The 105,807-nt window shown below is 44.4% G+C and overlaps 11 protein-coding genes, 1 long non-coding RNA gene and 1 pseudogene across 16 annotated transcripts; 7 read left to right on the top strand and 6 right to left on the bottom strand.

Annotated features, from left to right (window-relative positions):
* The first annotated feature begins 5,371 nt into the window (after positions 1 to 5,371).
* LOC117853808 (protein arginine N-methyltransferase 7) lies at positions 5,372 to 10,409 on the top strand. Of its 2 annotated transcripts, XM_034736095.2 has the most exons (14): positions 5,373 to 5,728; positions 5,808 to 6,030; positions 6,155 to 6,280; positions 6,384 to 6,548; positions 6,617 to 6,735; positions 6,804 to 6,904; positions 7,475 to 7,731; positions 8,020 to 8,256; positions 8,357 to 8,430; positions 8,871 to 8,964; positions 9,071 to 9,220; positions 9,301 to 9,375; positions 9,827 to 9,923; positions 10,038 to 10,409. In XM_034736095.2, exons 1-14 carry the CDS (start codon positions 5,415 to 5,417, stop codon positions 10,172 to 10,174), a joined length of 2,169 nt encoding a protein of 722 aa, XP_034591986.1. In that variant the 5' UTR covers positions 5,373 to 5,414; the 3' UTR covers positions 10,175 to 10,409. The 2 variants fall into 2 exon arrangements, with proteins under 2 accessions (XP_034591987.1, XP_034591986.1); XM_034736096.2 differs by lacking the exon at positions 9,301 to 9,375 and having other exon boundaries at positions 5,372 to 5,728.
* A 22,264-nt stretch (positions 10,410 to 32,673) lies between these two features.
* Positions 32,674 to 33,612, top strand: LOC117852407 (cell number regulator 10). Its single transcript, XM_034734508.2, has one exon. The coding sequence runs from the start codon at positions 32,689 to 32,691 to the stop codon at positions 33,370 to 33,372; it is 684 nt and encodes a 227-aa protein (XP_034590399.1). The 5' UTR covers positions 32,674 to 32,688; the 3' UTR covers positions 33,373 to 33,612.
* A 4,635-nt stretch (positions 33,613 to 38,247) lies between these two features.
* On the top strand, positions 38,248 to 41,143 carry LOC117852406 (dihydrolipoyllysine-residue acetyltransferase component 2 of pyruvate dehydrogenase complex, mitochondrial-like; annotated as a pseudogene).
* Positions 41,144 to 42,904: 1,761 nt separating this feature from the next.
* On the bottom strand, positions 42,905 to 45,750 carry LOC117851385 (scarecrow-like protein 6). Its single transcript, XM_034733193.2, has one exon. It carries the CDS (start codon positions 44,934 to 44,936, stop codon positions 43,242 to 43,244), a length of 1,695 nt encoding a protein of 564 aa, XP_034589084.1. The 5' UTR covers positions 44,937 to 45,750; the 3' UTR covers positions 42,905 to 43,241.
* A 1,137-nt stretch (positions 45,751 to 46,887) lies between these two features.
* LOC117853339 (pEARLI1-like lipid transfer protein 2) lies at positions 46,888 to 47,615 on the bottom strand. The gene has a single exon (XM_034735728.2). The coding sequence runs from the start codon at positions 47,521 to 47,523 to the stop codon at positions 47,134 to 47,136; it is 390 nt and encodes a 129-aa protein (XP_034591619.1). The 5' UTR covers positions 47,524 to 47,615; the 3' UTR covers positions 46,888 to 47,133.
* A 1,870-nt stretch (positions 47,616 to 49,485) lies between these two features.
* Positions 49,486 to 57,120, bottom strand: LOC117851890 (DExH-box ATP-dependent RNA helicase DExH9). Its single transcript, XM_034733801.2, has 14 exons — positions 56,727 to 57,120; positions 56,017 to 56,217; positions 55,711 to 55,929; positions 55,192 to 55,530; positions 54,971 to 55,075; positions 54,623 to 54,733; positions 53,778 to 54,028; positions 53,314 to 53,437; positions 52,399 to 52,675; positions 51,536 to 51,681; positions 51,283 to 51,432; positions 50,978 to 51,210; positions 50,284 to 50,548; positions 49,486 to 50,155 (listed from the first exon to the last, which is right to left on the bottom strand). The coding sequence occupies exons 1-14, from the start codon at positions 57,024 to 57,026 to the stop codon at positions 49,877 to 49,879; spliced, it is 3,000 nt and encodes a 999-aa protein (XP_034589692.2). The 5' UTR covers positions 57,027 to 57,120; the 3' UTR covers positions 49,486 to 49,876.
* Positions 57,121 to 57,576: 456 nt separating this feature from the next.
* On the top strand, positions 57,577 to 60,403 carry LOC117851892 (uncharacterized). The gene is made up of 3 exons (XM_034733804.2): positions 57,577 to 58,427; positions 58,643 to 58,918; positions 59,949 to 60,403. The coding sequence occupies exons 1-3, from the start codon at positions 57,732 to 57,734 to the stop codon at positions 60,150 to 60,152; spliced, it is 1,176 nt and encodes a 391-aa protein (XP_034589695.1). The 5' UTR covers positions 57,577 to 57,731; the 3' UTR covers positions 60,153 to 60,403.
* Positions 60,404 to 60,420: 17 nt separating this feature from the next.
* LOC117851891 (rho GTPase-activating protein REN1) lies at positions 60,421 to 69,863 on the bottom strand. Of its 2 annotated transcripts, XM_034733803.2 has the most exons (25): positions 69,481 to 69,863; positions 69,085 to 69,206; positions 68,545 to 68,658; positions 67,961 to 67,997; positions 67,695 to 67,771; positions 66,882 to 66,952; positions 66,716 to 66,794; positions 66,266 to 66,413; positions 65,366 to 65,470; positions 65,155 to 65,232; positions 64,876 to 64,931; positions 64,702 to 64,777; positions 64,442 to 64,526; positions 63,977 to 64,220; positions 63,665 to 63,874; positions 63,076 to 63,103; positions 62,774 to 62,970; positions 62,651 to 62,700; positions 62,216 to 62,276; positions 62,041 to 62,124; positions 61,619 to 61,735; positions 61,382 to 61,533; positions 61,238 to 61,298; positions 60,943 to 61,146; positions 60,421 to 60,860 (listed from the first exon to the last, which is right to left on the bottom strand). In XM_034733803.2, the coding sequence occupies exons 2-25, from the start codon at positions 69,118 to 69,120 to the stop codon at positions 60,657 to 60,659; spliced, it is 2,574 nt and encodes an 857-aa protein (XP_034589694.1). In that variant the 5' UTR covers positions 69,121 to 69,206; positions 69,481 to 69,863; the 3' UTR covers positions 60,421 to 60,656. The 2 variants fall into 2 exon arrangements, with proteins under 2 accessions (XP_034589694.1, XP_034589693.1); XM_034733802.2 differs by having other exon boundaries at positions 62,774 to 63,103.
* Positions 69,864 to 73,777: 3,914 nt separating this feature from the next.
* On the top strand, positions 73,778 to 78,494 carry LOC117853136 (monocopper oxidase-like protein SKU5). The gene is made up of 9 exons (XM_034735509.2): positions 73,778 to 74,091; positions 74,812 to 74,921; positions 75,042 to 75,312; positions 75,405 to 75,543; positions 75,877 to 76,243; positions 76,985 to 77,350; positions 77,436 to 77,514; positions 77,711 to 77,913; positions 77,996 to 78,494. The coding sequence occupies exons 1-9, from the start codon at positions 73,963 to 73,965 to the stop codon at positions 78,102 to 78,104; spliced, it is 1,773 nt and encodes a 590-aa protein (XP_034591400.1). The 5' UTR covers positions 73,778 to 73,962; the 3' UTR covers positions 78,105 to 78,494.
* A 4,684-nt stretch (positions 78,495 to 83,178) lies between these two features.
* On the top strand, positions 83,179 to 88,134 carry LOC117851311 (NAC domain-containing protein 105). Of its 2 annotated transcripts, none has more exons than XM_034733107.2 (5): positions 83,179 to 83,769; positions 83,933 to 84,139; positions 85,830 to 86,032; positions 86,161 to 86,447; positions 87,313 to 88,134. In XM_034733107.2, exons 3-5 carry the CDS (start codon positions 85,852 to 85,854, stop codon positions 87,862 to 87,864), a joined length of 1,020 nt encoding a protein of 339 aa, XP_034588998.1. In that variant the 5' UTR covers positions 83,179 to 83,769; positions 83,933 to 84,139; positions 85,830 to 85,851; the 3' UTR covers positions 87,865 to 88,134. The 2 variants fall into 2 exon arrangements, with proteins under 2 accessions (XP_034588998.1, XP_034588997.1); XM_034733106.2 differs by having other exon boundaries at positions 83,184 to 83,769; positions 85,813 to 86,032.
* On the bottom strand, positions 86,536 to 90,769 carry LOC117851312 (uncharacterized). 2 transcript variants are annotated; one of them, XR_004639520.2, is made up of 3 exons: positions 90,092 to 90,769; positions 87,379 to 87,705; positions 86,536 to 86,796 (listed from the first exon to the last, which is right to left on the bottom strand). It is a non-coding gene; the product is annotated as an uncharacterized lncRNA (long non-coding RNA). The 2 variants fall into 2 exon arrangements; XR_011897959.1 differs by lacking the exon at positions 87,379 to 87,705.
* Positions 90,770 to 94,480: 3,711 nt separating this feature from the next.
* On the bottom strand, positions 94,481 to 96,397 carry LOC117852586 (uncharacterized). Its single transcript, XM_034734732.2, has 2 exons — positions 96,241 to 96,397; positions 94,481 to 95,665 (listed from the first exon to the last, which is right to left on the bottom strand). The coding sequence occupies exon 2, from the start codon at positions 95,650 to 95,652 to the stop codon at positions 94,744 to 94,746; it is 909 nt and encodes a 302-aa protein (XP_034590623.1). The 5' UTR covers positions 95,653 to 95,665; positions 96,241 to 96,397; the 3' UTR covers positions 94,481 to 94,743.
* A 116-nt stretch (positions 96,398 to 96,513) lies between these two features.
* Positions 96,514 to 101,486, top strand: LOC117852585 (uncharacterized). Its single transcript, XM_034734731.2, has 14 exons — positions 96,514 to 96,974; positions 97,092 to 97,340; positions 97,432 to 97,611; positions 97,695 to 97,830; positions 98,526 to 98,860; positions 99,260 to 99,389; positions 99,706 to 99,834; positions 100,010 to 100,054; positions 100,205 to 100,284; positions 100,382 to 100,478; positions 100,550 to 100,639; positions 100,733 to 100,786; positions 100,863 to 100,928; positions 101,016 to 101,486. Exons 1-14 carry the CDS (start codon positions 96,583 to 96,585, stop codon positions 101,193 to 101,195), a joined length of 2,163 nt encoding a protein of 720 aa, XP_034590622.1. The 5' UTR covers positions 96,514 to 96,582; the 3' UTR covers positions 101,196 to 101,486.
* Positions 101,487 to 105,807: the final 4,321 nt, after the last annotated feature.

The following is a 105,807-nucleotide window of genomic DNA, read 5'->3' as shown; positions in this document are numbered from 1 at the left end:
ATTGAGTGGAGAAACACGCCCACGAGGTACGACTTGACCATTCCACACTTTGAGCGAACGCATTGATGGTTTATTAAGAATGCTTTTGCCCTTTCTCTGTGCTATCAGCAGCAGGTAGAGTAGATGGCAATAGTGCCAAGTGTTTGTGCTCTCTGTTCTCATCGATCTCATCTCCTAGCCAACGCGTGCTGTTTAATGACATGCAGCTTAATATTTATGCAGATTATGGCAGGCAGTTGATTACATCAAATCCTCGGAGACGTTCAAGCGCATATCACTGGGTGGTGGACACAGGTCTGTTGATGCAGCCACTGCACACGGCTGTGGAGCAGTGGATTGAATTAATCTGTTTACTAAGATCTTCCATCAACAAGGTAGGTCAGAAAATATTTGTTCTGTCCGCGCAATCTACCTGAGCATCATCATCTTCCTTTGTGACTTCTTTCACCATAAGAAAAAGGAACAAATGAATTGAATAAGTAGCAAAATAGTGTAGGAATAAAGTAGAGACACCACAATAGTTTCAATATCGATTGCGCCTTTGTGACTTCTTTCACCACCTCCTATTCACGTTGGTAGAGCTGATTAAAAGAAAAAGGAACAAATGAATTGAATAAGTAGCAAAATAGTGTAGGAATAAAGTAGAGGCACCACAATAGTTTCAATATCGATTGCACTAAAGTATCACTTTGTTCTAGGCTGTTTATCAAATTGACATAGGAAACAGATGTGCCAAGCAATGTTGCTTGATGAGTGTATAGTCTGTAGTGCAAGATGAGTGTATAGTCTGTAGTGCAAGATATTCGTATATGTTGAAATATCCAATGTATACTTAGAACATTCTAAAAGATTGTGGAAATCACAAGAGATTTTGACATGCGTAAGGATAAGATCATGGCAAAGTATAAAGATTCTAGAAGACTTTGGAGATGTCAAGAGCTTAGAGTTGCCATGCTTCATGCCAACTTTTAAATACTCTAGAACAAGATATTTATATGGTAGGATAAGGATGAGAGAAAGTTTTAGAGTTAGATATTTGTAAAGAAGAGTGTGGAAGTTGACACATGGCAACACCACAAGAACCATGAGCACCTATAAATAGAGATGCTCCCCTCCCTACTAGCCATATCATGGCATAAGATGTCTCAAGTATGAGATTGTAAGGTAGCCATGTAGTGTAGTGGTGTAATGGTAGGATAGCCACATAAAGAGTGTGCGAGTGAGTCTTGTATCAAATTGAGTAGTGAATACCTCAACAAGTGAGTGCGGTATTTTTACCTCTAAGTTTTGTTTCTTTGTTACCATTATATATTCAGCTTGAAATTTGGCACAATCCTTCCTTGCATAAGTACATAATTTCTAAAAGGGTTGATTGTGTAGTTGTGTGAATGCTAGCATCCTCATATTTTATACCTTTTAACTTTTATTAGGGATGGTTGTGTTGATGAGTATAGGAGACAAGTTTGTACGTAGAGTTTGAAGACATCCTCTACAAGAGTTTGTACGTAGATGATGTAGAAGAGAACTGGGAACTCGAACTGATTCCAACTAAGCATGCGAATCCAGTCCAATTAGTGAGTGAAGTGAGAGTAATGATGAGAGTTTGGGCTTACGCAGTTTCATGTCATTGTTTACCATTGCATGCGATCCTTTCATAAGAGGATGAGCACACCGAAGAGTAAGCAGGGTAAAAGGACATTTGGTGCTTACCGAAGATGGCAACATAAAGAAGATGCCAGTAGCAGTGAGGGGCTAGTTTCACGGCAGGCAGGATGGATTCGCTGCCCAGGAGGTTCAGGTCGCGGTAGCAGGCATAACACCATATGGAATCATTGGTGAGGAGGTCATGCAACCAGCGGCACTTTCCGGAGAGTCGGATCAAATTAGACCCTGACAAATGCTTGGCAACTTCGGTCCACAAGTCATTGTTGTATCTGCACAGACGTGTGCCAAAAAATCAGACGGTAAGCCATTCGTAAAACAAATTGCAAAATGCTTATGAAAATAACAAGATTTGCACTAGCAATAGACGACAGTGTAACTAAAATTCTGACCCGATGGCATAGCCACTACAAACAATACACTTTAATTACGCAAATCGATGCATAGATTTTTAAGCATTAACACACCAAAATACACATGCTCCTTCAAACAGCAAATTTAATTGCAACTGTTTGGAAACGATGCCTCATGTCACAGACATGGGCTGGGGCTTGCAGGCTGGATTGGTGGGCAGCCCCAAGCTGAGTTAGATGATGGGGCAGTTGCACTACAAAGCAAGGCCAGCAGCAGCAAATAGGGCATTGAAGAACAGAAATGTGAAAACAATGTCCTCCGCTTCCTCCCTCGACGCAATCTTGGTGATTGTTGGTTTGCTCAGTCAGAGGATCTTCAGTGTGTGTCCCTGAAGATGATGTAGAAGAGAACTGGGAAGTCGAAGTGATTCCAACTAAGCACGCGAATCCAGTCCAATTCCAATACTGAACCAACCGATTGTAACTATGCACACGAATCCCGTACAATTCCAGTAGCGAACCACTGGAGTCGAGGAAGGGGCAGGACGCACCTGTTCGGAGGGAGCCACGGTGCTAGCCTCCCCAACTGCGGCCTCCGCCTCACTCCTCGCCGTCTTTATCGGCGCCGCTGAAGGCTCGCTCGACGCGCTCCTTGCCTTCTTCGTCGGCGCCGCCGAAGCCTCGTCCGGCTCCCGCCACGCGCTCCTCGCCACAGCCGCCTCCTCCAGCGGCGAGCTCGTGGCCCTCATCCTCCTCTCGTGGCGGCTGGGTTGAATTGGCCGGAGAAGGAGGTGTGCTTGGTGCTAGCGAAGGAAGAATGCGTGTTTGATCAGGCTGGCCTGCGGGGATTTCAAATTTTCAAATGAAGCAGGCAGGAGAAGTTGACACGCATCCGATCCAGACATCCAGTAGTAGCAAGCTGCTGAAGAAAAGAGGATCATGCAGATTGTGTGTAGGACAGGAGGAGATAGAGAATTGCATACCACGACGAGAGCAGCATATCGTCGAACACCTGGCGTGCGCCGGCGATCCGTTGCCGCACAAGGTGCTTGGGCAGTGAAGCTAGAAACCACCCCCCGACTCGCATCGCTGCTTGCTCCGCCGTGCCGACCCACCCCCAGTTCCGGCCGGCGCTCCCTACAGCGTACAGGCATCCAACTTCTCCTGCAGCCGTCCATCGTCCATCCAAAGGCCGACGCTTAATTCAGTTTTGCTTAGCCGCCTGAGTGTGTTTTGCTCTGCCATTTCCATTTTTCTTAATGTAAAAAATAATGGATTATCTCCTAAATGCAAATTTTATGTTAATAAAACTAGAAAATACGCACGTGTGTTGCTGCTGCGGGTGAATAAAGATGAAAATAAAAACATTAAGGGGCCACATTTCGAGACAACCTCATGAGTGTTTGGCACCACTTCACTTCAAAAAACCAGCTCCACATTTTCCCAACTTCACTCCACTAACTTCACAAAAATATGGAGTTGTTGTACGTGTTTGGCACATTGTAGTGTCCAGCTCCAGAAACATGAGGTCTTGGTGTGAATGTTCTATTTTGCCCATGGTGGGTAGCTAGTTGTGTTTTAAGCATTCAGGAGAATTTTTTTTTGTTTTTGCCGCGGCTGCTGTACCCAAGCACTGTTCACTTCCTAGGTAAAATAAAATTAGCCCAAAATGGAACATGGCAAGATATAAATTAAGATGTTCGATCCAATAAACTTCCAATGACTAAAATGTTCAACCAAATAATGTTCACCGAATGAAAAGTCGCAACAAATAGGGTACAAAATTAATCTTGCCATTACAAACTAGTTCCAAGCAGGAGAGAGTGAGGTGGCCAGCTCATCACGAAAGACATCTATAATTGGGGCATTGAGTGCGGAAGTTGACCCATCCGACTCCACTTGTGAAACTGCATATTTGTTATATCTTTCCGGTATTGTAGAAACAAAATTAGGGTCACGATCAGATCAAATCAAGTAAAGTCTTCATCTTCACCTCCATGTTCACGAATGAAATTGTGAAGGACCATGGTAGTCGCAACAATCATCTTTTGCTTGTGGCATCTTGTAAAGAATTTGCCACTTCATTTTTAATAATCCAAAAGATCGCTCAATCACATTGCGGATAGATGAGTGAACCCAATTGAACTTTTCCATAGAAGTCTTAGGTTCCGTACCTCTATGCCATTCTAGTATATGATACCTTTCACCCTTGTAAGGAGCTAGGTAACTGGGACGATTAGGATATCTTGCATTCACAACATAGTATTTGCCTATATTCAGATAAAATAATGAGTTATGGATTAATGCTACATGTTAAACATGTACGCATGTTCAAATTCAACATATGTTACCATGTGGGAAAAATTCTTCATCCACTCTCAGTGCATTGTACACGCTCCAGATTTCCTTAAAAAAATATAAGTGAAACGTATATTAAAGTCACATACTGCTAGAACATTTTGAGTGGCAATTATGGTGCATCAGCAGCGAGGACCTCATGATCGCGGAGTATACATATGGAGTCATCAAGAAAACCATCAACAAGCCACCGCTCATTAGGGAGAATGCTACCGATAGTGAGACACTGGATGATTTATGAGCAGTATGGCAAGCAATTGTGATACCCTATATCACGAGTGATGGGTAGCTGCCCTTGTACTTGAAGCGTCTGCGGAGGGACCTTTACACAACAATGGAATTCAGCCATGGTTTGTTCAGTACCTGAGATATCACCCTTCCCTATATGCATCACCGCGCAAAAATCTGATTGAGAACATCCAGTCCACCGCCAAAGTGAACAAAGTGTTTCTCAGACCTGAGTTCTCATTTGTTTTCAGCGGTCTCCCTGATAAAAATTCTGCATTTCGTTTCATACTAGGTACAGCCTAGGAAAGAGCCGACACAACGTATAACTGAAAACGAACCAAATTAATCTGTACAGGGTTTCCACCATAGAAACATATATTGTCACGTGATCGCATTGTCCGTAGAAGCCTACTGATACTGCTACAAAAAATATTCTGGTAATCCAACTTTGAAAAAAAAAATCATCAACGTCGTTCCTATCTGCAATTAGCTAGGAATGTGATTCGAAGACGCGATAGGACCAGAGTGATTCGAAGAAATTCCAGGCGGCAGACGGAGTGGAGGAGGATGGGCACCTTGCTGGAGTGGCGGAGGAGCAGGGTGGCGCGCGCCATGGCCGCCGGCGACGATTCCGCGATCAGAAACGGAGGCCAAGGCCGAAAGCCAATTGTTTGAAAATGAAGGGCCGTGAATGGGCCTGGCCGAGCCGGGCTATGTTTCTCGTTGGAACGCCGAGGCCCATTTGATCCTCCACGTGAGTGAGGCAGAGCGCCGCCAGCCGACCACCTCGCCGCCGAGCAACCCCAACCCCTGATGCCGAGCTGCCTCCTCCTCGGAGTCGCGCCACGCCCACCGCCCGCCGCTCTCCGCCTGCTCCTCCGCCGCCGGATGGCCTCCTCCGAGCCCACCCGCGCTTTCCAGCTCCGCCTCAACCCGCTCACCGGCGACTCCGAGTGGCTCGTCGTCGACGAGGCGGAGGCGGAGGCGCCTGCGCCGAGCCACCACAAGCAGCTCCTCGCCGCCACCTCCTACCTCGACATGCTCAACGACGCCGCCCGCAACCGCGCCTACCGCCACGCCATCGAAGCCACAGTCACGGACCCCACCTCCCGCGTCCTCGACATCGGGTGAGCCTGCCTCCCTCCGTTTGCTGCTTTCGGCCCCCAAATGTTTCCAAGGAAGCTAATGCCCCAAGTATGGATCCAGAGCTGGGACTGGGTTGCTGTCCATGATGGCAGCGCGAGCTTTGGCAGCTGTTGGAGGTGAAGGCAGGGGAAGCGTGTCGGCATGCGAGGCCTACCTTCCAATGGGCAAATTAACACGGAGGGTGCTCAGAGCCAATGGCATGGAAAACAAGGTCAAAGTCTTTCACAAGCGTTCAGATGAGCTCAGAGTTGGGGCTGAGCTTGATTCTCGAGCTGATATACTGGTAATCACCTCTTTCTCTCAGCTCAACTGCCATGCCATTTTCTTCCCCCACATGGCCCTGCTCTGATAGTAGCAGAACACAATTAAGGAAATCAATTGATTTAGCACCTCTCCGGTTTGTGCAGGTAAGTGAAATTCTTGATTCTGAGCTCTTGGGTGAGGGCCTCATACCTACTCTACAGCACGCGCATGATGAGTTATTGGTGAAAAATCCGAAGACAGTTCCGTATCGAGCTATGACATATGGAGTGGTTAGTAGTGCCTGCTGCCTTTCGAATATCATATAAGTTCTTCCCAATAATAACTCCTTCCTGTTAAATCAATGTCAACACCTGTTGGTGTTTGGTATCCTAGTTAGTTGAGAGCACATTCTTGTGGAAGATGCATGATCTGCACAGCAGTGAAGCAAATGCTGAAGATGGCGTGTGGCTTACTCCTAGCGGGACAGAAAATATTCTTTCTGTAAAGCCACAACAACATGCGATGCAATGTGATGCACTGGCAGATGAAATACGATTGGTATGCAGTTTTCCTTCGCATGTTATTGCACGAAATTGTTGTTCCAAGTCCTAATTCATTTGCTTTAGCTGTCAGAACCCTTCAAAGTTTTTGAATTTGACTTTTGGAAACGACCAGATAGTCATCGTGAAACAAAGATCGAGATAAAAGCTACTGCTGATGGACATGCTCATGCTATTATTTCATGGTAAGCACAAAGTCTTGTTGTCTCTCTACTCTCCTAAAATACCCCTGATTTTTGGTCTTCTATTGCAGGTGGGTGCTTCAACTGGATTCTGCTGGATCAGTCTTTTACTCAACTGCTCCTAGATGGGTGAGACAATTGAGTGGTGTGGATTTACCACAATGTGTCAATGGTTCGTAAAACAATTGTGATTCTCACTTCATCCGATATTTCTTGTTCTGCATCTATTCAACGGAATTCCCTTGATTGATTCTTATACTTGGAATGCCTTGCCCAACATGTAGAGCTGGTAAAATGTTATTTAGGATGTTTAACTTTCATTGGCACATCACCAACATAGTGCTGAAATGCAGTGCAGTACCATGCCTGTATTTTTTTGACAAAAAAGCACCATGTCACTGTGTCTGCATGGTGGTACACTCGTATTGCACATTGTACAGATGCAACCTATCATCTTGCCGAAACGATATGTGATTTCGCATATGATGTTTTTTTATTAGAGTACACATATTACACCACATCTCCTTCCTCAATTTTTGTTCAATTCTTTTATGTGCAAATCTATTTTAAAGTAGACTGTTGAATTGACATTTTCTCCATGTGAAGCTTCCAAGACTTCACCTAGTTCATTTATCTCTCTAGAAGTGGAATAGAATAACCTGGTTGAAGGGTAATAATATTGGGGATACTTTGAATGTTTTAAGTTTCTTTACACCATTTTACCCCTTATTTCATCTGCTAGGCATGAAGGATTGGTGTGATCATTGGAAGCAGTGTGTCTGGTTTATACAAGGGACAGGGGCTCCTGCTATGAAAGATCAAACTCTTTCTTTGAGAGCTAGCCATGACGAAACTAGTATCTCATATCACTTGAATATGAATGATGAAGTAAGCAGTAGAAGCCCCAAAAATGACCATCTAACATTGTTGCCAGAAAGGATAGCACTTTATGGTGATAAAGCTTGGAGATCAGCATTGATAGGTGCAGTTAGAAATGCTGTAAGTACCCCCACGATTTACTTGGGTGTAATTATATTCTCATCCAACTAGTTTTTTCCATGAACTTCTGCATTGTGCTATGATTGCTCGATGTAACTTCGGAAGAAATATTAGGATATCCTAACATTCAAAAGCTTGCACAACCTTCCAATTTGTGGTGCGTTTTTCTCATTTTAAGAATAGAGAATCGTATTGGTCAACTGTGTATAGACTGAGACTACTTTTAGCTGTCCTATCATGTGCAGCTCCTCACCTTAACTTTATCGTGTTTAACGTTTCTCTGCCCAGATGAGTGGAAGGTCTTCTCCAACCTGCATTGTGGCCGATGACAGCGTGCTCCTAGCTCTCATAGTTTCTTCTCTATTACCATCTTCAACAGTTATTACGATGTTTCCTGGTCTTAGGGACAAGGGTTTCAACTACCTTCGAGCTGTTGCGGATGCAAATAATTTATCCATGGACCGGATTAAAGTCATTGGTAAAAAAGCCTCATCCCTTACTACGAATGACTTAAAGCATGAAAAGGTAAAGGCTATAAGTCCTATATTTCTCATCTCATTTAATTCCAAGATTCATATTATAGTATTATGAATAATGAATGACCTTTGATCCTTTACCACTGTAGGTTAATCTAGTAGTGGGGGAACCTTTCTACCTTGGAAGTGAAGGGATGCTGCCATGGCAAAATCTGCGTTTCTGGTTCGTAAGATACTTTAACCCCTATTAATCATTGCCAATCAAATCAAGCTTTGTGCCATAACTAATGGCTACCAGTTATTTTCCCTTTCGGTCCATGTTTGGCTTGAAGTAGTGGTCTAAGTCCCACATTGTTAGTTACAGTTGCATGTACAGACCTTGAAGAACCACCCATACCAGCTGGGTTAACTGTTTTGGGAGAAGAAAGGACAAAAGTTTGAGACTCGGTACGCGCTGGATGAAATCAGGGTGCTCCACCTTGTAGAGTTCCACTTGTCCACATTGATGAGATTTGTTGAGAAACAGATTTATTTAACTAATATGGAATTTTCTTGTCCGCATCAAAGGACAACTTGAAGCTTTTTTATTTTATCTGAAACTCATTTTGTATTTTTGTGTTTTGTTGTAACTAGTTTTAAAGAATCATGTTTTTCTGACTCTAGGAATGAAAGAACTCTGCTTGATCCATTGCTATCTGAGGATGCATTCATCATGCCTTGTAAAGGAATATTAAGATTATGTGCCATGTCACTTCCGGTTAGTCCATCATATATTCACCCTTTTTGTTTATCCTCAGCTCTATTATTTTCACTTGGGCAAATGATTTGTAGTTTTATTTTCTCTGATAACTGTTGTACTGTAGGACTTGTGGAGGAGCCGTTGCAGCCTCAAAGCTGTTGAGGGCTTTGATCACTTGGTTGTTAATGATACTTTTGGAGCCTGTGGTGATCTTCCTAGAGAGCAACAAGGCCCTTGCCTGCCATATTATGTGTGGCAAAGCGGTTATACCAAGGTGACATCACTGCCACATTTTAACCACGCAACAAATATTGTTTCACTGAAAAGCAACTGATAATCTGTCAAATTTTCCAGAAATTAAGTAAAGTCTACTCTCTCATGGACTTCAACTTTTCTGAGCCTATTCACTCTTGCTTTGGCAAAACAAAGGTTCCATTTTAATCTTTCTGGCTGTGCTAGTTACTTTAAATTTGCAAGATCTGAATACCAGTCTGAGTGATTTTGGCTGAATTCAGTAATTCAGACCTGATGCAAACAGACTGCTTGATGTCTTTTGGGTGCGATTCTGCTGTAACATTTTTGTATATAAGAAGTTGCAGTGTTAGTAGTGAAACCAGGATTGATACATAATAAGCAAATCATAAAGATGCCAAACCTCAAAGCACTACGATTAGTAGTAGTGGCCAGATGCAGATTTATACTGAAATTATGTTCTTCACTTATTTGGCAAGCATGGAAGCTTCTTTATTTTTTTTCTGAACAAGTTAACCATACACTGCGATGCAGCTTTGCTCACTTGGCTGAAATGCTTATGTAGTTTTCTACTTTTGTGCTGTTTTGTTTTTTTTTTTCACTCTGCGGACTCCATACCACCTTGCAGATCAAGTTTGCCCATGATGGAATATGCCATGGTTTCGCAGTTTGGATTGACTGGGTACTTGACGAGGAAAATTCGACTGTGATAAGCACCGGACCAGGTAAAGATTATGCACATCCTATGGTACCATTAATTGATATCTATTTAACATAACCCGGGATGCGCAACTAAATCTGATGCGCTCCTGTTATTGACGTGTGTATGTTGAGCTCAGAGAGCAGATACTGGAAGCAAGGAGTGCAGCTGCTTAGCAGGCCTGTGCAAGTGAATCCAGTGAGTTCGGTGATGCATGTTGAGGCGCATTTTGATCCTGACACGGCGGAGCTTGTGTTTAACTCCATGCTTTCGTGATGTGATCGTGTGGTGCAAATTGTGTGTGTGTGACCAACCAACCAAGCTCCCTGCATGTGTAGAACTTGGAGAGTAGAGCTTTGCTCGTTTCGTTTTGTATACTTTTGTTTGGGTGCTATATTGTTGTGCTAATAAGGTGGTACTGTAGAGAGAGATTATCATCTTTTATATTGGTTGGGAGTCGCCTATGTCATGGGCCGGCCTTGCAGTAGTAGGTGCAGGCACTTTTCTTCTCGATCGTCTTCGCGGGATTTTTCCTCTACATTCGTGTGCTCGCGTCGCTTCCGGGTTTGCAAGTGATTTTCGATTTCGTCGCAATCAGTCTCAGAGGTAAAAGTGCGAACCCCTGCTGGAATCTGGCGCTAGCAAAAATAGAAATGGCTTCTATCTGCAAATTATTAAGGAACAGAGACACTGAACCACCCTTCGATGTGTGTATTTGTGGATGGCGATTCGAATTGAGTTTGCATAGCGTGTGCTTGTGGAGGACATTCAAATTTGTCCTTATATTATCAATGCATCGTTTCCAAATAATTGCAATTCAATTTGTTGCTTCAATGAGACTATGCTGTAGGTGCACTGAATTTCAGACATTGCGTATTGTTTGCACTGGCCAACCCATGGTCATTTAGCCCAATTCAAAGGCCCGATAATTGGCTAAACGACACGTGACCAGCCGTTACCATTTAGTGTTTAGGAATTTAGTGAATATTGTTCAAGTTGCATGCACTTTCTTCCATTGTCACAAAAAAAAAAACAACTGAAAAGCCTTCCTTCATCAAATGTCATCAATATCTGAACCATGCATATCACTTTGTAGCACGTTTGCTAGCTTCGGCGACTCCTAAACTTAACCACACATTTTTAATTTGGGAATTTTAGTTACACTGTCTCCTATGGGTGCAAATTTTATTTTTCTCTAGCATTTCGTAATTTTGATCTCTGCATGTATGTTGCCGACTTGTGGACCGAAGTTGCCAAACATCTGCCAGGATCTGATTTAGTACCGCTAAGGCTCAAGCTCCCTCCGTGGCTCTTCATCGTCCAGTCATCCTTTGTTGCGGCTGCTACTCATGATGATAATCGAAAATGGAAGAATTCTCTCCTTGAATACCTCAACATGTGAGTGTGGTATTTCTTTACCTCTAAGTTTTGTTTCTTTGTTACCATTATATATTCTGCTTGAAATTTGGCACAATCCTACCTCATGATCGCAGAGTATGCAGATGGAGTCATCAAGGCAATCATCAGTTCAAGCTATGTAGAAAAAATAAGTTGATGCGGTACTGTCATTTGCCGTTTAATGCTACATGCAGACATGCAAATTTTCGATTACGCTAGGTGTAGCATTGCTCACTGCAATGGTTAGTGGTGTCTTTTTCTATTCTAGCACTTATGTAGTAATTCTTAATCATTTTTGGTTGTAATGAATGGTGATTCAGGGTCGAAGCAGGTGTTAGATGTCCGCCATTGTGATATGTTACTAGAGAACATAGAGTGGGGTAGTTTTGAAAACGAAAACATTGACTACTTCTCTGTTAACAAGGACAGTGCATTCTGTGCAATTTTCAATAGCCTATGCATGTATTCACATTTCATTGCGGGTAGGTCTTAAAAGCGTGTTATTTAATTTTTTGTTCAGTTCCTATCTGCACACTATGACATCTACCTAGTTTTATTGGTCCCTTAGGATTGATCAACATTAAATCATGGATTGGAGATCGTGAGGATTACAAAACAACGACACAAAGTTGCCCATATGCTGTTGCGTTGAATACCAAATTACAGTGCAACCAAGGTAGAAGTTTAGCAATCGTACCCATGATGTTTTTGTGCAAGCTACACAATGTTTTTGTAGAAGTTTAGCAATCGTACCCATGATGTTTTTGTGCAAGCTACACAATGTTTTTGTGTCTGGTTGATTGATGGTTAGGAGGGAGGGGAGCACCTCTATTTATAGGTTCTCAGTCCTTGTGGTGTTGCCATGTGGCAACTTCCACACTCTTCTTTACAAATATCTAACTCTAGAACTTTCTTTCATCCTTATCATACTATATAAATATCTTGTTCTAAAGTATTCATAAGTTGCCATGAAGCATGACAACTCTAAGCTCTTGACATCTCTAAAGTTTTCTAGAACCTTCATACTTTACCATGATTTTATCCTTATGCATGTTAAAGTCCCTTGTGATTTCCAAAACCTTCCTTGTGATTTCCAAAACCTTCTAGAATGTTCTGAGTACGCATTGTATATTTCAACATGATACTTTAGTGCAATCGATATTGAAACTATTGTGGTGCCTCCACTTTATTCCTACACTATTTTGCTACTTATTCAATTCATTTGCAACCTTACGTGATGTTCCCTTTTATTTTAATCAGCTCTACCAACGTGAATAGGAGGTGGTGAAAGAAGTCACAAAGGAAGATGATGATGATGCTCGGGTAGGTTGCACGGCCCAGAACAAATATTGTCTGACCTGCCTTGTTGATGAAAGATCTTAGTAAACAGATTAATTCAATCCACTGTGTATTTCTCTGCAAGCCGGTTGTCTAACATACGTCAAGTTCAGGATTGGCTTTAGATTTTCCCTGTTTGGGTTTATACTTTGCAGTTTATTTTGATGTTGTCTACTGCATTAAATGTAGAGCATGCTCTCGAATCTTCATACCATAACTCTAAAAGTCCCCCCTTATCACATATATCTATGCTCCCGCGCGCCAGACGTGCATTCTATTTCTCGCCGGCCTGCTTCCATCACCCATCTGAATCCAACCACCATCTGATCGGCCATGGAGGCGAGATCGGCCCTGAGCTGGTACTGCAGCACCATCCTGGTCCTGGCCGTGGTCGTGGCGCTCTTCCTCTCCGCGTCCCTCGGCATGGCGCCGACCTCAAGGGTTCCTGCGCCGCGACGCCGCACCCGGAGGCACCATCAGAATTGATTTTAAGTGTATCCTCTATTGGTCTTGACAAATGCGTACTCCTTTCAGGTGGGGGCTTGTGTTCCTTCATAGCTAATTTCAGAAACTCGTCAGATTGAGATGCCACAATGTAAGCCAAGTCCGTTGCCGTTCTCTAACCCGGTTCCTTTCAAGCCACCACTGCCACAATAAGATTTTCCAAGATGGAAGTAGACTGGTCACGTTTGGATTGGAAGAAGGAAAGGGCACACATGCTGCTGCACTTGCACGCCTGCCTAGCTACTCTACTCGATCGATTAAACTATAATGGTAGATAAGATAGTGCACGTTGCAAACTGTACGTCATTGACGTATGTTTTTTTTATTTATTGTGTGCTCCCACACAACATTAAAATGTGTTTGATACTCTGGTGTCTAACGATTTTGATGAGCACCCAAAGGATGCATCGAATGATGTAAGCTGATTTCGTTATTTTTGTGAGGAAGTGGTTCCTTGCATTGGTTATTATAGCCCGCAACCATCGATCCTTGGATGCTCAGCAATTTAATTCACTATGTCAGAAATGATTTGTCCTGGTTTGTTAAAATTAGCGTGCTGGGAGGGCGGAATTGGCACCCACCAACACAAAGGTGACCAGGACCGCCGGGCTAGTGCCCGCCAGCACAGATGGCTCTGCGCTGGCGGGCGAGCTAAGCGCCAGCCTGGCGGTTGCGTTAGGTTACCTGCCAGTGCAAATGACACCAAGCTAGCGAAGCGAACAGATCTTATCTCCACTCGGTGCCTCTGCTCCATCTCTACCTTATTCTAAACCTTATCACTTTCATAGCATACTCCTCTTTCATCCTCATATCTCTCTCGCTTATCTATGTCTCCACAATGAAGCTGCGGCTGGCTCGGACAATGGAGCGGTGGGCAGCTGCTTAGTGCCCGCAGCCAAACGGCTGGGCTGCCAGCCACAGCTGCAGCTGCCGCTGCAGTCGCTGATGGGCAGAGAAAGACGCGACTGGTTTAAATCACAGTACTCAAATCTGTGCTGTGCCGTGTGCACCAGGTACCTGCAAGTGTGCTCCTATGCAATCGAGTTATCGAACAGCTAGCCACCGTTGCGTGTGCACATCCTGTCCTTTATTATGAGCCTCAGCTTGGCCTTTCTATGAGGGTCCTGTGCCATTCCCATCGCTTGGAAAAAGAAACATAATACACTGAATACACTTTCTTTGGACCCGGAATTTAATGGAAAGAAAAATATCTCTATAGGCGCCATTGACTTGGGCAAAAACGAGGGAAGAGTCCTCGCGACTGGACAAGAATCAGGCGAAGATGGAGAGCAAATTTCTGTGTGGCCCCCAAGAGTCCGAGCGCATGCATTCACTCCACGGACGCGCACTCGCCGAACCGGACGTTCCTCGTCGCGTACGCAGGAGCCGACGACCGCAGACTTTGGTATTGCTCCCACCCGCAACCGAAAGGTGGGGATGTGCAGTGCGGAGGAGAGTTTCCTGTCGTCTTCACCGCGCACTGCGGCCAAAGTCGACTGGCTGGCTGGACTGGTTGGAACCGGCGGGCTCGTTGTCACGACCTAAAGTTGCAAAACAAGTTTAACATGTTAATATGAGCATCATTTGTGTATAATTGAGCATTATGGTCATGCATTTCACATAATTGTTGTTTATTGTTCAAATTCAAACTTGTGAATAAATTCAAATTTCTGCTATGCAACTGTGTCTCCTGTTAATTTATTTAAATACTATGTGCAATGTGATGATTTTACAGTATTTTTACTTAATTTTTCAGTGATATTATCCTTGTTAAAAATTCATTTAAGTTTCAATTTTGGCTGTTTTCTTTTGTTAATTGTACGAAAACCTGAGTAGTTTTTGAGGTGATTCTTATGGCATTGCGTTCTTTGCGATTTTATATTTCAAATGAGTATTTTTGGAGATTTTTGGGTCGTTTGAGTGGGGAGAGTTGAACGGTTTGAAAATCGACCGGGCCCACGTGTTAGCCCCTTCTCCCTCCTCCCACTCCTCTCTCTGTTGTCGATTGGGCATGTAGAGCTCGCCCGCCATACACCGGCCAGCAAGGCCCCGGCCACGCAAAAAGCCCCTTCTCCCCCAGCGCCTCCCCTCTTTTATAAGCCGCACCGGTGCCCCTTCCAAACCCTAGCCGCTCCATCCACCATTGCCGTCGCCGCCTTCTTCAGGTGCCACCGCCTCCGCCGGAATCCCACCGCCGACGGTGAGTCTCCAGTTGATTCACCACCGCTGGAGATCCCTCGTGACGTTGCGCTTCCATTTTGCCCCTCACCTTCCCTTCCCTCTCCTCGTGCAGGCCGCCCGCCGGCCGCCACTGTCCGCTTCCCGCTGCCGCCCCCAACCTCCACTGCAGTCCCGCCGTCTCCCCCGCCGCCGCCGGCTAGGCACGGTCAGTCGTGCGCCGTGCCTCCCGTGCCTGTCTATGTGTGTGCGTGAGGGGTGTTGTGTGGGAAGAAGAAAGAAGGAGAAGGGGTATGGGGAAAGTTTTAGAGACCCAAGTACAAGAGTACAATAGATATGAGAGTTTATATCCAAAATGACCTCGGTTTTGTTTTGTTTCCTATATTTAAATAGCTGCAAACTTGAAAAATGTATAGAAATATGTAGGAAAATACTAAAAATGTGAAACTTATTTTGTTGAGTTCCTGATGATATCTAGTTTATTTCAAAAATGATTATGCGCATGTTCCTATTCTTTACCTGGTGATATGTTTTATTTTGTTCTAAGAGTTATTACATCTTTTATACATCATGTAGTGGTCCAAAAATTATGAACCCAATTTTGTTAGCTTCTATTTATCATGTATTTTCTAGATCTGAAACTTGTATTAGTGGAATTTATGGTTTTCATACTGTTTTAAATCTAATTCTTGTTTTCTAACTTAATTTTGTTATTTGTATGATAATTAGTGGAAAATTGATAAAGTGTTTAAACCACTTCTGTTAGCCTGTGTTTTCCACATAAATCCATGAAAAATTATGTTGATGTCTTTCTGGTTGTTTTACAAGTCCTTTAGGATTTAATGTGCTTAATAGTAGTTTGTATTGTTTATTTTATATCTCCACATTTAAAATTGATTTTGATGTGAATCCAGTTCTTCTGATTTTGTATTGTTGTCTTTTGTCAGTGAAATTTATTTCATAATTATTTCTCAACAAATGATCCAAAACTTGAAATTTCGTGCTTGCTTTTGGCTTATCGTGCAAAATAGTTTCTCTCATCGCTCTTGTATGATTTTGTATTGTTTTTAGCTAGATTGTTCTGTTAACAATTTATTTCTTATTGTTTCTTTTATTTTCCATGCATTTCATGAGGATTTGCACTCATAGCATCATCTCTAATACATGCCCGCATTTCATTCTTTTAGAGAGCGATTTGTCAGAGAATGTGACCTTTGAACCTGAAGCCGAGGCCGAAGTAGAGGTTGAGGTTGAGCGCAAGGAAAACCAAGGCAAGAATCTAAGCATATTTGTCTCTTACGTTTTAAAATGAAATTGTTACTATGTATCACTATGGGTTGCATGTGGGTTATCTTATTGCATTATTAGAACATAGTCTTTGTTATTATGGCCTCCCTAGCTTTGTTATCATATACCTTGTTGCTCGAGTAGTATGGGTTATAATAAATTAATCTTGTAATTGTTTAGCCATGCTTAGTCATAGAATGATCACTTGATAAGGGAAATGGTTATAGGTTAATCAACACCGATTCTAATAAGGTTCTTTAATGTTGTTGAATAAATGAACATGATGGATAAATTGGATATGAGATTTGAGCGATGTGTAGGGTCACGAGAATGGAGTCTCGGTGACATAGGCCACTCGAGTCGATTAAGGACCGTCCGTTGTTAATGTTGGTCTGAGCACCCTTTTTAGTGCTACCACATGTTCCCGAATGGGATGAATAAGCCTAATAGCTTACTTGACTCGCTCTATGAGGCACGATACTGTAACAACCTGGGTGCTTAAATGGTGTTTTAATCTTAAGATTAGTCCTAGTGCTTAAAGAAGAGCTTTGGCAACTTTTAGGCAAGTGGAAGTACTCTTTTTCCCTCACAAGAAGCCCATCAAAACCCGGTATACCAATCTGTGTTGTTTTGTCCAAAATCCAGGTCAAAATTCCCTTAGTTTGGTCAACTCAGCCTCCTTTAGCTATCCCGATTAAGTCTAGAAATCAGCCCGACCTGGTGCCTTAAGGCGGGTTTATCTTTTAAAAGCTGAGCAGACCATCAAGAAATCCCTTTTTAGAAGTTGGAGAACTAAGTTTCTACAACAACTTTGTTAATTGGACCTTGGTCCAATTCACCTCCGAAGCTTCTCAAATCTGCAGCTCAAGTCAACCCAGAACCCTGAAAACCAGCCAAGCTGCCGTTTTTCTCAAAGTCTTGGAAACTGGCGTTCTTGCAAAATTTGGAGCTTTGAATCTCCAAATCCACTGCGTTTTTGAACTCGATCAAGTTACAAAAGTTGGACCTTGGTCTGTGTACTACAACTTGTGTGAAGAGAGTCAATGTGGCGTGGTTTGAAAATCGGGAAATCCAGGGGCTTGAAGATGGGCCCAGCAAGGATCTCGTGGATCCGTCAGCCAGACAGCGCCAGAGCACGCATGTGCCGCACTCCAGAGCGCTGTCGCCACGTGGCGTGACCTCGCTGGCGGGCGCCACCACGCCCAGTCGCCGGCCGCGACAAGATGGGTCAACGCGCCTCACTCCCCAGTCGCGTGCGACGATGACCCGCGGTCCTCTGCTCTATCCCATCTCGTCCCGCCCGAGGCCTCGCCGGCCGTGCCAGGCGCACTGCCCGTAGCTCCGCTGTTGCCCTGGCCACTCTGCGATCGAAGACCGGCCGCTGCGCGCCGGTGCCATCTCGCCTCCCGCGCGCATCTGCCCCACCAGGATCCCCGGCCGCGCGCCCCAACGCCTTCCAGCCTTCCCGTCACACCCCGGCCGCGCTGCCCGTGCGCGCCCCGCGACGCTGCCGCCTCTGCCAACCACCGCGCAGGCAGTGACAACACCTCCCCCGCCTCACTAGTAGCGTGCCCCAGCAGAGCCGCTAGTCCCGCGCATGCTCACGACACACCATTCGCCCTGTCACCTCACCTGCAGCGCCCTCGCCTACAGTGCCCTTCCCTCCCTCCTGTCCGCCAATGCCGCCGCCGCCATCGATGGCCGCGACAGCACGCGCCCGCCCTTCTCTAGCTCACCGGCACATGCCTTCGCCCAATAACCAGCGTGACGCGACCCCACGCTCATGCAGACCTAGCAGATCCACGTGCCCAGAAAACCCGCTTTGCCCCAGCCCCCAAATCCTTGCTGCCCAACCAGAGCAAGATTGCATCCGAGCTCGCCAATGGAGGCGCCGACCAATCACCGTCGCGACGGAGCACTTCCTTCTCCCTCGATCTTATCCTCTCGCCCGCTCGAGCTCGTTTCCTTCCTCTGAACACTTCCACGCATCTATAAAAAGGTACCGAAACCTCTTATCGGAGTTCCCTTTGCCACCACCACCATTGCCGCACTACTCGCTCTATTTTTCTCCACCGCACTCGCCGCCGCACACTCCTCTGCTTCGCGCTCAAGCGCCGCCGCCTGAGCTCTCTGTGGAGCTCCCCCTTCCGGGAAACCCCGTGCCTTGCCAACCCCACCAGCCGCTTCGCCATCCTCTCGCGCAGCTCTAGAGTTTGCTTGTTGCCCACAAGAAGCACCACCGCCGCCGAAACGCCATTGTTCCTCGTTCCACCTCGGCTCGTTTCTTCCCGACCCCGAGACCTTGTCAGTAGGACTGGAGGTGAGCTGCCGACCCCTTTCTAACTCTCCCCGACCCTGTCCGCCTCGCCCGACCCTGCCCACCTCGCCCGAGTGTTGTCCGCCTCGTCTGAGGGCTCGGTTGTGTCTTTTCTTTTGACCGAGGGTATCTGTGTAAAATTCCAAGGACTTCTCTGTGTTAAATCTAAGGATCCTAGTACAGTTATTCCTTAATTCTAAGGGTCAGATCGTAAGTTTTCCCCGATCTGACTCTTTTAACTTGAATGAAATCGATAGAAACTTGGAATTTACATCTTAAATCGAGGAAAATCAGAAAAATGTGAAATCACTTTGGTTGGAATCCTCGTTCTGAGTAGAATCCAATAAAGTGGTTTTCGCACCTTTTCCCATAGTTTTGCTACAGTTTTGGGTTTAAATCCTTGCAAATACTGTTGAAATCACCGTCTAAGCGTTTTACCCTTGCATTGCATCTCGTGTAGAGTTGAACGTCGCTGACGGCACGTACGAGCTGCGCCGATGCCCGAAGAAGGAGCCGTAGCTGAGGCGCCGCCTGCAGGAGTTGAGCCCGTGCATGCCGAGGATCAATTCGCTACCGCCCTGCTTGAAGACAAGCCCCGGAGCATAACCCAATCTTTCTAAACTTGTGCATGCCTTCTATTGTTCATGTTTATGCATTTATGTTTACAGGAGTTGTTCAGAAACTCTAGTTTCATGATCCTAGGTTCCTTTGCTCTGAATACTAGTATGGCAGGATCTCGAGTAGCTGCTTTGCTTAAATAGGACTCGGTAAAAGTCGAGTGATTCCTTGTCACTCGCGAATTATAGGAGTTTCTTGCTTTCTTTTTGCAACAACTATAAGGACGATGGATGGGGCTGGGCTTATGATCAGTACTCGGTGGTTTGCCCCATCTGTCTACATGAAAACTTGGACTAAGGTCGAAAAGTGATGGTGTTCGTGATCAAGTGTTTGAAAGTACTAATCTCATACCTAGTATGGGATAGGGAAGCCTAGTACCTGATTGAACCGGCAAGTGGCTTATACCCCTGCTATTCTTAGAACGTAGTTCCCATGATGCATCATATGGTGCAAGTACAGTCACAGTACGGTAGAGACCGAGACTATGGGGCATTGCATGCCAAAGGCAGTTTGGACCTGACATGCGCTTGGGAATTGATAGGGACGGCCGACAAGTAAAGCGACCATTTGTGGTGCGCGGATGTCGTGAGATTAGGTTCACCATGCATATTTAAGAAATTCGATTTGATTTGTCTGCCTCTCACAGTTTGGGACTACTTGATCGCTATGCTACACTGAGTAAGAATGGAACTTGATGATGATGTTAATATTAATGCTTGTCATAAATTGCTTAGAAATTTGTTTTTTGCTTGGTTAGTATAGTGGATAACTTAGATTGGTAAATGAATATAGAACTTGTGGCTAAAATGTTGAAAGTAAGGACCTACTGTAGTCGCTTTTGGCAAAAACAAACCCCTCAGCCAAAAAGCCTTGCATGTCTAGAAGTTGGTGGAGTAGTTACCACCTGTCAGTTAAGTCTTGTTGAGCGTAGTCGCTCAGCCTTGTTGTGGCAAATCTTTTCAGGTGATGTTGGCGTCTCTGAGTTTGCTACAAGTGGCACTTGGCCTCCCCAGCTTCCTCCTGGGTGGACAGTCGAGTGAGATCCCTCCTCAGACGGCGAGGATCGGGATCAGTGATGTCATGATCGGCCTCTTCATGACGTCCGGCAACGGCGCTAGCTTCCGTTGATTTATTTCCACTGCTTAAGAACTCTACAAACTATGTTGGAATTTTGAACCTAATGATATAATGAATTAATTGGGATGATCTATTATAATCTCTGGAACCACTCACCTTCATGTGAGCTATGCTTTCTCGGTCCTGTGAAGTGGTTTACCGGATGAAATCCGACGGACTGCCGGGTTAACTTGATTAAAGCACCAGATCGCGTGTTAGGCGACTTAAATGTGCTTTAGCCACGTTAATTTGAGCGGTTTCGCCACAGCTGGTACCAGAGCAGGTTAGTAGGACAGAGAAGACAATAGATCCTAAACACCTCTTTCTAAATAAAACTTGCAAGAAATGTATTTGAAAATTCTCGTACGATTGTTAAGGATGAACTTAGTGCGAGAGGCCCTAGGGGAATTTTGGGTTATTTAAGGTGGCTATTAGCTATTGGTTATTTTACTGACTTCCAGCACTTCACCCACGTGTATCATATGTGCGCCGAGTTCCGCATCACGAGTATGCAAGGGGTGATAGGGAGTTCTATTCAAAAGAACCTATCATCGCGGTTGTTTTTCGCCCACGTTTATTATACGTGCGCAAGGTTCCGTATGATGATTCATGCGAAGGGTGGTATGGTTCGATTCTAACGATCCTATCATCACGGTTGTTCACCCACGTTTATGATACGTGCACATGATTCCGCATCACGAGTATGCGAAGGGTTATATGGTCCTATTCGAAGGGGTCTATTTCCATGGTTGTTGCACTGTCCATGCAGCGTTAAACGCATGGGTGTCGTTTCTATAGCAAGCGGTAATGAATGGGGACGCTTTCGTGAGTGCTGGCACGAAAGGTTCATGTGGTGGTGTTTTCTGCAGGTACACTAACTGCGCTCGTGTGGGAAAACGATATTAGAGACCCGACTAGATACTATAGAGAGAGGCGTAATTGTTGCCTTGCCACCGGTACTGACCACATAAGTCCAAAACTTTTTGGCAATTATTTGGGTAGCGAGGGTGATATAGGTCCTTCATGCATCAAGAACTAAAACCCGTGAACCCAAACCGTTAACTCAACCTTACCCTTGTGTTTAAGCTCTTCTTCGCGTTAAGGATTTTCTAGCTGCCTTTTCAGCATGTACCACTTGTCAAAGATCTGAGTGTATCACCCTGTTAGGATTTGTTTTCACTCCACTTTTGAAAACCAAACTTGTTGCCAGCTATCAGGAGAGAATGTTGGCAAAATTTAGGAATTCTTGGATGAGTACTTGTTGAGTTATGAGCTTTTTATCTAGCCTACCAAAATCTGTTTTTCACCCCGAGTTTTAATCTCACGTTTCTTTTATCGATCTTGGGTCCAGATGGCCGCTCCTGGGCACGTGATTCATGGCGCGGATGGCACCTCCCACTCTACGTGCCTGCACTTTGAGGGTTTTCCCGCTATCCTGTGGGACACCTTGAGGTGGTTTGGGTACCAGTCGCCGCCTCTTTATGCAGGACACGAGTACCAAGAGCACGGAGTGCAGCGGTGCAGCGTGCGTGTGGTCGTACCTCCACCCCTAGTGCAGCCCAAGTGGCCCCAGCTTGAGGTTTCGACCTATGGTCATACCCTCGAGGATACCTGGGAGTCCGCTGCCTTGCAGACCCTCACCCAGTTTTGCTGGCTACACCCTCTCGAGGTTCTTTTGGATCCGATTGGCTTGTTCCCCGCCAGGGACAAGTTGGACGCCACTTGCCTTGACCGAGTAAACAACATGGAGGTGTTGGCAACCTCACACCTGCTGGTCACCATCTCCACCGCGACGCGGTGCATGACTGCGTTATACCGACTGGTTGAGCTCCAGGGGAGAGCTATGGCTGTCTTGGCTCGGATAGCTGTAGACACCCAGGAGCATCTCAATACCACCAAGAGAGATTTGGTGGAACAGTCATATCAGCTCATCCAGAGGGGTATACGGATTTCTGACATGGAGACCCGGATTACCGAGCTAGAGGAAGAGGTGACCGACATGGAGCATGATATGGTACTGCTTGCTGAGGAAAAGCTAGAGGTTGAGATGGAGCTCGCTGTTGCTAATGCGCACTTGGATGAGCACCACGCCGAGCTCAACACCATCCATGCGCAGGAGTAGCAGGGGGGGAATGACCCTATGGAGGAGGAGGAGGAGGAGGAAGACCCCGAGGAGATAGAGGGAGTCTCGAGCATGGACTTTGAGGTGGTTCAGTCTCTACCCCGAGTTGGTGACGCCCCTTCTCCGATGCACAGTGTTTCCTCTGTGGGCAACCTAGATGACTTTTAGATTGTGGTTGTAGTAAGTTGGTCTTTTGTGGTACTCCTCGGCAACCTATATTTTTGGATGGTGATGTAATAGGTTAGCCTTGAGTTGAGTACTCTTCCTGTGTTAAGAAACTTGTCATGAAATGAGTGTGGTGGCGATAATCCTGGTAGATTCAGTTCCTATTTTCACCTCGCTTTTGCTTCCACTTCTGCCCACTTTTGGGATGCACTTTGAATATCAATGTTGTGTGAAAACTTGTGCTGTAGCCGCTCATGAAATTTTAGCTCTTTTGGATTTGTCAAACTCGGCCCACCTCTAGCTATAGTGACCTCCGCCGGCTTGGCCCGACCCCTCGCAGCAGGTCTCCGCCTCGCCCGACCCCTCATCGCGAGGCTCCGTCTCGCCCGACTCCGGGCGCTAAGGGTCGGATGTATCAGGACCCACGGGACAGAGCTTCGCCTCGCCCAAGAACGTGCGCGGACCAGCAGACGAGGGCGCGGATCTTGTGGGCCCCCACCGATCTCGCTATAAATGCAACCGATGGGACCCGACGGCAACCATCCAAGCCTTACGCGCATAGAAACCAAATTTACTTGCCAGAGTCTTGACCCGTGATTCTTGACACTGACAGTTGGCGAGCCAGGAGCAATCAAATTTCTGACTAAGATGGCAAAGAAGGAGATATGCACCTACTCGATAAAGGATAATACCGCTATCCTTTTCACTATTGGCAAGATGGATGCTTATAATTCTGCACATAACAATTGTCCTTATGATTGAGCAAGCTTTGGATTATACGGCTAATGGAAAAGTGTACTCTTGCAGATGGTGCACCTGACCCGCTCCGGATCAGCCCCGAGTGGCAGTGGGGATAACCAGGCACCCCCACCACCACCGCCCCTTCCGCCATCGCTCACGGATGTCCTGGCTGCCCAAACCGAACTCCTGCGACACTTGGTCCAAGGGCAGCAGTAGCAGCAGGGAGGACGAGGTCCCCGGCACCATCAGGTCGCACGGTATGAGGATTTCCTAGGCACGCAGCCCCCGACCTTCCACAAGTCAGAGGACCCGCTGGATGCTGATGCGTGAATTCATACGATTGAATCCAAGTTTGAGCTCCTCACCGCCCCATGCGCCGACCCGAATAAGGCCTAGTTCGTAGCACAGCAGCTGCGTGGTTTCACTCATCTTTGGTGGGACCACTATCATGCTATGCTGCTGGCCGATCACGTTGTCGGCTGGGATGAGTTCAAGACCGCCTTCAAGGGCCATCACATCCCGAATGGCTTGCTAGAGCATAAGCTCAACGAGTTCCTAGCTCTCACCCAGGGAAACCGTGACGTCCTGCATTATGCACAGGCCTTCAACGATCTGTGCCGCTATGCCGGCTATCATGCAGACACAAATGAGAAGAAGCAGGATAGGTTTCACAGAGGATTGAGCCTGAAGCTTAGAGAGAGGTTGAACCCGATAAAGGTGGATATGTACAATGAGCTGGTCAACTTGACCATCTCACAAAAGGATTGCATGATGGCTCTTGCAGCCGAGAGAAAGAGGAAGAACCCGATGCCATTACCCGGTGCTTCCGCACCCAAGCTCAGAATGGTTCCTTCTGCAACGCCCCGCAGGCCACAACAGTCGGGAAGATGGGTTGCTCGTCCACCACCATTGGCAGCACCTCATTTCCCGGGACTCCAGCCGCAGGCACTGAGGCCGACCTTACCACCGCCGTCCCACCCTGCCAATGGAAACCGCTGCTTCACTTGTGGTCTTACGGGACACTTCGCCAAGGACTGCCCTAGAAACAAAGATCAGCGCCCAGGTCAGAGAAATGCGATGACCAACAAGGGAAAGAAGCCCAAGGTGCAGATTCGTCAGGGTCGGCTGAACTTCACCAACGCAGCAGAGCTTCCCGAAGGTGCACCAGTGATGATGGGTACATTTCTTATCCACAATCAATCAGCTTTGATTTTGTTTGACTCAGGAGCATCACAAAGTTTTATTGGAAGAAAAACTAGTGACAAATATGGGTTGAAAGAATGTCAAACAAAAGGGTCTTTTATGATATCTACCCCGGGTGGGAAAATCACGTCAGATAAGATGAATGTCAATGTGCCCATTAAGCTAGGCAAAACCCTCTTTAAGGAAAATCTCATTATCCTTGGTCTAGAAGGGATTGATGTTATCTTGGGTATGGATTGGATGATTAGACACCAAGTCATTCTAGACGTCTCAACCCGAACTGTCCATATTAACTCACCTCACCAGGGCAACTCTATTGTCCAATTGCCTCGCCAAGAATGTGTAAATTCTTGTGCGTATCCCGCAGTTGAGACACGGCTAGAGGACATCCCTGTAGTCTGTGAGTATTCCGATGTGTTTCCTGATGACTTGACGGGCATGCCGCTCGACCGAGATGTGGAGTTTTCTATAGAGTTGATCCCCGGCACGGCCCCTATTTCCAAGAGACCTTATAGAATGCCACCGGCCGAGCTGGCTAAGTTAAAAACCCAATTGCATGAGTTGTTGGAGAAAGGTTTCATACGCCCAAGTACTTCACCTTGAGGTTGTCCAGCCTTGTTTGTGAAAAAGAAGGATAAGAGTCTACGAATGTGTGTAGGTTACCGACCCCTCAATGCGGTGACTATCAAGAATAAGTATCCTCTTCCCCACATTGATGTCATGTTTGATCAATTGGCTGGAGCAAAAGTGTTCTCAAAGATTGATCTTCGCTCCGGTTACCATCAAATCAAGATTCGATCTTGTGATATTCCTAAGACTGCTTTCTCCACACAGTATGGACTATACGAGTATCTTGTTATGTCTTTTGGACTCACTAATGCACCCGCTTATTTCATGTACCTCATGAATTCGGTGTTCATGCCCGAGTTGGACAAGTTCATCATGGTATTCATTGATGATATCTTGGTGTACTCGAAGAACGAAAAAGAACATGCCGAGCATCTTCAAGTGGTCCTTCAGCGTTTGAGGGATCATCAGCTTTCTGCCAAATTCTCCAAGTATGAGTTTTGGTTAGAGAGTGTTAAATTCTTGGGACACACGATCTCTCGAGATGGCATAGCAGTCGACCCCAGCAAAGTACAAGAGGTCATGGACTGGAAGCCACTCACTTCGGTTCATCAGATCCGAAGTTTTCTTGGTCTAGCAGGCTGTTATCGGTGATTCATCCCGGATTTCTCAAAAATCGCTAAGCCTATGACGGAGTTGTTAAATAAAGGAGCCAAGTTCATGTGGAGTGATAAATGTGAAGAAGCCCTCCACACCCTGAGAAGACTCTTGACTTCTGCCCTAGTCTTAGCTCAACCTGATACCACTAAGCCGTTCGACGTGTACTGTGACGCCTCAGGCACTGGACTTGGATGTGTTCTTATGCAGGACAACCGAGTCATTGCCTATGCCTCACGTGCGTTACAGCCTCACGAACTGAACTACCCTACACATGATCTTGAGTTGGCAGCACTGATTCATGCCTTAAAAATATGGAGACACTATCTGATGGGCACTCACTGCAATATCTACACCGATCACAAGAGCCTCAAGTACATCTTCACTCAAGCGGATCTTAATATGCGCCAAAGAAGATGGTTAGAGCTAATCAAGGATTATGCATTGGAACTGCATTATCACCCTGGCAAGACTAACTTGGTAGTAGATGCTCTTAGCCACAAGGTCCATTGCAATTGTTTGTCGGCAACTAACTTCACAGAAACCCAATGTCATGAGATGGGAAAACTTAGTTTGGAAATAATTCCCCATGACACCTTAGGTCATGTTGCCGTTGAATCTACCTTAGAAGACCAGATTGAGTCGGCACAGTTAGAAGATAAGGAAATAAAGCTAATTAAGGGGAAAGTTGCGCAGAAGGATGAGGGGTATAACCATTTACGAAAGGATGAAAATGGGATAGTGTACTATAAAAACCGACTCGTTGTTCCGTCTAACCCTGATCTTAAGAAGCAGATCCTAGATGAAGCACATCTCTCCAAGTTTTCGGTTCATCCTGGCAGCAATAAAATGTATCATGACCTCCGTCAAACTTTTTGGTGGAGTGGAATGAAACCGGAAATTACGCGCTATGTCCCGGAGTGCGACACGTGTCAACATGTCAAGGCAAGCCATTTGAAGGTAGCAGGAACCTTGCAACCGCTACCTATTCCATCTTGGAAATGGGAAGATATCAGCATGGATTTCATTGTGGGATTACCCGTTACCTCTCAGCGCCATGATTCTATTTGGGTTATAGTGGATCGCCTCACTAAGACGGCACACTTCCTTCCCGTTCACACTACCCATACAGCCCGAAAATATGCAGAGTTATATCTTGACCGTATTGTTTCTTTGCATGGTGTTCTGAAGACGATCATCTTCGATCGAGGTGCTCAGTTTGTGGCACGATTTTGGGAACAATTGCAATCATCACTTGGCACCAAGCTAATTCGTAGCTCCACTTACCACCCTTTGACTGATGGCCAAACCGAAAGGGTAAATCAAATCCTAGAAGACATGCTACGCACTTGCGTCATACACTTTGACAAGAATTGGGACAAATGCTTGCCATTAGCAGAGTTTTCTTACAATAATAGCTACCAGTCAAGCTTAAAAATGGCACCCTTCGAGGCCTTATATGGCAGAAGGTGTCGAACCCCTTTGAGTTGGTCACAAGCCAGAGAGAGAAGAATCTACAGATCCGACTTGGTGATGGAAGCCGAAGAACAAGTAAGAGTGATTCAGGCACATCTAAAAGCCGCCCAATCACGACAGAAAAGTTACTCCGACAAAAGGAGGAGACCCTTGCAATTCGATATTGGTGATCATGTATACCTCCGAGTCTCCCCGTTACATTGGCCCCTATGAGATCATGGAGATATGCGGACCCGTTGCATACCGGATTAAGCTTCCCGAACAGCTCTCAACTATTTATGACGTCTTCCATGTCTCCCAACTGAAGAAATGTGCCCAAGTCCCGATCGAAATCTTGGAGCAGGAACAACTTGAAATTGAACCCGACTTATCCTGTACGAAATATCCTGCCAAGGTCCTCGATCGTAAGGAATGGTACACCCGACGGCAAGTTGTGAAGATGTATAAGATTCAGTGGAGTAACCACACTGAAGATGAAGCAACATGGGAAACAGAGGAATATCTGAATAAATATTTCGTGGTTTTCCTTTCAGCCAAGGAGGTAAGACCCACAAACTACAGTAGTTGTCCTTGCACTCGAATCTCGGGACGAGATTCTTTGTAAGGGGGGGTAGGCTGTAACAACCTGGGTGCTCAAACGGTGTTTTAATCTTAAGATTAGTCCTAGTGCTTAAAGAAGAGCTTTGGCAACATTTAGGCAAGTGGAAGTACCCTTTTTCCCTCATAAGAAGCCCATCAAAACCTGGTATACCAATCTGTGTTGTTTTGTCCAAAATCCAGGTCAAAATTCCCTTAGTTTGGTCAACTCAGCCTCCTTTAGCCATCCCGGCTAAGTCTGGCAAATTAGCCCGACCTGGCACCTTAAGGCGGGTTTATCTTTTAAAAGATGAGCAGACCATCAAGAAATCCCTTTTTAGAAGTTGGAGAACTAAGTTTCTACAACAACTTTGTTAATTAGACCTTGGTCCAATTCACCTCCGAAGCATCCCAAATCTGCAGCTCAAGTCAACCCAGAACCCTAAAAACCAGCCAAGCTGTCGTTTTTCTCTAAGTCCTGGACACCGGCGTTCCTCCAAACTTTGGAGCTTTGAATCTCCAAATCCACAGCGTTTTTGAACTCGGTCAAGTTACAAAAGTTGGACCTTGGTCTCTATACTACAACTTGTGTGAAGGGAGTCAATGTGGTGCGGTTTGAAAATCAGAAAATCCAGGGGCTTGAAGATGGGCTCGGCAAGTATCTCGCGGATCCGTCGGCCAGACAGTGCCAGAGCGCGCGTGCGCCGCGCTCCAGAGCGCCGCCGCCGTGTGGCGTGACCTCGCTGGCGAGCGCCACCTCGCCCAGTCGCCATCCGTGACAAGATGGGTCAACGCGCCTCGCTCCCCAGTCGCACGCAATGACGACCCGCAGTCCTCCGCTATGTCCCGTCTCGTCCTGCCCGAGGCCTCGCCGGCCGTGCGAGGCGCACTACCCGCAGCTCCGCCATTGCCCCGGCCACTCTGCGACCGAAGACCGGCCGCTGCCGCGCCGGTGCTGCCTTACCTCCCGCGTGCATCCATCCCACCAGGATCCCCGACCGCGCGCCCCAACACCTTCCGACCCTCCCGTCACACCCCGGCCGCGCTGCCCGCGTGCGCGCCCTGCGACGTTGCCGCCTCCGCCAACCACCGCACAGGCAGTGACAGCTCCTCCCCTGCCTCGCCAGTAGCGTGCCCCGACCGAGCCGCTAGTCCCGCGCATGCTCGCGACACACCGTTCGCCCTGTCACCTCACCTGCAGCGCCCTCGCCTGCAGTGCCCTTCCCTCCCTCCTATCCGCCAATGCCGCCGCCGCCATCGATGGCCGCGACAGCACGCGCCTGCCCTTTTCCGGCTCACCGGCGCATGCCTTCGTCCAGTAACCAGTGTGACGCGACCCCACACTCATGCAGACCTAGCAGATCCACATGCCCAGCAAACTCGCTTTGCCCCAGCCCCCAAATCCTTGCTGCCCAACCAGAGCAAGATTGCGTCCGAGCTTGCCAATGGAGGCACCGACCAATCACCACCGCGATGGAGCACTTCCTTCTCCCTCGATCTTATCCTCTCACCCACTCGAGCTCGTTTCCATCCTCTGAACACTTCCGCGCATCTATAAAAAGGTACCGAAGCCTCTTACCGGAGTTCTCTTCGCCACCACCGCCATTGCCGCACTACTCGCTCTATTTTTCTCCACCGCACTCGCCGCCGCACACTCCTCTGCTTCGCGCTCAAGCGCCGCCGCCTGAGCTCTCTGTGGAGCTCCCCCTTCCACCCAACCCCGTGACTTGCCGACCCCACCAGCCGCTTCGCACAGCTCTAGAGCTTGCTTGTTGCCCACAAGAAGCACCACCGCCGCCGAAATGCCATTGTTCCTCATTCTGCCTCGGCTCGTTTCTTCCCGACCCCGAGACCTCGTCAGTAGGACCGGAGGTGAGCTGCCGACCCCTTCCCAACTCTCCCCGACCCTGTCCACCTCGCTCGACCCTGTCCGCCTCACCCGAGTGTTGTCCGCCTCGCCCGAGGGCTCGGTTGTGTGTTTTCTTTTGACCGAGGGTATCTGTGTAAAATTCCGAGGACATCTCTGTGTTAAATCTGAGGATCCCGGTACAGTTATTCCTTAATTCTAAGAATCATATCGTAAGTTTTCCCCGATCCGACTCTTTTAACTCGAATGAAATCGATAGAAACTTGGAATTTACATCTTAAATCGAGGAAAAATCAGAAAAATGTGAAATCACTTTGGTTGGAATCCTTATTCTGAGTAGAATCCAATAAAATGGGTTTCGCACCTTTTCCTATAGTTTTGCTACAGTTTTGGATTTAAATCCTTGCAAATACTATTGAAATCACCGTCTAAGCGTTTTACCCTTGCATTGCATCTCGTGTAGAGTTGAACGTCGCTGACGGCACGTACGAGCTGCGCCCGGTGCCCGCAGAAGGAGCCATAGCTGAGCCGCCGCCTGCAAGAGTTGAGCCCATGCACGCCGAGGACCAGTTTGCTACCGCCCCGCTTGAAGGCAAGCCCCGGAGCATAACCCAATCTTTCTAAACTTGTGCATGCCTTCTATTGTTAATGTTTATGCATTTACGTTTACAGGAGTTGTTCGGAAACTCTAGTTTCATGATCCTAGGTTCCTTTGCTCTGAATACTAGTATGGCAGGATCTCGAGTAGCTGCTTTGCTTAAATAGGACTCGGTAAAAGTTGAGTGATTTCCTGTCACTCGCGAGTTATAGGAGTTGCTTGCTTTCTTTTTGCAACAACTATAAGGACGATGGACGGGACTGGGCTTATGATCGGTACTCGGTGGTTTGCCCTGTCTATCTACATGAAAACTTGGACTAAGGTCGAAAAGTGATGGTGTTCGTGATCAAGTGTTTGAAAGTATTAATCTCGTACCTAGTATGGGATAGGGAAGCCTAGTACCTGATTGAACCAGCAAGTGGCTTAAACCCCTGCTGTCCTTGGAACGTAGTTCCCATGGTGCATCATGTGGGTGCAAGTGCGGTCACAGTACGGTAGAGACCGGGACTGTGGGGCATTGCATGCCAAAGGTAGTTTGGACCTAACATGCGCTTGGGAATTGATGGGGACGGCCGACAAGTGAAGCGACCATTTGTAATGAATTTCGAACATGCGCTTGGGAATAAGGACTCTGCAAACTATGTTGGAATTTCGAACCTGATGATGTAATGAATTAATGTACTTGTTTAATTGGGATGATCTATTGTAATCTCTGGAATCACTCACCTTTGTGTGAGCTATGCTTTCTCGGTCCTGTGAAGTGGTTTATCGGATGAAATCTGATGGACTGCTGGGTTAACTTGATTAAAGCACCAGATCGCGTGTTAGGCGACTTAAATGTGCTTTAGCCACGTTAATTTGAGCGGTTCCGCCACAGATACTAGATGTGTAGTCCTTGGACTATGTAAAGGAGCCTAGGAGTGTCCCCGATGGACCTAGGTCGTCCTCCACACAAGCTAGGCGTGTTTTACTCATAGTTCGGGGCAGTTTGGAAAGGGTTGGCATGAGTACCCCTTGCGCACCATTGATCGGGTGTGCGAGCCGCAAGATCCTCGAGTCGTGTCGGTAAAGAGTACACCCTTACAAAGTTAAATCAATTCGAATTGTCACGCTCTCGGTTATGAACAAGCTCAAGTCCCATAAATTCATCAGATGCTTTTAATACTTGTTCATTTATTTATGCTCTATGTTACCACGATTGATGCAATTGTTTTCAACTAAAATTTGTGGTGGGTTTGGATAAGATTAATAAAACTTGCTAGTTATTTATAGGGTGTTATTCACATGCTTATGGTCAACAATTAAGGATAAGATGAGATAGGGTTTTGCAAATCTACTTAACCTTAAAGCCTTACTCCTTGTTCACCCTGATGCATGCTCCTTGTTATATATTTGCGTAAGACTTGCGAGTACCTTTTTTACTCATGTTGCTATCGCTCACTAAAGTTGCAAGTGAACCGGAGGCCTTGTTCGGTTACTTTTACCCCGCCGATCCGAGGTGGGTGATGAGTGACTAGAGCGGTCGTTTGTTGCTTCGATGGTGTTCTTGGACAACTACACCATCGTTTCTTTTGCGTTTATCTATCGTATCCGCTGCATAGATCTGCTCTTTTCATGGGTTAGATGTTGGGAAAATTTAAACCCTAATGTTTAACTTCATGTTGTTGTTTCATGAGTCCAAGACTTGTATTTTGGAACTCATTTAATTAAATTTCAGATTTGAACCATGTGTGTAATGAACTTGTAATTTAATTGTTGAACTTGTGTGGGGTTTAAAATTGCTCTTTATTATTCATGTGGTGATGTGCGATTTGTACGGTGGGTGTTGCTCGATCTTGGACATGTTGTGAAACACCTACCGGGACTACTGGATTTGTCTCTTATTATGTTGAATTGCACCGAGTCTTGCATCTCTAGATATGGATCGTCACTTGACACGTTGCAAGATAAGTAATTGTTGTCTCTCATCCTATTGGCATGACCGTCAATTCACGTAATTCAAAATTAAATTGGGCGGTTCTCACACTCACGACACGCATTGGATGGCAACCGGATCAGACCGATGCGCCACTTGCTCGCCGCCGGCCCCTATATAAGAGCACCACGGCTCGCTCCTTCATCCCCAGCAACGGCAAGCGCAAACGCCACTTGGCACCGAGCAAGAAGACACGACTGCAGCTCTGTACGTGCGCTAGCTACCTGTTACAAGCAACGCCAGCTCGCTCCACACCCCAGCGACCTGTATCCGGCGAAGCCCAGCGTGGCGGCGTCGTCGGCGCCGGTGACAGGCGTCCCCATGGGCGGCCCGCCTGTCGCCGCCGGCAATGCCACCAGCCAGTGGTCCTCGGGGCTCTTCGACTGCTTCGACGACTGCGGGCTGTGCTGCCTGACGTGCTGGTGCCCGTGCATCACGTTCGGGCGCGTCGCCGAGATCGTGGACCGGGGCGAGACGTCGTGCGGGACGAGCGGGGCGATGTACACGCTGCTGGCCTACCTCACGGGGTGCCAGTGGATCTACTCCTGCTCCTACCGCTCCAAGATGCGCGCCCAGTTCGGCCTCCCCGAGGACCCATGCTGCGACTGCTGCGTCCACTTCTTGTGCGAGCCCTGCGCACTCTGCCAGCAGTACAAGGAGCTCAAGGCCCGCGGCTTCGACCCCGACCTCGGATGGGACCTCAACGCCCAGCGCGGCGCCGGCGCCGGACAAGCCATGTACGCGCCTTCGGCACAGGGGATGGGGCGCTGATGGCCGCCGCATCCGTTCGCAATTGTGTTTGCAGGGTAAATTACATGTGCAACTGCGTTTGTTTAATGTCGTATGGTGACGGACAAGGGTTATTGTGATTGTAATGTAATGTCAGGATTGGTACGACGGAGAGGTGTGTACTATGTGACTGTGTGTGTTTAATTTCTTTCGGTCAAAAAGAAATGTGCATGTAAACATCATCAATTCATCAGTACGGAGTGTACGTTCCAATTTTTGTTACTACTGTATTCCATCAGTCCATGGTTTGGAATAAAAAGAATGGCAAGCAAGCGGTTCGGAAGTCAAACGAAGTGTCTCTCATGTGCTAATTAAATACTAATCGCATTTAACTTAATCTCCCATCTCCCGATCCTTTTTGAGAGACGCAACAACAGTGTCGTACGTACATCAATCAAATAAAATAAAGAGGCTTCATCAAAGACACCACAATACATCACGATTAACACAAATAAAGATCTCAACTGAGATCTGGTAGCCCAGCAATTTGCTTCAGTGAAAGTAGCAAACCATTCGCGATCATCACCCAATAAACCTCGTGCTGAGCAAGCCTCTTTAAACGTGCCATACAAAATTCCGTTAACCGTACGTACAAGCTCGTAACATTGAGCTCCTCTGGCAACTAACAGAAGCATTCTGAGATAATAATTCTCACCCTGAGAAGGATGAACATTATACATGCATCCAATCTTATAGGTCACACTGCCCCTGGGTTTCCACAACCGTGACGAGCTATCCCATATCCACCTAGTAGGAAAATCACAATACGATAATTCACGAGAAGCAGGATAGTTAGGATTTGCTACAAACCATTCAGTCAATGTGGTTTTCTGGAAAAAAGGAGTAGCAATCAAAGACACCAAGTTAGCTCCAGTGGCACACGACACTATATTCATGTTAAGTAAATGAACTGCCAATCTGTCAACAGCTGGAATCTTGTGATGCAGTTCAAAACCAAAAATACGCCAATATGCTTCCTTATCACATATATATCGACATTGAATATGTTCCATTATTTCGTCTTTAGCATATGCCACACCGGATTTATCTACTGACCACAACCTTTTATTAACTAGAAAAGTGCTACTCGATGATGCCTTCCTTTTCCCAGTCCTCCAAAATGTAACATTTGCTTGGTCAGGTCCCTTCGTCACATACTTACACAAATACTTAGCAATGTTTGACTGATTGCAAAATTCAACATTTATATGTGCTTGATATTTCTTCAACATGAATGTATTGTAAGGAACCACATAACGATTATCCAATCTAACACCATTCTTAATAATGTACCGTCCCATATCACGTCGCTTGTACATAATGAAACATCTCCTATCAGTAGTAGTTTCTGCTTGAAATTGCTTAGGAAAATACTTTGAACACGAACCATTCTTCATACAAGGGTAATTTTTATTATCATCACCACATGGACCATGCATCACAAATTCTTCCACGAGTGCATATCCAAGTGGATCTTCTTCAGGATCTAGTATTTTCAGTGGATATATACTTATCAATGACTAAAATAATGTTTGCCACCGCTATATCTTGGAGCCAAACCAATATATGAGCATGTGACAACCCTCTTTTCTGAAACTCGACACTTTGCATAACTGAAAGGAAATTGCTTTGTTAATATGTAAATCGTACAACAACAGTCGTACAAGATAAATCCGAGCAAAAAAACAATTTTATGATACCGTTGTAAAATGCAACAGAACCCAATAATGCATAAATTATACGTGTGTACATACAAAAATAGGTCCAAAAACAGAACCAGACTTAATATCATCCATTAATTCGCTCAGCTTCATATGATACACCCTACAGCCAACATCAGGTCTATCCGATGGTCGTTGCCCACACTCCAACTCCATAGTCTCTTCTATTTCTGGTCATTTTGGATTGCATGTAAATATCGTAAAAAAATGAGGAATACCATGCACCCTACATATAGCAACTGCATCTTGAAATTGCTGAGTTAAATACCGTCAACCACCAACAAAAGAAACCGGAATAACGTGTTGTTTCCCTATAGAAGAACCATCAATGCAACCTCTACTCACGGCATCAGTAATACCTTGAAAATGTTCACATATAAAGTCATCTTGGTGATCAGCTATCCAAGGCAGCCTACATTCTTCTATGCAGGCAAAAATATCAACTGCTGATTGAAAAGACAACCTTCCACAACATAAATATAGATTAGGCTGATCTCTCCTATAATGACAATTATAACAAGCATACTCCCATTTTTTTCGAGCACTAGCTTGTAACAGATCCGTATGCCTATACAAAATCCCAAGACGAAAGCCATGCTCGCCATAAGGAAACAACAATAGATATTGTAGTGCCATATGAGCAGGATGAAGACAAGAAATGTGTTGCAAGCTAGATGGTATACTATGCACTATGATATCTCATTTATAATTCTCAAGTGAAAAATCACCAACAACTAACCTAGCTATTTCACTTGTTGTCGGCACATTAAACTGAACAGGATCATCTTCATGTGCACCTACAATTCTTATACCTATATCTTCACCACCATGCTGAGCAAGAAGATCACGTGCCTTTCTGAATTGCTTCACCAAAGGGTTCCAATTATCCAGTATTGATATTAGATCATATTAACAATATCAAGATCCAAGCTGGTATCATCACTATCCTCATAAACAATAGTTGAAATTCTATTCCTAATTTCATGCTTCTTATCATATATGTATAGTTGAGCAAACTTAGGAGACTCACCTTCAACAGGCAAAGAACTAATACGATGATATAATAAACCATTAATTTTGAACACATAAGGGCCAGCACCATCATTAATTCCATCATCAATATTAGCAGCCATAGAAGTAAAAGCAAACGAGAAATTTTATTGTCTAATTCTATTCAGAAATTCTTGCACCGAGAATCTCCATCAAAATGCTACAAAGAAGCCAAAAACTCTAGCACTGCTTGAAAAGACGGCAAAAACACCTTGCCCCCTCTGCAACATAGATTGTAGATCACACAACATTGTCTCGAATCATGCTTACTACGTTCACCGTACCAAAACATAGCACCACAAAATGCGCATTCATAATCAACAGTGTCGTAGTATGACCGATTAGGATAAGATACTGTTTAATCCACAATAATCCCACATGCGAGCGATACGAGCACGCACACACCAGTTCTTGCACGCTGGTGAAACATCACGTAGCCCAGACCACACCATAATCAAAGTGGGTGGGTGATTCGAAGTAAGGGAAACTATGGGATCCCAATACACTAAAGCGAAGAGTCTATATTTGGACAGAACCCAAAACTAAAAAAGCTCTACCTATTAACATGTTGGCGGCCACATGTGCGTAGCAAAGAACACGTTGGCGTAGCAAAGAACACGTCAACACTACGTCGATGCATATGTACACACCACCGCTACCACCTACAACAAATTTTATGTATCTAACATAAACAGACACAGAGCAATCAAGCGCATTCTTATCCTTGAGGCCTCCAACTAGTGAAACGAAGACACGTAGCCCAGCGCCTCGGGGTGGAGCAACCCCCTGGACCTGGAACCGATAAGCCGAGAACCTAAGGGGCTTCCCGCAAAACTGCTCTAGTGGTAGCCCCGGGCGCCCGAGCCAGCCGCCATCGAACGGCCACAAATTCGAGGCGACGTGGCCAGGCCCAGCAGGTCGCGCCAAGATTCCCATTAACAGGCCGCAAAGCAGTCAAGCGCCCCCTCGAGGGGCAGGAAGCGGACACGTAGCTCCGTACCTCGGGACAGAGCACCTCGGGCCACGGGCACGCGGCAGGGGCGGGCGGCGGAGGGGGCTCCTCGTAAAATGCCGGAGGGGGCTCCTCGTAAAATGCCAGGCGGGCGCCTTTCCACAAAATCGGCACCTTTGCCTTACCGCAGGGTACACCACTCCCGTAAGGCAAATCCATTCTAGCCTTGAGATCAAGGGACCTGTGGTATGGGTTTTCAGATAAAATGTTTTGCTAATCAGATATATCTGATTTGCAACTTTGCCATTGGACCATCTTGCGATAATTTCATCTTCAGATCAAGGGACAGGATCCTGTCGCTGGCGATGTGACTGTTAGAAAATTAAAAAGTGTTGAATATATAATTTGTTTGCAATAGGGGGGCGCGACTATTGCTGGATAGGATGGCGTAGTGTTTCTGTTCATGCATGGTCACTGGCCAGTTGACAAACAGAAGCGCGGGTGGGCTCGGAGGAGGCCATCCGGCGGCGGAGGAGGTAGCCGGCTGGCGGCGCTCTGCCTCACCCGGGCCGTTTGTTTTCGAGGATCAAATAATGGTACGAGAAACGAAGCCCGGCTCGGCCAGGCCCATTCACGGCCCTTCATTTTCAAACAATTGGCTTTCGGCCTTCGCCTCCAATTCTGATTGCGGGCACTCCAGCAAGTGCCTATCCTCCTCCACTCCGTCTGCCTTCTTCTTTGAATCGAATTGTTTTTCCGATCCGCTCCTGTGACGAATCGAATTGTTTTTTTCTTTTTCCTCGTCGGTGCGCCAGCCGTTGGGTAATCTGGTATCGCGCTTTTTCAAATGCTGCGATCAGCCTGCCTTTGCGAATATGCAATTTTGTTTTGCAAAGTTGGATTATCAGAATATCCTTGGTAGCAGTATATCCACGGAGAGGTCCTCAATCCTGCTCATCCCAATTTAGAGATCATTTTGACTTTTCTACCTATGCACCTAGATATATAGATATCCAGAAAAACCAAAACGACTTATAATTTGAAACGGAGGGAGTAGGATTCTATGGACAATGCGATCACGCGACAAAAACCGATTTCATGGACAGATTAATTCGGTCCGTTCTATGATATACCATGGGCGCTTATGTATTCGCTATTCCCTAGGGCTCTTATGCTTGATCACCTGCATGTACCTACTACTCTGCCGTGGCAGAAATTCCATCACATCTGCCCAACTATGATTTGCAAATGCTCATAGTTCTTTGCGTTGTTACCTGCAGTTGACAAGGGTCCAGGGTGTTCTGGACAGCGAGCGAGGGAGGATTGCTCGTCACTTCTCTGCCAGTGCATCCTCTGTTCCAAAGGAAGACAGTATGTTCTTTTTATTACTCAATGATTGCTTTGCAGAACTTTTATTATACCAATTTATGGATGTGCTGGTGCTGTATCTGTATATGTTTATACTCATGCTGTGCTTGTAGACTGATTTGCGCATGTACACTGTTATACCAGCTTTGCCATTGATGGTACTGGTATAGGGTTCAGGATTTTACATTCCTAATCAATTCAAATACGCTTCTAGAATAAGTGATTTTGTATAGTCTCAGGGACTCAATGGAGTTCATATTATTCTCATTGCTAAAATAAGTGATTTTGTATCATTACAGGTGTTCCAAGTTCCAATATTCGTGTAGAGCATGGGAAAAGAGTCAGAGACTCAATGTTTTTCCAAGACAGGCAATCTGGAAAGGAGCTCCAGACCTTCATGGTTATGAATATCTAATCAAAATCCCACCTTTCTGTTATTTGGATGCATAACCATTTGTTCTAAAGACATATTTGTTCTAATTTTAGTTTGTATGTACTATATTTTGTTCTTTATAGGTCTCACTTAGAGAAACAAGCAGAAACTACATTTGCAAGAGGGTATCTAACTCCCGGACGGCAAATTCTATTGCTGGAGTCAATTTTTTGTTTCCACAGTATGCACTTTTTTTTGTTTGTGTCCATATGTTTTGTACTAGCTTGTGATAGCTCTAACTATGCTCTGATCGTTTGTTGTTATCAGAGGGTGACATGGAGAAATTTAAGGATTACAAGCCTCCATCTTCTGCTGCATCTGCAGCTCCAGCTGAATCCAAGTCCCAATCTGAGCCCGAAGAGCTAAAACAAGACAAAGAGGCATCCGAGACTCCTGAGCCAAATGTGACAAAAGCTGAACAAGCTTCTCATTCAGGGGATCGCATATTCTCCAGTCCAGTTGCTACAAAATTTGCAGAAGACAACAATGTACTCATCTTTTCAGCTCTACTGACAGTTCATATGGAATGCACTGCTTGAACTTGTGTGCCCCCATACAGGTGCTCCTAGTCTTGGCTATGTTGACCTTCAAAATACACAAATAAGGAAGGTATAACCAATGCCATAGAGTTGTTCCATGTTATTTTCTTGTTCTGATTCTGTACCCCTCTTAATAACAATTTATAATTTTCCTAGGTGACTGCTAACCACTTGCTCCTGTCAAAGCAAACTATTCCGCACTACTATCTGACAGTTGATGCTCGTGCTGACAAACTTATTAAGTACGGTTTGAGGCTAAACTGTTGTGCAGATATTTTCATGTTTTATCCACAAATGATTAAAACGTGTTATGAATCATTTTCTCAACTAATTTTATATGTATAATGTTTTCAGTTACTTTTGGAAAATTTAACCTCCTAATTTCTAGAAAGATTTTATTTATGGAGCATTCTTTATTTATTGTTGTTCAAGGTTGCGGAGTCAGTTGAATCCTCTTCAGGATACCTCTGGTGGGAAAAAAAATATCTATCAATGATCTTGTTATTAAGGTAAGTCTGGTTTCGGTTTCTGGTACCCATTTATCGTAGTGGAGACTTAGCCTGTGCATTTGTGATTTTTTTCTCTTCCAAATAAATTGCTGCTTGGGAAGGCACTGTGTTCAAGGTTTGGTTGAGTGCTAGCGATGCGATTCTCAATCAATTTTGCGTGTCTTGTATTGATTGCTGCGCAATTTGCAGGCTGCAGCATTGGCTCTTGGTAAGGTTCCTGAGTGTAACAGCTCTTGGATGGATGATTTTATCCGCCAGTAACAAGTGTATAATGGATGGGTAAAGCTTGAGGGGTTCATTTTTCTGCTCAGACCATTAATGTTGCTGTACAAACAGACCATGGCTTGTTTGTTCCAGTAATTAGGGTAGGTTGTGCTGTTAGTAGCGAGCCATTAATTGTTTATTATCCTATATTCTTGCGGTCCTTTGACTTGTATTTGATGTGCAGGGTGCAGACAAGAAGGGCCTATCTACTATTGCTGACGAGGTGAAGCAGTTGGCTCAAAGGGAAAAGGGATAACAGCCTTGAACCAGAAGATGACGAGGTATGGCTGGAACTGTATCCAATAGTGCCTGACCTTGACAACTGAGACACTATTCTTTGCAGGGTGGCACTTTCACCGTGTCAAATTTGGGAGGTCCTTTTGGAATGAAGCAATTTTGGCTATTGGCTCCGGTAACATGTTTCCCATCAACCTTTATTTTTTTTGCTTGTCCTACTCTTTTACAGCCTTGTAGTTGCAATCTAGATACATAGATGTCCATGCCCTGCAAGGAAGAAATTATCTATACTGTTGCTTTTGTTGTGGGATTTGTTTGGCGGAGCTGAGAAGAGGGTGGTCCAGGGAGCTGAGTCTGATGAGCTTGAGGTTGCTTCTTTCATGTCAGCTACACTGATCTGCGACCACCGTGTGATTGATGGTGCAGAATGGCTCAAGGCGTTCAAGGGCTACAGTAATCAGGATGGGAGTGTGACTGATAAAAGGCGAGGAGCCATGCATATCAGGCGGCTGTGGTTGCAAGGCATCGCCAAAAAGGAGAGGCAGCCAGCGAAAGCTTCCTCCAAGCCGTCCTCATCACAGATCGAGAGAATGGCTGTCGACATCGATCATCATTTGCAGGGTCAAGTGTATAGCTAGAAAGAAGATGCAGCCTTCGTCTTATCATACATCTCCCTGGGATTTGCATTGAATTCAATGATCATCTAGCTAGCTAGAGCTAGAGCTGCATGCATATATGATTGCACAAATCATTTGGCCATAAGTATATATCCTGCCTGTGACATAACATACATGTTGATCGAACAATTAATAGCAACCGGCAGCCTGCTGAGTGAGAGAGCATATGCATACTACTCGTAATTAAAGATCCAAGATGCTACTGCGGCGTACTTTGCTTGGGCACTTGAAAATACCTTTCCTGGGCGGCAAGAGAGAGCCGTAAAGCGTACAGTCATCTCAAGCTGCATATCTAGGCTCTTTTGTCTTGGAGGTTAATTCACCTGCAAGGCACTTGAATTCAGAAGCAATTAATTGAGTTTAATTAGACTTCTTTTAATTTGCAACAATTTTGTTTGGTTGGCAGCACAAGATTATGGCATCCGATCTAGTAATAATGGTCTGTGGTCCTTGTAATGGCTACTTTGGAGGTCATAATCTCCACTCAAGAAATATGGCAGGCAGGCAGTGGTCCTCATCTGATGCCATGTGTCAAGCTCTCAGTAAAACTAAAGGTGAAACAAGGATATGGATGGTCCAGGATGTTGTTTTCATCCTCCTGTCAAGATTATACATGAACATGTTCTAGCTTGTGGTAACCACTGCAAAAGAAGAGAACGCACTCAACTGAAGAATAGATAGAAAAGTAATAGCACAAAATAAAGTTCATCTAGAGTACTAGCAGGAGATTATCTTATCTATGATGTAGCTGATGCGGTGTGGATGGGGCATGCCAAATACAAAAATCAAACCTGCATGTGATGAGGGGTAAAGCCCCATGTGACACCAAATGATTCAAGACTAGACACAAAGGTACTTAATTGATTCATACACCTTGAAGCTTTCATATTCAAAAGCACAGGGCGTTTATATACTACATGATGGAGAACAATAGGGCCAAGCAACTGCTTAGCTAAAATACAACCAATTGATGCAAGGAGATTTGTTTAAGGTTACCTTCCAGGGCAAAACAAGAATGATATCTCACAAGAATAATAGGGACAGCCAACAAGAGGAATCAGAGTGGCCAACAGGAATTTTTCTAACTTGCAAAAATCGTGAGCAGAGACTCACAATGCAATGAAAATTTCTCAAAGGTCGGTCATTCCTCTTGAGAATTGTGATTTTAATTACTCCCTCCGTTTATCTTTACGATGACTAGCAATCATGCCATAACCAGTACGTTTGTACTGAACCCGAATAAATACATCTGAATGCAAATGCAGCTGATTATATGGACCACATGCCCAACTAACAAGAGAGTAGTCCTAACAATACAATTGACGTCGCAACTAATTGCAACAAGGTAGATGAATAGATGTACTTAATTACTATGACTGACCATGCACCTCAGTTGACAGTTAAACAGGTTGCTACTACAAATTCTCAACACTTCTAATAATTGTTCCTGAAATGGCTACTGAAACAGCAAGAAAACTAGCTTTAGCATGCGCACATAATCCAAGGTCCATGTCAACTGTCATTTCAGAGATGAGGACACATGAACAGAAACATTTCCTTGTTTACCGGTAGGTATGGATGCATGCATGTCACCCTTAGTTTCATTGACGATTGACATTATGCACTGCAGCAGTTTCATCTCCATGCCATCTCAACGACTCCACATCATGTAAATGAGGGGGGAAATATGTAGCAACAATCTTTTTTTTCTTAAAGAATGCACTGTATATATAAACCTGTAATGGTTCAGGCCTGTTGTTCATGTTTGAGAAGTATATATTCAAGCTTTCACGTATTAGCCAAACAAATAATGATTTTCTGGGATAATTCCTGCTCCTTCTGTCCCAAAAAGAATGATTTTGGGAAGTATATATTCAAGCTTTCACATATTAGCCAAACAAATACTATGTGAAACAAACATATTAGCCTTGGAGCAGGAATTATCCTAGGCAATATATAATTACATCGCATTACCCAATTGCTACATCACAAAACAAGTTAGCACATATTCCTACTCCACTACTTACATGTAAAAAGATTCAATCTTTGTAAACATGATAGAGAATTTACAACAATTATCCCTCCCAGTGCCTGAATTACTTCACCTTGAGCACTGCCACGCCGACACCGTCACCAGCTCAGACTGCTGCCACCGCAGCGCAAGAGCCGTCTGCCGCTTCTCCACATGGAAGCCCGGCGTGGCCGTGCGCCGGAGAAGGCATTCGGCCTGTGCCTCGGCGGCGCTGCTGAGTTGCACGGGCGAGAATCCGGCGGACGCAAGCATGGCCTGCCATGGTGGCATCCTGCAGTCGCCGAGCAACAGGAGGCGCTCCACCCTTGGACGCAGGATGTACTGCTCGACCTTCGCCACCGCGTCCGCTGGCGCGCCGGCGGCGTCCAGCGACTCGAGGAACGCCGCGCTGGAGCGCACGACGTTGAGGGCGTGATGCGACAGCGGCAGGTCGCCGCGGTGGCACCCGTGGTCGATGCACACCACGACGGCGGGCCGGAGCTGCTTCACGACGCGGAGAGTCGCCGGCGCCGGCGTGGAGGTCCCGGAGCCGAGAGGGAGGTGGACGGCGACGGCCTCGCCGGGCGCGGCGGACACGCCCACGGGCGGGGACGACGGGTCAAAGGGGTCGAACCCGACGGCACTGAACTCGAACCGGATGCCGAGGTCGGCGGCGAAGCGCGTCAGGCTCTCGTGCGTGAGGCGGAGCTCCAGGGGGTGCGCTGACCCCGGCGAGACCAATGCCGTCACCTTCATGCCCGGCGGAGGCAGCTGCGCCGCGGAAGACCGGCGCCACTGGAGCGCGAGCTCTTGCATGAGCGGCGGCCACCGCGCGCCGAAACCGACGTCCAAGTCGACGACGTGCACGCGGCGCGCGCCGCCGAGCGCGTCGAGGAGCGCCTGGGTGGACGTGAAGCTGGCGAACTGGACTGTCGGGGACGCGCCGGCCAGGGCCTTGTGCGCGGCGAGCTTGAGGGCGACGTCGAGCGGGGACGAGACGGAGCCGGGCGGGAGGGCGGGCGGCGTGACGAGGAGGCGGCGCAGGAGCGCGTCCCGGAGGTGAGCGGCAGCGCGGAGGAGAGGAGACTGTCCCAGCGGCGGCGGAGGCGTGGGGAGCCGGTGATTGAGCCGCGCCAATATCTCGCGCGCGCCAGTGGAGTCGCCGGAGTCGGCGCGGCGTGCCGCCTCGAGGAGCTCGTCGACCACCGCCCGAGGCTCGAGATCGTCGGCCGCGGCGAGCGGAGGCGGCGGCTGCGGCTGCGGCTGCGGCTGCAGCTGCAAGAAGCAGGGCTCTTGGCACGGCGGCGGAGCAAGGAAGGGGTCAAAGGCGTCGACTTGGGCGTCGGCGTCCATGATCCAGCGGAGGAAGCAGCTGTCCTGAGAAGACCGCGCGGCGGCTGGTGGCGCGGCCATGTCGCCGGAGAGGACGGCCTCCCAGTCCTCGGCGCTTATGGGCGGCGGCTCGGGCGCGGAGGAGGAGGCGAGGGAGGACGAGGTGGGTGGGCTGGGGCTGCGGTTGTAGAGCACGGAGGTGGGCTCCGGCGGCGGCGACATGCGGAGGCGCTTGGTGGCCGGCGAGGGAAAGACGGCGGGGGCTTCGTCTTGGCCATCTCCGGCGCGGCCGTCGTGGAGGTTGGACATGGGCAGAGCGCTTATCATGTCAATGGGAGGAGCGTTGGAGTGGACAGCATCAGCGTGTGGGGATTGGATTGCGTCGGAGTCGGAGGTGATGATGTTGCTGTTGGTGTGGCAACTTGCCTGCGATTGGATTGGGGAGGGAGACATCACATGAGGAGGCCCAATGCGAGCGATATGATTAATAGGCAGGCCCCTCCTTCACTGTTGCTAATGCCCCTTGTTTACGACATCCAATCACTTACATACCAACCAAGTCTTGATCTAGCTTTTAGAGGTTTCTTAAAACTCTAGCTGATGCAAATACACCAACTTATCATCCAACTTTTACAATTCCACAAGGCAAGAGCATGTTCGGATGAACTTATAAGCCGGCTGAAAAGCTAAAACGGCTGATTTGTTGTGAGAGAAAAACATTGTTCGGTGGTTGATAAGCTGAAGCGAACAGGCCGCAAGTTAATTAGTTTATTTATAGTACCATATATCTGAATGGTTGCCTACTAAAAACGGTAACACACACGCTTGTTCTTCCTTCAGCCCTACTCGAAGTCTTGGCCTCGGTCGCCCCTTATACTCAAACGCAAAAACTACGTGGAGAGCCCTCTCAAGTTAGTCTTAACTCGAGCGCCCTCTTGCCTCTTGTTACATCCTTAAACACATAGGGAGGAGTAAAAAGGTATAGAAAGTAACAAGTTGGGAAGGTGGCTGCAGGCAGGAGGTGGGGGAGCGGGCCACCGATCGTGAGCGGCGGTGCAGACCAGCGGGGTAAGTAACAAGCTGGGAAGGTGGCTGCGGGCGGGAGGTGGGGGGAGCGGGCCGCCAACCATGGGCGGCGGTGGAGGCCAGCGGGGTTAGGGATTTAGGGCTCCTGGATTTTGAGCAGTTGTTGTATTGGGCCCGCAGCTTACCGGAGTCGGAGAAGAGGATCGGCCGGATGGTCAAGGCGGTGGCCAGCCCGGCGGCGGTGACGGGTTGAGGGTGGGGGGGGGGGGAGGGCACCGTCGGCCAGGTGGAGGATGACAACCGATGGGTGGGGTCGGGGGCGGGGGTGACAGACCGGCGAGATTAGCGGAGGGCAGGGTAGAGGAGGGGGAGGTGGATGGCTGGCGAGACGGCATGATAGCCGCCGGCTAGGGTGGTGACCTGAGACGGCGAGGGTGGGGTGGGATGAGGCAAGGCGAGGTGGAGAAAACAGGATGTCTGGAGGTAGATGTGAGATAGGATAAGGACTTCCGTGTCGCATGCGTTGAAAAGGGGTGGAGGTGGGGCCCACGCGAGAGGCAGCCTCAAGCACGGAGGGCTCTTGACCGATCGTTATCGGGAGAGCCCTCTCGCTCTATCCGACTCCCTACACAAATCCTAACTCCACCTCTGTTCTGTGATAATATGTACAATTATCAACTAGGTTAGCTACTCCCTCCGTCCTAAAGTTATGTATCTAAAAAAGTCAAAACGAATAGTAATTTGGAACGGAGGAGGAAGTATATATATTGCCGGAGAGGATGATGTCATCTTGATCGTACTACACTGACTGATGGGAGAGCGTGCATGTACGTTTGGATTGATATATATAATTTGCACGTACTTTGGCCGTCTTGCCATGGCCGGATAATATAATTGAAGCGGATGGATGATTGATGAACTGTCGGTATATATCTAATCGTTTAGACTAGTGCATCGTATGATCATGCATGTGATGATTTATTCAATTGTTTACGTATGCTAATTAATTATCAGTCTAGTCATGTGATGGTTACCTCCCGGCCTGTTTTAGTAATTACTTTAATCATGGACTGTAGTATAACAAGAAGGTTGCTGCCAAGGTGTTAACGACGCCGACGCATGCACTTAGCTTCCATATAACATAAAAGTAGAGTGCAGGATAGCAGGAACAGGTGGTGTTTTTGAGGAAAAGTTTTTTTTCCCTTTTTTATTGGAATAAAAAAAAGGAATTTTTTACAACCTTGAGCGGCCAGGACATGTGGCCCAACCCAAATTATGAATTTCCAATTGGGCTGCTAGAGGTAGGCCTTGAGCAAAGCCCAATACCCCCCACTAGCCCTTATCAGCCAGCCAGTGTTGCAAATAAAAGGCGGAGGAATTTAAATGATTGCATGCACACACTTGTTATTTCTTTCTTGGTTTACCGTACATACTTTTAACACGTCCGTAATACGTAGACACAGAAACATGAACACAAGTACATACTACAGACAATAATGGATGGCTCGATGCTCCATCATGCATCTATCGATCGAGTGTGTGTGCAAACATGCATGCATCAGATCATAATCATACAGGCGAGGCGATAGATATCCATCTGCGGCTACTAGCTCTGGGTAGATGGCTAGGCGCACTGGAAGCCGGCGGGCACGGTGCGGCCGCAGTAGTTGACGAGCAGGGAGAGGTCGACGGCGACGTCGAGGTTGACGCCGAGGACGTTGGCGTTGATGGCGAGGCAGACGCAGACGGCGGCCTCAAGGTCGGCGAGGCCGGAGATGAGGGAGCAGCAGGGCTCCTTCTTGTTGTTGGGTGGTGGCTTCCCCACCACCGCGTGGATGAGCCCGTCCAGCACGTCGGCGCACACCCCCAGCTTCACCGCGTTCACCGGGCACTTGCCCGCCGGGCTCGGGCACGGGTGCCCGCCGCACGCCGCCGCCGGGGACAGCAGCACCGCCGCCGCCACCACCACCACCACCAAGGCGACAAACAGCAGCTTCCTGCTACTCGCCGCCATTATATGTTAAGCTCTTGCTCTTCGAGTGTAATGTAGCACAGTATGTAGCAGTGATGAGATGGCTGCTTTGATCGATGATCAGTGTGGAGACTTGGATCGTATTTATACTAGAAGAATTTTTGGAGGTTAGTTCTTCCTTGGCTTGTTAATTAATAATGACAAACAGCCGGCCGGCTATGACTGAACATAAATGCACATGCATTTGTTTCTTTGCATCCAATGGTCAGTATTTCTACCTAGTTGTAGATTAATTATCTAGAGAACAAGACACAGATAAAGGGCAAATAAGATCACATGCATACATGATGCATGACTTACCCTGCACAATGTCATCAATTTGCTCACCACCACTTGCATTTTTAGTGGATCGTAAAAGGAAATAATGATACCACAGATAGTTTGTAGCGTATCACCTGACCTGGCTGACCAGTTCCCAAGTTTGACACAGGCACGCCGATGTATATACGTCGTATATTACTAGTTGCAAAAGAAATTCTTACTACGATTAAATGCTTTGGTCCCTTGGATAAGTGGATCACCATGCAAGTGATTTTAATTAGCTGATCTGTTTAATCTCTACTACTAGTTTTAAGAAATTAATCGTAAAGATAGGTTGGTTGGTGTTGTGCTGACTGTCCTAACATTACTGTCTCCGATCAGACGTCAGTCGCTCTCTCCACAGGATATACATACATACAAATGCACACTTTCAAATGGCAATTGTCCAAATCGGTATAGTAGCCCGTGACCTTCAGCCGGCCAATAGCCTCCAAATCAACACATAATATAAAGAGTTCAATACACCAGCGGCTCTTAAACTTGTCCCGAGGTACCACTTAGACCCATGAACTCGCAAAATTGAAATCTGGTACTCTGAACTGGTTAAGTTGTGCTACTTAAGTCCATACCACTTCGAAATCTGACGTGCCATGCCCACGTGGCACCACATGGACGAACATATGCAAAAAAATCCTTAAGTTTTATCTTCTTCTATATCTACATCCTCCTCGTCTCTTTCTCCTCTCTCTATTTATATTTGCTGACCCTGCACCCCCCTCCCACCGCCGATGGCCACTTCGGCCCCGGCGTCCACAGCCGTCCCCCCGGCCACCACTCCGACGCCGATGGCCACCAATCCGCCGCCACCTCCCGCCCTCCCCTCCTCCTCCCCTAGTCGCCAACACCCCTCTCTCTTGACCCCTTGCGCTGCCACCCGCCGCCACCTCCCTCTCCCGCCATCTCCCGCTCTCCCTCGGTCGCGCCGGTGGCCATCCCGGAGCCGGCAGCACCCTCCACCTCGTCTCCATCCCTCTCCTCCCTCCTCCACCCAACGCCGGCCACGCCGGGCGTGGGAGCCGACCTTAGCCACGTGGGGGCTGCTCATCCCGGCGGCTAGGGGTCTCTCCACACCTGGCGCCGCCGCCTCCTCCTCCACCACTAGCGAGCCACACCGGGCACCGTCACCACTGCCCTTGGCACTAGTGGGCTACGCTGGTGGGGGCCGTCCATCTCGATGGCTAGGGGCGCCACCACCTCTCACGACGCTACCACCGCCACCCCCGGCTGGCACGCCGCTTGCTCAGCCGTACCGCGCTCGCCACCCGCATGTGGCCCGTCCGGTGTCGTCCGAAGAGAGAGGAGAAAGAGACGAGGAGGATGCAAATATAGAAGAAGATAAATGTTAAAGGCTTTTTTTGCATATGTTCGTTCATGTGGCGCTATATTAACATGCCACATCAGATTTCAAAGGGGGTATGGACCTAAGTGGCACAACTTAACAAGTTCAAAGTGCCAAATTTCAATTTTGCAAATTCGTGAACCTAAGTGGCACATCAGGACAAGTTACCTCAGGACAAGTTCAAGGGCCGTTGGTGTATTGAACTCTAATATAAATTCAACTTAGATAGAGGTGATATCGAGGCTTGCAGTCATATAAGCACACACAAAAAAAATATCATCATCTGAAATTGACCGGCCCTCTTACACTCATTTCTGGCAGATAATGGATTTCAGTGCATCTGTGATTGTGTACAGTGCAAAAATCAGTACAGATTTCTGTCCATGGACCATTCCTATCTAATTTACTTGTACAAGCTACAACGATTCCTGTGATTCTCCAGAATTTCTGGCAGAATAGTATCAGTTCCTGCAAAACTCTTGCGTCTTCCATTCCAAATTAAATAGGCCCTCTACAAGCTCAACAACACTAACAAAACTTTGCCTGCCGCATCACTGCTCCATGTTACCACCAGGAAGCTTCATCAGGCCAACAGCACTTGAACAAGAGCTAAAAGTGATTTAATTCTCTATTTGCTTTGGAGCTCTTCCTAAACCATGACGCCGTCAAGACATGTTACAAGTACAAAGATGCAGCGAACACTATATCCCTCTTGATCTTGCTGACTGCTTCCTCAAGTTTCGCTTCCAATTCGGTTTCCCCAATCGACTTGGATGCCAGAATTAGCTGCTGCAGAACCTCCTCCAGCCTCCTGATGGCCCTGATCAAGCTGCCTTCGAACACTTGGGTCATCTCCATGATTTGGTAGAATTTTGACCCTTTGGCCCATGAATACACCGCTTCCATTATGTCAGGTCGGAAAGAATTTACAAAACTTTCCACGTCAATTTGGATCTGTCATTATCAGCACATCACGTTTCAGTATCACAATCCAATCTATACACAGCACTACAAGCCCAAATATCTCTCGCAAAAAAAATAAGGACAGGCATTTGATATGACGGGTTACTAGTATTAATTACCTTGCACTCAAGCTGAAGGTTAGCGACCCTTCTTGCCGTCTCCTGCAACTGGTAGAAGAGCAAATCAAGCTCCTCCCTTGGCTTTGGGGCATCCTGGAGCTTCTCCTGCCAAACAAAGCAAGAAAGCAGCGCCACCATCTGTTCCACAGTAGCATCCTTCAAAGTGCCACTAAACATAAGCTCTGTCAATGTTAGCTCATCAGCCGAGCTTATCTCGCAAGCCACCTTGCCCTTCACTTCCACAACATCGTCGCTTGTAACATATCTGGAATAAAGATATGCCTTCTTGAGAAATCGGAAGGTTGATAGGATTGCATGATACGAGTGATGCAATACTCTTTCAATTTGACAGTGAGATTTTTAGAACTCAAGATAGAATATACAAATTTCCAATTATATTCAAAACAAAAAAATTCTGCCAAACCAGTGGAAGATGCTTCTAATTTGGTAAAATAGCCTACTGATGATGTTCTGTGTCTATCTTTTCATATCACAATATTATACGCCCAAGTATTATGCTTCTACACATCTCAACAAAATTGCATTCATAACGGCAAATTTGATGACAGAACATGGTACAGTTGTAACAAGTCAAGCATTAGATATGTAAGTAGGCACTTCGTCTTAAAAGTTCCAAATCAACACACTTTTTAAAAAACAACTTCATTTCATGTCAAAGAAAATAAATGCATACCCCAGCCTGCGAAGAACCCGCTTCCGGGCCTTGAGCTCATCCTTGAAAGCTAAAGCAGTGGAGGACCGCATTGTTTTCTTGATGGACTTTATTTTAGCTGATAATTCTTGCTTAGCATGCAAGACTTTCAGTTTTTGCTGGATATGTGGAGAACTGCGTATGTCATGCTTCTCAAATAAGCTCTCGAGAGCTTCTATTCTTCTGGTAGCTTTCCGGAAAGATTTGGATTGTACCTAAAAAGAATAGATTGTATCAGAACTGCATAAACAGAGGAAATCTGACAGCATGCCTTAGCATTTTCTCACTTTCATATCCTCTTCCGGATCCAACAGAGGTACCCCATCTTTAGCAAACCTTGAAAGCACTTCTTCAACTTTCCTCAAGGTGTTTTCTCGAGCTTCTACAGGCAAAAGATCCTTAGGTATATACATCCGAATGCTGCTTAGTCCATCAACCTGCCTTATTCAGTTTGATCCATGATTAGGAAAAGGGCAGCTTAGGAAGGAGATAAAATTATAAGATAAAATCTTCACTGGTCAAATGTGCAAAGTGAATAACCTGTGAAAGTGGCAATGAAATTACAACTGGTTCTCCACGCTCTTTCAGAGGAACAATCTTCATTGCTTTCTTTCCGCTGCTGTCCTTACTTACAGAACACCTGGTAAGGACATCAACTGTATAGTCAGAATCTTCAGGCCTCCTATCTGCAAAAGCAAAACCAGAAGAGTAAGAGCTATTCCCTTTCAGCAATCACCTTAAGGCATAACTAAAATCACATTACTAATCTGACTGTTTTCAGGAATTAAACCAGATGTACTTGCTGCATGTGGTTGAGGATTCAAGATCCTCTTTGTCAAAAAGATGTCCTAACTTATGTACGCCTACAGGCTAAAAGCTGTTGAAGTTATGCTCCGCGAATAGTTAATCCAAAATAAATCAGAATAAAGCTGTTTTAGATCAGCTTGTCAAAAAAGGTAACTATATCTATATAACTTTTGGGATGAGCGAAGTCCAAGTCGTTAGAGATCAGAATAGCTTTACAGTCATATGTGTTGCTCTGAAATGGCACTTGGCTGCCAGTCGATTCATCACCAAAGAGACCTAGACAAGACTGACAAGGGTTATAACACCTGTCACAATTGACCAAAGCTCATGGACATGTGCAGATCCTAGGATATCCATTAAGGGACCTAAATATCAGAAAACAACATCTAATGGTGAGCAGGCATATCTGCTGCTTAAGCCTGAAATCCCTTTCCAATCCACCTCAAAGTGTATAACTAAATGAATCCTCTCATGGAATGCATTACCAAACATTTTCTGAATAAAATTCATTTTGAATTCTAAACATGTAAAGAAAATAGAAAACCATACTAGCAAATTATAGGCTGAAAATGACATTAACTGTTCAGGTTAAATACCTTCACCATGGGATTTCACTTTTTCAAAGTTTATAATAATTCCCCATGTGATATTTTCATCAATGGAGAAGGTAGCTGGCTCATCTGTACTATATTCAAGACGGACAAGCCTTCCAGGTTGCAAGAAAGGCAGAACATGTTTTGGAGAGAGGACAATATCACGGACATCCTTCTTTAAACTTTTGTACTGCTGTAAGAGTTCATAGTAATCCTTCAAGCTCTCCTCTTCCTCAATAACCATGGAATTTCTTTCCAATTCCAGTTCCTTGATTTGCTTCTGCACAACATTCAAATGGAGTACTATTGTGAATTTCATGAAATAGTTTGGGCTTTGTTGCTGGGTTCCTGTGTTTCTGTTTTGGTAAAAGTCCTTATGGACCAAGAGGCAACGATGTTGTAGATGAAAACATTCAGTCTACCAGGTTAGCAGCACAAATTCCTATACCAGTGTGTAATGGTCCAATAGAAGTCTTACTGCATGGATGTACCTCCATAGTAGGTTTTTCAAAAAAAATGTACCTCCATAGTACTCTGGAAGGCATTAAAAAATGCTTGCATGCTCATGTTCCTTTTTCGAACATGCAACATCATGTAACCTCAGATGATGTTTTGTATTGGACTCCATGAAGTACAGCAATCAACTTTACTTCCCCAGTGACTATTCTCTTGACAATCACTATAAGACGGACCCAAACGTTCCATTAAAATAAGTTCATAGCAATAGATGAAGTGTGGAGCAGGTATACAAATTTTAACAGGCAACAAGTTAATAAATGCATGAAATATGTGATAAATATGAGAACTGTCAACTATGATAAATATGATATGCATGAAGGATGACCACGAAGAATACTTAGAGCATAAATAAACCCTTCACTTTAAAAGAAAAGGAAATCATAGACAATGTCAACAAACCTCAAGATCAGGGAGAGCTCGATCAGCCTGGAATTGGTAAAATGAATACCGAAGAAGCTTTTCTGGATCTCCATCCTCAGATCGCATTTGATTTAACAGCATATTGTAGCTCAGATGAAAGGCACTAATAATAAACAAAAGGGTGGTTGTGTGAGAACATGCAAAACAGAACAGTTTCGCACTTTAACTACAAGAAACATATAAGGACTCAAACAATGAAAAGGACAGCAGATCAGAACTTGAGCATCGGCATGCTAACTCAAGATTTCAGGATGCAAGTATCAGCATGGACCTTGCTACCAACCATCTTAAGAACAAATGTTAACAAAATAATTTATCAGATTGAGAGGATCCGCTCATCTCAGTCTTTATCTTTTTTTTTCTTTCATGAAGATCATTCGACCAGGCTAGATAACAAATATGCTCTACAGGTGCCAGAAATGCCAGGAATCCATGATATGTACCTATTCAAACTATCAGCACTTCCTTTCAGCATCATTTTGGCAGTTGAAGGCTCCATTTTCTCGTCTACCATCAGGATACAGATACCACGCTGATCAATACCTCGACGACCAGCACGGCCACTCATCTGGATGTACTCACCACTCGACAACCATCTGAATCGATCTCCATCGAATTTCCGCACATTGGTAAACACAACAGTCTTTGCAGGCATGTTCAAACCAATACTGAATGTTTCTGTAGCAAACAAACACTGTAACACCAGGTTTTAATATTAGCAAGAAATAAGAAGTCACAACACACATCAGTCTTACAAAGGAAACATTATAAATATGCTCAGGGGGAGCACACTATCATTACCGAGAAGAAGAATAAAAGAACATGACGTGAATCACATTCTCAAAGTAAAGACAGTACATGATACTAAGCAGATATGAGAGCCACTGTGATATAAACTAAATAAATAATTTGAATTTATCCATAAATTAAGAAGCGCAATCGAACATAGAAGCCTAGAATTACCCCAACCCTGATCTATCCATTTTATGTGTTATTCAAAGAAGAATTATTCCAACCTCATTATGGAATTAGAACACAGTAGCAACTAGCAGAATCTATTCTCTGCTAGGAATCAACCGCTATCACCTAAGTTTTTGAAGCATGAAATTCTTGCTTGAAGCAAAAAAGAAAAGTACAACATGTATATAGAAACATCTACACTTAACTATCATTGCTCCAAATAAAAAGTAGCTGGCTGAGTGTTGATATACCACCAGCAATGTGGTACTTTTGAGGCTCAGCAATAACAGCAATTCAAGACATCATAAGGTTCATAAAATTTGCTAACCTTAATGAGGCCCTCCTGGAAGAGAATCTCGATCACTTCCTTCAAGATGGGCAACAGACCAGAATGATGCACGCCAATGCCACGTTTCAGCAAGGGGAGCATGTTTGAAACCTGAGAAAGCTCCAGTGGCTCAGTTTTAAAATGAATTATCAATTCACAGCATTGCCTACCATTCTAAAGTACTGGTTCATGTATTACTAATAGAAAAAAATTAAATGGTTAATGTGTGGCACTGTAGATAGCTTGGAAAAGCATTTCATAAGACTGCCATCAACAAACGCGCATGTGATGCCTATAGGGAATATTGTACAGTGGAAGTAACAGGTGGTGGGCAAAATGAGAACTTGCCTGCGGAAGCTTTTTGTCATCATCAGAAAGCAAATCCATAGCACTCCAAAAAATTGTTTCGATGTTTGCCTTCTCATCATCCTCGTTCAAGTCCATCTTAGCCATCTATTACACATAGGAATGACAGTCAATATAAATCAAATTAATGTTAAATCTTCTTCCATGAAATCAAAAAATATTTCTGATCTCTAACTTGACTAATAATCTACAAAAGAACACACCTGCATAGCAAGAAATTCACATTCCCTTTTGCTAAAGCTGAAAAGTATCACAGGATCATATTGACGCTGAATTATCATTTTAACCATCTTGAATATGTCACTTTCCTCGCTAGATTTGCCTGCTATAATAGCTTTTTGCCACTTCCCATTCTCCTTCTTCTTGTCACTGTCACTAGCAGGGACAAGGGCATTCAATGCTTTCTGAAAACTGTCCTCTCTGAACTTCCCCTTCTCATCCACTACCAGATATAATCCATCCCCTCCGGAAGGAAATACATAGTGCTGGAGAGGTGTGGGTCGGTAGTCGGTGTATACTATATGACAAGGTTGCTTATGTACCTGAAAAAACAAAACAACCTACACTGTTAACAAAATGTCAATCTACTTTGACCAAGTGCACCAGCAAATGCCTTCTAACAAGTACATCAGTTGGAGATGAACATTATTTAATTTTCTGAGAAACCATCAACGTCAATTGGCAACAGAAAAGCAGAGCACTAGGGAAACTTGGTAACATACCTTAGCTACCCAATCAGCAAACTCCTTCGCATTAGGTACGGTAGCTGAGAGGAACACGAAGCGTGAGTTCTTGGGAGCCATCACTATACTCTCCTCCCACACCACTCCTCTCTCTCTATCCCGCATGTAATGCACCTCATCAAATATAACCCAAGCAACTTCCCTCATGACCTCGGACCCTTTGTACTGCATGCTCCGCCAAATTTCCGTGGTCATGACCTGCATTGCCAGGGCATGCTTTTAAGTGCCAAGCACAGATACATACAAGAAGTGAATTGAAAGAATAGCGAGGGAAGGAACTAGTACCAGGCAGGAGGCATTAGGCTCTATTGTGACATCCCCAGTCATGAGACCAACATCTGAGAACTCTTCTTTGAACTCTCTGTATTTTTGGTTGCTCAATGCCTTGATTGGAGATGTATAGATGACACGCTGTTGGTTGCGCAGAGACATTGCTATTGCATACAAGGCAACAACTGTCTTTCCGGCTGATGTATGAGCTGAAACCTGTAATCCACAAAAGCAAAATACAGAAACATCAATAATATAACTTTTAGCTGACAGAGGAGAAATGGTCAACTACTATATACAGAACAGGAAAGCAGATTTTGTTTTTATTAAAAAAAAGGATACTTCTTCTACGAGTTGTACCCTGATACCATACAGCTCATTGGAGAATTGGGAACTAGCAGTCGTTGATGAATGCTAATCAACACTGAGCGGTGGATGCATGAGCAGCAGGTTGATGGGGCATACATTATATGGCAGCAAAATCATTAGAAATTTGAAACGCGACAACCTAAAAGGGCAACCTCTTGCATTTAGTGAATGTAATTTGAGGAGGCTCGTTTCCTAATAATCCAAGGGGGCACTGGAGCTAAAAAAACATAATTTGACGCACGCGACGAGCTGGGTGGACAAATGTACTGGGAAAATTTTGGTCTATCCAGGACATGATAAACTGAGCCAATGTACGCATTGAGGAGAAAGCAAGACAAAAACTTTGGACATTGTACCATGACGGATTCGCCGTTGTCGAGGCATCGTATGGCCTCGGCCTGGAACGGATCAAGCTGGAAGGGGAACTTCTTGGCGGGCTCAGAGCCCTCAGCGCCGCCGGCGAGCAAGCGTGAGGCAGAGGCGGACGCGTCGTAACCTTCCGGGTAGGAGACGTCGTGCACGCAGGCGACGGGCTCCGCGGCGGCGAGGGTGGTGCGGGCGGGAGGCTCCGTGGCGTCGGAGCGCGCAGCCTTGAGCGGGGAGGCGTTGTCGGCAGCCGCAGGGCCGTCCTGGGCCTTGCGCTTGAGGGTCTCCATGGCGACGGCGTGGGCGGCGGGCCGGCGGCGGCGGCTGCTAGGGTTTAAGGAGGAGGAGTTGGTCGCGCGCGCGAGGAAGTGGAAGTTTGGGGCCCGCCCGGCTGCGTGCATTCCGCTGGCAGGTATGGAAGTCGTTTTGCTTCTGGGAAAGCGTATTTTGCGTCGGAGAGGACAGCCTCAGGAAGAGGCTACTGACAAACTGACAACGAACAAGACATCATCGTGCAGGAAAACATTGGTTAAAGTGCTATTGAAGCACAATTGTGACTATTGAAACTAATAGGAATTCAGCCTAGAAATAGAAAAAAGATGAAATTTTTTATAAGTTAGGATTACGGTGGAACATGGAAGGAGCAAACAGCAAAGCCGTTGGCCTCAGGCTCCGTGTGCTTGGAGCGCACTCGTCACATGATTCACAGCAGCAGGCAGCGGCACATGTGCTATTGAAGCACATGTCTGATGGTCGCCGGCTCGCCGTCGCCGGGATGGTCAGGAGGTGTGGGGTAGGTGGCGTGGCCGCGTGGCGCCGCACTCTCAACTGAACTCCCTGCGGCGTGGCGCTGCGTCACCTCACGTGCAGCGCACACACCCCACGCCATTGCCTACACTACACTACTCCTGTAGAGAGAGAGAGAGAGAGAGAGAGATCAGTCAAAGCAGAGCCATCTCTGATCCGCCGTGCCCAGCTCCGTCGCCGTCGACGCCATGGGATCCCGCCGCCACTTCCTCGACGACCCCTTCTTCCCCTTCCCACCCTCATCCTGCCCATTCCTCGACTATGACAGCCCATCCCCCTTCTCCACTTCCCCATTCCCCGAACTCGACCTCTTCCTGCCCCCCGCGCCACCACTCAACCCCTTCCCCGCCCCGTCCCCCTACCCTTTCCTCCTCCGAGACCTCACCGACCGCGTCGCCGCCCTCGAGCTCGCCGTCGCCGCGCGCCGCCCCGAGCCCACCACCAGGAAGTGCACCTACGTCACCGAGGCCGGCGGCCGCAAGGTCAAGTGGACCTCCATCGAGAAGCCGCGCGCGGGGGACCGGACGCTCAAGTGGGAGGCCGAGATCAAGTCCCCCAACGACGACGGATTCGACCGCAAGTGGAAGTGGGAGGCCAAGGGCGGATCCTCCAGGAAGATCAAGTGGGGCGCCGCCGTCAAGGGCAAGGGCTCCCTCCAGCCTTGGTCCCAAGCCTACACCTGGGAGGAGGACTTCGCCGCCAGCGACACCAGCGACGAAGAGGACGAGAAGAAGGCCGACAGGAACAAGACCAAGATCGCCGACAAGCACAAGAAGAACAAGGAAGGCAAGGTTGTCAACAAGGCGAAGAAATGCCCCGTCGCCACCGTCAAGATCGAGGAGATTCCAGACGACAACGATGCCGGATGCGTCGCCATCAGAAAGGTCTCACATTTTCTTCTTTTCATTCATTCCCACCGGCACCGTGTGGGTGTTGGGGTTTATTTGGGGTTTTAGATGCTTCGTTTGGGCTTCGAGTTTACTGTGATCTGAAGAAAGATAAGATTTTTGGGAATGCTGAACGCGCTTACGTCCTAGATCTGTACTTCTGGCTTATTGTACTGACCAGTCCTTCCCTGCACTGCATTTCCCCTTTGAAGGCTTTTGCTAAGGGCAATGGCAAGGGAAAGAAGAAGGAGCTGTCCCCGGAGGATGCTGCATTGCTCATCCAGATGAACTACAGGGCTCACCTTGCTCACCGCTCCCAGGTGCTCCGCTGCCTGCGTGATCTGGCTGTGGCCAAAGCCAAGCTCAAGGAGATCAGGTCCCTCTTCTATAACATCTCCTACAGGCGCCGCATCGCGCATGACCATGAAGAGCGCCAGAGGTTCTCTGAAAAGATCATTGTACTGCTCATCACCGTGGATGCACTTGAGGTGACCTACCTGTCTCTCACTGTTTTCTTAGCTACATTGTTAGATTGCAAATTCAGTTGTTGCATTGTTACCATGGGGGCCATTTATTATTAAGCAATGGCTTCCAGTAATATCCTAGTATCTGAAGTTATTGATTAAAGTGTGATGTTTGTGTTTGCATACATGATCTCTGGAATGAATTTAATTGCTTATCCCCATCCATCACCATAAGACCATGCTATCGGCTTGTTTTAGATGTTTTTCTCGAAGATGCTTTTTAGATATAATACTAGAAATCCAGAATGGCTGCCCAAGACCTGAAAACATATGCAAAAACTGATTTACTTATGACAATCTTTTCTCGACGGTATATTCACTGATGTGTGAGGTCAAATCCTTTAGCACTGTCTTGTATATTACTACATTTTTCTTAGACCATGCTGTATATTTCCTGTGGAATCAATTTTCCTCAGCAGTACAAGATTTATTCGGTTGGTATTTAATTTATCAGTAAGCACTCGGATAGATACATGCCAGCTTGTTCGTTTAGAACTTCTCTACTGTTTATGTTGTAGGTTTCCAACTTTCCATGGCAAATCAAATAAATGTCAGGAAAGCCATTGAAATAATTCCAATTTTTTCTAGACATTCAAGCATCTTAACCTATCTATGATTACTGAACCTGCATAGCTCCAAGTTCATAAGTCTTTCTGTTGGATTGAACTTTGTCGAAGGAGGACACTATGATAGTGAAGAAAAACGTTAGGCTCTGTCTCATAATTTCTGTGTGCCTTGTCTTTACTCTCATACATCCATAAAACTCACAAACCTCTGCAGTACTGTTGAACTGAAATTATGTAAGACAATCACGTTAGTCTTTGTTTGCTTCCTCGACTACATGTCAGTCATATGAACTGTTTCGTACCCGGCTTCCTTCATCTGCTTCTTTTGTACAAAACATGTACTTGCCGATTGATTAACCGTTGTGGTTTGTGTGTTGTTGGCAATTAGCCTCAGAGTCTTAACTGTATTGGTGCTTGCCTCGATCCAGGGACCTGACTACATGGTGAGGACTGCGAAGAAATCTATGCTAGAGGAGCTTGAAGCAATGCTTGAGGTTGTGGACCCTCAGTCACCAGGGAAGCGGAGGTCGCTGAGCCGCAGGAAGTTTGATCTCCCAGAGGGTGGAGCAGTCTCCGGTGAGAAGGCGGATGGTGTGAACAAGGCTGTCAGGATCATCAATGAGGGCAAGTGATGCAGAGTAGAGGCATCACCACCTTGTTAACCGCGGGATATCATGCCTGAATCCTGGTGAAAGTTTGTAGCAGCAGCATATCTATGTCTTATCATCTAGGAGAAGTCGAGACCTGAGAGAACTCTGCGCTTTGTTGAGACTTTCCATTACCCTCGAGGGATCTACCTCTGCACTTTCTTGTACCTGTAATGTTAATGTGTCACTGTGAACCTGTATTATGTTGCTAGACAATGAATTTGAGCTTTAGAATATGTGCCATCCTGTGTTTAGAATATGTTTCCAACTTTGAATCCAACGGAACAGCCTGCCTAGCTGCAGACGCGTTCAATGCATATCTACGTGAATATGCAAGTTTGTATCAACAAAATCTGTGGAAACATGTACAGACTTGGACGGATGGACCTGCGCACAAATTACACTGCTGTTGGTTCAGATATAGACTAGCTTAGCATTGGCCTACATTCAGATTCAGCTCAACACAAGGAACAGATCAACATCAGACTCTCAACTTTTCCTCTTCTCAGGCCCTTTTGGGCTTGGGGACTTGACTGATGGAGGAGCGGCGGCGGCGGTAGCCGGGGGCCGACCCAGATCCAAGCTCTGCATCTCGCTTGCCAGCTGTGCCCTCCGTTCTTTTAGGAAGTTGAGTCGGTTTGTCAGCTTGGCTAATGCAAACGACGCTGCTGGTGCGGCGCTTCCACCAGATTCCTGACCAACAACATATTCATCATCAGTTCATCAGTCGACAGCAAAAGGGAAGGAAGGAGCATCTCATTCTCATCTCACTAACCCTTATCAGCGGACTGGTTGCATATTGTCTCTGCGCAAAAGTCCACTTGGACGTAGATGACGACCCGTCTTGGCCCTCCCTGGCAATCGATTGCATCCTTTGAGGAGCCCTCTGGCTGATACTCCCGACCGCCTCCTGACCTGGCTTGTCTGCTGAAGAAGGTGAACCCTGCGTGGTCTGCTTCCTTGATTGCTCAACATCACCCTGAAAAGCTTTCTGCTTTCTTTAACCTGAAAATACAGAGTTTCCTCCCGCTTATACTGAAAGCAGAATGAAGGGCATTTCAAACTCTTACCGTGCCAGATGCAGAATCACTCCTGACAATCGATGATGCTTCCACTGAGGAGCTTTCAGGTCTGGAGAAAGGGACCCCAATTTAGTGCTAGTCTAGAACTGAAACGATGGCAAACAGGGTGAAAATACCAGAGCATGATCTTACCCGCCAGTCCTGTCTGTATTTAGGAGCCGTTTGTTGCATGATTCACAGCACAGCTGCTGGCCACTGACTTGCCCACGAAGATCAGAAGCCTTTTGCTTCAAGTTCATAATATCAGATTCAGCAGTCGCGACTTCCTCGAGATCAGCCTTAGTCTTTTATCATTGGGACAAAGATTTCAAATTATTAAGAAAAAAAGAAACGGCGCTTAAACTCAGATACAAATGTTTAGAAATCTACCTTGCTGTCTATTGTTGACGGCAAGGACACCTGCCCTCTTCGCAAATTCATCAGCCCAGACTCCATGGATGCTCTCAAATTTCTCTCTTTCTGTAGCTGGTCTCTCAAATTTTCAACCTATTGGATGAACACATTTTATTGATAAACAGATAAAATGCATGGCTTACTCTGAAAAGAACACCAAAAACGTTTCAGAAGAATGAAAGTACTATAAATATGGCTGTAATTCTGCATACTGAACACTTTCAGCACTACTACATTGCATAGCTTCTTATGTTTTTATATAGTTAATGTAAGTTTTATTTCTTCTTGATGGTACAATGACCTCTTATTGACACAAAGTGATCCAATTGTAAAGGCCACCACTACCAGGGTCTTCCTGATCCACAATTGAAAAAAGAAGTTCAGCCTTCAGTTCTTACTTCTTTTTCAAGTGCTAAACGGCGCTCACGTAGTTCTTCTTTCCGCCTTTCTAGACTTGCCTGGAGGATTGCATTTTCCTTGGCCTACAAAATGAAAAGGAACAATATAATCTCATATGGAGGAGTCTGATGCCACTTAACCCAATTCATGTGATCCTAAGGGAAAAGGCTGTACCTCCTTTGCAATTTTTGATTGGAGATCAGTCTTGTTGTTCTCAAGTTTATCAATAAGAGTCCTAGTTCAGGAGCCAAATCAAAATATAACTCAAATGTCAGCCGTAACTGTAAAAGCTTCCTTGAATTTTAGATGTGTTTTAGTTCCAAACTGCTGTTAGTTTGCCATATTTTTACTAGTCAAAGTTAAGATGTAAATTCCAAATGGAAGGAGATCTTAACAAAAGCTACAAATTTGAACGAGTGAATGGCAAATGCCAAATGGCAAGTTTGTCTATCATGCAATGCACAAAACAAACCAATTGCAAGAAAAGGAAAGATTGGGTGCTTCCAAGGGATATATATGTTTGCAACTCATTCAATAAATAGGATATGCCTAAAGTCCAAGGTAGCATACAAGCGCACCTAGCAGCATAGCAGGGGCAGGGCTACTTACTCATCATCACCGCCGTATTCAATCTCCTCTGTTGACAGGTCTTTTCTTGCCTGCACTTCAAGTACTCCAGTAAATCTGTAAGATTATCCTACTAGCGTTAATGCCAACAACAATTTTTCTTACCGAAGTACGGCCCCATAAAGTTTTTTTGCCCTTGTGTCCTGAGCTGCTTGATTTCTCCATAGATTTTTGTTTGGAAGCTGATGAACGAGAATTTGATTTTACCATGTGACCTTTAGATTCATTTGATCCACATGACTCCTGTTTCGGGTGGGATCGTCTATTGATATCCATTTGAGAGGTATCCTCCACTTGTGCAACTTTTGTGGAAAATGAATTAAGTGGAGCAGAAGAATTTTGATCAGTACCTTCCCTTGATGCACCATTTTCTATTCTTGCTTTTAGAACAGACTGGTTATAGTTACCTGCAGTTTCTGAAATATTGTTTTTTACCTATGAACCAAAAAAATTGAAGTCAGCAGTATAAAGCTGCAATTGAGAAAATAAATGTATTTGTGCCATATGAGTTAATTAATTATTTGCATTTTTATGTGCTTTGAAGCAGTAATATAAACTATTCTCCTATATCATAATTCAATAACATAGTGTGACCAAGGTTTTCTCATGTAAGAAATTAAGAATATAGTTACAAGCTCCAAGAAGCAGTTTGCGGTACACACATCACTTAAATCTCCATGAAAGACAAGCAGTTATGAAAATAACTATCTTAAATACCAAAATTTTGACCACACATAACTTAGGCACCTACTTTAATTGTCAAAGCATATAAACCAGGGAGACAATCTATGCATGCTAAAAGGAAGAAAAACATGGTAACCTACAACCTATTGAAGTCAGGAAATTTAAATAAATAAATAATAGCATAGTGAAACAAGAAGCATATCCTGAAAAGCTACAGAAAAGTAACACGTGCCTTGAAGGACCTTCCAATACCAGCATGGAGAATGTTTCATCTACAATATTTGGAATCAATACAATCATCAGATGAAGTACCTTGTCACTAGCATTGATCTTAGTGTCATGTTCACTGCCATCAGAGTAGTGCTCAGTATTGTCATCCAAGTCTTCTTCAATGTCATCTTCACCAGAGTCATAAGAACCATCGTCATCATGGATGTCGTTATCTGTGGAATATTCCTTATCAACGTCATCATCCTCAGACTCTGTATAAGCGTCTGAAGAACAGGAGCCATCTTCCAAGTCCTGTTCGATAATCAGTTGAATACTCAAGAAAAACTAGGTGTGGCATTACTTAAAATGGAGCTTGAGTACGCAAAAAGAAAACGAGAAGTAAAAAGAGGATACATCAAATATCTGATCAAATTCCTCCATCATAATGATAACAATAGCTTGAGCATGATTTGCAGCTGCAGCAGCTTGAAGTAGCTGGAATGAACCGTCCCCTCCCATACTAAATTCATTGTCGACTTCACATTCACCAAGAAGAAGAGGTCGAAGAAGGAGTGGTGCCATGCAAGCCGCCAAAGCAGATTGAGACATCCTATTTACAGCTTTGTGTGACCCAACGATTTGCATCATCTTAAGAATCCTGAAAGAAACCAGATAAGTCTGGAGCCCTTTGGATGTTGCTATGGTTGTAAAGGATAGTAAAACTCAAAGTCAAATTGATTATAACAACGTTAAGGGATGAGAAACTCTTACAAGAATGAAAATCCAATTATGACACCACAAGCATTAATATGTTGACTACACGGATTCTTTTGACAAGAAAATAGAATATAAACATATAAATTATAATAAGGTAGATACCTCTGCAATAATTGTCGATTTGGTTCTGGGAAAACTTCATATATCACTCTATTTATCTCATCAAGTCTTCTTGTCTTGTCAGTTCCTGTATAACCACTAGTCTTGATCATCATATGATTCTAACACATCAGAATGCTGCAGGTAAGGGCATATATTGATTTAATTTATTTGTAATTACTTTATGACAGGGGTTATATATAGGTTTGCTTAATTCATAAATACAACAAGACTGCTGAATGCATAAAGAAGTTCCAAATTACCCTTACGGTACGCTTTAACCAGGGCACTGCAACATGATGCGGGAACTGGAGATGATGGCATCTCTCGAAGAACATACTGTACCAAATGACAACCAAACAAATAGTAGCGACAAGCATATCATCACAGTACATTCCTTTCTAGTGAGATTGTAACCAAACTTGCCAAATAAATACCTTAATACAGTCACCAATAACATGTGCATCCTCTTCTGGGGAGAATTCATTTTTCCCTAAGAAATAAAATTAAATGTGTTTTAAATTGTATAAATATGGTAAAGCAGTCAAAGCAGACAAAAATGCAACGCATGCACATTATTACAACACTCATAAAATATCTTTATGAAAACATAGTGAAAAAGACACAGATCATTTATTAGTTTAACTAAACACTGCCAAACACCAAACATAGTTATCCCAGATAAGAAAATAAGATGTTCAGTAAAAGGAAATGACCCTTTTCATAATCCCGAACTCTGCGTTTGACTTCTTCAACGTCAGCAGACTGGCGCAGGATTCCTTCTACCTTGACCCCTACAGATAAAGTTTTTTTTGTGTGTGTGTTAAGACTGCCAAATGGTTTTTACGAATTCAGGCCTCTACTCATCACAGTACAATTTTTTTCGAGATTATGTACTGATTGAATCCAATAAGCAAAAATGTTTACCATGATCCTCAATGAACTTCAGGGCCTTTTCCAGAAATGATGGACTGCCATCAGCATCCACAAGCGCAAATTCTGCAGGTCTGCCAATAACAGAACTGTCCTCCACTGCAAGACAAACAACTGAACCTGATTAGCATAATGAAATGTAAAGAGTCCATCCCTCCCCCAAAAGAGTGAGAAGAAAGTTGAATTAGAAAGATAAAATTGACTCAAGAAAATGAGCTCTGATAAGAAAGAAAGATTGGGTGACAAAAGCTTCTTATGCAAATGGGATGAAGTATCTAACTTAATATGCAACCAAACATATGTTATGAGTATCAACCACAAATGCACAAAATAAATAGACTAAGGTCTACCAACTGGAGCTATATTGAAGCATGAGTATAAGTTTATGTTAGAAAAAACTCGACCAACCTAAGAGGAACTAGGTGGCGTTGTAAAGAAGAAGAAATAGGCACACAAATTTGAGCTGAAGAAGACTCAAAGCTGGGTCGCAGGGATGTACACTCACACTTTCACCAACTGAGCTACACCCTGTTCCTATATAAGTTTATGTAAGCATTCCACAGGAATTGTAAATCATACATATAGGACTGAAGGAGAACATCGCACTGCCATCAGAATTGTAAATCATACAAGTCACTTTTTAAGTACTTTTCATAATTTCAAAACCATCACTATATCTAGACATTTTCAGTCCTTTACCACAACAATGGTATTTCGAAGTCAAGCTGGTTTTCATTGAACAATGAAACAAAAAAACTAAAAATGAAGAAATTGAAAGTGTCAATTCTCAGAAAATAAAGGAGTTCCATTCTACAATTTGTAAGAGATGCAGGCATATTAAAAAGATCTAACATCTAAAATGGTGGTCAAATGATGAAAGACAGCACAGCTTACACTGTTCAGCTGGAGCTTCTGCAGGTTCTGCCGCTACATCAGTGCTGAATATTGGATTTTGCCCCATTGTATTTGCTACACTTGGTGCCTGTTCTAGAGCATTTTCCAATGCACTTCTCCACTCATTTAGGTCTTCTGTGGTTTCTGCCTGCTTGGTGAAAATTCATACCATTACTTCATAAATAATAACATAAAGGTATGATACCTGTAACGTACTAATGGAACAAAAGATGGGTCATTTTGTACACACAGGGTAGAACCCTGCAACTATAAGCCCCTAAGGGACTACTGGACTACAACTAGCACTGCCATCCCCTCAATCTAACCATCACTACTGCTGCTTCACCAGTCACTGCCAGACACAGTCAGTTGGGCAAACTGCGACACAGCCAAACCCACCTGGAACACGAAAAGCAATATGCCAGAAATTGTGTGGAGTGGACAACTGACCTTAAGAGTGAAAGTTCGCCCATCACGGCCATCAGGAAATAACACCGTCAGAAGTTTCCTTTCTTCTTTGACGACAACACTTAAGCATTCCACAAGATTATAAACTTATCAGATAGTATTGAAGAATCATCAACCTTTTGTCAAAGTTTTGGTTTTCAATGCATACCTTCCGGAGCTATTCAAGTCGATTCCACCGAGTGTAACAATTGGTTCAGCTCCTCTTGGAGGGGGCACATTCTGATATTAAAGCACAAAATTGGGAGTAACTACGGTGTGCCTACCTAATCTGATCAGATTAATTTTTCCCCTTGAAATATGGTTAGTTTTGTATGTTAAAAAACCATACTTGAATAAAAAAACACAAAAACAAGCTTTAGCAATTGTACTTGTGGCTTGCTACTCGGATAAAATCATGTTTGCGCTTTAGGAAAATGGTCGCAGTGACAATAAAAAGTAGCCTTAGCATTTGTTTCATGCCACTTTCCGATTGCAACTAATAGGATGAAAATTAACTATCCCACTTCACTGCTAGTGTCACCAGAATGTTGCCCCTCATAAAGTGTGTAGGCAATGATAACTGTATTCCAATCTAGACCACAAAAGAGTCATGTTAATTCGACAACCTATAGGGGTATCTGAGCGATACAATGCTAATATTACAACAAGTAGCTGTGCTGTAGATTTTAATAGATAGTCATGGTATAACTGTATCCAGAGGACCCAATAAAAACAGCACTCGGTCAGTCTAGCAGATGTCCTCATGAGAAGAGGATTAGTGCTGTTAAAGCTTCTTTAGTGTTTTTCATTTCAAGAAAATTTTCCTCAAACATATGATTAGGATACCACAGAGAGCCTGTGCAGTTTGATGTATGAATAATGATGTAAAGAAAGTAAGAAACGCAAAAAAGAGTACAGATATCCTACAGTATAGCATAAATAAAAAGGAACTAGTGCAATATGTGGGTGCAATATATCTTACAGGGTCACTTCTGAAGAACACTAACGATGCCCTCGTAAGAACAAACCAGCGCTTTTTCCATGATGTCCATCCAATTCCTATTTATAGCAGATTTAATATGTAATATTTTATCTCAAAAAAGTGAAAGTAGTACAGCCAAGATTAAACAAAATATGAACATTTGGCACTAAAACAATGGTGGCATAAATAAACTATTTAAGATATTAAAGGAGAGGAAGGAGAACACATAATTATGCATTATCATACATATTTGCAGGAAAACATACCTTTCGATGAAAGTAGTAGATGCCCACTCTTAAGGACCTGCACTACAAGAGTATTTATCATGGGCCTTGAAAATTTTCTTACAATGATATAGAGAAAATAACAAGGTATAGTTTTTTTCACTATTTAACATGATCCAAATTAATATTGTAGTTTGCAACACTAAATTAACTTTCTAATAACTTTCACTTTGACCATATGCTGAGGCACAACCGAATTGCAGATTTTCCCGAATATGAAGGAGACCTGTGTATTTTTGTATTAAGAAAGAATACATGGTCCGATTACAAGCCGTTCAATGGCCCACTTTAGTCTTTTGTTACGCACGCGCCAAAAAAAATCAAAGCACAGCCAAGTTGCAGATCAGCATCAGTGCAAGCAATGCATAGCAACGAGCCAATGACATATTGTGAAAACAGCAAATTGTACAGAGTCAGCAGATAAAGCTAAGTACGCAGCAACATGTCGAGCAGCGTACTAATTGTAGGACAAAGTGCAACATTGAAAAGGTCGTTTGTTTTCTCTCTTTTATTTATTTATTTTTGCTCCAGCACACAGCCTTTAGGTTTAAGGAGATCTCTCAGACCTGGCAATTAGGACAAGAAGTCGGCGGGCTGTCACCATTTTCAGACGTGTCTCCCTCCCCACATCGGCAAATCTTAAACTGACTTGCGTTCTCAGCAGGCTGTGAAGAAGAAACCTGTCAACAGAATGAAACAAAGTGGAGTGAACATGTAGCACGGTGACACAGTAGAACTATTTAACAGTGATCTAGTGAAGTCGGCTTTAGTGCAAGAGGGAAAGAGAAAGGAGGCTTTTACATGACAAGTTCATTCCCCCCACAATTCAAAGCATATCTTCCATATAATAGGCATACATTATGTAACAAATTTTATGCGCTTTAACTAAATTTACTCTCTTACATCTGAATGATTCATCACTAAAATGCTACCTGAGATCAGCATACAATGGAATTGCTACCAAAATCAGAAATGTCATACCCAATTAATAATACAACAGGTTATTATTTTTTTTTAAACTAAATACAACAGGTTATTATGTACACTGATAAGCAAACTCCAGCAAGAAACCAGAAAATTCTTGTTGAAATGTAGGAGCCGCTTACTTGCTGGTACGGAATCCTGAACTCGGAAGCTGACATTGTCTGCCTGGCCTAAATGGCTGGCTTACAGAGAACCTGAGGACGATTCCTGCTCTAGCAAATTGAAGTGCCGCCGCTCTTGTTCCCTATTGATGAGAGATGCAGTGTACAGGGTTAGTGCCCATAAAGTCAGGAGCTTTGTGCACCAGGCACAAAAGAAAGAATGGCCAAAATTCGCATTGGTGATTTCAGATAAAGAGTTGCAAATGTATGTTGAGATAAAGATGGATGTGCATTCCAGTTTTTTTTGAAAGCAAGATGTGATTTTGATTGTGCCGATCCATGCATACTCTGTATCACAATCAGGTAGGCCAATAATGCGCATTACAATCATATCATATACGGATGTGATGTTATTACCTGAAGGAACAGTAGACGGCGGAGGAAGGCGGCGATTCAGATGAGGTAGCGGCGGCAGGGAACGGGGCGATCGATCAGAAGAAATCTCCGCTGCTCCTCCGCTCTTCCCTCTGGGCCGGCCGGTCTTGCTACCATAAATTCCACGGATGGAACAAGCTAGGAACATGGATGGTTGGTTGAGCTCCCTCCTGTCCGATCCGTCTTCCTCTTCCCTCGTCGCGTCCCCCGGCCCAGTAGTTGTTCCATTCCATCCCATGGGATGATCCATGGATAGGATCGGAGAGTGCGTGCTATTCTTGGCAAATGGTCCAGACGTGGCGGCGCGCATGCAGATGGACGAGACGACCCTCCCCACTCGGTGTTCCCGCCTGAGTGATATATTCATTCATCTGCAATTACGGTACTTTTGGCGACCCAAGGCAAACTTTGGAGTTTGATTTTATCTTTTTTTTAGTTTAGAAGAGAATTAAGAGTGGGAGTTTAGGGAGAATATATGTCCTTGGTATTGGATTTAGAGGTGGAAAATTGTATCATAAATCATGATGAACGGTACGGGGTGCATCCATCTTCCACTATTCCTACCTAATTATTACCTTTTCTCAAGGAACACATATTGTCCATCCCCTAAAACAATTATCTCTAAATAAATAAGAGACTTTTAATCTATTTCATCTAAACTCACTTCTAAGGTCAATCTTAGTGTATAGTTTCATTACACAGTTACTAAGGTTAAGAACTTGGTAACTGTGCCTAGTAGGTATCATGGAAATGAAACTCCTCTCACATGTCATGTACAGTTGGTTTCCCTCTGCCTCTTCTTTAATTTCGTACCAATGAAACTGCTTCCCTCTGCCTCTTCTTTAATTTCGTACCAATGAAACCTCGTGAAACTCTAATCGGAAGTTTGTTACCTCTTCCCCATCGATTGGACTGTTTGCTTGCTGTCAAAATCGGACGCCTGGGGGTTGCTGCATGCGCCAAAATAAAAAAAAACCACAAAACTCGAGAATGAAGCACACTCTGCAACTATTGGATGGAGGCCCACTCCCCCCCAGAAATACAAACGAGGATACCAAGTTTGGGCCAATGTGAGGCCCATCTCGACCTGGTGAGAGAGAGAGAGCCTAGCTTATTAGCTTAGCTCGGGAGAAGCAACAAGAAAATAAATCGAGCTAGATGTGCGTGCACCATCAATCTTATCTTTATCGCCGGCATATGACTAACCAGACCAGCTTCGATCATGTGGATAGCCCTAGAGAGAGGGGGGGGACACCATCTTCATGGGTACGGTACCCCCATATTTATGGTAGAAAATTCTCCGTCCAATCCAATACCCCTCCTTTCACATTGGTCAAACGATGTAGCTAGAGCGTGATCTGATTGCTAGCTGGTTCTAATCCCTGCTCATATTGTTTATGTTCTTTTAATTCCTTATAACTACGCCATCCGCCGTTCCAAATTGTATGTTATTTTAACTTTCTTAGATACATATTTTTACTATGCATTTAGATTTATATTTTTTTTGACAGGAAGCATTTAGATTTATATTATGTTTAAATACATAGCGAAAACCTATGTATCTAGAAATTAAAATATCTTACAGTTTAGAAAGGAGGAAGTAGTTAATGTATACATTATATGCTTGGCTTCTTTTTAGCTACTAGGGTGTAATAAGCTACAAATAATGATCAAGGCCGGACGTACGGCTCCAACAAATACCTCGGTGCAGTGCAGATGGGCAAATACAAGTCATGCCATGCCATGTGCTGCGGTGCACCTGCCCATGCATGTTCTATTTGCAAATCCATATGCATTGCAGCCATTGTTGCAGGTAATAAGGACAAGAAAATTAGTTGAGACGACCACATGCAGCCACTAGATAGTTGCACAACAAACATTGGACGGAAAATGTGGCGAGGAATGAGGTGGAGAAAATGGGACGGCGTGCAATATGTCAAAGTAAGCCGTTCCTTTATTCCTAGATTAAAGTGGAACTAAAGTTTAATCTAGGATTATTTTAGTCCCTACTCTAATTTGAATCCAGGAACTAAAATCCATTAAAGCAGATAAATAAAGACGATATTACCCCTAATCATTCATTGTGTGTGACCATCTGTTCAACACCCCTATTTTGCCCGATGCCATGCCCGACCATGCTGCTGGCTGGTTCTATGCACCAGGCAGATCTTCAAAATTGCTCATACATTCGAAAAATTACTTATTTGCTAGTGTTTTCATGACCCATTCATAACCACTTTCTGTTGGTACTTTGTACTGTTCATGTATGTGTCAAAGTGGTACATACCAATCATGGCACTAGCAATAATAGCAATTCTTCTCCTCTTGTTATGACACTTCAAGATATGTTCTGCTATCTCCACTTCATCAACAGCAACAAATGTAATTAGCAGCAACATCAAATTATAATCAGCAACATCATCAATAGAATAATCAGCAAGAAAATTTAATCAAAGTAGCATCAAATTATAATCTGAGAAGCATCACATAATTTGAAATTCATCAAACATTCAGAGATTCATCACACAGTAATAAAGTTCAACCAACACTCAGATGTTCCACAAAAAATTCCACATAGATTAAGCTACAACATCAAATCAATTATAGTCATTGCACCGTCTCTTCAACCACATAAACATGTCTTCATTCTTATTGAACTAGCAGAAGACTTGTTGGTTGTATTCAGAACTAAACAACTTAGTAGCCATGAAGTATTCCTCTATGTCCATATTTGTCCCACACTCCACAGCTAAAATCAGACATCTTGCTATATCTTCTTTCATCTCTTTCTTCTGCCAGCTCTTTTTGTTTGTAATTTGAGCTAGTGTTTCTTATTCCTTATTTCTGGCAATTTGTAACTCTGTAATCAGCCCCTAAAACATCTTCAACATTGGACTTTTGCTTTTCTTGGGTGGACTTGTGGCTGTATCTGCAGTGCAGTTTGCCCTCTTGCGGCTGTTACTACTCATTGGACTATTCAGAAAGCCTTCTCCATCTGCATCTTCACCTTCCTTATCATCTTCGGTCCAATTGGCCTTGTCTAATTGATTCTATTACAGAAAACATAATTAGCTAGAAATGGAACATCTTATCTAATGGGAGGTAGCCCTTGGTCGCCAGGAGCAGCTTCCGCCGGCAGGTACTCCTGGTATGAGCCAAGGTGGGAGAAGCTGTCGGCCTTGGAGTTGAGATCCAGATGCTCCATGCGCATCCGGGGAGCGGAGAGGTTGGGGGCCGCCGACTGGAAGAAGGGGCCGAAGTCGTCTTCGTCGTCGGCGTCCAGGGAAGCAGGGAAGTTGCGAGCTGCTAATGAAGAACCCGCCTCAAAGAAGTAGTCACGGTAGCCGTTCCCGTGGTCGTCCATGGTGGATGCGGTGGTGGAAGGAGCGGGTGCGACGGCGTAGGGGGAGGGAGAGATTGCGGTGGCAGCAGGGAGGGGAGTGAGCGATGGGGCTTGTGGAGGAAGGGTTCGGGATGGGTGGGATGGGAAATAAATGAGGGGCAGGGGTGTCTTTCAGGACTTTTAATTCACTTTAGTCACCTCCAAGGGACTAGATGACTAAAGTGTTTAGTCCTCATTTTAGTATCTATGTTTGGCGCTTTAGAGATTAAACGAGGCCAAAATGAATGGACTAAAGTTTAGTCCAGGGTAACAAACAAGGCCTAAGCCGGTCTTGGGTGGAAACAATGCAACAGGCTGGAAAATTAGTGGGGATCGAGACATTTGCAGCAAGCTAGGACCCTGTTTAGAGATAGGGCTAAATTTTAGTCCTTGTCACATTAAATGTTTATACACTAATTAGAAGTATTAAATATAGGTTAATTATAAAACCAATTGTATAAATGAAGGCTAATTCGCGAGACGAATCTATTAAATCTTTATGATTTGACCATGTAATGCTACAGTAAATATGTGCTAATCATGAATTAATTAGGTTTAATAAATTAATCTCGCGAATTTGTCACGACTTATACAATTAGTTATATAATTAGTTCACATTTATTACTTTAATCGATATTAAACATCTGATGTCGTCGGATCAAACATCCATGGACTCCACATGCGGATGGGATGCCTTGGCACCAGTCCAGTCCTGTGTGAGTCAACAAGCCAAAAGCGCAGCTGTACTCCTCCTAAATCCTAATCCTGAGTGGTGGTGTGGTGGGCCCCTCCGCTCCGCTCTGCTCTGGCTCGGGGCTGGGTGTGAACTGTCCCCACCAGGGCAGGAAAAGGCCACCACCCCAAAAATGACGGACGCCAGCCAACGGAAACCTCTCCGCTCCGCCCGCGCCCCTGCCTCCGCTTCACACTACTCACGCGCTCTCCGCTCCCCACTCAAAAGCCAAGGCCCAGGCGGCCGCAAGGCTCCATCCAGCCAGGGATCTCCATCTCCATCTCCGGCTCTCCCTCTTGGTGCCAAGCGAGCAATAGCCATAGGAGGGAGGAACAAGCGAGAGAGAGCAATGGCGGCCCTGGCGCCGCTCCTCGCCCTCGCCTTCCTGGCCGCCTCCGCGCACGCCGCCGACCCCTTCGCCTTCTTCGACTGGGACGTCACCTACATGACCGCCTCCCCGCTCGGCGTCCCGCAGAAGGTCCGTGCTTCTCTCTCTCTCTCTCTCTCTCTCCCTCCATTCCATTCCCTCTCCTGCTTTACTTGCTACTACTAGCAAGCACTGCATCTCTTCCAATCCCGTGCAGCACAAATCAAATCGAATCCAAATCAAATCAAATCGAGACCCCAAAGCTTACGGCGGCCCAAAAGATTTGATTTTTTAATTTATTTCTAATAGATAGGGAAAAGATTCTACTAGGGACGGGAAAGATTCAGTCTTGGATGTCTGAATCCCCTCTCACTCCTGCGTTGGAGCCCTTGTTCTCTTCGCTTTGCCTCCAAGATTCCATTTTTCAAAGGCGGCTTTCTTCTCGCGCACTTGCATCTACACTGGATGCGTTCCTTGCAGTGTTCGCTCGGTCTCAGGATTTAACACTTGATTTTGCTCCTTATTACTGGCTCAAACAACATTTTTTTGTTTTTTTTGTTTTAAAACTGTATGAAGAGTTCAGAAATGAACGACGGACGGTTGAACCCCCTTGGCGTGCGGTTCAAGCGAATTCCTACTCCTACCTGTGAATAACTTCGATTTTTATTTCTTTTTTACCAACTACCCACGCTTCCATAGACACTGAACTGATTCGTTCAGATCTCCTGTACTCCACCCTTCATCTCCGCATACGCTTCCCGATCTAATCCTGTGCTTCCTCGCTAGCGCTTACATTTAATGTAATGTAACCCTGTTCTTATCTCGTTTCAGGTGATTGCAATCAACAAGCAGTTCCCTGGCCCTGTCATGAATGTCACCACCAACTACAATGTCGTCGTCAATGTGCTCAACAGCTTGGACGAGCCACTGCTCATCACATGGTGACCACTTCTGCATTTTGGACTCTTATCCTGTGCATTTCTGGTTATGGGCCTGTTTCATTTTGTTGACTCCCAAACGCTGGTGATATCGAGCATTAATTGCTCTCTTATTTCAACCAGGGATGGGATCCAGCACCGAAAGAATTGCTGGCAGGATGGGGTTCTCGGTACAACCTGCCCGATACCGCCTGGTTGGAACTGGACTTACAATTTCCAAGTCAAAGACCAGATTGGGAGCTTTTTCTACTTTCCATCCCTTGGTATGCAGCGTGCCGCCGGGGGTTTTGGAGGCATCACCGTCAACAACCGCGCTGTGATCTCAGTCCCATTCGACACGCCAGATGGGGACATCACGTTGTTCATCGGGGACTGGTACAAGAAGAACCACACGGTACCGGAAAATCACAGGCTTTACTGCAGGGTTCATCACATAGTTTTTTCCAGTAATCACGGGTGATCATTGTCTTTATCATTTTCCTGTAGCACCTGAGAAAGATGCTTGATGATGGAAAGGAGCTGGGGATGCCAGACGGTGTTTTGATGAATGGCAAAGGGCCATATAGGTACAATGACTCCCTCGTCCCGGATGGCATTGAGTACGAGACTATCAAAGTCGAGCCAGGTGATTTATTTTCTTCACTTTCAGCATATTGGGCTGTCGCATTAAAACCAGATGATTTCTGTCACTTATATGTTCTACCAAGCTCTTTGTTAATAGAAAAGAAAATCCTAAAAGTTTATCTCTCTAGTTTTTCTTCCCATGTTTTTAGAATCTTAAAGATTAAGCTGTCTCTCCGTGTCACCTGTTTTAAATATTACCACCGAATTGCACACCATGTTTTTCCATGGAATTTGGATGCATGAAAGTGACAAGGCCTAGTAGTGTTTGTTTGGTTAAAGATTGCTTTTTGACATTGTCGTAATATGATAGCTGACATCTTCTGCTCCTCAACAGGAAAAACATACCGTTTCCGTGTTCATAATGTGGGTGTCTCCACAAGCTTGAACTTCAGAATTCAGAACCACAACCTGGCCCTTGTTGAAACAGAAGGTTCATACACAATGAAGCAGAATTTCACAAATCTCGACATCCATGTGGGCCAGTCTTACTCTTTCTTGGTTACAATGGATCAGAATGCAAGCAGTGATTATTACATTGTGGCCAGTGCTAGGTTTGTGAATGAATCACTCTGGACCAAAGTCACTGGTGTTGCAATTTTGCAATATTCAAATTCAAAGGGCAAAGCATCTGGTCCTCTTCCTGATCCTCCAAACGATGAGTATGACAAAACTTTCTCAATGAACCAGGCACGCTCAATCAGGTTTGTATAAAATAATCCTTTCTTCTTGGTTACTGACTGTCCAAATGATCACTGGCTTAATTTTCTCTCACGTAATCCTAGTTCCTATTTTAAAACGCGATGACCTTAGAAATGTCCGTAATTCTTTTTCTATACCCACTACTATCTAACTTCACTTATGTAGTGCTCTGTAATATACTCCCTCCGTCCCAAATTACTATTCGTTTTGGCTTTTCTAGATACATGACTTTGCAACGTATCTAGACATAGCATATATCTAGGTGCATAGCAAAAGCTATGAATCTAGAAAAGCCAAAACAAATAGTAATTTGGGATGGAGGGAGTAGCTCTCTCTAATTTGTTTTCCTCCACACCTTTGTATGGCCTTTTGGCTCTCTCGTACTGTACTTTGTGTGCATTTAGTCGTATGTTGGTCTCCAAGACATTTTTTGCCCAGATACTGTTTGCTGTCTGACGCATGCATCCTTTCTTCACAAATCAAAGCCTGTGGCAGTTTTTTTATCTGGGAATTTTTCTGCACAAATATGAGCCATCATGCTATATCAGTCTGCCTTGTTAGAATCTTCAGTTTGTTATCAATGACAATAGTGACTGTAAAAAGCTCCATTGTTATTAGTTTGTTTTATCTTAGCTAGCATTACCAGTCAATAAACTGTCTACACAAGCTTTTATGCATATACAGTAGCTCTGGATGAGATCTGCACGTCCATATCTTGGCCTGAAAAAACTTACTTTTTCCAGGATGAATGTGAGCACTGGTGCTGCTCGTCCGAATCCTCAGGGTTCATTCCACTATGGCTCTATCAATGTGAGCCAGGTTTACAAGCTGAGGAATGAACCACCTGTTATCATCAATGGGAAAAAACGGACTACACTGAGTGGTATCTCTTATTCCCCACCTGATACTCCTCTGAGATTGTCAGATCTCTATGACAAGAAGGGAGTCTACACACTTGACTTCCCTACAATGCCAATTGATGGGCCGCCGGTGATCAGAACATCTGTCATTAACTCCACATACAAGAACTTTTTGGAAATTGTATTTCAGAACAACGACACAATTGTCCAGACCTACCATATCGATGGATATGCGTTCTGGGTTGTAGGGTGAGTACAGCTTCCGATTCTCATTTCATTTGCTGACGCGTTTGCATGGCTCCTATATACTGAATCATTTGCATATTGCCAACAGAATGGACTATGGCGAGTGGACTGAGAATAGCCGTGGGACTTACAACAAGTGGGATGGTGTTTCTCGTTGCACGACCCAGGTAACTACTGTAGGATAAGTTCGATTTGTGTTTGTGAAGCCTATTGTATTTCTGGGTGGAAATGTTCAAAGACTTGTGGATACAAATCTATTACTTTCACACTATTATAGAGACATATGCCCTTGTGTAGATATGATTGCTGAAGGTGTTGCTGCCTGCAGTTAACTGATGTTACTATCACACAATGACACTGCAGGTGTTTCCTGGAGCATGGACTGCTGTGATGCTGTCACTTGACAGCCCAGGTTTCTGGAATGTGCGCACAGAAAATCTGGACACATGGTATCTGGGTCAGGAGACTTACATCAGGGTGGTGGATCCAAATGGAGGCTATAATGTCACTGAGATGGTGGCTCCAGACAACATGCTCTACTGTGGTCTCCTCAAGGATAAACAGAAGTATGCTATTTGGTCGCACAGCTCTAGATATTAGATTCCTGTTCATATAACTAATGCTTCAACTATTTTTCTTTCTCCCCAGGGCTCAGAAGCCTCATGGTTCATCGAGTTCATCAGCCTCTGCAGCGAAACTGAACAATTATCTGCTTGTGGTTTTGGTCTCTTTGTTAGCCTTGGCGTTGGGCCATTGACAGAAATTGCCAGCTTGTGCTCAGCTGCTGTTTGCAGATTAGGAGTTTGATAGAATTGAAGTAGGTTCGACTTGATTCGTAGGCCGCATTCATGATTTGTGTGGAAATGGAAATGGTGGCGTTGTGCTGTGCATCTTGGACAATGAGAATTGTGTAGTAGTAGTAGCAAAAACCATTGCATTGCATTACATTGAGCCCGTCGGCAGTCGGCACCCGCAAGCAAGGAGTGCTGTGTTGCCTGAGATGTTTTAATTGATCTGTGGAGAGTTGGATATTGCAATCCACCACTGCAGTTTGCAGGCAAAGTGTTTTCTTCTTAGTGTCATGTGAAAATGTTATAACTTAAAAAAAAATCTATTGGTGTGGAACCAGTGGCATCTCATGACATCAGACACATGTCTTCATTGGCTTGAACCTGGACCTGTTTTTTACTTCTGGGATTGGTAAAATTCTTCCTACTCAACTTGTCACACAATACAGCTGTTTTTTTTTTGCTACTTGTGGTGGAGCCGGCTGACCGATGACGCAGCATAATTTAGCGTGATTATTTTCTCGCTGTTTACCGGCATGGAGTGCTTAAAGCAGTGATGAGTGGTCGTTGGAACATGCTAGATCGCTATGATTAGCACGATAAAAGCACAAAAACTTCCAGGGATTTGACCGCCTCGGCGGCTGGGATTTGAATGAAGCAACCGGTCTCTAAGGTAGGCTGTAGGCATGCATCTACTACTACTGACTTGCTTAGCGAATTGAAAGTTTGAAACCCAGAGGTTCCATCTGATAAACAATAGCTCTGCGACCAATAGCTCCGGTTACTCAACAATGACTAGAAATGCTGAAAAACATGATTTGGTTCATGGCTTCATGCTTTGTGCAAAAAATCATCCGTATACTCTAGAAAACCAGGAAGTAGTACTAGGAGGTTGGAAAATGTGAACCATTCATGCTTTAGGCAAAAAAACATCTGAAATTGGAAAAATACTCAAAATCCTTGACAAAAAAAATATGAGCTATATGGCTCACCAATTTGGTAGAAAATCTTCCCAAACAATAAAATCAACTAATGAATCCGGCATAACAACAATGCCATAGGATGCAAAAAAATAAAATGTGATGTAGCTTATGCTACAGGCCAGAGATCCTGCGGAACTCAAAATCCTCAAACTTATCCAAGAGGCTAAAACATGAACTAGTGGGCAACAACCCTATGAAAATTGCAAAATTCCAAACTCCTCTCGTAACATTGGAACAACTATATATGAAGTCCCCCAAAAATCATTGGTTACTTTTCTAACCCATGATTGACGAGGAAGACTGAAAAACATGAGAGATAGATCATGCTTTGGGCAAAAAATTCTCTTAAATTTCAAAATATTTATACTACTCTAGAAAAATAGGAACGACAAGGAGGACAAAGAAACAACACAAGCCAAAGCTCATGCTTTAGGCATAAAATCATCTGAAATTAAAAAAGTACACAAAATCATGATAACCTCGAAACAACTAGGAACACCAAAAAACATGAGCTATATGTAACTAATTCGGCCAAAAAACTGCCTGAACAATAAAATCAACCAACATAACCAACAGAATACTAAACATCGATGCTCAAACACATGTTTTATCTATAGCTTATGTTGTTGGCAAAAAATTCTAGGGACTTGAAAATCATAAAACTTCATTTTGTTTTTTCTAGATACATCATTTTTGCTATGTTTCTAGACATAAGTATAGATGTAGGTGCATATCAAAATGTATGTATCTAGAAAAGCTAAAATGAATAATAATTTGGGATAGAGGGAGTATGTACGAGGATTACATATCCGACGGCTTCTGTCATTATGGTAGAATAGGATTAGTAATTTCCATCTCTACCTCTAGTACTGTTTGAGAACAAGCTAGCCACCGATTAATCCATATTATCCATGACGCTCTTCAGTTTCCAGTTCGTTGTTTCAAGTCGCGAGTGTGTGTGTAGGACACGATCGAGAGAAAAAAAAGAGAACGAAGAGTGAGAATGCCAAACCAAAGCAATATAATTTATAGATGATCCAAGAGAGGCTCAATACGCGCAATGCAGCAGGAGCAAGTAAATATATAAAAAAAATTGCGGTCACTCCTAGAAAAACGACATTTCGTCCACTCTCTTAGTACCGGTCACATTTTGATCCGGCACAACATTACTACCGGGTCCAAATTTGGGACACCCAGAGGCCTAACATTAGCACCGGGTTCAAATTTGGGACAGCCATAGGCTTTTTAGTACCGGATCGTAACACCACCCGGTACTAAAGGTGGTGTCCCTTTAGTATCGGGTGGTGTTACGACCTGATACTAAAAGGTCTACCACTTGGTACTAAAGACCCTCCACGAGTTACTTTAAAACGAAAGCATATCTACTTCCATCACATGTGCTGCGTAGGTGGGATGGCAAGGAAGCCTTGCACGAGGTTTGAGATCGTGAGTTTGAATCCCACAGACCGTGTACGATGCGAGGCTTTGTTTTTTTTATGTAAAACAAGTTAGTACCAGTTAATGTTTCCCACAGACCGTTTCCCACATACCGTTTCCCACAGACCGTGTACGATACGAGACTTTATTTTTTTACGTAAAACAAGTTAGTACCGGTTAATGTTACCACGATAATTTGATCGGTAATCCCCGGTAGTGGGTGTGCAGCAGGAGTGAGGCTAATCATCGAGTGAAGCTCACGCCTGCGCCTCCATGCCCCTCTCTATCGCTGCAATGGATGGATCGGAGCCACCAACTTTTCAGCAAAAGCCAAAACTGTATTCTCGCACACACCTCTCTGCCTCCGCCGGCCTTTAGAACACGAGACCCGGCCTTTCCGTAGAAAGCTTTCCCCATCTTCCATGATCTAGATTTCACCACTTCTAGTTTCTTAATTAAGTAGAAAGCTAGGATTAATTGCATATGCATGGTCCAAAGGGTCCAACCCTAACCAACTACGACCTACTTTCCAAATCGTTTTGCCTTTTCTATATTCATAGATATTATTATGCACTTAAAAATACACTATATCTAGATGCATAGTAATATAAAAAAGTTAAAACGACCTACAATTTGGAACGTAGGGACTACTAGCTATGACAAATCCAAAGAGAAACAATACGATCGACGCCGATCTAAATAGATAGCTGTGATATATCATATTCCTGATCTCCTACTACTCGAACTTGATTGATCTCTGTCTGTATATGCACATAATGCACCACTAATGATACAAGACACATGAACCCTAATCATGCAATGTGATATATACATATAGCTGCTATAGGCCAGGACAGGGACATTATTATTATTGTTATAGATCTCCACTACTCGTTCCTAATTAATAAGCTTCACCCACACATATCCAGCACTACACATATATATACTTTGAGAGGTATGATACACATAATGATGCAATAATCCTGTCCAGCTTACATCGAAACACAAGAAAAATACATCTACCTACACTACTAGGGTAATAGTCTTTTGTCCAACACCTTAGTACCGGTTGCAATTGGACCCGGTACTAACGTGAGCATTAGTACCGAGCCTAACGGATAGTTCCCGAGATGCCTCCCGAGACCCCCTTTAGTACCGGGTGGGGGCTCCACTCGGTACTAAAGGTCACCCATTAGTACCGGATGCACCCGGTACTAAAGGCCCTCAGACACTCTCCACCCGGTACTAAAGGGATCACGCGGTACCTTATCCTCGCGTCTCCCACACTTCTCCTCTCTCTGCGTCTCTTCCCCTCCGGCTGTCCCGGCCGCGTGAGTGAGCAGGAGGTAGGAGGGCGGCGGGGCCGGCGGGTGAGCGGAGGGAGGGCAGCGGCGGGCGGGCGGTGGGCCCAGCAGGTGGGGAGGTGGGGGAGGCGGTGCGGACGGGAGGAGGCGCACGGTGGGGTGGGATTTCTTTTCTTTTTTTAATACCCCTTTAGTACCGGTACTAAAGGCCCCCATTTAGTACAGGACTAGCAATACCGGTTGGGAAACCGGTACTAAAGGGGATTCCCAACCGGTATAGAAGGCCATTTCCCTAGTAGTGCTATCTTCTACTCCGCCAATTCGATCCTCTTGCATTGAACATATGCACTCAAACCAAGACAAGTCTTGATGGGAAGAAAACTATATATGATCCAACTACTAAAAGTTATTAAAGTGGAATTACTACAAGAAAATTGAGCAGAATGTCCAATGCGTCAGCACCGGACGCTTTTGATCCGGTACTAACCCGCGGAATTAGTACCATGCCTAATTTTTCAATCCTTAGAGGCCTTTTTAGTATCGGGCCAAAACACCACCCAATACTAAATGTAAAACCATCTCTTTCGGCGTTCAGACTACCCATCATGTACATGTCATTATTATCTTATACAAGGACTATCTTTTCTTAATTTGCTTGTTACATCTCCGAGGTAGCTAAACACCTTTACACCAGGTTGGAAATTAACACGGTCACGTCAAACCCAAGCAAAATCAGGGATGGACCTCATTTCGCCGATGGAAGGCCTTGGAAGATTGAGGCAAAATATATGGATGGCCAATCATCGAAATTCCCAATTTACTCTACATTTGAAAAGCAAAACCCTAGTTAGCTAAACATATATATAATCTAATTAGTCTCGATGCTGCTAGCCTGCCTCGTAATTACTACTCCATCCAAAAACATAGCTGCTTTTAGGTTTGCCTGAAGTGAAACATTTTATTGTTGACCAAAAAACTCTAAAAATAATTTATTTTAAATTAAAAATTTAAATGTCATGATAGTTAGTTTCACGATGAAAAATGTACTTTACCTTTACGATCTTTTTGCTGTCCACAATCAAAATTAAAAATGTTTGACTTAGAACAAACCTATAATTAAACATTCAACACTATATATACATCAAAAGGATTTTTGGAGGAAGATGATCGATCAAGTGATGCGCCGAGTTGAATGAAGTACTAGGACAGGTATTCTTTCAAGGGGGGAAAGGAAAAGGAGGAAGGCAGAAAAGAATGCGATGATGGGAAGGAAGAAGGAATGATGGCACGAGGCAGTGGATGGGGGATTTGTTTGGTGCTGGTCGGCCTTGCTGAGCTTTAGTTTTCCGTGTGGGGAGGAGGGTCCCACACGTCGAGGCCGGGACTAGACAAAGTGAAGGTCGCTGTTCTTCTACGTCTCCCCAGCCCGGCCTCCACGCAGCACCTCCATCGCCATCCTGCCGCCTGCCTGCTTCTCTCTCTCTCTCTCTCCTCCCCTTTCACCGCCGTACCCTAGCTAGCTATCTGCTAACTGCTGCTCTTCTTCCCCGATCGATCGATCATCATCATCTCTCTCTCAGCTTGTTGATTGCACATGCCTTCGATGGATCGATCGATATTCACGGCGGCCATAGATTGCTTGTGAGCTCGATCGCTTCGATCCATCCGTTTCTTTAACTCTCATCTCAGGTCTCCCCTTGATTGGTTTCTTTATATCAACATTTATTCACATACCATCAATCCCGTTCTGCATTTATTTTGATATATCGTCAAAACCCCGTTCGTCCCCGTTTCCCGTTCCCCTCCCTTCCTACCTCCCCGATCCCTCTCTCTGAGCTAGGCCAGCCAAGGAAGAGGAACAAGAGGGTTTGCATGCAGATCGATGAACTCTTGCATGATGCTATAGCAAGGTAGGTATCATACCTCATGCTGCATACCGTCTAAACTTGAGTTTCATCCATCTCTACTTAGCTTGTTGTGCTTTCTTCCTTTCATTTCTTGTGCTGATCCTATCCTCTTGTTGTTGTACGTACGTGTATCTATCTGTGACATTCTTCTTGGGATCTGAACCAGATAATGACCTAGAGAGAGAAAGAGGGAAGGAGAGAGAATACACATAGAGCAAACAAGACAGGGAGAAGGAAGATCGAAAAAGGTTCTTCATTCCTGTCTCCTGGCTCTACCTACTATAGCTGGAGCTAGCAAAAGCTAGATCTTCTGCATTTCTACAAGGTTTCGTCACATCTCTCTGATTCGGATTCCAACTAAGATCAAAGAAAGGTATATATATACAGCTCTCTCTCTCTCTCTCTCTCTCTCTCTCTCTATCTATCTATCTATCTCTTCTTGATCTTATGCATGGCACTTTCATGTTTTGGATCTCTGGGTTGCATTCAGGCGTATATAAAGACCTACATTTAGTAAGAACCCTAGATAGGACTATATATACGGTTTGATACGATATTAGAGATGTTCCATTTGAATATGAGATGTTCTTGACCGCAAGAAAGTCACGGAGCGTCTTCTCTCTCTCTCTCTCAAGCAAGCAAGCAATCGATTCAACATCAAAATTTTAATTAATGCAAATTAACCCTGTTTATAATAACATACAAGCTAAGAAACACGCACAAAAATTATGTTCATAACATACATACAGTGTTGCAAATGATTTTGTCTTCTAGAGATAAATCCGGAAGGACCAGATTATCAAGCTTTTGCACGATTAATATCAGTGATCTTCAGTAGTCGAATACAAGTATGAATATGCAAATGATTTTCTTACTTTATCAAGCAACTAAATAAACCCTGCCTCTTTTGGGCATGTGGTTATGCTACACAATTTCTTTCTGTGCAAAAGGATTTGTCAACCCTTTTTCTAGCTAGAGTTTTATTTCACAATTCCCTCTCCCAATGTGCCTTTATTATGCTGGATGGTGTCGGCAAGATGGTACTATACACATATATATGGACAATATATATAGTCTCTCCAGAAGGAAAAAAAAATGCATACATATACTATATTCTCTTATGAAGGATAATCATACATGCCACAAGCACTTTTACATTTGCAAGTCAGTCTGCATCAGTACTTACTAACGTAAAACGCAATGAACCGCAATTAAGCGACCAAGAACATATATACTCCAGTTGAAATTAATCAAATATCGTCCTTCCTATATCGTTCAGAACGAAAAAAATGATGGTTAATTACTTAGACATCACAAGGTAGGCTAGCACATATGATCATAGGACAGGCACGCAACGCGTGAGTACCACACTTTAGTGGGAGACCCCATTGCAATGGGCCGGGCGGGGGTGAAATACACTATATATATGCACATCATACATATATGTATGTATGTATGTATGTAGAGAGAGAGAGAGAGAGAGAGAGAGAGAGAGAGAGAGAGAGAGAGATCAGAGAGAGATCAGAGAGAGAGAGGCCAGCCAGCCAGCCTGCCTGCACTAGGGAGGGCCTGCAGGACATGTATGATGAGAGAAACTTTCAGCAGCAGCAGCAGGGAAACATTCCACAAAGAGTAATGAGTGGTGATGCTCGGCTGCTGAGCACCACATACATCACATGCATGCGTTGAGGTCATTAGTGCATGCGTCACTACTGCAAATGATCATGCTTGCTTCGAGTATTACTTTTTATCTGTCCATGATCGCATGCGTCCTCGATCCGCTTGCATTGCTAGGTTAAAACTATGATGGTACGCATACGCATTCATCTCGATTGCACTACCCTGGCAGGATGAGTGCCGCTGGGTCTAATAGATCCGATAGCTAGCTAGTATAGATATATCGATCTTGATACAAATTAAAAGATGCATGCATGCATGGTCTGAGATCTCTCTAGCTAGCTTATTACATATTACTTTTTTTATGTATGTTATTACATATATATTATATTACTTCTCATAATCTATCTATATACATATTAATTTCAGATCGATCAATATAATAGATCTCGTCGACCGATACGATAGATGGGTATGAGCAGCACACAAGCACAGACGCAGCAGCTAGTTCCTCCAGGTTTTCGGTTCCACCCGACCGATGAAGAGCTCGTGGACTACTACCTCAGGAAGAAGGTGGCCTCCAGAAGGATCGACCTCAACGTCATCAAAGATGTCGATCTTTACAAGATAGAGCCATGGGATCTCCAAGGTCAGTCGTCGTTAACTTGCGAATGTTTCTTCATTCGATCGATGTATATATTCTCAGCTACTTGCTGATCGATCGAGTGTCTGTACATGTCTGACATGTATACATTCATCCACAATTATTGGTTGCAGACAAGTGCAGGCTGGGAGGACCTGGAGAGGAGGAGCAGAACGAGTGGTACTTCTTCAGTCACAAGGACAAGAAATACCCAACGGGCACCCGGACCAACCGGGCCACCGCGGCCGGGTTTTGGAAGGCCACCGGCAGGGACAAGCCGATCTACGCCAACAAGCAGCGGCAGCTGGTGGGCATGAGGAAGACGCTGGTGTACTACAAGGGCAGGGCTCCCAACGGCCATAAATCAGACTGGATAATGCACGAGTACCGCCTTGAAACCAATGAGAATGGCCCTCCGCAGGCAAGCACTCTCTCCATCTTATTTACTACTCCCTCCGTTCTGTTCTTAAATAAATATATGACGTCTAGGACAAGCAAATTAGTTCATCTTGAAACAAAAGGTAAATAATGTCCAAATCAAACGTTGAATAATTGAAGTTTCTCATTCGATGATAATATGATACAAGCAATTAATGTGTTTCAATTATATTATGCATAAAGTTCAAAATGGCAATAATCCAAAAATGTCACATTCTCAGTGGTCATTGTGTGTGTCGATTCATCGACTGGTCGACATCCCTCAGTATCTAGCTGATTACCAGCCCTGCATGTGTCGGTTGTCGTCGTTACTCACTGCGACCGGCTTTACCCTGCAGAGATCAGAATATCATGAACAAAAAAGACCACTGAGAATATTATTTCCAAGGATACTCTCTACTCATGCTCATTGCATCTCAATGGCCATCCAAAAAATAGAACTGATCTCAAGTCAACATCTCAATGTTCTACAATTTGATATTTCGCCCTTGCTTGCATTGTTATGTTAGTACTTTGTTTCTGCTTTCGTGGATGTGATGCGTCTTGCATGCAGTTTTATCGCACGCATTTGGAACATATGGATTTGCTTGTATATAGATCACTATTAGAGTGCTGCGAGTTAGTCAAGAAATACATATTTCGTCGTTAGGATCGCATGAATTGATGACCAAGAATATGTCAGTGTGCCGAAAGGTGGAAGTGCAACACATTATTGCGTGCACCCATGCATGTGTTTCAATCTATTAAGAACCTTGTACTATTTTATATTTAATATGGTCCCTGTTCTCTGATTAGTCACATATACTCCACTAACTACATTTTTCAACATGCACCCGTCTATATTTCAGGAAGAAGGATGGGTAGTATGTAGGGTGTTCAAAAAGAGACTACCAACAACAAGAAGAGAATCAGACCATGATGCACCATGCTGGTATGTTGATGAAGATGGACCCTTCATGCATGACCTTAACTCTCCCATGAGCAGAATGCCGCCACATCACAGCATGGCGCAGCTGCAAGAACAGCACCTCCAAATGCTGAACAATACCTACAAGAGGGAACTGAAGCTACAATTCCACATGCCAAGCCATCATGTTCTCAGCACCATTCCTCACGAGCTAGAGAGTCCTTCCTTCCATTCTCTGTTGGTCTCACCAGACCATCAAACAAATGTGCATCATGCTCACCAACATGTTCAGCTCATGGAGCATGCAGTCGACCAAGTCACCGATTGGAGAGTTCTGGACAAGTTTGTTGCATCTCAACTTAGTCATGATGCAACAAAGGGTGTAGATTATACTGGTGAGGGAGATATTATTCAGGTCAATGAGAAGCAAGAGGTGGCTACTGACTATGCGTCAACGTCAACATCTAGCAGCCAAGTTGATCCATGGAAGTGATGATGCAATTATTAATCAAACATACTACCTCATATAGAAGTATTATCTTAAGAGTTACAATAATGATGATTATCATAATCGATCAATTGGACAGCTAAGTAATTTGATCTACATAATGACGTGTAAATAAGACCATATATTGAGATGTGTATCAGTGTACTGCTTATTATATCCTTCAGGATGTTGTACTGAATATACTTCATCGCCGTGTTTCTATATGAAATAAGGTCATGGAGAACTTAGATGCTTCATGAATCATGATTTGTAATAGGTGACACTCTTTCAGTTATGTGATAGTAAGCTGCTGGTCTATCAACAAATTAACTCCATAACCATATTTACGTATTTGTATTTTGCTGTGATTCTATATAATGGACTTTTGGCACCACCTTTTCTGTTTAAGTAGAATACTATTATGACAAGTTAGATACTATGGAATTCCTAAAGTGCCATGTTTACATAAGAGAGATTAAAATGCAAAAAGATAAACATCCATTCTAAAGCACAAAACGATGTTTCACTGAATCATCTCATTTATCGCAGTATTCTACTTAAACAGAGTTTAGTTTGCTATGTGAACCATGTTGAAGGTGGTTTATTTATGAATTAATTTTGAAGAACTTACTCCCCAAATCTCAGTGCACCTGACCAAATATGTATGATATATAAGATGTTCATATGTGGACCGCCATATATTTCTAATACTCTAAATCATTTTTCCTAATATAAAAGTAAAAAAGTTCTATCTAGAAAAGTATGTGGAAATATATCAAAGTAACTAGGAAGGTACGTGTGCAATGCAAGTTAACTGCTGTAATAAATAAAATGTTAATAGAGCAAAAGTTTGGAATGCATGACCGATCATTTTCCTACATGTGGTCCGAAGGATGAGCCATCATTCTTCTCGATCTTATGCAGGGATGTGAATACATATATGAATCCATTCATTTCTACAGCCCTAGGCCCTAGCAGGTGTATCAGCTCATTAACTGATAGTTCCTATTCCATTCTATCTTTTAAGAACACACACAGGATTAATGTTCTAAAAAAGCAGAATACATTTGTCTAATTCTTCTTTTCTAGAAAGAAGGCCATAGGCATGCACGAAAAATAGAGACATGATTTTTATATATGCATGCTGTTTCGTTACATTTCAATATGTTCCAACTAGTTTGCTTGAATAACTTTTTTTTAAAAAAAAGTTTGCTCGGATAATATGTGTTCAGGGTGTCAAGCAGATCAGCTATATATATGACTTACTGTGGCCTGGTTTAGTTACCTTTGCTTATTTTTAGCACGTGTCACATCGAATATTTAGATACTAATTAGGAGTATAAACGTAGACTATTTACAAAACCCATTACATAAGTGGAGGCTAAACGGTGAGACGAATCTATTAAGCCTAATTAGTCCATGATTTGATAATGTGTTGCTACAGTAAACATTCGCTAATGATGGATTAATTAGGTTTAATAGATTTGTCTCACCGTTTAGCCTCCATCTGTGTAATGGGTTTTGTAAATAGTCTACGTTTAATACTCCTAATTAGTATCTAAATATTCGATGTGACACGTACTAAAAATAAGGAACCAAACGCCCCCTGTATCTGGGTCCCTAGATTATACATGTGCTATTTAATTTAGAGCCTAAACTTCATCCACTATCTGCAATTAATGGGCACATTTTTCAGGCCAGGGTAGTAGTGTCACTGTCATTCGAACTTCTTGGATAACAATACTTGTCGGTTGGCTATGTTCTAATAACACAACACACTAACGATCACATGAACATGAAATCCTATCACAGATCAAACTCTGTCACACAGGTGTGCCCTGGCCTGGAGTAACACACTATGAAATCAGTGAGGATGTGTAGACATCCACTACAGTTGTGACTACATGATGCGAAGGACATGATCATAATTGATAAGGCAGAACTGGACAAGAGTAGGCAACTAACGGATACTTCTAGAGAAGGATGCTTAAGCAAGTGATACGGATGGAGAAGATCAAAGGGTGCATGCATATGGAAAAACTTCTCCAGATCATGAACAGATCAGGCCAAAGAAAGAAAACTAACCAAAACGCGATTTCATCATACTTGTAGTAAACAAAGAGATGTCTATCTAGAGGACAGGTAAAAGGTAAAAAAAAATGGCAAGTCCACAAATATTAGGCTATTAACTGATGACGTGAAAGAAAGGGTAATAACAGTAACATTAACTCACCTACCACAGAGAACACGCTGGTGATCATGGCCCAGGGATTATGTGGAGCAAGTGCAAGCCAGATGACAAGATTACAGGAGAGAAAGCTCCGGATAGCGACACCGCCTTAAGGTGGAGTGGTACCAATGCAGGGAACGAAGGGCAATGCATGCTTCCTGGCCGTTGCTTTAAGGGATCAAAGATAGCAAAGCATGCAAATATGGGAGCAGCAAAGAAGACATGTATGCCTCCCACCAACTGATCGAGAGCTTCCGGCTTATATAGTGCAAGAGCCCCACATACAGCTGACCCCAAGCCGGCCATGCAGCAGTGCCGTCCACACACCCTTCAAGCAATGCAATGCAAGCATTAGTACGCATTCCAGTAAAGCAGGGCCTGCATCACCCCTCTCAACTACTACCTAGTTGTTGTGTGTATACTGCATGGTATGATCAATGATGGGTACGGACCTGCATGTCAGTGGCTGCAGTCTGAGAGGAAAAAAGGCAACCAGAATATGATAGAATTATTTGCGCGTGTATGAGGTTAAAAAGAAGGTGTGGAAAAGGCAGGGGTGTTGGGAACCAGGCAGGCAGCAACATGCATGCATGAGATCGATGATGGAGGCTGAGATAGATGAGAAGGGGGCATGAAGTGGGTATAATTAAGTAGATAGAGAGGGGGGAGGGTGATGTTTGTTTGTAGAGGAAGATAACATGATGCCTGCGTGAAAGCCCTCATGTGAGACCCCATCATGTCGGCTCGTCGCGCTTCTAAATCTCTAGTTAATCCGCCATACGCTTCTGCAGTTTCCACACTGCATGTGCACAATCATTCATATGACAATCTTATTCCCAGGTGAACAAATAAAAAAAGGAAAATATAGACGCTACGTTACGCATATAGATAGATGCACTTTGAAAGAATGCTCTGGACATGCACATATAGAAACTAAAAGAAAGATACTATGCAACCAAGGGGAAAAGGCTCCTTGTACTTGCCTCATTATTGTGTTCGTTCCACGTTGGAGAAGTATGTATGATGTCATCATGGACCAAGACCCATGATCGAGCTGCCAAATATAACCACAGTATCGATCTATTATTTCCACCAGTTTAATTTTTCCTTACAAGAAAAACGACGATCTTATTGTTCCGCCTATCTCAGAAATTAATCGAATCATTGGGCTGCAAAAGAACAAGACACAGACCACTGAATTCAGATCGAAATTCTTTATAGCCATTCCAGAGAAGCAGGGGCAAATGCTTCACGATCCTATTTATAAATCAGCATATAACTTCACAATTTGCAGAGTTACCAAGCCAAATATATCAAGAATTTAATTCAAGGAATCATGTGAGAAATTAAAGCTCATTTCTATATAAGTCCACAATAAGGAAAAATAATGTCACTCGAAACAGGGGAGGAAAAGTTCAATTCAATCTATCTATTCAATAACTAATGATGTGGTCTATGTTAAGCCAGATGCCCTAGCAAAGTAGCAATCCTTTCCAAATGCTACTTGTTCCTAGTGTTTCAACATTTTTTTATTTCTTTCTGAAACCAATGTTAGTGTTTAACTCTTAACTCCTAAGCTAGTGCTATGTATGATAGAACTCATGAGCATACGGCCCCTCTCATGCACGCCTCCCACCGTTGACCAAGCTGATGAAGTAAAAAATAACAGATTGCAGTGTTACCAAGCCAAATATATCAAGAATTTAATTCAAGGAATCATGTGAGAAATTAAAGTTCATTTCTATGTAAGTCCAAAATAAGGAAAAATAATATCACTCAAAACAGGGGAGGAAAAGTTCAATTCAATCTATCTATTCAATAACTGATAATGTGGTTTATGTTAAGCCAGATGCCCTAGCAAAGTAGCAATCCTTTCCAAATGCTGTTTGTTCCTAGTGTTTCAACATTTTTTTTATTTCTTTCTGAAACCAATGTTAGTGTTTAACTCTTATCTCCTAAGCTAGTTCTATGTATGATTGAACTTATGAGCATACGGCCCCTCTCATGCGCACCTCCCACCTTTGACCAAGCTGATGCAGTAAGAAATAACGGATTGCAACCATGCAGGGTCACTTATCATGTAAGAACAGGTATAGTTTTATTTTTCAATAAAACAAATATGTAACCTGAAGAATAAGAAAACTCTTATGTGCTGCATGCCTCATGTGGGAAGAAGTTCTAGAAAGTACTTTGGTTTTGGATTGAGCAACACAGAAACATACAACTAGATATAAATTGCAGAAAATAAGTATGAAACACAGTTCTCATGGTTTCAGATTGAATGACACTAGGTGGCAGGTCCAAACTTGCGTGCTGCTGCTGGGATTGGGAACACCAATCCTACCGCCGACTGCAGTGGCTGCATATGCAACAATGATTGCAGCGTGTCTCTTGCCTGGAATTGATATGGCATGACTAAGATGCACCTGCATGCAGCACTCAGGACCAAGCAAAATACACTCATGAATCGAGTTGGACATAGACCCAGCCACACATGAAGACCATTCCCTAGCCGCAAGCAACCACAGTGAAACAACAATAATGCGGCTAGTTCTGGAGGCAGAAGCAAGCATGCATACGGTGTGGAGCTCACTTGGGGGACAACCTACAAGGGGACAATGCTTCTTCCATCGGTGATTGCTGTTTACTCCACCGGGGACCAGACGCTCAGAAAAAAAGCATAAAGGGCACAAGCAAAAAGGCTATGTTGAGTTGCTTTCAAGCGTCAGCACAGGTGTTTGTCCTTAGTACCTCTTGGAGGTTTGGTACTTCTACTTTTTATTTGACAGTTCCGAGGAGTTTGTTTACCCAGTAATTCCAGCTCAAATGCTGCGAAATCTCTAGTTTCAAGAAAGAAAACGAAGTAAAATAAGAAGCAGAATAGTTCGTGTTTAGTTTTTCACCATGTTTAGCAACAGTGGAGCTCTACTGCAGGTTATTCACTTCAGTATGCGGAATTTATGTTTGGTCATGATCAACGATACTAATCTTGCAGGGAAGCAGGAAGACTAGTTAATTACCATCATTTAAGCAATATGTTCTCATCCATGGCCATATGCAGTTCAAATAACGCTTCAAGAAAACAACCTTGACCAGTACAGCATCAATATAAAGAATGACCTGACCAATTAATTAGTTCTTTAATATTATCAAGGCTAATGAAGCTGTAAATAGTAAAGAAAAAATATACAGACATTTTCACAAAAATATACTACTCTATCAAATGTTCAAATTATACACAGCAGATCCCAGGAAGGAATGTAATCACACCAGTACTCGAACTATCCAGCCTTGTTTGTCTTTATGGCAATTAGTTCCAGTTGTGAATTACTTGAGAGATTACTGGACGATGGCACGTAAATGTTAATCAGATCCTATTATTAACAGTTGGTTTTCTTGGTGCCTCTGAGTTCATCTTAGCCAGATAAGAAGCAGTTAAAAAAAGGAACTGCTTTGTTCAAATTGTTTATTCAATTCCAGATCAAGTGTTTAAGAGCAGTTTCAAGATTTGTCAGCATGCACTGCTCATTTCCTAATACTCTCAGAAAGTTAAGCACTTCAGCAGTTATGCTGCGGGACTTTTTGAAACAATTTTCAGTGAACTAGTTACTTGGACATACCTTGGTCGCTGGTAGTAACGAGCAAAACTGTTAAAATCTGGAACAGTAAAAACGTGCAAGTGAGCAGAAAAGGCTGCAGAGTAGTAAATGATAATCTCCTGTCGTGGAGAAAAAGGACGAAAGCAGAAAAGAGCAGCAAAGAGAAGGGCAGATGTTTTAGGTGGCTGATTAGCGGTAATACACGTCAGGTTGCAGGTTTTTACTGCAGCAAGAATAGAGCAAGCACCTAGTTAATTGCAGCTTTGCAAAAGACATATTTAGTGGCTAGCACATGAAGTCAGAAACTGATCGTTCAACCAACAGGTGGTTCCTTTCGTGATATTGGCATGGTTACCTTAGAAAGATGACGGCAACGAGGTTTTGTTTATGGTCTACGCGGGATTGGTAGGCGAGCTTGTTCACCTCAACCTGGTTAGATAACAAGAGACCCTGACCCTGACGAATCATGTGTGCAAAGGAGTTGTTCCATCCAGATTTTCATGTGTCTTGCAGAGTTTGTTGTTGCAGGCAGCAGAGCAGAGGTTGGAAAGAAACAGAGCGTCCTCCTCCGTCAGCCTACAAGACATCTCATGGCATGGCGGGGGCGGGCATTCGGCGAACAGGTGGTGGATCTCCATTGATACAATACAGCCCTGCAGGCTGTGCAGGCGAGAGACTCCTGTCCTGCTAGGCTGACACTAGTCCTGGAGCCTCAGTGAACTAGGAAAATCACAAAACTGCATTCTGTAACATTGTTATCGTTCAAGCAAGCCTTGCTGAGTATAATAATCAATTAGCAAGCAGTAGAACACAACACGTATTCATCATCTTCATGTAAAAATGGGGTACTGCAAACAACATAAACTTCCCAACAGAGTGTGGGGGATTGTACAGAGCAAGATACAGCAAAATTGCTCAAAGGCGCCCAGTTGGTGCAACTAGCAGGACACTGCTGTTCATCTTCTTACAGCGAAACCATGAGTGCAGCTTTGCTAAATGGAACACAACAAATCTGCAGTTCGTTCCAATTTCCAAGAACAACAATGTTGGCCGGCTTCAGTACTTGTTTCGCCACGCGTACCAGTTAAGCTTCAGCTGATACCACAGGGGAGAGACCCCATGGACTCCCCTTGACACCCGCGAATCAAAGACATTGAACTCGCATCTTCGCAGGGAATCCAGGAGGACCTGGGCCGGCAAGGCCGGAAGGAGCACTGGGATCGCCTCCCTTGGCACAGATGAGGCCAGCTCCCGCGCCTTGAGCAGGTGAGCCTCGGCAACAGATGCAACCTTGAAAACTGCATCAGGCAGCCTCTCATCCATCCTGACCTCCGATCGGCCACCCTCCCATGTAAGCAGGCCGCACTCCTCGGCGACATTAGCCGGGATATATGGTATCACCCCTTGCTTATTTACATGGTGAGGCAGTGCCTTGAGCAGTAACAAGAGCCCACTGGCTTTGCCGATGTGCGAGGCGGCGTGATCAGCGGCAGTGGACTGTATCCCACCAGCCTGCAGCGTCATGTAAAGGATGGTGGACTGGGTGTCTTCTGCGTACCTCTCCAACTCGGCACTTGTCTCAGGAATGGCACCCTCATCCCGGTTGGCGTCGTTTATCCTTGCCTCCACGGATCTCTTGAGCCAGTGCTTGCTAACCTTGTGGTCTGAGACGACCGAAGAGAGTGCCTGGGCAACTGGGTGCTCAACCAGCTTGTTGGCAAAGACCTTGTCAATCACGTCCTTCCACCAGAGGAGGCGCATGAGGCCAGTCTTAGGGTCAGACACAACGTCCATGGCCTTTGCTGTCTCGACGTTGAAGGCCCGGAAGGTGAACGCAGCCTTGCGCATTGCTGGAGGCAGGTGGAGAAGGCATAGATAGTTGTGGTAGTCATAGCTGCGGACTTGCCTAACGCAGTATGAGAGAGCTGCTTGTAGGCTACTGCTTGCTGCAGGTGCGCGGCTCATGAGTCCTGTAGTCCTGCAGGACAGTGAACACAATTAGATAGATACAGCATATAGAACAGCTAAACAGAACAAGGTGTGCGAAGTTACGGATAAAGGAAACTAACAGGTAACGTGAGTTTTGACCCAAGAAAAGGAATTTCTCAATCCAGCATTCCAGTTTCAGGGGTTACTATTAAACATCTGAAGTTGCAACCAAATTAACATGGCATGACCCCCGGTAATTTGCAAATGATTTGAAGCCCGATGCAAGATAGAAGGGGTAAATCACTGAAGAACAATTTGACATACAAATGGGGCAACTGACATGACATACTCGGTGGGAAGATACAGAGATGGACAAAGTAGCTGCAGATTTAGAGAAGAATGCCTTGGCTGAATCAGTAGCCTAGTCTGGAGGGAGGGAGATGAGGAGGATGGGTTACGCATGAGGCGTAGGAAGCCCAGTAACAAGGGCTCCGTACGGCGGGGAGGGGAGAAGGGGGGACCGCACGGCCTAGGGTAGGGATCCAACGGGCTAGCAAGCGGATGCAGCGCGAGCAACTCTCCAACAGCAGAGAGAGTGAGAGAAGGATCGGAGGAGAAGCGTACCGGTGCGTCGCCGGAGGCGGCGGTCGGGCGGCGGCGGCGGCGATTGCCGAGATCGAGAGAGATGTGTATGGATCTATCTGTTCATTCTGTTGGTGGGTGGGCGGCGGAGTTTGTTGTTAAGTGGGCCGGCTTGCTAACCAATTTGCAAATTCGTCTCGTGTTTGTTGTTACGTGGGCCGGCCCACAGCGCAACGATAAGGCTGCTGGCCCAAAAGGAAAGGAAAAGAAAAGGAAAGGAACCAGCCACGTGGCTCCGGGCGGGGCGGGGCAGGGCGTTATCCGACTAGGCAGGCAGCGGCCACCACCACTCCCGCGAGTTTCTTGCCGGCGGCCGCGGCAGCGATGCTCCTCCTGCGCGCCTGCCCACCCGCCGCCGTGCCGCTCTCCTTCTCCGCCGCTCCGGCGCCTTCCTACAGTTGCCCCTGGCCCTCCTCCTCCACCACCTACACGGCCGCGCGCCGCCCCGCCAACCTCGCCGCCGTCCAGTTCGAGGCCCTCCGCTCCGACTCCGGTCCTTGGGCTGCAGACCAAGGCGTGGCCACCACTGGCGATGGCGACGATATGGGCGATGGCTTGAACGAGGAAGCGGGGCCGGAAAGTGATGGGAAGGGCATCCCTGGCATCTACGTCCCGCGCCAGCGCTACATCGCCATCCCCAAGGCCGCCCTCCTCGACGCCGTCCTCTCCCAGTTCCCCTCCGACGCCGACGCCGCAGACTTCAAGCGCTGCACCAGGTGCGCCTGCTCTGCGCTGCGCTTATAATCACACATTCACACTTCGCTTCGCTTATGGATGGTGCGGACAGACAAGACAAATCCCGAGTAAGCTAGCACTGTGCTTGTCCTGTGCAGATGCTTGGACGCCATCCTTCACGCCGAGCACAAGGGGATGCTCGAGGAGATGCGCACCTCTTACACGCTCACGCAGCGCCACCAGGAGGAGGATCAGACTGACACCTCCGATGTCCAAGCGATCTTCAACGGCAAAGCCTCCTCTGGCCTTTCTGGCATCACCCAAGAGGACGGGACATTGTTCCTCACCAGAAGCTTGGGCTTGAGAACTCTGCTCGGATTGACACCAGACCCTGATTCCAACACCAGGTAATACAAGGGAATTGAATTATTTGTCAGTCTACTTGCCTATTTATATCTAACACAGTAAATTGCTTGAATCATTTCTTGGGGGGAAAAGAGCTGCTTTTGCAACTCAGTTCCAGCGCTCCTTCATGAACCTTCTACGCAATGCTCAGTTCGAAGAGCTCTCTGTGCAAGATCTGCTCTTGACATACGCCCTAAACAGTGACTACCTCTTGACCTTGCCCATTTACGTCGACTGGAAAAAGGCAGCTCAATCCAATGCCATAATATTCAGGTCATCCTTTCCTTCTGCCTTGCTGCCTGATGCACATGCACCAAGTAAACTGCCATGGTAATACTTGTTATCGACTATTTCAGGCGTGGGTATGCAACTGAGAGGCAGAAGGGGCTCCTATTAGTTGAGAAACTCGATTACCTGCAATCAAAACTCTTGCAGAGTATCTTCTTCAGCCTCTCCAAACCCTTGAAAAGGCCAGGGAAATGGCTTAATGAGGTCAGTCAATCTTTCTGTTCTGAGAGGCGCATGTGCTCATGATCATCAACATGTATTCTTGTCGACCTTTCATGCAATTAACCTTAACTCTTAGTAGCTATAGTACTGTAGTATAGCTATACAGAGTTGTAAGTGATGGTTCTGGACTTCCAATGCTAAAATAACATTTATCTTGGGGGAACTGCTCCAGTGGTCCTCTTTTAGAAAATGTACGAATCTTAAAGCAGATAAACATTAAAATAATTAATTAATATTTAAAGGGCAACTTGGTCTTTTTTTCCCTTGGATCAGCGGCCCAATTTCTCCTTCTACATAATCTTGGATCATCTACAGATGTTCTCATAGCAGTTTAGGAACTGAGGTATTCTTGGCTTATTGCACACTACACTACATGTACATTTGGTTCTTTGGTCAGCGGCTTGAAATTCATATATCAGCATAGTTTAGTTTTCGTACACTATAAGAGTCTTAGATTATTGCAAACTGAGCTAAGCAGCTAGTGAAACTATCTGGAATAATTTAAGTGCTGCAGCTTTCACGACATCTAGGCAACATGTTATGAATCGTCATTCATGTTATATTCACTTTCCTAAACTCTTACGGATTGTAGGATGCTAAACGGAATGTCAGTATAGTGGTTTTGCGTGTCCTGAGATCTTTTGGCTAATTGTATGTTATTATTTAGTTCATGGCAGGCTTTGAAAAGATCAACAGGGAACCAGGGATTTCAGATCTGGATCGACAAGTTAAGACTCTGGCTTAAAGAGCAAACTTACGCCGATAATTCACTGTTGTTGATAGAAAGTTCTTCATGGGAGAAGCTTAGTTCTGATCAGTTGCCCGATGATGATGTTCCTATTTGGATAGCTGCACAAAGGGCGGTGTCTCGTTACGAAGGGATTCTATCACCTGTTGGTCCTCGTGGCAGATTGTTAAGGAGATTGCTTACATGGACCGGATTAATACCTTCTCTGCCTGAAGCAACGATAAAAAGTGATGATGAAACTAAACATCTTGAAGGACATGTGAGGTTAGACCACAAGAAGATGTAGCTTTCTCTTCACTTTGGGGACACTTATCTTGTCTCAGTAATGAGTAGTTTGTGCAAATTAATGCAGCCCAGGGTGTACAGGTTTTGCATTAGAATCTGATAGCCAAGCACTTATTAGAACTTCCAGATTTCTGAACCTACTCCACATTCTCCTGTTCCTTTGCACATATCCTTCCAGGCCACAATAGATATTGTTGTTACCCTTTAATTGTTTATTTCCTTAAATGTGGAAAAAATTTTGCTGCAATCGACAATGGAACTTCCCGAAAAAAATTATATTTCAGTGATTTTCTTGTTAGTTTCTTGTCTTGTGTTATCCTATAGCTTGACCATTTATTTTTTATGCCTTAATAAACTATATTCCTACTTTCCCTTCAGGCCAAATTTTCTACCAAGGATTACCCTTGCAAATATATGGGAGCCTGCAAGCAGAGAATCTTGCAAGAACAATATTTGGGAGATAGTGAAAACTTCTTTTCGTATCTTATTTGGGAGGTCCACTCTTCAGGTATGTACTTGTATGGTTGTTGTCATGAAAAGAAGGCAGTGTGTCTGTGTTAGTTGAATAGCTGTTTGATCAACTACTGTCCCAATAATCCGACATGTTATTATCATGGATGGACATTGGTGGGCCCATGTGTCACTGAAACATCGATGGCAATTTGCAAATAATGGATTGAAAATTTTTGCAATGGCAAATAAGGAATTGCCCCTTCAATCAGATGACTTATCTGTTGTTCTGTTTGTCCACGGGTGTCATTAAACCACAACAATGCTACTTTACTCGAGATTTGCAAAAAAGATGCATAACTTTTCTTTGACAGGAACCGGCATTCCAAGAGTTGATCCTACTATATACGGATGAAAATGATCAAAGTGAAAAGAAGGATAAATCTGAGATGCTGCCGCTACAACTAAAAATTTATGAGAAGATTCCTATCCCAGATCTGCCAGTAAGTACCCGAGCCTCTGATATCTTCCCAGTTAGAAGTCTTATTAATTTTTTTGGTTAATAGAAATGGGAAATTTGGCCAGAAACACTTGGTTAGTTTAGTACTGATACGGCTTTCAAGACCTGCATGCTTTTCATCAGATTGGAAACTTAGCATGATAAAAATTTGTCTGCAGGTGGTTTTTCCCCACAAGAAGTTGTCCTTCCGCATCCTAGATACAGTAATTCTCTATGGAACATATCTTTTTTTATTGTCCCTGTTGTTCATGTAAACCCTTGCTAATAAATTTTACAAATACAGGAGTATAATCTGGCTACTATTTCTGTTCCTCCACTTAGGTTTGTAATAGCACCTTTTCTTATTAATGCAGGTAAGGTTGGACATTGCTACTGTAATAGGTCTGTTGGCTTACGTTGTCAACTACAAATTTGAGAGTTTAGCATCATCTCCGTAAGTATGTGATTTGTATGAGTAAGCAAGCTGATTGAACCACTTTTCAATCAAGAAAGTAATGTTAGTTTTTTTTTCTTTTTCCATGGTAATGCAGGTCAGCTTTTCTTCTTGATATAGTTGCTATTAGTGCACTATTGATACTTGTGTTCCGTGTGGGACTAGGCTATAAGCAGACTCGGGATAGATACCAGGTTAATCATTTGTGTTTTTACCCTTTCTTTCCAACATGCAGTTCCTTGAGTTAACTGGGTACCTTTTCCAGCTTCTGGTGAATAAGACACTGTATGAGAAGACATTAGCAAGTGGGTTCGGTTCAGTTTACTTTCTTCTGGATGCTTCTGAGCAACAACAGGTTATATTCATCGCTGAGCAGGCAAAGCATATTTGCAATCTTTGGGTTTGCTTTGTGAGTGAGATAATTTCATTAATGATTGGTTTTGTGCAGTATAAAGAAGCACTCTTGGCATATGCTATGCTGCTCTGCAGAAACAAGTATCAGGTATTGCATGCTTTTCTCTTGGCACCTTGACTCGTAGCCGTTGTGTTACTGGTACTCTTTAACTTTTTGTATGCAGGTGTCATCTCGAGCAAGCATCAGAGATACTTGCGAGCAATTCATGTATGAGAAATTCAAGGCGAAGGTGAAAAGCAGTACTTGCTTGCACCCTCTTGGTTGACATGTTATGTATAGATAATGACGCAGTGAGTTTTTTTTCATTTGCTTGTAGATTGAGATGCCGATTGACAAGGCTATGGAGACACTTGTGAGGTTGGGGCTGGTGATTGAGCTTCCAACCAATGGTGGGTCGAGCGTGATTGGTCTCCCGTGTTCAGAGGCATATGATATCCTGAGGAGCCGGTGGGATAGCTTGTTGGAACACAGGACAGAGCAAGGTGACATGGTATGATGAAGTTATCTGTGTGCTGTGCAGCCTGATGGAGTGGAGCAGGGATGGATCACAGTGGAGTCCAACTCCAACATTGCAGTACACTGCTGGAACTGCGTGGTTGACATGGCGGCAACCTCTTGTATTGTATCCTATAGCGACACAAACTACACACTGGTGGAGTAGTGGTTGTACATAACAGATGGCTGGCTATAATTCACGATGCTGTTAGTAGTTGCTAGTAAGGAGGAGTACATGTGTTGTGTGTACATGATTGATTGACTCGTGATCAGCATTATTGTGATCGGTTCATATGTATCGTCTGCTCATTATATTACTATATACATATATGTATGCAGTATATACAGTCAGTTACAACATCTCATCTGGGCCTGGTTGCATTGGGCCCTGGGGATCCATCGAGAAGATATATAAGAGAGGTAGGGATAAACATCTGCTCCGATGCTTCTGTTCTCTTCTCTCTCCTATATATTCTCCTATAGCAGGAACGAAGCAACTGAGCAAGCTAAGAACATGATCGACTCATGCTTCATCCATTATGTTGTTTCCACTAATAATGTGCCATGAGCAAATCCAAAACTTGTTAATCTTGGAAGCATTAAACTACTTTTTTTTCTTAGAAGAAATTGATGCTTAAATTTAACGAGTTCTCGTTCACATGCAAAAGGGAATTGTTAAGAATCTTTCTTTGGCAGAGAGAGTTTCTTGCATAAAGAAGGACCATATAGCTTAGGATTGTTGATCTCCATAGCAACAATACGTTGAGTCAGATTCTCATCTACCGGTGGCAAACACATGTTGCCATTGCCGTACCAGCATTCCTTTCTGCTAGTGCTGGGATAACAAGTACTAGTCCGTGGAAGAGTACTCCCTCCGTTCCCTCCGTCCTGGAATACAAAGGCAAGCCCAATGTATTTGACCAAGTTGTCACACTTTGAAATTTTTAAATTTCAGGATATGATTAGAAAGAACGATTAAATAATAATTTTCTCATAATTTTAAAATCTTTCCCAACATTTATTTTCTTGACAGGTAATTTAGTATAGGCAAAATAATTGGTTGTTTTTCTGAATTAAATAAAGTGGTTGTGTGTGTTGCATTCATGCTGGTGCATCCTGGTATTTCTTCAGTGCAAAACTTTTTAAAATGTGTTTATGCAATTTTTAAGTTTTTCTGAAAATTTATTCTCATGTTCCTAGAGCTTAATCCAATTTTTGGATGGTTCTCAAAGTCTTTCCAGGAGCTCCAAATGTTTTGTTTGGATTGCTTGTGTACCAAATCATCTCCGCAAATTTTCCTGAATTTTTTAGAGTTTTCAAAGTATTTTTCATGATTTAATTACGATTTCAGGATTTACTGGAATTGTTTTCAAATCCGAAAATAGTTCCTAAAATTAGGAAAAGGAGGAAAATAAAATTGGATTCCAACCCAGCCTATAAATACTTTCCAGGGATCTCCTTAACGTAATTTTTCTAACACCACAAACCTCACGTGTCTCGACAACCGTAGCTCTCACAGTTCAACAGCGAACATGTACATCTGTTAAACTCCAGCGAACTTTCCGCCGAACTCTCCGGTGAAAAAATCCGGCAAAATCATAAGTCCTTAGTCGAAGGTGAGCGCACCGACACGTTGGTCTTGTTGTCCTCGTTCCGTTTCCGTTTCGGCATGAATTTGGAGGACGTTCCCAACGAGTCCTTCTTTTCCCTCTCTTTCTCTCTTGTTTCCTAGCGTGCTCTATGGTTGGCTCCAGCGAACTTACCCAGCGCTCACCCGGCCCCATGCGCGCCGCGTCCCTGCCCCGCGCCTGATCACCGCCTACGCGCACGCACCCACACCGGCCTCGCACCCGCGCCACCACCCGAGCCGTCCGCTGCCTCCAGGCCGCTGCCCCGCCTCCCTATGCGCCACCGCGCAGCCCGAGCCGAGTGCCCCTGTAGCCGCCCGCCTCCTGAGCGCCGCCCACATCACCGCCGGCAAGAATCCCATCCACCAGCGCGATCAAGATCGGCAGCAGGATGGAGGAAGAAGATGGCAATCTTGTGATTCAATCCCCGAAGAAGTCCAGTTTCTCGTGATCCAGTCCAAGTTTACGTTTTATCGCATTCAAGCTCTCGGTTTTCGCGGATAGGCTCCTGAAGCTTGGTTTTCTCCCAGTTATGCTCCGGTACCATGTTTAAATCATATCTTTCACGTTTTAGCTTCGTTTTAAGTGATTCTTTTGCTCACGCGTTCATCTTAACGTGTAGATTAGTTTTGTATCACTTTTTAGTATTGCTTATGATGATTGGTGTACTATTTTTAATTTAATTTATTTGTTTGCTTGTATGTGCATGCTTTGGAGGTTTGCTTTGGAAGATTGTCACGAGTAGAATGAACGTTGTTCGAGAGCTTTCGAGAGCAAGAAGTTGAATACATTCTGAGAAGCAACATGACTTAAAGGAAGGTAAGTGTGTCCTTGTGCTTTTATCCTAATAACCTTATTTAATCACCATTGCATATGCTTGCATTTAATTTGATATGATTCCTTGCCAATCTGGGTTTATCTTTTTGTTGGGTAGCTATGCTTAGCTGCTATACTTGGGTTAGGGTGGTTTTAATGAACTCAATTTAATTTATACTATAGCTCTCATTAATACAAGATCGTCATACTCAATTATAACATGGAGAACCACCTAGGAAATTGTGCAACCACAAGACTATATGACTCTAGCTTGACTAATTAATTAGAAACTCTAGTTTGGGGTGGCTTGACTGAAAGGGCAAGAGGGGTTGCATCGTTGGGTATAGCCCGATCCTGTTGAGTGGTATTCTTAGCTAAGGTACTGCACTCATTAGGGAGGATCATGCTTTGCTTTGACTTGAAACCTTAGTGGGCTACTTCTTATAGGAATTTTTTAAAGGCTCTATAGTGGATCCCTAACCACTTACCTTGGAAGTGTTTAAGAGGCTAGGTACCTTGGGCAACATGGGAAACAAGACTTGTGGGTAAAGATATTAGCCGTGCTCATGGTCAAGAGCGAGTGGACCCTCACATGATTAAGGGCCTGTTTGTTTGGTTCATGGGACTAAAACTTAGTCCGTGTCACATTGAATATTTAGATACTAATTAGGAGTATTAAATATAGGTTAATTACAAAACCAATTGCACAAATAAAGGCTAATTCACAATACGAATCTATTAAGCCTAATTAATCCATGATTTGACCATGTGATGCTACAGTAAATATGTGCTAATCATGGATTAATTAGGCTTAATAGATTCATCTCGTGAAGTATCCACGACTTATGCAATTAGTTTTATAATTAGTTCACATTTAGTCCTTCTAATTGGTATCAAATATCCGATGTGACCTGAACTAAAAATTAGTCCATTGAACTAAACACCTCCTAATCTATTGGGAGTTGAATTAAATTGCTATTATTTGTTGTTGTTATCTTTCTTTATCGTTTATGCTTAATGTGGGTTAGTACTTGGTATATACTTATACCTTATTAATCAGGTGTTAATAAAATTTGACCAACTAAAAGTGCTTAATGCTGTCAACCAGTCTACATTTCCTTGTTTAAGCCTTACATTCGTATTTTCTCCACACTTGCTATGTAGGACATATGTTCACTCTTGCTATAACCAACGTTGCTCAGAAGAGGAAGCTGCTATGAAGTTGTTGAGAAGATGGTGCTAAGTTCCAGGCATACACAACCCTAGTCGATTCCTTGTGAAGTTTGGAGCCTTCATTTCCAAGATTAAGCGTATATCTCTGATAACCCTTTTTTATTTACGTGATATTGTTACTGTTATTCACTTATGATGTTACTATATGTACCAAATTAAATCCTAGCATAAATATAGGTAGCACTTGATTTTGTTTTAAAATCGGATGTGACACAAGTATTCCTTAGCGGTGGGCCGTTATGTAAGGGGATGTTTGGATCTTTAGGATCTCCTAAAATTTATGTCACATCGAATATTCGGAGGCTAATTAGTGAGCTAATTATAAAACTAATTACACAGATGGAGGCTAATTCACGAGATGAATCTATTAAGCCTAATTAATCCATCATTAGCACATGTTTACTGTAGCATCACATTGTCAAATCATGAACTAATTAGGCTTAATAGATTCGTCTCGCAAATTAGTCTCCATCTGTGCAATTGGTTTTGTAATTAGTCTATATTTAATACTCCTAATTAGTATCTAAACATTCGATGTGACAGAAATTTTAGGAGGTGCTAAAGAAACAAACACCCCCTAAGTAGTCTACAGCTATTACAAACTCTACTATGCTCAGCCCAAAAGGAGATAGTAATGACGTGACATGAAGAGAGGAAAGTAAGGGAGAGATAGAGAGAGAGGAGGAGGAAGAGATATAAATTGCTATTTTATTTTTTATGGTAGCCCAGAAGCTAATGGTACCTTTTGCTATAGGCTACTGTATGAACTACTCCCACAATGTTTCAGCTAGGTTGAATGAAATATTTTAGTCACTATGAACTGCTTTTGGTACACATTGTGGTCACCCTAAGGCATCGTAGAGATTTTAGAATATATTAGTAGGAGTAGCCAAGGACGCATGTACCACTAAGTTAATGGTAGTTGTAGCTAAAAAA

Source organism: Setaria viridis, chromosome 4 (genome assembly GCF_005286985.2).
Source record: "Setaria viridis chromosome 4, Setaria_viridis_v4.0, whole genome shotgun sequence".
NCBI lineage: Eukaryota > Viridiplantae > Streptophyta > Magnoliopsida > Poales > Poaceae > Setaria > Setaria viridis.
This window is presented reverse-complemented; position numbering and strand designations above follow the sequence as displayed.

Bases quoted from the DNA above. Each gene is read 5' to 3' on its own strand.
- LOC117853808 (XM_034736095.2), top strand. From the start codon at position 5,415: ATGCCGAGCTGCCTCCTCCTCGGAGTCGCGCCACGCCCACCGCCCGCC. The intron at 5,729-5,807 runs GTGAGCCTGCCT...GTATGGATCCAG, and splicing joins TCCCGCGTCCTCGACATCGG to AGCTGGGACTGGGTTGCTGT. The intron at 6,549-6,616 runs GTATGCAGTTTT...CATTTGCTTTAG, and splicing joins TGGCAGATGAAATACGATTG to CTGTCAGAACCCTTCAAAGT.
- LOC117852407 (XM_034734508.2), top strand. From the start codon at position 32,689: ATGCGCCACTTGCTCGCCGCCGGCCCCTATATAAGAGCACCACGGCTC.
- LOC117851385 (XM_034733193.2), bottom strand. From the start codon at position 44,936: ATGTCTCCCTCCCCAATCCAATCGCAGGCAAGTTGCCACACCAACAGC.
- LOC117853339 (XM_034735728.2), bottom strand. From the start codon at position 47,523: ATGGCGGCGAGTAGCAGGAAGCTGCTGTTTGTCGCCTTGGTGGTGGTG.
- LOC117851890 (XM_034733801.2), bottom strand. From the start codon at position 57,026: ATGGAGACCCTCAAGCGCAAGGCCCAGGACGGCCCTGCGGCTGCCGAC. The intron at 53,438-53,777 runs GTACATATCATG...GTTTATTATTAG, and splicing joins AGTGCTGATAGTTTGAATAG to TGCCTTTCATCTGAGCTACA. The intron at 51,211-51,282 runs GTGAGAAAATGC...TATTCTTTTTAG, and splicing joins ATCCGGAAGAGGATATGAAA to GTACAATCCAAATCTTTCCG.
- LOC117851892 (XM_034733804.2), top strand. From the start codon at position 57,732: ATGGGATCCCGCCGCCACTTCCTCGACGACCCCTTCTTCCCCTTCCCA. The intron at 58,428-58,642 runs GTCTCACATTTT...TCCCCTTTGAAG, and splicing joins GATGCGTCGCCATCAGAAAG to GCTTTTGCTAAGGGCAATGG. The intron at 58,919-59,948 runs GTGACCTACCTG...GCCTCGATCCAG, and splicing joins TCACCGTGGATGCACTTGAG to GGACCTGACTACATGGTGAG.
- LOC117851891 (XM_034733802.2), bottom strand. From the start codon at position 69,120: ATGTCAGCTTCCGAGTTCAGGATTCCGTACCAGCAA. The intron at 67,998-68,544 runs GTCTGAGAGATC...CTTGTAGTGCAG, and splicing joins CTTCTTGTCCTAATTGCCAG to GTCCTTAAGAGTGGGCATCT. The intron at 65,233-65,365 runs GTAAACATTTTT...CTTTATCTGTAG, and splicing joins GAAGTTCATTGAGGATCATG to GGGTCAAGGTAGAAGGAATC.
- LOC117853136 (XM_034735509.2), top strand. From the start codon at position 73,963: ATGGCGGCCCTGGCGCCGCTCCTCGCCCTCGCCTTCCTGGCCGCCTCC. The intron at 74,922-75,041 runs GTGACCACTTCT...TATTTCAACCAG, and splicing joins GAGCCACTGCTCATCACATG to GGATGGGATCCAGCACCGAA. The intron at 77,351-77,435 runs GTGAGTACAGCT...TATTGCCAACAG, and splicing joins TATGCGTTCTGGGTTGTAGG to AATGGACTATGGCGAGTGGA.
- LOC117851311 (XM_034733107.2), top strand. From the start codon at position 85,852: ATGGGTATGAGCAGCACACAAGCACAGACGCAGCAGCTAGTTCCTCCA. The intron at 86,033-86,160 runs GTCAGTCGTCGT...TATTGGTTGCAG, and splicing joins AGAGCCATGGGATCTCCAAG to ACAAGTGCAGGCTGGGAGGA. The intron at 86,448-87,312 runs GCAAGCACTCTC...TCTATATTTCAG, and splicing joins ATGAGAATGGCCCTCCGCAG to GAAGAAGGATGGGTAGTATG.
- LOC117852586 (XM_034734732.2), bottom strand. From the start codon at position 95,652: ATGAGCCGCGCACCTGCAGCAAGCAGTAGCCTACAAGCAGCTCTCTCA.
- LOC117852585 (XM_034734731.2), top strand. From the start codon at position 96,583: ATGCTCCTCCTGCGCGCCTGCCCACCCGCCGCCGTGCCGCTCTCCTTC. The intron at 97,612-97,694 runs GTCATCCTTTCC...CGACTATTTCAG, and splicing joins TCCAATGCCATAATATTCAG to GCGTGGGTATGCAACTGAGA. The intron at 100,787-100,862 runs GTATTGCATGCT...TTTTGTATGCAG, and splicing joins TCTGCAGAAACAAGTATCAG to GTGTCATCTCGAGCAAGCAT.